The 144,179-nt window shown below is 38.4% G+C and overlaps 4 protein-coding genes across 7 annotated transcripts; 2 read left to right on the forward strand and 2 right to left on the reverse strand.

Moving 5' to 3' along the window:
* The first annotated feature begins 23,155 nt into the window (after window positions 1-23,155).
* alx4a (ALX homeobox 4a) lies at window positions 23,156-45,768 on the forward strand. The gene is made up of 4 exons (XM_067451259.1): window positions 23,156-23,601; window positions 36,646-36,956; window positions 41,034-41,162; window positions 42,382-45,768. The coding sequence occupies exons 1-4, from the start codon at window positions 23,256-23,258 to the stop codon at window positions 42,697-42,699; spliced, it is 1,104 nt and encodes a 367-aa protein (XP_067307360.1). The 5' UTR covers window positions 23,156-23,255; the 3' UTR covers window positions 42,700-45,768.
* Window positions 45,769-46,882: 1,114 nt separating this feature from the next.
* Window positions 46,883-81,318, reverse strand: ext2 (exostosin glycosyltransferase 2). Its single transcript, XM_067442940.1, has 15 exons — window positions 81,160-81,318; window positions 79,718-80,058; window positions 79,390-79,613; window positions 79,089-79,178; window positions 74,000-74,116; window positions 73,721-73,916; window positions 69,183-69,322; window positions 68,755-68,848; window positions 61,841-61,972; window positions 55,835-56,024; window positions 53,012-53,178; window positions 50,915-51,058; window positions 50,560-50,688; window positions 48,692-48,774; window positions 46,883-47,913 (listed from the first exon to the last, which is right to left on the reverse strand). The coding sequence occupies exons 2-15, from the start codon at window positions 80,030-80,032 to the stop codon at window positions 47,775-47,777; spliced, it is 2,160 nt and encodes a 719-aa protein (XP_067299041.1). The 5' UTR covers window positions 80,033-80,058; window positions 81,160-81,318; the 3' UTR covers window positions 46,883-47,774.
* Window positions 81,319-81,448: 130 nt separating this feature from the next.
* si:ch211-107p11.3 (GT1 domain-containing protein) lies at window positions 81,449-86,170 on the forward strand. Of its 2 annotated transcripts, XM_067442943.1 has the most exons (6): window positions 81,449-82,059; window positions 82,216-82,286; window positions 83,276-83,458; window positions 83,540-83,601; window positions 83,807-83,947; window positions 86,133-86,170. In XM_067442943.1, the coding sequence occupies exons 1-6, from the start codon at window positions 81,899-81,901 to the stop codon at window positions 86,142-86,144; spliced, it is 630 nt and encodes a 209-aa protein (XP_067299044.1). In that variant the 5' UTR covers window positions 81,449-81,898; the 3' UTR covers window positions 86,145-86,170. The 2 variants fall into 2 exon arrangements, with proteins under 2 accessions (XP_067299044.1, XP_067299043.1); XM_067442942.1 differs by lacking the exon at window positions 86,133-86,170 and having other exon boundaries at window positions 83,807-83,999.
* Window positions 86,171-96,134: 9,964 nt separating this feature from the next.
* Window positions 96,135-139,019, reverse strand: tspan18a (tetraspanin 18a). 3 transcript variants are annotated; one of them, XM_067451284.1, is made up of 8 exons: window positions 138,658-139,019; window positions 100,982-101,077; window positions 100,243-100,437; window positions 98,080-98,154; window positions 97,896-97,994; window positions 97,645-97,806; window positions 97,000-97,083; window positions 96,135-96,763 (listed from the first exon to the last, which is right to left on the reverse strand). In XM_067451284.1, exons 2-8 carry the CDS (start codon window positions 101,042-101,044, stop codon window positions 96,716-96,718), a joined length of 726 nt encoding a protein of 241 aa, XP_067307385.1. In that variant the 5' UTR covers window positions 101,045-101,077; window positions 138,658-139,019; the 3' UTR covers window positions 96,135-96,715. The 3 variants fall into 3 exon arrangements, with proteins under 3 accessions (XP_067307385.1, XP_067307377.1, XP_067307371.1); XM_067451276.1 differs by lacking the exon at window positions 138,658-139,019 and adding an exon at window positions 119,396-119,448; XM_067451270.1 differs by lacking the exon at window positions 138,658-139,019 and adding an exon at window positions 119,387-119,448.
* Window positions 139,020-144,179: the final 5,160 nt, after the last annotated feature.

Raw genomic sequence — 144,179 nt, forward strand, 5'->3', positions numbered from 1 at the left:
GATGGCTTGTGACCATCCATCTTCCTCTTGATCACATTCCAGAGTTTTTTTAGTGGGGTTCAGGTCTGGAGATTGGGCTGGCCATGACAGGGTCTTGATCTGGTGGTCCTCCATCCACACCTTGATTGTTCTGGCTGTGTGGCATGGAGCATTGTCCTGCTGGAAAAAAACAGTCCTCAGAGTTGGGGAACATTGTCAGAGCAGAAAGAAGCAAGTTTTCTTCCAGGTCAACCTTTCCATTCCGGTCAGTGGAGAGTCGGTTCCGCCCTCTGCCAGTCTGCAGCTTTGTTGACCCCAATGTTTGCTGCTTGACCTTGTTCCTATGAACCGCAGTCCTTGAAATTTTAAGGATGGAAGCAACCCGACGCTCACTGTATCCCTCTGCCAGTAAAGCCAGATCTGAAACTTTCTTTTCCTCACTCAAAACTTTCCTTTTCAACTTTTTTGGCATGGTCAATAGTTTTTTTTAAAATTCCAATTACTTCTGAGGTACTACTAGCACTGTTTTTGCCATCCAGCTGGTCCTACTGCAAGAGGATAGTGATAACCACAGAAGTGTTTTTTTAATACTTTTCCTTATTAAATAAGATTTGGTTCAGGTGATCACCTTATCAGTATCTCATTCAGTAGAATGAGGTGTGCCTGTTGGAATTCAACAGATATTAGAATTGTAATGGCTTTCATACTTATAGAGATGCTGATTTAAGTGGTCTCTTAATTTTTTCCAGAGCTGTATACTGTGTATTTGGGCTTAGTTTCTGTTTATGGAGTAATGGCTGCTGAAAATTCAGCTCTACCATGGCCATTTTTTTTATTCCGACCACAAATTTTCGAAGGCTGTAGATTTAAAATAAAAATAAAAAAATAAAAATGATAGTGATAGTGAGGGGAAGAAATCCCAGAGAGCTAAAATAAAAGTAGACAAATACATATATGTCCACAGATCTTGATCTTTGACCCCTATATGAATTTAAATCCTTGGTCATCTACAATACTGCCTTCAGCCTCAGGAGTCCTGGGTCTGGCCATCAGTGAGTTCAGAGGTCACAGTGATGACAGCGGGCACCTCACTGTGAGAGTGTGGCCCACCTCACTAAGACAACAGCAGCCGATCTGCTCACCAACTTTCAAGAGCAGAACTAAGGATCAGGCCTCCGCTTGTGAAAACAGAGACAGGGTCACCAGATGACCTTTGGGATCACACTGAGCTTTCATCCCTTCCAAATGCACTGAGAAGGAAAGCTGCCTCAGCCAGGCCTGGAGAGACCTACCCTGTTTTTCTTGCAACGGAATCATGTTTGACACTGGCAGAAACTAATTATTTATTCTTCACTTCACTTTACTTTACAACATTACCAGGCATTTGCCAAATTCATGAAACGTCCATTTCATTTTGAATCACAATAACAGTTCAAGATCTTTTTCTCTTTTTAATCTCTCAAATGGAAATCACTTTCACCTTCATTCATTGACATTGTTTGCTTGGGAATTCAAACAAATCTCAATGCATATTATACAGCATGTCCTCCTGCAACTATAAACACAGCAAATCAAAGCCAATGTTTGTTTAGTTAAACTCTTCCAAAAGACCAGGGTTCTTGTAAGGATTTAGAGATGTTCAATGGGCAAGATTGTGTTAGGAGAGCTACAGATGCTAACCCAAAGTGATTCTTCACTTCACGTGGAAGTTCCACATCTAGAATTAAAAATGTAATGGATTCAAGAAAACAGGCCAGAAAAGAATCAAGTTCTATAAACTTGTGTAGGAAAGTTTGAGGATAAATCCCTAATTGTGACAGAAATGCCCTGATTATGTGGTCTCAAAAGCAGTGCCAGTTCTACTCTGGGATGTGTCACAAATTTATGACCTCCCCGACACAATAAACACACTTGCACAATGTTTATACACACCCATTATTGGCAGCTCAATGGACAATGTTCTAGCGCCAAATTCTATGCTATATTAGCAATTGCATTGTGGTAAATGAAAATATGCATTTAAAAAAAAGTTTTAGTCACAGTTGTTCACAGTTTAACTGGAATTCTTGAAAGGCAATTCTATAATGACGTTTGACCCAAAGACAAATTTATTCCAACTGAAAAAGAAAGTCCTTCTGGTGGTCATGGAAATAGCAGGGTAATATTTTTTTTGTTGTTGTTGCCAGAATTCTTCCTCTCCAATGAGGTTTTATATTGCATTATGGAGCAGATGTGAAGACATGTCAGAGCAAGGGAATGGTATCATTTTGGGGTTCAATATATTGTATATTGACTCCATTATCAAGCATTGATAAATATAGATTTTGTAGGGGTTTTATTTTTCTTATGGGGGACTTTGCATTTGTTCTTATTTATAGACAATAATTAAAATATGTTAGTATGTAACATACATACTGGGGCCTATCATTTCTGAAAAGGGCACATGAACTTATCAACTGAATTTCATGTTGTTCAGTCACTTAATGATAGTTTCTTGTTTGATTTGGTTTTCACCAAGTGGAAAAACAACACCACATATAGTAAATGAACCACCGTTTATCTAAATTTTTACTTCAACTGGGGAAAAAAAGTTATATTTTATAGTGAGGAGGCGGTGTTAAATGGTCCTAGGCGTGCATTAGGCCACCCACACACACACACACACACACACACACACACACACACACACACACACACACACACACACACACACACACACACACACACACAAACTACTTCATTAGACTAAATGAAGTTTACTTAAACATTTAGGTTCTTGATTCCAATAAACCTATTTTCCAATAAACTGGCATTCCATCTTTTCAGACTAAAAACAGTCAGTGTCTTAATAGCATTTCTTTTTTATTCACCTAATTCCACACAATTTGAACCAAATTTGGGCTCATTTGAACATTATAGGCATGTTTTTCTTTCTCAAACAGGTGGAAAATGGGCAAAATGCTGCAGAATAATATATAATACATTTCAGAGAGTATCAGCTAGTATGATCACAATGCCTTAAATGTCCATTTCTTCAATTTAAAGAGGTAAAAACGTTATTAAAAATATTTCCCTGCATGCTTCTACTAAAAAAAAATCCTGTAACAAAAGAAAGACAAATATATATATCTAATATGTATATATAATAGATTTAGTCTCATATACTATAGCTGTATACTAAGTATGAAAGTGCTGTCGTCAACAGGGTGTAATGGTATTCATATACATATACATACGTGTACGCACATATTATATATATATATATATATATATATATATATATATATATATATATATATATATATATATATATATATATATATACACAGATCCTTCTAAAAAAAATGAGTATATTGTGATAAAGTTCATTATTTTCCGTAATGTAATGATAAAATTTTTGCTTTCATATATTTTAGATTCATTGCACACCAACTGAAATATTTCAGGTCTTTTATTGTTTTAATACTGATGATTGTGGCATACAGCTCATGTAAACCCAAAATTCCTCTCTCAAAAAATTAGCATATTTCATCCGATCCAAAAAAAGAAAAGTGTTTTTAATACAAAAAAGTCAACCTTCAAATAATTATGTTCCGTTATGGACTCAATACTTGGTCGGGAATCCTTTAGCAGAAATGACTGCTTCAGTGCGGCGTGGCATGGATCAGCCTGTGGCACTGCTGAGGTGTTATGGAGGCCCAGGATGCTTCAATAGCGGCCTTAAGCTCATCCAGAGTGTTGGGTCTTGCGTCTTTCAACTTTCTCTTCACAATATCCCACAGATTCTCTATGGGGTTCATGTCAGGAGAGTTGGCAGGCCAATTGAGCACAGTAATACCATGGTCAGTAAACCATTTACCAGTGGGTTTGGCACTGTGAGCAGGTGCCAGATCGTGCTGAAAAACGAAATCTTCATCTCCATAAAGCTTTTCAGCAGATGGAAGCTTGAAGTGCTCCAAAATCTCCTGATAGCTAGCTGCATTGACCCTGCCCTTGATAAAACACAGCGGACCAACACCAGCAGCTGACATGGCACCCCAGACCATCACTGACTGTGGGTACTTGACACTGGACTTCAGGCATTTTGGGATTTCCTTCTGCCCAGTCTTCCTCCAGACTCTGGCACCTTGATTTTCAAATGACATGCAAAATTTGAGCAACAGTCCAGTGCTGCTTCTCTATAGCCCAGGTCAGGCGCTTCTGCCGCTGTTTCTGGTTCAAAAGTGGCTTTTCTTGCACACGCCTGTGCACGGTGGCTCTGGATGTTTCTACTCCAGACTCAGTCTACTGCTTCCGCAGGTCCCTCAAGGTCTGGAATCGGTCATTCACCACAATCTTCCTCAGGGTCCGGTCACCTCTTCTCGTTGTGCAGCGTTGCCAAACTTTTTCCTTCCCACAGACTTCCCACTGAGGTGCCTTGATACAGCACTCTGGGAACAGCCTATTCGTTCAGAAATTTCTTTCTGTGTCTTACCCTCTCACTTGAGGGTGTCAATGATGGCCTTCTGGACAGCAGTCAGGTCGGCAGTCTTACCCATGATTGCGGTTTTGAGTAATGAACCAGGCTGGGAGTTTTTAAAAGCCTCAGGAATCTTTTGCAGGTGTTTAGAGTTAATTAGTTGATTCAGATGATTAGGTTAATAGCTTTTTTGGAGATTTTTGGAGATCATCAGTATTAAAACAATAAAAGACCTGAAATATTTCAGTTGGTGTGCAATGAATCTAAAATATATGAAAGTTTAATTTTTATAATTACATTATGGAAAATAATGAACTTTTTTTTCCGAAGGGCCTATATATATATATATATATATATATATATATATATATATATATATATATATATATATATATATATATATATATATATATATATATATATAGTGAGGAAAATAAGTATTTGAACACATTGCTATTTTGCAAGTTCTCCCACTTAGAAATCATAGAGGGTCTGAAATTGTCATCGGAGGTGCATGTCCACTGTGAGAGACATGATCTAAAAAAAATCCAGAAATCACAATGTATGATTTTTAACTATTTATTTGTATGATACAGCTGCAAATAAGTATTTGAATACCTGAGAAAATCAATGTTAATATTTGGTACAGTAGCCTTTGTTTGCAATTACAGAGGTCAACCGTTCCCTCTAGTTTTTCACAGGAAAAATACATTTCACTGCAGGAGGGATTTGGGCCCACTCCTCCACACAGATCTTCTCTAGATCAGTCAGGTTTCTGGCCGGTTGCTAAGAAATACTGAGCTTGAGCTCCCTCCAAAGATTCTCTATTGGGTTTAGGTCTAGAGACTGGCTAGGCCACGCCAGGACCTTGATATGCTTCTAACAAAGAGCCACTTCTTGGTTATCCTGTCTGTGTGCTTCGGGTCATTGTCATGTTGGAAGACCCAGCCTCAACCCATCTTCAATGCTCTAACTGAAGGAAGGAGGTTTTTCCTCAAAATCTCGCAATACAGGGCCCCGGTCATCCTCTGCTTAATACAGTGCAGTCACACTGTCCCATGTGCAGAAAAACACCCCCAAAGGATGATGCTACCACCCCCATGCTTCACAGTAGGGATGGTGTTCTTGGGATGGTACTCGTGATTCTTCTTCCTCCAAACATGTTTAGTTTAATTATTTTGGTCTAATCTGACCACATGACTTTCTCCCATGACTCCTCTGGATCATCCAAATGGTCATTGGCAAACTTAAAGGGTCATGAAACCCCCCTGCTGCAGCAGTGTTTTTTCACACCTTCGATTTGAAAAAGCTTGTTAAAAGAGGAGTGGTCGACTGTGAAAAGGTGGGATGGTATTGTGTGGAAAGAGGGAATGGTTTGCATAAATAGGGGAGTGTCAGTAGGTGCATTAAGATTAGCGATACCAACAGCAGCAGTTACAGCGGTTCTGAGACATGTTCTTGGTTCCCGTTGGCATTGTTTACCACAGTGAGATTAAATGAGCGATGAGTACAGCGAATGAGAGAGCTATGAGTGGCGTGCAGCAGAGATCGCAAATCATTCAGCTCTTCAAAGTTCAAACCAGCATAATTCAGTGAGAAATGAAAATAAATGTTATTCTGCATGACAAAATATTTTGCAAACGTGATAAAACTATATTTGTCCAAATATGCACGCTGTTTGGCAAGATGAACAACGCGCCGACGTGATAAGAGAACGTGAACCACCCAACATGCGATGTGATAGAGATGTGTAATTCTAGATCGGGGTAAAAGCGAAGGGGTTTGAGGCTTCATAGTCTCGACCGCGCATCTGAAGCGCAGAGCAACGCGCGCTGGGTTGCCGTGACGATCCGCGCTGTCTATCACTCGGCAGCTAAATCTATATTTGTCCAAATATGCAGCACGCTGTTTCACTAAGAGCCCGAACACATGCGGTTTAGTGGATAGCTGTGACAACAAATAAAACGGAGAGGACATGGCTTTTGTTCATTAGCCTACAGATTACAGATTGGTTATTTTGCACTCCTGACATAGATAGTCAACGCTTGAGGTTCGGCGTGCGATTCCTCAGGTGAATTTTACTTTACCGAGCCTTTGTAGCAAAGGCTTCCACAGACGGCGCCGGTTACAGCTCGCTCGGCGCCCTTTACGTTACTTCGTATCAGCACAACGCCTAGCTTTCCTCCGTGACTTTTCCGCACGCTGCTTCCAAAACTTCCCCACCATATCTCTACAATTATGATGTAAGACGAGCCTGACAGAAGTGACTGTCTCATGCATATTAACTAAATTATCTTGTATGCATACTACAGCGCAGGGATTGGACTGAATGAGCTTTATGTCATGAATATATATCGAGAATCGCTCGGAGCGGTTGACGTCAGCATGTGCCCAGCAGCCCATACTTGGGCCGAAAAGGCCGCGCCGACGTCAGCATTTGTGACGTTGCTCCGACTAAGCTTTTCAAACCGGAAGACAGAAATCGCTCTGAAAAATGCAAAAATAACTATTTTCACATATGAATACCATTAATGAGTACCCTTAGTGTTTTCAATGATGTGCAGCCTATACATATCTGTTTACATCTCAAAAAAAGTGTTTTGGGGTTTCATGACCCTTTAAGACGGGCCTGGACATGTGCTGGTTTAAGCAGGGGAACCTTCCGTGCCATGCATGATTTCAAACCATGACATCTTATCATAGTGTATTACCAACAGTAACCTTGGAAACGGTGGTCCCAGCTCTTTTCAGGTCATTGACCAGCTCCTCCCGTGTAGTTCTGGGCTGATTTCTCACCTTTCTTATGATCATTGAGACCCCACGAGGTGAGATCTTGCATGGATCCCCAGTCCAAGGGAGACTGACAGTCATGTTTAGCTTCTTCCGTTTTCTAATGATTGCTTTAACAGTGGACCTTTTTTCACCAAGCTGCTTGGCAATTTCCCCATAGCCGTTTCCAGCCTTGTGGAGGTGTACAATTTTTCTCTCTAGTGTCTTTGGACAGTTCTTTTGTCTTGGCCATGTTAGTAGTTGGATTCTTACTGATTGTATGGGGTGGACAGGTGTCTTTATGCAGCTAACGACCTCAAACAGGTGCATCTAACTTAGGATAATAAATGGAGGGGAGGTGGACATTTTAAAGGCAGACTAACCGGTCTTTGAGGGTCAGAATTCTAGCTGATAGACAGGTGTTCAAATACTTATTTGCCGGAGTATCATACAAATAAATAGTTAAAAAAGAATATATTGTGATTTCTGGATTTATTTATTTTTAAGATTATGTCTCACAGTGGACATGCACCTACGATGACAATTTCAGACCCCTCCATGATTTCCAAGTGGGAGAACTTGCAAAATAGCAGGGTGTTCAAATACATGCATACAAACATACATACATATACACACACACACACACACACACACACACACACACACACACACACACACACACACACACATATATATATATATATATATATATATATACACACACATATATATATATATATATATATATATATATATATATATATATATATATATACATACATATATACATATACATATTATATATATATATATATATATATATATATATATATATATATATATATATATATATATATATATATATATATATATATATATATATATATATATATATATATATATATATATATTAGTGTTGTAGTACTCGAGATCGGTCTTGGTCTCGAGACCACTTTTTAAAGGTCTTGGTCTCGTCTCGGTATCAACCGCATTTTTACTCGGTCTCGTCTCGGTCTCGGGCGCAGATGACTCGGGATTTTGTCTCAAGACCGGTCAAGACCACAGCTGAAGGCATATAAAGAGCAGAGAACTCCACCCTGCGCTCACTCTCTCTGTCTTCAAAATAAGCACATAAGCTCTCTCTCATACTTCACATATTAAACTAAATCAAAAGTTCAGAAAACCGAATCCATGTTGAACGTTGCGCGTTCGGACAACTGTTTTGAAGTACCGCTCGGTGTGAATTGCGCTCAAAAAACGTTTGACCAGCTAAACAGCTGACATAAATCATACATTAAATAAACAGGAAACAATTTCTATCCAGTTATGAAGTGTTTTCTGTGTGACAAACCTTCCGCGATGTTCTGACAGCCGTGATTCACACACAACGGGTCTGCTAATATCCGATTCACGACCACATGACTCATTTGAACCGAATCATTTTAACGACGGTAATAAGAACTGATCTGTTCAACAATGAACTGAACGAATCAGTTTAATCATTTACTCAGAACACCTCAGAAATGAGAACACAAGTGTGCTTACCCAATTTAGCAAGAGTGGAGAGTAAGAATTATTAGTTTTAACTATCCACAGTATTTCAGCTTATGTATGTTGAATGTGTAGTAAAATAAATAGTCTAAAATCATTTAGTTTAGACTGGAGTGAGGTGAAAACAGAACAAAGTTGTTTGTTAGCTAGCTGATCATTTTATTAAATTGTATATGGCAGAAAATGTGGCTATTTGTTAACTGTTAATGCTATTTCTAATATTGATATGATTATATACCAAAACAATTCAACCTGTTGGAACAAAAGAAACATCAAGATAAGAGATCATACATAATATGAGATATAAACATAAGATAATAAAAAATGATTGTTTCGTTGCATTGTGAGATATTTGTTAAATCAAACTGTAGTTAATCAAAAAATGCAAGTACGGGGTTTCTTTTCCTTGTTGTTGCACAATAAATGAAAAATATGTACATATATACAATAATTTGCTTAAGCAGCATACTAATGCATATCTGTATGATACATATTCCACCTCCTGTTATTCACATTCATTTAAAACATAATGGACTGTGTCTGAGATTAATACCTCATCCAGATTAGCATTCTTAGGGAACTTTGAGTTTTAAAATGGGCACGAGCGCTTTCACAAAACAAAACACAAAACTCTGTTAGTGTCAGTTTGGTGTTTGTGTCCACCATAGACTGTAAACAATATGGACATGTCGTCTTCAGTGCCTCCCATTGACGAAAAGTTAAGTGTTATTTGCTTATAGAAGAAAAAGATTAATTCCCACAAAGCTGCAATGCCTTTTGATTATTTGATCAAAACTTCTCTCATGGTACACTTACACACCCACACATACGAGAGAAGTGCCAATCATTATGCATATTCCACATTTTATCATAAGTGTTGGGACATGCATTGGTCTCGGTCTTGACTCGGTCTCGGCCTGTCTTGTTCTTGGTCTTGACTCTGTCTCGGCCCTTCAAAGTCTTGGTCTTGTCTTGGTCTCGGTTTAGGTGGTCTTGACTACAACACTAATATATATATATATATATATATATATATATATATATATATATATATATATATATATATATATATATATATATATATATATATATATATATTTATTAGGCCCGGGACTTTAACGCGTTAATTAAGATTAATTACGCAAAAAATAAATAACAATTTTAACCACACTTATTTTTGCACCGCGGAACGTTTTTCAATGAATGAGTTTCGACAGACTGATTATACTGGAACACCAACTAGCGTTCACGAGCATAGTTCACGAGTCACGACAACAACAAACCATAGTGAACATGAACGAAGAAGCTGATGAGACCGCTTTGCTTGGCCCCGTGGATGGGAAATTTTGTTTTAAAAAAAACGAAAAGATGGAAGCGTCGACAAGAGCATGGTTGTGTGCAAGCTATACAACAAGGAATTTGCATATCACTGCAGCACATCGAGCCTCAAATATCGAGAGAGAGAGAGAGAGAGAGAGAGAGAGAGAGAGAGAGAGAGAGAGAGAGAGAGAGAGAGAGAGAGAGAGAGAGAGAGAGAGAGAGAGAATGGCAGCTGTCTAGGCATTTGAAACAATTATTGGTTAAAGGTAGGGTAGATAAGAATAATCTAAAACACTTTTGTCCAAATTTGTTTAAACTGTCTTTATATGTCAATACATAATTAAAATGTAAGTACTCTGAAAAAGAGAATATAAAAATCGAGTGACTTTTTAATCTGCCATAAACACCGCTCATTATTTTCGTTCGGGATGAAACAAGTGATTGGCTTGGGCGACTGTCACTCTCTCTCGCTACCAGGGCTACCACCGTTTTCGCTACAGGTTCTGCCCACACATGCGTGCACCCCTAGGAAGAGCAAAAGCATTCAAAATTCACAGTGCCGGGTTTTGCAGTCAGCGAAGGCAAACAATGCAAAAAAGGAAGACGTACAAGAAAAGGCAATGCACAAAAAATATTTGGATGAACAAAGAAATCAAACGGGAGTAAATATCGGCGTGGCTTTCCAACAATGACGAGAACTGAGGGACCTCAAAGGGGCTGAAAAATGACTCCTTGCTGGCTGTATTTCTGCTGGACAGGTAATATTTCATTTTGATTATACATTTTTTTGCTTTTTATGTTTTCATGAAGCATGTACCACTAGCACATGTAGCTACTCAATATGCTTAGCTCAAGTTGATCGCTGTCATGTTGAATTTCGCAAAATGTAACTTTAGATAACAAAATGCATGTGTAAAAGCTAGTACACCGCATCCAGGAACTTTTTTAGAACTAAGTAGCTTTAGCTAATACTAATCAACAATGCTTTCATCATGGAAACTCTTACATGCAAAACACAGTATGAATCTTAAATGAAATACATGTTCATCACAGTTTTTTGAAAAACGTATCAATGTTTTTTGAAAAACGTATCAATGCTACCCGTTTTTAGCTTTGCCTTATAAATATAACTAGCTTGTTACCAAATCAAACAATATATATATATATATATATATATATATATATATATATATATATATATAAAACTTTACCAGTATTGGTATTCTAGCTTGATAGTGAGTAGTAAAATACATCTTATTTGTTTATATTCATACTGATAAAGTTAGATTTTTTATTACATGTGATTCTGACATGTTATGACTACATGCACACAGCTCCTCTCAGGTCAATAATCAGCTTCTTCCAGCTGAGCGGTCGGTGAGGCGCGTTCATGTATTTTGGGGGCGTGGCTTTGGAAAGAGCCCAGAAGGGAGAAGGTGGAGTGAATGGAAATAATGAGCTGTCTTTAAAACAGTCGTGAGAGGTCTACAGACACTCAACTTTTATACTTTCTTTTTCAGAGTATTTACAGTTTAATTATGTATTGATATATATAAAGAATCAAGTTTATACAAATTTTGAAAAAAAGTTTTTTAACCAATTCTTACCTACCCTACCTTTAAATGCTTACCTTGGGTCTTTAGTGGCTCAGGATATCATTCACTACCCTCCTCCTCATTTTTTTTTTTTTTAAGTTAGACATAAACCTTCTTAGAATTCAACATTAATTCATTAAACAAGCTGGGAAAATTATAAAATTATAAATGAATGACTACTTTCCCATTAATTTTTTTTGTAAACAGTGCAAAGGTTTGCTAATGACCCAATGTGTGTAACTGTAAAAGTATATTATTGCTGCACAACAATAATTGAAACTTTAATGGCTGAAGTGCAATTTACCTTTATTCTACAAAGTGACAATGTCTGATATACAATAATTAAGTAATTTCACTCATGGTTACTGCAGACAGAAAACAAAAGAATTGGAAGGATCATCACAGCAGGTAGAGAGCCATCCGTGTTAGATATAGATCCAGGTCGCTAAAGACCCGTATATGTAATAATGGTTGGCGAAATTTTCATGCATTAACGGGATAACAACAAGTTAAAATACAAGTCATCATAGTGGTATAGAAGTCAGATTTAAATCAGTGTTCGTGTAAAGAGATGAAGAGACAGTAAAAGATTAGAGGAGAGGCAACAGATGGATTTTACAATTTCTATAATGTACAGATAGAGCTGAAAAGGCCATGTTTCCCGTTTTCAAATTAAAACCAATTAGTGGTCCTTGGTTGGGATTAAATCTGTTTTTAAAGAAAATTCTAATTCTGGTGCTGCAGTGGTTTTCCAAGGCTTGCCTTTGGCTTCTATCATAAAGAAAAAACTCCACACATACCAGATTGCACTGGTTCTGATTGGTTATTTCTTAAAGATAATTCAATGCAGAAGAGCATTAGCTATAGTCACAAAGCAAGAGATCTTTTTACAATAGAAATAGCTACCATAATAAATGTCTACAGAAGCACAAATGTTGTTTTATTATCAGACGCTCAAACATAATAGAACCAACCACAGCACCCAACACTCCCACATCTGGCTTTTCCCAAAGGAATGAGGGAAGAGAAAAAAGAAGACAATTGCTGGACATTTGTGTAATTTATTCAGAATAAATTGCTACCAAAATTGCTGTCTGTAAGCCATTTGCACAGCATTATCTGTGAGAAATGTTTGGAGATTCCTTCAGCTACAGCCTTTTAGGGGTGTCATGCACTCATACAGACCTTAATATAAATATATAAATATAATATTAATATATATATATATTTAATTATTATGATTTCTTTCAAAGAGCAGCACATTTTAAATTGTAGTATGCCCTCTTAAAATAAAGATATAAATAATGAAAATGAATATAAATGAATAAAACAGGAATGTTGCTAAATATTTAGCTTGGCATTCTTCTGCTTTCACATACTGCTAAAAGTCATCTAACCCATGATGCTGAAGTGGCTGCCATGGGCTTAAAATTAAATGCAAGACACTCACAGCACTCATAATTATGCCCAAGCATGAGAAACGGCAGTTATTTACATACCAGTGGTCAATTGTTGGATACTTTTGGTATGATTGGTGTTCCTTGATTATAACTTTTTGTGCATCTCTGCGTTTCCCAAAGAGAACTGCTGATACAATAACAATCTCTGTTTTGAACCAAACATGTTTGAATGACGAACAATTACAGAGACTCAGACTCATGGAATGCGTCTATTTTTTGTCCATAGCATTGAGGACTCTCATTCCATTTCTTCGGAATACTCAAAGTAATTCTTTTGATCAATAATAATCCAGATGAAACTGTGGTGCTTCTCTTATCCCGCTTCGGAATGATGAGAATAATCCCTCTCGCTTTATTTCTAGTGATCTTTTTTCTCGTTTCCATCGCTCTTCATTTCTCTTGCGCTTTTTTCCTCTCTTTTAACTGCCGTACGGCTCATGTCGGGTGTGCTCTGAATTTGATGAAGTGGCATAATTCCCCCAACTGATCATATCACTAAAGGAGCAATTGTAAGATCAAAACCAGATTCCAGCATCAGTCACATATGGGAAGCATTTTTATAAATCTTAATAAACTTTCATCTACAGATTAAGGGGGTCCCGGGCACAAGCACGAGACCTCCAGTGTGATTAGCAGATCTCAATCCAGTGAGGTGTCACAAAAACGCCTGTATTTTTTGTTTGTTTTTTGGATAAAGGATGTGAAAATCACAACTGTTTGATTCTGTATTCTCCAGCATGTGCACCAATGAATGATACTAAACAGCCAACACTAGGTCTAAAAATTGAAAGGGAAAAATTGTATTCCTGAATTTCTTTCCACAGACGAAAGATGACACTTATCGTGCACACATCTGATGGCTCTTTGGTCTTAACCGCAACTTTATAAAGTCTGACTGAAGCTGGTTAGGACGGAGTATTGAAGGCCTGATCTGCCGCTGGGGGTTAAACTATCTTTGACCATGAGGACAGTGGTGAGAACGAGTACTGATGACTCTCTCGCCTCCCTTCCTCAAGTCCTGTTTATTCAATTAAAAATCAGTACAACCGCTGCCTTTCCCCCTCCCCCCCTCTTTCTCTGTTTAATTTGATCAGAAAATCTGCTGATGCAGGCTGCCCCCAACTCATGTGAAACCAATTTCAGCTACGCATAAAAATCTGGAGCAGAGCTCCAAATAGACATGGCTCATCCTCGCCCAGGAGATGTTCTCATGTCTGGGCGAGTCGGAGAGCTCCATACACACATGACCGTGCAGGGGTCAGGAGCCAGACCCCGAGCAGGCTTGGGTTCAGCATTGGTGGGACTGCATTTCAGAGTGCACAAATACAGCCACAAAACACACACAACGAAATAAACAAGCCTACAGCCAAGTCTGTGCGTCATGTTGCATACGAGCAGGACCACAGCATGACTGTGGTGGAAGAACACCATCTGGTTACCATGGAGAGGTGATGGCAGTGATTCCACTCCTCTCTCCCAAGCATTCTCCTCGCCTCACACATAGGAATAATTCTGATGGGAAAAAGATTGCCTTTCGAATGATTCCAGAGTAAACCAGTTCCCGATCATAGTTAAAGTCCCTATGTTTTAAATTTTGTTGAACTGTTCTACCAATGTGGCATTATTACAGGTAAACAGTTCATACCTAATCGAAAATTCTGTCACTGTTTTCTCGCCCTCATGTCGTTCCAAACTCGTATGACTTGCAATGTCAAATATATTATGAAGAATTTTCATTGTTCTTGTCCATACAATGAAAGTCAATGGAGACCAAAACAACACTAAAAATCACACTATCAATCTCTCTTCTATCAGTTACACAGCTAGAGATTTATACATGTTTGGAATGACATGAGCGTGACTAAAGGATGCCAATGTTTATTTTCAGGTAAATTATCTCTTTAATACATGACCACTTTGCATCAAGGCAATGTAATTCAATGTATTTTTTTCTCCTCTAGCTAGCATTATGTACAGTAAGATTTGTTAATGCTTTTTGAAATATCTTATGCTCACCAAGGCTGCATGTATTACAATTTAAAATAACATTTTTATGTATTTTAATATATTTTAACATGTAATTTGATCTTGGAAGCCATTCCTCCAGTCTTTAGTGCCACATAATCCTTCAGAAATCATTCTAATCTGCTGATTTGATGCTCATTAAACATTGCTTTTTATTATCAAGGCCGAAAAAATGTGTTTGGATTAATATTTTTTATTTGATTTATTTTAATATTTTAACTTTTTTTAATTTATTTTTTCTTGAGAAGAAAATGAATCAGAACAGCATTTATTTGAAGTAAAAATACTTACTTTTTTACTTACTTACTTTTGATCATCCCTGCTAAATAAATGTACAATACTCATGTCTGGTTCGCTATCTTCGTTGGAACTTTCCATTGACTTAATGGTTTTTATACTGCAAAAACTTGATTCTTTCCCCTTACACTAACCCTAAACATAGTACAGAAAACTTTCTGCATTTTTACATTTTCAAAAAAAACATAATTCTATATTATTTTTAAGCTGGTTTCCACAAGCTTCTTTCACCTAAAGAGCTGCTGTCCCCCACTTGAACAACGTTACAAACTTTGCTTTCTGTTTACAGCAATAGTGCAAGTCCTCAGGGCATAAGTTTTGTTTGGATTTTTTGTATTTTTTTTAACTTTAAAACATATTATGGTTAAGGTTGATAAAACATGTATACTAAAACGGCATCTTATATTTAGCAAAACAGAAATATAAAGACACTCTCTTTGAAAAAGTGAAATAAGTTACACATTTTTGCATTGTACTGTTTGATTTCCAATTAAAGTTGACAAAGCAACTCTGCACAACACATTGACACTGCAGCTTTCCTCCAAGTGCGTAATCAAACATTACTGTGTTGGTGTTCACTGGAAATTAGGATAAATTACAACTCAAACGGCACACAGCAGTATATGCTGTCAGAGAGGGCACAAGCAATCAGAGCAAACTTTAGTCATGTTCTGAATGAATGCATGACGTGTATTGCACATTTGCACATGCACGGATGAAAAACTAAAACGGGGCCTGCACTTCATCTGAACATTGAAACGCATGTCAAGTTTGTTTGATGGCCAATTAGTGTTGTTTATTGCCTCGGAATTAAGGCATGTTTGGACTAGATGGTAGAGGCCTGTTTGGTAGAGATGCACTTTGTACTAAGCACTCTGGTACCAAGGACTCTTCTAGAGATGCATTTTGTAAACTGTTGAAAGAAAGCAGGGATACAGGGACAATTTAGGCACAATGGCATCCTATTTCCTACGCCCTGGGCAAATAACTCCAACTGAGATTGATTCACAAGTACTAAAATAAAGTGAGGAACTGCTTTAATGTTATCAGCCAAATCGATTAATAAAGCGTGAAGTGACTCTTCCAAATAAAATGACAAAGATCATTTCCTTGCTTGTTTTTTCCTGCTGTCTGTCTTCGCTGCATCTGCACTGTGAGTTACTGTGGGCTGCTGTTACTGAACAAAACCATCAATTATGACTCACTTGTCACACCAAATTAACATCTTCAAACGGAAGCATCCACTGCTTTCGCCACAGGCCAGTGCCCCCTGTGACCGATAATGTATTTTCATCAATGGTCAACTTGAAGCTGGTCCCATAACTTTTAAATATGTTTTGAAAAATACAGAAATAGATGACCCCCAGATTTACTTAAATAAGTCCCATTGAAAACGCCGCCAAAGGTCATTGGCTGACACAGTGACCCCTCTCGTATCAAAATGAGGAAAGCATAAATATTATAAAAATAGGTGCAACAAGCATTACATTTAGAGGAGAGTTAACCTTTGTCAGCTTTTGAGCACATCTGTCAGAAATCTCATGTTGTAAAAGAGACATTCAGATGAGGGCAGAGCATATAATATAATAACCCATGGCAACATAGACTATTTTACCTCGGTGAAAACCACAAACAATATGAAGCAGATCTGTTATGCTTTATATGCAAGTTCTAGTGCACATATGGTAAGGTTTTCCACTGAGCTCTGTCTATAAATACAAGATTCATAACATGGCCTGAATCCATTCTTTATCTTTATGTCACAAGGTTGACTTTTAATATGAAATTCTTGACCCTTACTATGACAGAGTAAACAATTTTTTGTGTGTGTCACATTTCATTGTCAGGTATCCTGGAAACAGTCAATTTGTGATTATTGGCCTACTTTAAACTGAAACTTTAGGCTCTGAATTTGAAAATATTGTACAAGCCTATGAAAGCACGAGCTGCACAAATTGCCCCATGATAAAATATAACATGTATATACATACTGTGACTTAAATAACTCCAAAGGCATGCAGAATTTAGAGAGAAAAAGGTCACATTATTTGGAGCAAAATAATAATAATGATTTGGTAGAATGAGTGATTCACTTTTTTATAGTGACGCAGTGATTTGAATAATATATTCTTAATGGAAATAAAATCGGTATTAACATTGCTGTGCTTCTGCCAGACCTCACTGTGATTAAATGAATCTAATAAACATGTATTTTCACTCTATTTGCAAAGGCTGATAAAAAGTCACAGATTTCTTCATCCTTTGATATGAAGAATTCCACAGAAAACAGAGTGAAATTCCAGGATAAAGGCTTTCACGGGGTTGTGCTCAACCACAGGGATATGGTTTGTCACTTGTGTGGCTCAAATAAAGAAGTTTCTCATTTTAATATATCAGCAAATTTGACAACATTTCTACCAAGCAGTATTTTTAATGTTATGCATGATTAAGGCTGAAGAATTTATATTGTTCCTGAACAGATTATTTGACACTTATAAACAGATTCAGTTAATTAAAGACTTACTGAGGAGATGACAAATAAAAAAGAGCTAATCATTAGAAAAAGAAAAACAAGGGAAAAGAGAATAGCAAAAGCTGGCTATGAATGTTTTACACAAAATGTATTTGATTTAAAGTAATCAGAATAAAACATTATTGGATTGGACAAGAAGAAACAATAATTAAAGCAAACTTTTCACATATATGAACAAAATTAACACCAATTATTCACTTAAGCTTTTGATGACTTTGATGAATTATACACACATCTAATTTTCCATAAAATGCCACTGAAATACTGTGAAATACTAAAAATGATTTTGCATTCTTTTGTGTCATTAAAATGCCACGCTCAAAGCGCTGAATTATTGAAGGCAGGTTGATATGTGTGTGGCTTAGCCTAAGCTTTCCAGAAAGCTGACGCTTTTTAAACAGAGTGTTATCTTTCACTGTAGCCATTTGCAACATAGGATATAATTTCCAGCATGATATATAAAACAATAACAGAGAATTAAGCTGGGCATGAAATCAAAACAAACCACTTTTAGAGTGTAGAACTAAATATCTGCATGGCCTAAGACAGATGTGTGTGTGTAAAATGTTTTTTTAAGATATGTATTAACCGTCTAAATATGTTTTCGCAAAGACTGAGCAGCCAAATTGCATTTAAAATGCATTTCAATTAAGCAAAGAAATATTTTAGTAACTTCTCTGCTACAGACAATAATTCTGAATTAGATGTGAAACATTACAAAGGAGCCATATAGTTATGTAAATAACTATTTAGTTCAACTTATTAATTTTCAAACCGTATCTCTCTCTTAATTGTAAAAGAGTAAGATATTGAAAGCAGCCTGAAGTGATTCCACAATTCACTGTGTGATATTTCTAACAAGATTAGAGGACAAATACACACAAAAGCAGCAGTTTGAACAGTCACTCCTATAAGCTCCATCAGCCAGCATAATCATCCCTAAATGCTGTTCCATTGCAAATTCTGAAATAATTAACAATCAGTTGAATGGGTCGAATGATTTATGAAAGGTGTGCTTAGAATAGTCTGCCCTGTCATATGCAGACAGTGATGTATAAATGTACAGGCACCTTTTCAGTGGACTAACTGCCCTTCATTTCCAGTCAGAAGGAGAGAGGGCTGGAAACAGACTGCATGGGGCTGGTTCACATTTGTTCTGCTGTGGCATGTGCTCTACACGCATGCAGGATCGGAGACGGAGCTCTGTCGAGCGACTGATCTCTACCACAATACATGCCAGGTCACTGGAACACAAGCTGATGTAAAAATACACACGTGACATCATGTCTGCTATAATACCTGTCCACAGGGGCAACCACATCCTGAAAGCCATCATGAGACGCAAACACAACATTATTCCTGTACACCCTCCTTAGACTATTCTATTTCTAGTTCATCTGGACCAAAAGCACTATGTGGAGGCAGGTTCAGAGAGATGCTTCACTCATTTGAAGCCACTGTTCTATTCTCCACCTGATGCCAGTTTTGTTTGTACCAGCGCAGCTGTGCTTTTTCTGACTGCAGGGCATGAGTGACTAGATAAAAAAAAAATGATAAAGAGGGCTAAATCTGTTCTGCTTTATTCAGCGTGTAAATGATTGTTAACCGGACAATAAAAAGGGCGTGGCCTTTAGTGCTTCAGTATGTGTGCTGGTAAGCCGTCGACCTGCTTTGCGTTAATTATGATTGCGGCACGATTAATATTAGATTCGGTAAATTAACAAGCATATCGAACATGAAGTGGCGCTGTTTTGTATGTATCTTAAGTTACAAACTATTAAATAGAATGCAGTACAAAAGAAAATTAATAGGCTACACTTTTTCTATTATCTTACTGCATTAATTAGCCTACGGTAATTTATAAATTAATATGGACAATGGTTTGGCATGATCATGCATGATTATACAAGCAGTGAAATGATTAAAAGATTTAAAACATTATTATTTGGAACACTAAGTTAAGCAAATTAACGAAGATTCACATTCTGAATTAAATATTTACCCTTTAATAAAAATTAACCAATTTAAATTACACGACATTACACGAAAATGCAATACAAAGCCATATTAAAAATAATGGATTTAAATGTAAGACTAGCAACAAATCATAAATCAGGGTATTCCAAAAATAGCCTGCTCTAATGAAATGATCCAGACACGTGCGTAGTGTTGAGACATTTGACAGCCATAAATAACTCGAGATAATAGCCCAAACATGTTAAAAAATATATCCCAGTGTGTTCGACATGAAAATGGAGCCGGTTCTGACGGTTCTATGTTTATCATTCACGAGGGCAGTCAGAAAATCGAGACCCAAACTTTAAACCTGAGATAATTCAATTACAGCTAGCCTTGGTTTGAAACGAATTTAATCAAATGCACTTTTCTCTGAAAGTGAACCTTTGCGAAGAATATGTACATAAAACGTTTACCAACCGGTACAACAGTTTGTCACTGGGACAGTACCGTTCAAATTATATATTTATACCTTTTTTTACCACTAAAACATTTAAAATAGTACCTTAAGGTAGCCTTTATTGCTATTCTAATGTACAAATATGCAACTTTTAAGGGTAAAAAATACTACAAAGTGGTCATTTTAAGGGTAATGTCCTACCCCTAAAGGTATCATTTTTATACATGCTTCAAACTACACACAATCTGACAAGTGAAAAAGCCAAAAATGGGTTTAAAAATCCGTGATTGGAATATTTGGGAAAATATTATAAAATAAGCTATGAGAACATTAAAATATTTACAATGATCAAAACGAATTTAATCATTATTTAAATTAAGTGAAACATGAATTTCGTTTATTTTACACTGGTTAAAGCTTAACTGTAAACCAGTGAAACTTAAAACATTACAATAATAAAAAAATAACGTGTAGAAACGTTTTATTATCAGTAGCAGTTAGTAGAAGTAACTAATATTAGCAGTAGAAATGCTCATCTCAGTATTCCAACAACCGCAAGTAGCCTAACCAACCACGTGGCGCATTTCAGAAATCCAATTAAGCTCATATTTCCTTTATTAAGTCAAATATAAGGTTTCGATGGACAGAAGGGTCTTTTCTAGTTTTAGACGATATTGATAGCGGATGGATTGATGTAGGCTGGAAAGAACTGCAATGCAGCACCAAAAATAAATGCTCTATTGAATTTTATAGGGAAAGCAGCTTTAGCTGACACGGTTTAATGATGTTCTTTATTTCACCTCACTAGCGTTTTCAGCTAAAGCTACTGCCTTCAATGCTCTACTAAATACAAACACTTATATAACCTATATCTACTAATTTAAATGATCAAGGCGTCAGAAAAATAGATCAGGCCATCACCAAACACTCCAAATAACAGTCGGAAAATTAAATCACATTTTTAATTATGGACACAACTTGAACACAACTTGCTGAAATATGCACTTCTATCGAATTACTCAGTGTTTCACTTTGCTGTATCAGTTCTGCATCAAACAGGGCCCTCCATATCGCTATTGCTGAATATGTGTAGCCTAATTTAGACAGGTTTGTTATTTTGCCTAAGCTTCCTCTGAGCTTTTTATATGCTAATTTAATGCAGTCGTGCATAACATTCGACTACAGCATCATTGAGCTGCATGTTGATGACGGACGGATAGACATTAAAGACAGTCACACAATAAATTAAATGTCACGCTACAGCTACTCGACTCCTTATTTACCCAGCAATGATGACTCGCAATTGTATGGCTTGTTTTAAAAATAATTTTGAATAAAGAACACTATTTAATAAAAAAAAAAAATATGAATTTTGGTGGTCGCATATGAAGAGACTTCTCACTCACTCAAATAAAACAAAAACAAGCAAGCAAGCAAACAAACTAAACATGCTGGATATGATTAGGCCATGGGGTTGCTCTTTTCTGTGGATTTTGGAAAAAATAGGTCTTAACTTCTAACTTAAGAAAAAAAGAACCTGCAAAGGTCACAGGCGTTGTTGTAAATGTTGGCTTGGTGGCAACTTCAATTAAACAAGAATGAGCACCGCTAATTTACAATAATCGCAATGTAGGACCTGAGAGTGACAGCAGAATAAAAAGGAAAAAAAGGAGAATAAACTATGCGAAAAACGACATGGCCTTTTATGAAGTGACTAACTAATGAAATCAAAATTTTGTACGCGCTTCATAAATAATGAATTTATTAATTTGCATAATTAAATGACAAAAAGTGGATCGTTTTCCATGACAAATTTCCCATGCCCAAACTTATTCGTCATCAGCTAACGTCAGGTTTTCTGCCACCTCGACCAAATACGACATGTTGCCTCGGCAAGGATTGTTATTCCACTGGAAGCCAACATATTCGTCATTTTGTATTGGAAACTACATATTTTGCATGCTTATTGTTAAAACATCAAACAAAAAGATCTAGCAGACCACATACCAACAACGCTACACGGTAGGCTATATGATGTATTTGCAAGAACATCTTCCTGACAACAAGTGAAATATTTTATTTGGGTTTAATAGGCTATTGCTCTCAAATTGCCATTTAAATGTACAAAAAAACTGAAGTCAGTCTCGTGAGTGGCAAAGGCATTAATAGACTTGATTGAAAAGATAACGTCAAAATGTGAAAATATATTTAACAGAAAAGAAAAGCATAAGATTCTAACAGTGAAACGAAGGCAATGTCTTCAACACAACAAACATATACTGTCTATAGAGCTCAAGCGAGTTTCTTTGTTGGCAGGACAATGTCTTTAGTTAAAAAGCATTACGAATCAACCATTAAATTGCTCCCTCCGTGTTGCCCTTCACATTCAATCAGTTATATATTTCATATCCTAATGACATTAATGTCATGTGTTAAGTCCCCCCACATATTTCCAACAAAACATTTTTTCTTCTTAGCAAAGGTCTGACCTCACCCATTCATTTCATCTACATAATAACCGAGGAGAGGTCTTGACGTGCGTAGTGGTCTATACCGAGGAGATCTGGGCTGCATCTTCAGAAGACGCATTTTTCGTTACTCCTCTAACCTTAAGGGGGCTTTTTAGCTTTTGGTTAGCTATCCGTTTCTGGAAAACATCTGAATCATTTTATAACCAAAGCCAGCTGCCGCCCAAGTCTATGCGTGCGTGTGTGAGTGTGTATTCGTTTGTACGAGGAAGAGGGAGAGAGTGTGAGAGTATCTGTTCGCTTTGCTCTCCAAAAAGGAAAGGAGGAGAGAGAGAAAAAATCGCTTGGACGTCTTTTTCTTCCCGAAACTTTTTTTTTTAGGAATGAACGCCGAGACGTGCGTTTCATACTGCGAAATGACATCCATGGATTCATATTATAGCCCATCTGCACCGCAAGGTAGGGATCACCAAGCGAACCCTTTCAGGACATTCCAGGCTAGTGACACCAAATACAGCCCCGCTTTCCTGACCAACAAAGGTCAGGCGTACGGGGAAAAATCTGGGAGCCCGTTCCAGCAGGAATGCCAGTCATTGGATGCCACTGCTGGGGAAGGCACCTTTAACAAATACCACCTCTTCATGCAGAGGTCCTCCTGCAAAACTCCCCCAGACAGCAGCAAACTCCAGCAGGACAGCGGACACAACGGAGGGCTCATCGCGTGTTACGGTGAGTTTAAAATGAAGCATTTTGTAGCAGCCTATGCAGAGAGAAGCGACTTTCTCGTTTTGCGGCAAATAGCTACATGCACATCAACACCAGATTCTAGTGAGCACTGCAATGACATTAATGTTTTTATGACTCTGTTAAGTCAGGATAATCTGCAAAGCCCTTCAATAAAAAGCTACAATTAGACCAGGTTATTTTACGTGAGAGGCGGTTATTCATATTGATAATCACATCAGAGTAAAGTCTATCAGTAGGCTAATATTTACAAAGCAAATGCAATTGACTTCACAACTTAGCCTACTACCAATATAACTGGCTCAGCTCTCGCAGTAACACAATTAGGAAGAGGCATAACCTCCCCCGTTATTACATTTTACCTTTGAAGACTGAATCAAATTATATTTAATGCGATAATCTGAATTACAATTCTTAATACTGGATCTAAAGCAGACAATTGAATTAACACATTTTGGAAGGCAAACGCCATATGCTAACCTACTAATTCTAAACGCTTTTACAAGTTGTCGATGACACATTAAGGATTTTGACATTTTCTTTCACTTATAGCCTGTGATTGCAGGCTCGGATCTGTAGCAATATGAAACCCCTCTGGACTAACAAAGTCAAGACTTGGTGAACATTGGAACTATAATAGGCTACAATAATGCAGCTACTCGTGCACTCGGGAAATTAAGTGATGTGCTTTTATGTGGAATTAGATTTTTTAAAAAAATAAAAAAATAAAAAATAAAACATTGACGCGAGATATAGGAAAATTGCATATAAATAAAAAATAATAATAATAGCCTAGAAATGGCAACTACATTTAAACAGTTCTTTAATCAATAGCCTATAAAATGAGGGGCTACTGGAATTGGTAGTCATGTTGCAGCTTCAATAATAAACCGTAAAGGCATTGAATCTTCTATGTATCAAAAATATATTTATCTCAACACGTTCTAGCAATCTGAAGCTAGTGTTCGTGGATGGGAATTAACGGCCCTGAGGACTTGTAAAGAAAAGTTCATCATTAGACAGAGAATTTCTGGGGATTCCCGTCCTCTGACACAATGCATCATTCCCGCATGCTTTAACATAATGTTTGTTAATAATAATAACGACTTGGTTATAAAAATATAAAGTCTAAAATATCTACAAATATTTCCGGATACAGAAGCCAAGCAGTTATAGCGGTAGCCCATAATGAGGTTGGGAAAATGCTTCAATGTGTCCATAAAAGTCTTTTGCAAATGTTTGTTTTAGTTAATACATTTTTAACAGTGCATATTTTAAACGGACACTAATGTGCTTGAGATTAAACGAATTTTATCGACGTAAGAAAAATGGTGTGCTGTGCGATCAAATAAACAATTTTTTATTATATAATAGTTTAAAATAATAGTGAAAAAAAGGCTTATAAATCACCAAATAATTTGTTTAAGACTGCATTTGTTTTTGGCTTATTTGAAAGAGGAAATATATTGCCCCATTTAATAAAAAAACGAAGAGTAGGCCTTTTTTTGGGAAAACACCGAGTAAATAAACAACTATTAGAACATTAGAAACAAACATTTAAAAAACACGATTCGACTTTCGCGAGTAAAGCAAAAATTCATATTTTTTAATTCGTTCTCCACATATGCTACAATTACTTGGTATTTCAAACCAAAATCACTTGGTATTAGGCTATGAACAAAGCTTGAAGTAGCCTAAAAATAACAGACTTCGATAATAATTTGCTATAGCATAAAACACATAACACTGGCTGTAATACGAAAGGCCAAAACGAATAGGTAGCATCTCAGATAGGCCTAAGATTAAGAAACGTGTCCTCTGTAAAACAAGACATGGCCTATACGAGAAGTTTATGGAGGAAGAATGCAACACGGATTCATCTTTTGTTGTCAAAAATACCGAAGTGCAAAAGAGAACATGGCGATACTATTGTTGCAACATCGAATAATCATAATAAATAACAGAAGCATCAGTAACACAATAACAACGGCATAATAGCAACACCTTTACAGATACAATTATCTGAATCATTATCGGAATGACACTTTCATAATGACAAAATAGCCTACAAAAGCCATCATCCGTTTACATCTGCAGCTTTCGGGAACGCGCTACATAATAAATGGATGACGCAACGAGATATAGACATAGGATACATTCGATTTAATAATGGTCTGTTGTGCAGATGTTGTCAAATAAAAGTCCTATTTCCCAAACTATAATTAAAACCTCTCTGACAGAAAAAAAAGACCATAGGAGTTTGAAAATTAAAGAAGCACTACATTAACTTCAATATGCCATTATTAACATGACATGATGTTACTTTATTCAAGGCCTAATTAAATATTTAAAAAAGTGTTAGGACACTTCAAAATATGAACATTAACAAAAGACCTGTTACATTAGGCCTATATATGGATGTTTGTTCATAAATTAAAGTTATTACAAAGTGTTACTCGGTGATAAACAGTTCCAATTAATCCTCCAGCACATACCATAATAATGAATTGATCTGTTTTACACAGGTATAATAATATTACTGCCTGTAATATGCAGAAAGTGTATGTGGTAAAGTGATGGATTTACCATAAGCACCTGGCTTTGAAATATAGCAACAGTGTTCATGAAAAATATAGCAAAAAACGTCACAATAGAAAACAGAATTTAAAAAACACTTGCTTGTCCACTTAAAAATAATGTCTGTCTATTTGGAGCAGGTAGTAGCCTACTAATCTGAATGAAGGGTGAGGGAGTGTTGATATTCTTCATTTCCTGCTTTACTCATGACTGTTAGTTAATGGGTTGCTGCAGAATGCATGCCTTTGGTGGCATCCTGTAAATAACAGCATCTCCATCTTTTTTAATAAGGGATGATGAATGCATCACTGTAATTGATCAAGAGGTTAGTGAACACTGAAATTGAAAACACATTTCATCCATTTATTCATATCTACACAGATGAATGGGTTTATGACTGTTTGCGTGATATTATATTTGCAATAAACATAGCCTTTTTCGAGACAGTATGTCACTCATATAATCATGAAAAAGCAACTTCAAAGCACAAATAATAACAATTCACTCTGGCGAGGTTGGCCGATACAGATAACTACCGTTCATTAGGGCAATGAAATTACAAAATGTGTCTAATTTGGAAAAAAACATTGTGATTACCAAATAGTAAATCATTTACAATTGATTTAATTTACTAGAGCTTGTAAAAATGTAATGATTCATTCTGCTCCTAAATAGACATCATTACAGTGACTCAAAAAGCGCAACATACAAAATGTCCTGCCAGAGAAATTAGTCAGGCCAAAAAGAAAGTTGCATTTTATGATGCGTGATGCCTAAACAGCAATGTCAATAAGTTAATGAAAGAATAAATAAATGCAGAGTGTGGCTTACATAATAATTCTGCAGTCACAGACTAACACTTGTATCAATGTCACGTTTTCCCCTGGGCATGACTATTTTATGTCGAAGAGTATGTGGTTTTCAAAGCAAGCTTTTGACTAATTCCTCCTTTGTGGTCTGCAGCAATAACAAAAGAAAACGACACTCTTAAAAGATAGCCCTTCATCACCTCGTCAGTGAAACCCCAATTTTACCACAGCATTGTCCTCCATTTACTAACATGAACACTAGAATTGTCCTTGGAAAAAACATAGATCACTATCTAGGTCAGACATACACTGACAAGATCACTAATCAAGACTAAGGGGGCCAATGAAATGTTAAAGAATGACGACTTCATAAAACAAATGCCTTAGAGAAATACACAATGTGTCATCATTAAAGCATCTGCATTTGGCTTGAGAACTTCAACTTCTGGTAATATATAATATTATATACCATAGTCTATAATATAGACAATAATATAGACTATTGATGTTTGAAATTAATAGGCTGAATGGTCTTTGTGGGTTAAAACATTGTTATTTACTGTTTACAGTAGAGTTAATGGTTTTAGCTTGATTGAGAACCTAGTGCAACAGATCACAACTTGTGTTTGGTTTTTCACTTCTTTTTCAGTTTTATTGTGTATTTTGGTGGTTGTGTAAATCATTTTAAGCTCAAGCTTGCTCATAGTTTATTTCTACTGGCTCTGCAACAGAAAGATACAAAATATTCTCCATAGCAGGTGGGGGAACGCAGTATTTCAAGTGTTTGAGAATCAGTGTTTGAGGGCTACAAATCAAATCAGACAAAAGTTGTTGTCCTACTGATCCTTGTTTTGTAGATTTTTGTGCTCTCATTTAATTATTCACAAAAACATAAAATAAATCATAAACATGCGCTAAATAATAGCTGGAAGTTCACTTTTAATAATAGTGACTTTAAGGGTCTGTGATATTTCTAGGTTTTTTTGTATGCTTTCATATTTTCAATGCTTGCAAAATGTTTTGTATGCACTCTCACTAAATAGCAAACTATTTGGCGTTTGGCTGATATGATGAATAATTATATAGAAGTAAGTAGCTCAGCTGTATTTCTGTAATGAGCATTCACAAGAAGCAAGACCTTTTCCAGTTGTAAAACTCTATTCAATTCTGCCGGTAGAGATAAATAAAAATGCCACTTTTTCCATTCATTTTGATCATACAAAGTCAATAAAAAATTAGATATCGCATGCATAATCTCCTATACATGCTATAAAAGAAATAACAGTTTGATTAGTTGTGCTGAAATATTATAATTTCTAAAGAACATCACTTAATTTGCACAATATCTGAAGTATAGGCTACATTTAATTAATTATATCAAATGTTGGAATTATTATGTATTATGAATTTACATTAGTAATAATTTTATAGTAATTATATAGTAATAGTCTACATTACTACACTATTGCAAATTGAAATAATGTAGCATAACCATGCTACACTAATGTACACTAATGGGTACAGGGAAAAAGGCATATTACCATAGTCTGTTGATCTAAGGAAAGGTGACAAGGACTTGGGATCGTTTTACCAGTTAGTTCAAAATTCGGCTTTACAGTTTACATTAGCCACAATGTGCTTGCCTGAACGGGGCAAGCCGGCAACAGGCTTCAACGACAAGGCCTCTTTTTAAAGAGCATAATCGAACTCAAAAGATTCCCTCTAATGGGTCCTCAAGTGAACAGCTGAGCATTTGATCAAAGGTGAAAGCGATTTTTTGAGATGAGCATATGGCAATGTTTTGCTTTAATTCTTTACTATCGACTCAGAACGTATTGATAATATGAATATAAAATAAACGTAGACACACATTCTTTTTTGAAGGGATAGATTCTGTCATTGACCTTTGTGTTTTCTCTGCAATTCTGTCAATTGCAAAGATATTTGAAGAACATTGTGGTACAAACACTACTGGACTCCACTGATTTTCATTCTATGGATTTGTTTTATAATATCATAGAAAGTATACAGCAAGGAATGAGTTTAAAATGGCATAAATGACGGAATTTTAGGTGAGCTAACCCTTTAAATAGGCTTCTAAAGTTTCTAATAATTTAACCTATGCTTTTATGCTACTTTAGTTTTTGGCTCTTCTGTATTTTTTCTTGACATGACCATCTAACAAGACAGATTAGTTAGGTTTTTACAACATTCCATAGTGCTTGTTAACTACAGCACCGCTCCAGTGTGGTTTCTAATGCCATCCAGGAGATTCCAAACTTTACTGAGAGTTTGGGAAATGCAATGTCATCTGCTAAACAAACAACAGTACAATAAAAAAAGAAAGAGAGAGAATAGTACAAGTTAAGCTGTTGCAACATATTTAAACAGATTTAATTCTGCAAGGGGCACCAGAGTGATGCCCTCAGAAAACAGAGATATTTGTGCCAGAAGACGTTCCAAAAGAAAAGCCACAGCCGAAATCACCAAAAAACTGCACTTAGGACTTTAACTCCCTATATTTTCAGAAAACCACCAAATCTGATCTCTCCATAATCATAATTGTTTGAAAGGCAGCGACCAAATCAAAGTGATGTGAGTAAAACCAGCTCAAAGATTTTTTTATCTGACACTCCACGTTTTCTTTTCGACCGAGCATATGGATTCAAACTGCTTTTGATAAACACCCCTAGGTTTAAGCAGTCTCGAGTTCAAATACTTTTTGTCCCGACACTCAAAAGGGAGCCGGACGAGCCGAGCGAGCGAGTGATTTATCGCGAGAAGCAGCTTAAAGGAAATGCTGTGTTTTCTTGCCCAGCATGTGCTCTTTGCTGCAGCCTGCTGGGATAAATCGTCCTTCAGGAATAGCGGTGTGTTTGGACTTCTCTGCGGAGACCTATCAGATTCTCACTACCGGGCTTTTTTTCAGTCCGCACCAGCTGAGACTCAACTCTCCCTCTGAAACAACTGCCGTCTTGTGCGTGTATAACGTCTTTTGAATAGAGTCCCTCAGAAGTCCGCAACTTCAAGAACGAGAGGTGACCCCTAAAATGTAAAGCAAGTCAAAGGAGGAGACGGTCGCTGTGGTTTGGTTGGGCTATGTTTAGAATCACGCTGCTGTTGTCACATCTGCCTTTGAGTATGTGATTTGCTCTGGTTTTGCAAATGGCTGCGTGTGCAGACGTTTACTAATGAGGCTCCTTCTCTACTAATATCTTGTGGTGTCACGCTCACAATCACCAATAAAAAAAAAAATCTTTCACCGTTTCCATATGCCACCAGCCAGAGCCACTCTTCATATCACAACCTATCAATCCTTGCCGTGTTCGTCTGTAAGAGCCTGAAATAATTAGATGGCGGAAGGGAAGTTCAGACTATTGGCCTGGCTTCAGAGCACAAAGCTGCCTATGACAATTCAATCCATATTTTAAGCACAGAAAACAAACCTAATTACAGATAGAAATAAAAGCTTAGTTAAGCAAACAATCTTCCCCGATTTCCTTTACCATTTGCTTTCAGTCACAATAACGATGAAACCCAGCCCGACTACATCTTATTTATGCGTTTTAATGTTTAAACAATTTCAGGAGCTTTGGCATATTTCACCATTAACCCTTCACGGATACCCCAGGTAGCCTAATTTATAGTGTTTCTTTTATTTGCCTGCTGCTGACCCTAACAATCAGATTCTGTAAAAAAGCATAGAGGATGCCCTGCCGCTTTACAGCTAGTTAAATTACACTTTGATGTGTTCCCCCATTTTCAGCTGGTACTAAATGACTGCCCCTTGTAAAGATCTGACCCTTGCTAACTCACGGGGTCGAGCACCGACATCCTACAAAGCCAGGAACCACTGGCGTCTCCCATCGGAGGCAAGGCACCTTTTTAGTGCAAGTGGATCTGGAACCACTGTGCGAGCCATTCATGCATATTTTATGAAAATATATAGTGGTGCCCTTTTCCCTTGATTTATAGGATATATCAAATGGCGATCCATTTGAAGATATTTTACTCTGGAGTCAGAGGTAAAAGTAGATGCTGTAAAGTAGGTTTACAAGCCCCATTCTTGTTACGCCTACAGGTGTGAATCTACTCGGGTTAAAATGCCAATTAGTCTTTTTCCTGAACCTCACCGTCTCCTAACCTAGAGCTGAACTTCTTGTCCTGCCCTGACAACTGATGCTATGAATCTCTTACCTCATTGCACTGGAAAAGTAAAAGACTTTACACATCCCTCGCTCTGTAAGGAAGGATGAATGAATGGACGCGCCATCTTGGAACCAGTGTTATAAAAGATGACGCACAAATAGCTAAATGGAAAACACACAAAAACCATTATATGTCCTCATGGAAAATGTAATAAACAGAAAAACCTTGCTGACCCAAGGATGTGAATGTCTACTAATAAACAGAAGAGAAATAAAATTCCACACACTACCAATGCTCGCAAAAACATACTACATAACATGCGTAATATTTAATGCAAATTCTGTGCAAAAGTTTGGGATTAGCGCACATTTTTTTATGAATACTTTTATTCTGCAAAGACACCAAATTTAGTCACAATGTGACAAAGAAATCGTGTTATAAAAGGCTTACATTTCAATCAAATGCTGTTCTTTTTAGCTTTATATACACATCAAAAAAGTTTCCACAAAAATATTAAGCAACACAACTATTTGCATGAGCACAAAATGTTTCCTGTGCACAAAATCAGCATATTAGAATGATTTTGCCATTTGAAGTATCATGATAAACTGAAGAATGGAGTAATGATGTTGATAATTCAGATCTGCGTCACAAATTAATTGCAGATTTTAAATATTTCAAATTTTAATAATATACGTTTTAGTTGCATAAATTAAGCCGTGTTAAACATAAGAGACTTCTTTAAAAACATTCAAATCTTACCAACGCCACAAACTTGAATAGTGGTGTATGTTAGACATTACAAAACATCAAGAAAAACACAAATACGTAATGAATAAATCGGTAAAAACAGTGATCAATAGAAGAGGACTATATAGACACTGTTATACACAAACATAAACCATCACCTTAAACCATGTACAGAACAGCAAACAGAGTAATGGGTAATGCTCAAAGTAAAAAAAAAAAAAAAAAAAAAAAAGTAGCCTAAAGCTATGCGTACAAAAAATGGACAGTGAATAGATCCCTTGTTCAGTCAATTTAGGCTTTTGCAGGAAGCGCCAAAAAGTCAGTTTGGGCAATGTTCAAAAACTTTTATTTCTTCAGTTCTGCTAAAATAATGTTCAGTCATGCAATTCACTGGAAAATGTAGTTGACTTTTCTGGTATCATCTGTGGTAGATGTTTTTCCTAAAGCCATATATGACCTCATGAAACTTCAGTGTGTCTAACAGCACCACAAACAGCATGACCATGTTCTGCTCTTTTTGCAATCTTCAACCAGAACCCCCCTCAAAGCTCTAGTTCAAAACATTTTCTGTTCTGACAGAAACATTTTGCCGTGAGATTTCTTGTCCAGAAGGCAGGTCATGTTACTCGAGGCAGCCAAGTCTCTGTTCACCTTGAGCAGCGGAGAGCCTGGGTTGAACCCTTGTGGACTACGAGACTGTCACAATACTCTAGGTCTGCCAAAAGCCATCAGTGACACAGCGTATAAACAAGAGCCTTTGATCGCCAGGCCCTGATTTCAAACAGGCTGTCAGCTTTTCCGTGTGGGGGCAAAAGGCGTGAGGCATCTGAAGAGACAAGCTGAAAATATTTATGTTTGAGTAAATACGCTGCTCCCACTTGCTTAACAAGATGTGTCAGTCGTGGGCAAGAGGCAATGTGGGAACCATTATACCCCCAGGCCTGGCTCCATGTCTGTCATGGTTGAGCCCATATTGCCTGGAAAAGGCAAAAAGGGAGACTACCAAAAGGAAGCATACACAACCTGTTATGCGGTCAAAAACAGGAGCAGTCCCTAAGGCATATACCTACAAACGGTTAAGACAGATATGCTATATTTATTAAGCTGAAAGTCTCCACTTTGCTCTCTTAAGCTAAACTGAACAACAAGAGTTAAAGGGATAAGTCACATACAATGAAAACTGTAATTTACTCACCCTAATGTCAATCCAAAAGGTATGTCTTTCTTTTTTTCTGTGCAAATGTCTCAGTAGATAAGTTTACGTGCAACTAAATAATCCATTAGTAAATGGGTGAATGACTCAATCAGATTGAGAAGACTTCATATAAACATCTCAATCAATCAGATTAAGCTAGATCCAAATTACATTTTGATCAGATTGAAAGGGGTTGTGTATACCTAAAATAATATAATCAATATTTTTTTTTCCAACTCGCACATGCGTAGTGCTGTAATACCAGACCGCGTTTAATTAGTTTTTATTTTAGACAAGGTACAAAATGTGTTTAATTAGGTCTTGGAATCTGGTCAGTGGAGAGGGCTGAATATTTACAAAAAATTTGCTAAGAATAAGCTTTTCTGACATATTTGCCAACTTTTTATTCAGGTATGTCATTAAGGCAAAAATGACATTTATACTCACAGAAGCTTCTGTGACTTTATAGTGAGGAGTTTCTCTAGCTCCTAATGCAGTAACTGAGGAACTGCACATGCACTTAAGTTTTTTCTGAAAATATAATGCACAAGTAAATCGGATTTGATTCATTGATTTCATTCATTCAGGGCTTTCCTGTAGCTCAAACAGTAGAGCGTGGCGCTAGCAACGCCAAGGTCATGGGTTCGATTCCCAGGGAAAGCAAGAACTGACAGAAATGTAAAAAAATCAGTATCTTAAAATGCAATGTAAGTCGCTTTGGATAAAAGCGTCTGCCAAATGCATAAATTTAAATGTCATTGACGAAAATTAGTGCATGTAAACATACCTAGATTTGTTTTTGTCCATACAATGGAAGTCAACAGTCACCAAAGCGGTTCCTTTCCCAACGTTCTTCAAAATATATTTTGCCTTTCATAGAAGAGGTTTGGAATGAAACGATGGAGACTAATTACATTTTTTGTGAACCATTTCTTTAAGAGAAAGTTTCAACAAAATGTTAAATGTCATAAAAAAGCTGGTTCCATTTTATGGAGTGTTATATATCAAGATTATGTTTTTCCCTAGGCAGAGTCAATTTTCAAATCACTGACACCACAAAAGATTTACAAAGCCACAAAACGTTGTCTTGATCACAGTTCACATGGTTATTGGCAACTGAAAGAGTATATGGAGGAATGAAAGGCTGGTTGTGCCAACATGTTTTGTTGCACACATTGAATAATCACATGGACGGAATAACCACATGGACATTTGGGCATGAGCCTAGGGGCAACACGTTTAGGGTGTGTACAATTCAGGGCCGTACAAATGGTTTCAAATAGTGGGAGAGTTTTTAAAAAAGTGCAACATTTTTTACTTCTAGCTTGTCACTGGGGCAGTACCTTATGGATTGTTAACTCAAAAGTTCAACTTTCAAACCTGTATGACTGACTTACTTGGAACACAAAAGAAGCTATTTGAAAAATATTTTAAACATGCAATGAAAGTCAATGGGGTCCAAAACAAGACAAAGTCATTTCAAAATACCTTCTTTTGTGTTCCACAGGAGAAAGAAAGTCATAGTTTTGGAATAGCATAAGAATAACAAAGTAATGCCAGAATTTTTATGTTTGGATGGACTATGCCCTTAATATAGAACATTTAGGTGCTAATATGCACCCTGTTGAGGATAAAAAAAAAAAGGAGTACTTTTGCTTGTACTGCACCAGTGACAAGCTGTTGACAACTTTTGCCCAATTTGATTTCACTGTGTGAGCAGCAGTGTATCCAGAGGCACTGCAATACCTTAATCCGGCTCTATAAACTGCCCAACATGGTTCTGTGAGGAGGTGTATTGTGCTGAGCAAAGCATGTGTGCCAGTAGCATTTACCCATCTGCCCCTCAGCTCAAACCCGAGAAGGCTTTAATCAAGTCTCACATTAGAAAATGAACACATCTCAACACTGCATCACCTAAAATAACTTTCTGTCAATGCTGAGCTAAAGTAAGACATAAAGCTCAGGGTCGCCACTGGATCACATAAGAAGGGAACATTCCCAAAGGAACTCTAATCCAGCTTTACACCCTATTCCGCCTTGCAAAGTGAGTGAAACAGGGCAAAACGGCCAAAACTCTGCCAATATAGCAATCAAATTTGTAAGCGTTATGATTTGAGTGAGCCTGCCAGTCTTTGTACTACAGCTTTTCCACGAAGCACAGACAGGTAATGAGCACTGAGAGAGAGCTGTAGAAATGACCTAATGTACTGGAATCCTCATGTTCATTGATCTGACTGAATTTATGACCGGCACGCTGACTGGGGTTTCACAGCTGAGCTGCTGTGTGTTTCCAGTGGCTTGACGCAGAAAATTACCACTCTAGAGTCTTGTCGCTGGGCTAGTGCGGCCTCATTACGAGCCAAGCGCCATTTTGCACCCTTGCCACAGACAGTGTGTATGTTTGAGGCTGCACTCTTCAGATTGTGCACAAATGGGAAATCTGTAATTTTCTATCAGTCTGCAATTACAGCTACGGTGTCGGTTTCACATGAGTAGCTGATTTATGAGCTGAGACTGGCAGTCGTTACTGCTGAGAGTCTGACACCAAGCCACGGAACCTACATACATTCATTTCACACACTCACTACAGACCCAATAAAGAATAATCAAGATATTGGGATCGAAGAACTATGACTGACAACACTACATTGCCTTATTACATTAAATGAACCAACATTATAACTAACACTTAGATAAGATACCACAGGATTGACTAATTTATTAACATTAGTTAAATGCAAAGCAGGTATGATGAACTTACAATGAACAATACTTTAATAATGTAGAGTAATTTCTACACTTCTGATGCTTGATAGTAAATGTATTATTAATTAACATTAAAGTATTATGAACAAACATTATTAATGTATATTAATTAACATTAACCTAGATTCATAAAAGTAGTTAAAAAAAATCATATTATTGTCAGATCATGACACCCAAATGTATAACCTTTATTGTTAATTTGCAAACATCACCATAAAAATAGGGATTCAAAATTGTTTTAATGACATTCCCCCTCTGTGCCATCTAAATATTTAGCCAGTAGTAGAGAATTTTTTTTTGTCATTCCAAAACTTTACCATAAACATATATAAATTATATACGATTTTATAACAAAATAAATTATAATACACATAACCACAAACATTACTTATTAGCTTAAATATTAATGGTTTTGGCTTAGTTAACATTACAAATTGTGCCCTTAATCTCAAATAGCGTCAGAGGGATTTACCCAAATAATATACATTTACGGTAAGTCATCTGGACAAAAATGTCAACAATGTTTGAAAATAAATGCAAGTTATTACAACGCAAAGTTATTCCAACACATTTAGCCAAAGTAACTGCCCACTGGAGAGACTTTTGAGAAATAACAATGACAATAAAAGAATTGTTTAAAAATGATTTTTTTTCAATATTTTGGTGATCTAATTGCAGGTCCTGAACAGTTCTTTAGAACTGCTTCCTTCGCATTACTTTCATAATCATATGTATTCAAGTAATGCACATAATGACCCTTCACAAATGTCGCTTTGTCTACAGGTAAAGACAGCACAGGGCTGACAGATTCTGAGTTGCCCCAAAACAGTGATCCTGCAGGGATGGATGGCAGCTACCTCAGCGTAAAGGATTCAGGAGTGAAGAGCCCCCAGCAGCCAAACTCGGAGTTGGCTTCTCCGTTGGACAAGGCCGAGGGAGAGAGCAACAAGGGCAAAAAAAGACGCAACCGTACCACCTTCACAAGCTATCAGCTAGAGGAGCTGGAGAAAGTCTTTCAGAAAACACACTATCCCGACGTCTACGCCCGGGAACAACTCGCACTGAGGACTGACCTGACGGAAGCTCGTGTTCAGGTGTGAGCCCCTTCAAACTCCACATATCCATCACCAGATTCAATAACATGTTTAGAATAACATTTTACAATGAGGCTAGATCAACAATGAAGTGTCGCTCTACTAATTTGAGTCAATTTGAGCTTTGAAAAATGAGGGATGGGAATCCAGCTAACACAGACTAACAATTCTTTTTTAAAGTTGCTAAAAGAACAGCAACACCAAGAGGAAGAGTGATTACACTCAGTGCAAAGATTATTAAATGTAAATAGAGAATACAGAGGAAAAATGTTGAAGTTGGCAGTAACAAGAGATCATAAAGTAAAAAGGGGCTTTCAGATTAGACATGTCAGGGTCTGCTTTCATCTCGAACCTCTACCTGAACCTCTGAGCCCAGCCATATTAAACTCAGCCTAGGTCTGGAAAACCAGAACCTTTATGTGACCCCACCCCCACCCCTACATTTGCATATAATCCCTCCGACACTACTGCTGCATTCCTGCACCAACAGACTGACCGGGAGATCCCTTTACCCGACCCCGAATGTGCGCTTTACTTAGAAGCCCTGGATTTACACTGTTTGTCTTTCATTAATGTCCCACTCAGGAAAGAATGTGTCCCTCCCTGCTCTCAAGGGTAGGTGAGAGAACCTGGTCTGAAGCTCCTTCACATGGTGAGGGATGCTTATGACTTATACCATGCACACGACACTGGATGTTTCCAATTATTATTTAGTTATAGCCAGAGAACCACAATGGTTCAGTTCCAGGGACAATGAACTCTGTCACTTTTTGGAACGTACAAGTGCAGCCTTTTCTCTTCTATTGTCTACTTTGAGAGAGCACAAAAAATTGGATATGTTTACTGTACATTACCCTAATGCTAATCATATTTTTTTACAGCAACACAAAAAACAAACAAATTACTCATTTGGCAAAAAGCAAGCTAAGGTAGTTGCATGTGCACCATCACATTGTTTGCTGAACCCACCCCTCCACATATATAATAATAATAATCATGTCTATAAAGAAACCGTACTTATGTGCAAAACAGATTTAATCAACAAAGTAGTAGTGTAATGTCTTGGGATGAGATTGATTGGTTTTTCTTTGCCTTTCTAAAAGAAACATCTGATAATATTATTAATATGTCTGGATACATCTGATAAAAGGTTAAGGGCTTAAAAGTCAACTTATTCCCCAAAACATTTAGTTTGTAATGCATACATGTATAGAAAAATAATAATTAAAAGTCAAGTAAAATTAAGATTGAAATACTGTAGGGATGGGACAATATTATCAGCATGACATTGGATATGAAAAAATTATGCTGATATACCTTGCCGATATGATAACGAGTTGATATGCACCTGCAATAACTCGCGTGTGCATGTAAATCATAAATCACAAGCATAACACTTGTAAATTAAATAATTTTATATCCAGTTTATTAATATGTAATAACATTTATCAAACGGGTGATGAAAATAAATTAAAATAATTTGAAGTAAATTTGAAATTCATTTGAAATGTCATTATTATTGTTATTTTGATAGATTTTAATGTACTCTTATTATAAAACATTTATAATACTTTTTATTTTATTTATTTAACATTTATTTATCTTTTACAACAAACCTTTTGGTAAGGAGACCTTTAGAACTCTGAAACCAGAATGAAAAAATATTTGTTTTGCTCATTGCTAACTGAAATGGAAAAACAAATTTATTTATAATTCTTGCACGATATAACTTGTTGTTTTTACAGAGCAAAGAAAAAAATACAATAAATAAAAAGTATATCGTTATCATATCAGCATCAGCTATTGGGCCAAAATGAGTTGCAAAACTTAGGCATATTAGATATCGGCCAAATCCAATATCATGCATCCCTATAATTACTTAAAAATAGAAATAAAATGCTATAAACAGCACTTGCTATAATTACAATTCTGGAGGTCAAGAAACCAAAAAAAAAGATTCTGAAGTAGAAGAGGTGAGCCTGAGTGACAGCAGAGGCAGACCATCAATCCTCAAAGCTACTCTGGACTTCAAAGCTGTTTTTTCTGCCGGGTTTAGTTCAGTGTTTCTGTTCTTTCTCCCCTGGTGCTGGAACATAAATAAAGCTCCATAATAAGCCTCTAAACTGCTTTAGCTGTCAACGTCTTTACCAATTACTGTTACTAGCACGCATGGTCAACATACAAAACATTTTTTTTAAAAATGACTATGTTTCTAACAGGTGCTGGTCAAAATTAGCTGACTTGTTAATTTTGGCAGCCATGAACTTATTCGGCAGCAACAACTAAAGGGAAAGAATGATTGAAAATGTTTTAAAGTAACCAAAAAGCACAACCAAGGTTGCACCAACAACTTTTGACCAAAATAAAGATCCAAATAATTCCCCATCTATGGTCTCTTTCTCCCTGTCTAGTTTAAAGGTGAACTTTTGGTGTAAGCATTATACAACACAAATCAGCATTGGCTCATCAGTATGAGAGGTGCAAGGGAATCTTTCCACCAATCGTCTAGATGCCTCTACTGGTTTGGAGAGTCAGATATGGAAAGCCAGGGACTTAAGAGTCAGGAAATTAAACATAGAATGAAAACAAACTCCATTTTGAACTTTCTTCCATCTTTCGTTTCGATCTCCCAACTTCCATGCTTAGATTTATGAAGGGGAAGACAGTCTGAGAAAAAGATAAATATAAAAACAGGAATAAAAATTCTGTGCAGACAATGCATATTAAACAGATGTCTTTGCATTCAAAGATGCTCAGAGAGCATCATAACCTAGCGTCATTTCAAAATACAAGGATGCAAGCAGAGACCCAAAAGAGTAATGGATGCTCAGAAAAAATCTGTGCAAAACAAATGTTCTGTTTTCTCCAGGCAGTTAAGCTCTACAAACATATGATGTGGAGCCAAGGGACATTGATGTCCACCACCACATTAAGTGCAAACAGCTAAGGTGCTATCAAGTTACGCTGCGAGATAGGCTGACATCTTGCTGGCAATGGATGCAATAACCACAAACTGATTGACCAAAGAGCCATCCCCAGATCCAAGTTCAAACTCCGTGACGAATCGAGATTGCAAGACAAAAGAAAGTCTCAGTTTGAAGGAGAAAAAAAAAACTTTCCACTCCACAAATCAATAAACAGATACTTCTAAACAGAGAAGAGCAGGGATTAAAAGAATGGAATTTTGGCAGCGCTTCAGACTGCGAACCATGAGAAATCACTGTGTGTAATTTGTTCTCTAATTCCCAGATCTCTAAATAACCATCTATTCAGGGAAACAATGCATATGTGTATGCCTTAAGGGGGGGGGCTTAAGGGGAGTGAAAGAAATACCGTGACTTGCCAGATAAAATACAGTACTGAATATTTGTTCAAAAGATAATTTACCCCAAATTTATAAACATATTTTAAAATGTTCAAAATACAAAAACATTTTTGTTCAGCACAAAAAAATAAAGTCATGCAGATCTGGAATGGCGCAAGGGTGAGACAATGATTATCATTTTTCAATTCACCTCTTCCTTTCTAAAAGCTGAGCAGCAATCTCCTAATCCATCAAGGCAAGCGTGTGGCGGTAGTGCAGGAGAAAGAGTGACACGGTTCTTCAAGGCCTCTGGCCCCGGTGGGTTCCTGCTTTCCCCTCCCTGCCCCCCGCTGCTGCTGATGGCTATGATAGAAAAGAAACTCAGAGGAGGCCATCACAATCTGTCAGCTCCCACAACATCAAACAATGGCCAGGTCTCACCAAACTGTTTCCAGGAAAAGATGCTGAAAAATAATACAGTCGAAGGGCTTTCTACATGAGCTCTAGACTAACAACTAAAGTGACATTCTCTAGGCACCCCCCAAAAAAACTGGACATTTGATATCAAATGAGTTACACAAAATGCTCAGTGCACATATGGTGTAATGATACAAAGTTTTATAATAGATGTTTATTACTCGGTCAATAAAACTCCACTAAGAAAACATTTCCTCTCTATGATGTAACACCACAAGTGACCAGTTAGCATGAGGTCATTTAATCACTTACTAATGTGATATCCTCATGATTAAGGGTTGATGTCTTTCTTGCAGGTTTGGTTCCAAAACCGCAGAGCCAAGTGGCGGAAAAGAGAGCGTTTCGGACAGATGCAGCAGGTCCGGACACATTTTTCCACGGCCTATGAACTGCCTCTTCTCACCCGACCTGAAAACTATGCTCAGGTATAGCTCTGTCTCCAGTAAGAGCTAAAAAAAGTCAAGAAAATATCAGTAATAAATGTTAATAATTCTGATTAAGGGTGGAAATAAATAAAATTCCATTAGCAGTTGTTTTCATGGAGAATTATGTGTGTTCGTAGAAGGGGAAAAAAGAAATTAAACTGCTAAATTATTTAAATAAAAAGTTTATTTTTAAAAACATTCTCACAAAAGATGTGTTTACACAGGGTTTTTAGTTACTTCTTTAGAACTGAACAAACTTAAAATGTTTATATTTAATTATACATTACATCATCATACGAAGAACCAATATCTAGTGAACTGTGTGTTTCATTCAGTAATTTGACTCAAATGACTCAAGTCATTTATTCAGGAACTGATTGTTCTTTATGTTTTTGATTCCGTAAAAAGTATCGATTCATTCATTCAGGAATCGGATTACACTGGTCATACTTTAGTGTTGACCCCACAACAAGAGTGTTGTATTAAGAATACACGTGTGAGAACTTGTGTTCTGTCATAGTTATTTTTTAAAGTTACTCTTATGATTATTACGTTTAAGTGAATATTGGTGATGAATTTCAAATGAAAAACAGTAGGAAGGCAGACAACTGACATTTTCGAGACCTAAGGAAACACAATGTCGAGGTCAGGTCAGACCAGGGCTGTGGCCGAAGACGACACGCCTTCACAGGAGAGCCAAAGAATCTCCTGGATTTATTATGAATATGTGGCCGGGTCGGAGGGCAGGGGTGGCTCTTTGGGGAGCGCGCCTGCAGCTGTGGAATGCAGCTTTGCTCACATCTGGGGCATCTCCCTGAGAGGGCTTTCATCTCCCTCTACAGCCCTCCCTCAGACCCCAACCTCCCCAGGCTCAGAGCAGAATACAGCCCTATCAATTCACTCTGTGCTCCCTCCGCTCAGCAGAGGAGGTTACTCTGGGTGTTGAAGGAGCGTACAGAGACAGGCATTCCTCCTCCACACTAGGCAAGCAGCTCCCACTCAGTACGGGACCAGATGAATGCCCCACAGCTCTTGATAAATCTCTACATCGAGTACCACTGAGGATTCTAGGCCTTCGCCAATGCAATATTTCAAAACACGAGGAGTCAGACTTGATAAATGCTCTCAAGACTATAAGTTACGTTAATGTTATTGATGCTGAGATTGCAGAATGTAAAATGCACTATACCTTAACCGTCTGCATTTGACTTTGTTGCAGATTCAGAACCCTTCTTGGATAGGCGGCAGCAGCGCGGCATCTCCGGTGCCGGGCTGCGTCGTTCCCTGCGACTCAGTCACTTCCTGCATGCCACCTCATCCACATGCTGCTAGCGGAGTGTCTGACTTCTTGGGCGTACCCAGTCCTGGAGGTCACATGGGACAGACACACATGGGCAGCTTGTTCGGGAGTCCAGGCATGAGCACTGGTATTAATGGGTACGATCTCAACATGGACCCTGACAGGAAATCCTCCAGCATCGCCACACTGCGAATGAAAGCTAAAGAACACAGCGCAGCCATCTCTTGGGCTACATGACTCCCCCAACTGTAGGACGTTATCTCTGAAGTCTCTCAACAAACAAGAGAAGGAGCAGCAAATGTGAACATCAGTTAGCCACCAAAGCATGACCTGGGATCAAGGAGTGCGTGGATTGACAAAGACAAGAAAAAGTAATTGAGAAACCATGAGATTTGTTTCGATTTAAAGTCTAGAGAGACTAGGGGAAATCAGAGATCATAAAACTAAGAATGCTCTGGCTTTAAAACAAGAAAGAAATAGAAACTTGACATTTGAATGCATAGAAGAATTAAGTGAAAATGAAAAAAACAAACAAATAGAAAAAAACCTGCACTTATCCGCCACTAGTTTGTCCCATTTGTAAATGTGTAAATTTATAAAAACGCATCTGGTTTTGTTTCATCTCAGCATAATCAAAACCTGTTAAATTCTTGTTCTGTCAAAATATTACATTTCTGCCCAGACAGTTTCAAAGAACAAACCATAGTTTCGCACAAGTAAAAACCTTCCCATTGCAGCCTTTATCCAAACATATATACAGTAGAAATCACCAGTTCCTACTATAAAACCTGACAAAAAATCCCTCAGTGAACAATCACTACTACTACATTGATTCATTTGTTCAAAATAATTCATTTGTTCTTGTAGAAGTTGGCTATTTAAGGTATGTATACTACACTTGCCGCTGTTCGGCAAGATTCAACAGCGACATGCTGAGATACAAATCTTGAATCCATCATACCAACTGTCAAACTTCACTAAGAACTACAATCTACAAAAATAGTTTCAGAAAGTTTTGCTTTCTTTCTGTTTTGAAGATCACAATATTCTTGCATCTTTTTTAACATTTTCGTGAGCATTTGTGCCTTGGCTACTCTCCCCTCATTCTCCATGTCCTGGCTATAAAATATGTACTGTGTGGGGCTGCCTGAAATTTGAGCCATGCTTCATTATATTTTTGGCAGAAGTCCTCCAAATGGTTATTGCACCATCTCAAATGAAACTATCAACTTGCCAATCTAGGCAGCATCCACTATGGCTCTGATTGGGTGGAAGCAATACCGGACTTTGGCATGTAATCACTGACGCTGCCGTGCACCGAGGTGACAGAAATATAAATCGAGCACCATTTCAAGGAACTACGAGCTTTCTGCTTTTCCCCGAGTCAGATTTAGATCAGGTAAAACAAAGCTGTTTGAAATCCGGAGCTGAATCTGATACGTTCTGCCCATTTGAGAAGCCATTTCTAATTTGTAAATGAGAACCACATTTCCTTTCCTTCATTCTGCTGTGCAGCTTATCTGGATCCCTGGAGATACGTATATATACACACAACTTTTTTATTATAATACCAGAGCAGTGACCTACCTGGTTTGGGGGGTCACAACATAGAATCGTGTTCAATTTTGAGGTCTTTTTCCAAACCGACTGAAACTAGGCTTTCATTACTTAATGTTTTTAAACAAAACCCTAGCTATAAATGCATAATGCATAGGACACAATATTGTGTTAAAATCACTTTGTAAAAGAACCTCATTACATATAGTTAACTAGAAGTCACCTCCTTCCTGCTGCTCAGTCTTGTGCTCCATGGCCTGGATATATGATATGTAAAAGTGTTAAGAGGTTCATGAAGTTCGAGCCATGCTTCATTAATTTTTTGGCAGAAGTCTTCATTGCATCTCACGACTGAGCATCTCGTCACCCAGCACCAAGGGACCTGTTGAAAAAAGAAAAAATCAATGATAATGTTAATGTGCTAAAGCAGATCCATCCTATCCACCAGAGTAGCAGTTCAACCTCCAGTCCTCCAGCCCAGTCCTGACATGATTGCTTTGGCCTTTAAGAGGTTACTGAGAGGGTGAAGTGACTATAGTGTTCCGGTGTTCTGGGAAAGGACAATCCACACAGCTGTGTGCAGGGTAAATGCAAAACAAACATGCCTCGCACATGCTTCCCTTCAGCTGTCATGGCTCTTCTTTCAAAGCCCCATGCTGAACAGGGCCCGGCCTGAAACCCTGGCCAAAGCATCAGGCCTCAGGCCATGCACACCCATGCTTCTCAGGCAGTCTTTTTAATTAACACTGAGACATCTGCAGAGAGGGATTCTGTGACAGAACAGAGCAGCCTGGGCTCTGCGTTATCCTATCTTTAACTATTGTGGAGCCGGGAGGGGCGTCGATGAAGCTCAGGTCAACACTATCATTAGTTTATGTAGGATCAGCACACACGCACACACACACTTACCATTAAATGAGCTAATCTGCACATAACAGAACACAAGTCATCACATTTGCTTTTAATACTCAAAGATAAATCCTAACTAAACATGTAAAAAGGTCAAGACGGTTCTGTAGCAATTGTACAAGAACAGATTGTTCTTGAAGGAAATGTTAATTGTCAGACAGTACCTTGCAGATGCCTACGAGTTACAGAGATGCTTAAGTCTCTGTCCCATCTCTCAAAACTTATACTACTGAAGTAGGCATATCCAAGTACTAGAATAATATAATGCTTTGTTTTGTGTGTGTGGTCGCATGTACAGTTTTCTTTGAATTCCTTTCTTGCATAAAATACCCTTGGAGCCGTTCTTTTGTAAAAATATCCTTATTAGAAATATATTATTTTATGTGTGACTAAGGGTTCTGGCTTTTGTTGTATTGTGGGTCTAGGGATAAAATGCGATACATTTGGGTTTTTGGTAGGTAAATGAACCTAAAATAGTTGTGACGGCTTTAAGCTAAACATATGGCTTTTGAATCATTTTGAATAATTATTTACTTTTGAAGCTTGTTTACGGTCTATATATATTGTGTGATTTGCAACCGTAAGTTATTGCACTTACAATTTTTTTTTATTGTTGGAATTGCTTTGAGAACATCTGATTCAAGTGGAATATCACTATAAAATATGTGTACACTCATTAAACTATCAAGTACTCTGAGAACATGACAGTGAAGTACATCTGGCACACTGTTCTCAGAACCTGATATAACAGCCATCTTACATTAAAGACATGAAGTTCCTGTCGGCTAGAGATTGCTTTTACCGTTAAAAACAGCCTACATTTAAAAGTTTAACATTACAAGTGCTGGGTATTCTTCAATGGATGTTTCATTTCATTTGACATTTTCTGTGTGCTCATTTTTTGTTTCTCTAAATCCAAATGAATAAAAAATAAATATTGAATAAATATTCCTGTGCAATATATTACTAGCTGTATTCAATCCATGACGTTTATAAATCTAAATAAGCAGCATTAAACAATGTGGGCAAACATCACGAAAGCACCTTCTTTAACTGCTGATATTGATTTTTAATAACATTCAACATTATAAACGGCAAAGCAAAGGTTTGACCAATCAGGCAGCGCTTGACCAGCAACCGTGGGACTTTGGACAGGTCTGAATTCTTGACTTTGAGCTCAGATATAAGTCCTCCTTCTCATACACATTTTTAAAAAGTAGACATTTTGTAATAGTGACTGCTGTAGTCCTAACAGTTCTGCCTAGAGTGTATAAAACGCTTCACAAGCTGCAGACAATCTGGCTCTCTGGGTGTAATTGGTCATTCTGTGACATTTCCAATACTTAACATGTTGCTGAAACTTCCTTACCAGATTTTTAATTTTCTTCAGGCAGAAAGAGTCAGAACAGGAATAGATTTCTCTTCACAAGTTCACTCCCCATGGAGATGAAATGAATTTATCTCAGACGTGCAGGCTCCTGAACCTAAATCACTCAAAGCACTCAGACATCTGCTTCTGGGCCCAGACAACAGAGGCAGCTGGGGGGGGAAAAAGAAGACAATTCATCCAAAATCTACACTAAGTCAACATACCATTGAATTAGGGATGAGCATGAGAACCCGAATACTCGGAAGTGACAGGAATGAAAACACAATAACCAACATGTGAAAACTTCTGAATATTTCACACCAATCGAATTCCAGTAACTATCTGCCAAATCTGGCCTAATTTTTTAATTCTGTGATTTGTTTGAGGTTAGAAAAGGATGACAACTTGTGTCAGCAAGGTGGAGCGCAACTGATGAAACCAAATGAAGGATCTAATAATCTTAAAAACACAGCACTCAAATTGTGACATTGTAAAACCAGCAAGATGCGATGTAAAGGCAAAATGCACATTCCTGACTAAAAAAAGTACTTCCATATTAAAAAAGCCAAAATGCACATCCCTACATTGAGTATTTTAGTTTTTTCACACTGTTTATTACATAATACATCTTAATGTAAAAAAACAAACAATAAAATAATTAAAAGGAAGAAATGAAGATACCAAAAAGAAATGTGACTAGAATACATTATGAATGAATTCTTTGCAATAACATGGTGTATAACCATGTTGTTATCAGCTGTACAGTATATAAAACTCTGCAATAGTGTCTTTTAATATCTATAATACACAAAATATGCTTCAATTAGGCAGACATAAGTTTAACTAAATAAGAAACATTTACATAAAATACTTTTTTTCCCTCCAACATTCAAAAAGTCCGCAATGGAATATAAAATGAAATGTCAAACTGATATAACTCAAACTGTAGTATTAAAATCACTATCAGTGACTGTGCAAAACAATATCCCATGTACAAACTAATAGCCCCATCTCAACACCCCAGATATTCAGTTAAAGTTATGCAACAATTTGTTCGGCATAATGCATGTCATTAAAATCAAATAAAAAACACACTGAACTATAAATGTAAAATTACATTAATATATCCTCCACTGTTTACCAGTGAGCTGTGGTACTTCTCTGTGTTCACATTCCACACATAGATTTACCATTAACCACAAGCAAGGTTTCAGTTTGTGATTGACAGACCCAAGCTCTGACCCGTCCTCACAGAAATCATCAACCGCCTTGATGAGTCGTCCTGTTTCAGCCAATGTTCTCAAGAGTGAAAACCATGGGAATAAGTTATACAGTGCGTCAGCTCCCATCACACCACCGCTGAAACGACACTCCTCAAAAGTCATCAGGTCAGATACAGAATGAGAAAGAGAAATCCTGGAGTGCCCAGAGCCTGTTTGAGAGGTGAAAGTGGTGGGAAAGGGTCATTGTGATAGTGTCACAGACTACCAATGTTGGGGAAACTTTTGAGTTTCTCTGGGAAGTCGTCTTTATAGAGTACAGGATCGGCACGGTGCTCGACAACCTTCAGAGGCATGGTGCCGAACACAGAGGCGAATTTGTTTATGCACTCAGACCTGGAAAGAAAAAGAAAAAAAGAGGCTGAGAAAGGGAAAAGGAAGAGGAAAATGGGCAACGTGGATAATACAGCAAAATCTGCCTTCCAAGAATGGCTCTGTTGAGAAAAAACCTTCAAGTAGAAAATAACCGTTTCTGTTCTAGAGTCATCTTAAGCATGAGATACATGTATAATGTAAAACAACAGGAATCAGATGTTTTTAAAATGCCTGTTATTTCCAGGACATATATCAAGAGAGAGAAGCATTACCAGAGGCTCTAAAAAAGTGTGACCCCTGGAAAAGTTCAGCAGTCAAAAGAGCCTGTGATTGGCTGCAACCATTCCGTATTCACTTCAAGGTCAAACACTCTCTCGCAGGCTGCTTCGGAGGACTATTGCTTTAATTCCTCAAAAACAGCTTGGAAGTATGAAACCAATCATCAAGATTCGAGACTATGCTTCAGCGGATGAGGAAACGGTGGTGATTTTCAAGGAAAATCAATTCAAGCCTTTCTGATGCGTGCTTCGCTCGGTTCATACTTCAATTGAAACTCAGAATGAATTAATGATTTGTGGTGAACCTCTGACAGAGAGGAAAGTCACAGTTCTTTGAGAAGGAAAGTTTTTCGTAAGGTCCAGTGAATCTGAATGTTTTGATCTCAAAGCACAGGAAAGTATCTCCTGTTCTGAGCTACAATGAGCCAATTGTTAGTGAAACCCACAATGCGCTTCAGATGCCAAGAACGGTGCCAGAGCCCACTCTGCCTAACTAAAGGGAATCCCTGGTTATACTGTACCTCTCCACCATGTGCGTCTGGTCCAGGGACAACCCGTCAATCGCAGTGCACTCCGGGCACTTGAATTTTTTCCGAGGAGTAACCTAGAGTAAAGAAAAACAAACAAACGTGACACTAGTTTTATGTGAAAGCCACAAGATTTGTTTTTGTATATATATATATATATATATATATATATATATATATATAAAACATGAATAGCCACCTGAATAATTAAATATATATGTATAATAATTATATATATAATAATTATAATAATATATAAATATATATATAATAAATGCAATATATTTTAATTCAACCTGTTACTGATGTCTTAAATTATTTAATGTATGTTTCATCTAATGTATAAATCTAACTGTCAAAAAATGCCTGAAAATTGTTTTGAATATTTAGAGTTATGACACATATAATAAGGAAGCAGATACTTTCCTTTTTAACATAGTGCATAAAACAAAACAATTTTTTTTTATCTGTTCTTATTATCTAACCTACATGTGTCTGTAGCTCACAATTTAATGCTGAGAAATCATGACACACTCCTTATATTAAAAAACAACAGAATCTGACACAACATCGATAAGGTTGTTTAATAATGAGCTGGGGCTGCAATGATGGGCCTCTGTGAAGAGTTTGTGTGTGTGTGTTTGGGAGTTGGGTGGGAGGAGAAGACTTGATGACAGGTCATATAAGTCAGATGTAATGAGAGAGCCGTCCGTGCCCGTGGCCTAGCTAAACGACCGTATCTGCCGCGCTCATTAGACGAATGATGTACGACCCCTCTGCCCCATTCCTCCTCCAACAACACACACACTTGACTGACACTCTCCACAGTGGGAGCCTGGGGTTGGGGCACTAGGAGGTGTGGGTGATGTGGGGATGTGGAGGAGAGAGGGGAGAAGGTTCATGGCGTAACTGACTGCAGAATGAATGTGCCCCAGTGAGCTTAGGAAAACAGAGCAAGCAGGAGAGAGGTAGACAGTGACACCCAGATAACAGAGGTTAAGGCCAGGGCTTTACAGGCCGAACAGCACCTGGACAGAGTCACTGTAGACTACAGACTGTAAAGGCTGGAGAAGAGGGGTGAAGGCTGATCAGAGACAGAGCACACTGTCAGAATGTCCGCATTCTTTTAGGGAACGCCCACATTCATTTTTGAGTGATCATATTTTTTTTAACATCCAAAACATGATCTACTAACCTATTTGTCAATTTGTCTGACTCTTTAAATTAAATCTTTAATAATCTGCAAGGTTAAATTGTGTTAACACACTCACAATGTATAAAAAAGCTTGGCCTTCAGATTTTTTTCCCCACAGATTTTTTTTTTTAAATCAGCAAAGACGCATAAAAATGTATCAAAATTGACAGTAATTATTACATTTATAACGTTACAACAAAAGAGTTCTATTTCAAATTAATGCCGTTGAACTTTCCATTCATCAAGAAATCATGTAAAAAGCATCACCATTTTCACAAAAATATTAAGCACCATTTCAACACTGATAACAACAAGAAATGTTTCTTGAGCAGCAAATCAACATGTTAGAACTTTATATAACCTTGTAATAATATTTCACCAAATGAATGTGTTTTTACTGTGTTTTTGATCAAATAAATGCAGCCCTGTTAAGCTTAAGAGACTTTTCAAAGACATAGTACTGACTCTGACCTTTTGAATGGGAGTACATGTAGGAAAATACAGTGAATATTATAGCTTTTGATATTTGTTTCTATTAGTAATCTGGGTGAACAAAAAAAATGTGTGTACGCTTATTTAAAAAAATGAAAAAAGCCATGATATAACCCCTTCGTAGTAGAACCAAAACAACAGGCATTAACAATATTGAACTCTGAGGTTATGTTACCTTTATTGGGGCTTTGCCAGTGATGTTGGCGACAAGGAAATTCATGGCAATATCCTCACAGTTCATATGAGCATCCACCCAGTTCTTGATATCTCCAGGCATTTTATACGTGTAGAGATAGTTGAAGTACTGGAAAGGAAAAATAAACGTAACATATTTTAGTATCGATGAGTGAAGAAATGGATACTAGAAGAGAAATTTGAACATCCTTGAGGGTTTTGATTTACAAATGAGATAACCTCTCTTGATCTCTGAAGGACACCACTGAGAGAGAATAGAGAGACTGAGAAAATGATTTTGGCAGAAAGCAACCCTGGATGGAGGTGACCGAGTCTATGACGGATTTGTGCTGTACCTTATGGTAAAACGCAGCTCCAGTCAAGACCATTGACACTTCATTGGTCCATTCAGATTCATATTTCCACTTGCCCATCTCATGGTCCCATAAGTGGAGCCGTCCGGGATATCCAACCAGCCTGTCTGGGAACTCGCGCCATACCTACACACAGACACAGAGTATTTCTAAGAAAAAAAAACATAAGCCTTCACAAATGCTAACCACAAAAGATCAGTAAATTTTTCAACAATTACAGTCATTAAGATAACACTGGGTTCAAAGGGTGCTAAACCATGGATATCAAAGGTTAAATCAATGAAGTTTAAATCTAATGGTTTGTTAATCCCCAAAATGACAGGCAGGCCTACGGGATATGATGTATAAATTCTTGAATGTCATTCACGAGTGGCATAAGCAGCTAGTGTTTTAGCCAGGCAGCCATGTCTAAAGCTGTCTTCCATTTCATACAATTATCCATAAATTACACTTCATTCCCCCAATAGTGTATAAATGCCTGCAGGTGAGTTGAAGGCAAGCCTGTAGCCATGGACAGCATTGCTTGTCCTGTCATCCTTCACATATAAAAAGCTAAATTATAAAAAATAGAGACTTCAACTGTAAGGAATGCTTTGAGATGCCGAGCACAGATTTAGGCAATAGAGGATCCTACAATGCATATAATCTCAATTTTAAGTAGGAGTGACCCAAAGAGGTTCTGGGATCACAGATCTGCTCTATCATCATTGTGCATGTGGGGAGGACAATTAACCCTTAGTTACTCCAGATTCTGTGAATTTGGTTAAAAAAGCAGCTACGTCAATATAATCCAGTTGACTATTAAGATAAAAGGTGCTCATCTGGTTTGATAATCTTCTAGTCACATGGAGGCTATATTGCATTGTAAATAGAAGGATAAAGCTAGTATAAATAGCTTTCTTTAACACATAACTTAGAGTGCAAACATTTATTTTAGTCTACCCAATTACAGGGCAATTTTCAGACCTGTAGTTGGTTTGCTTTGTTCCTACACAAACCAAACTAAAGGGAAAAATGCACCAAGTTCTGACGCAAACATCAAATGCTCCAAAGAAACTAAGTATCTAGAGCAAAATGAAAGAAAAGAAGAAAAATGTATATCTTCCTTACAATTTTTGTGGAAACTGATACTTTCTATTAACCAAAGAAACCTGAAAACAGTTCAAAAGAGCACCATTTTTTGTAACATTAAAATGTATTTAATAAAAATTATTTGCAACCTTGTTAGAAAAAAATGCATAATACATCCTTACTTTATGAATTTCTTTAAATAAAAATAAAAAATAAAAATTTGTACTGGCCCCAAACTTTTAAGTGGTAGTGCATGTGCCATGTTAAGGCGGGCGTACACTGTGCAAATTCGGACACTCAGGAGGTCATGAGATATTGCAGACGCTACGAGTCAGTTCATTTTGATGATCGCATCAAATCAGCTGGTTCACGACACGACTGCACTGCACTGGACGGCGAGCCGGTGGCGATCACACAAGCTTTCGCGTTAAACACAGAGACTGGAGCTTTCAAAGTTGCTGCTATAGCTTCTGATACAAAAAAATAAAGAAAAAATAAGTGTGCAAATGATTTGTTGAAAAGCAGAGAACAGTAGCCATTCCTTTCAACCTAAACAACCAGAGGGAGAGAGAGGGCATGTGAAAGAGAGATAGAGTGTGTGTGTGTATGCTGTATGTTTGCAGCCACTGAGCTATAGCCTAATAATAGTCATAGATCGAGCCTATGTGACGTGGTTGTACATGATTTGGCAATAAGGGACAGTCATACACTGGTGAAAATCGGGCCGACTCCCTGAATTTTTTAAACATGCTTAAAAATTATTGGGAGGTTGGGAGGTGCTCCTAACGTGCTCGGCTTGTTTCACATTTCCTCTCACATGCTGTGATCCACGACCATACGAGCATCCACGATGTCCCCGCGATTTCTCCCGAGAGAAAAAAAGTTTGCTAGTTCGTAAAACAGCAAAAATCGCACCGTGTACGCCCACCTTTAGAGGAACCTTCAGTTGAGTTCATGTTTTTCGTAGCAAGTAGAACTATGCAAGCAGGGATTTTGTGCTTTCACTACCTCATATCCAAACTGAAGCTCATCTGAGGTCAACATGATGATGTCATCATCAATGGCCAGAACAGCTTCAGTCTCGATCTCATCGAACGGGAAGAAGCGATTGCTGAGCTTGTTTTCTTTGGTGCGGACCACTTTAAGAGGTACTGCGACTTTGGGCCACAGCGACTCTGTTACAGAGAGAAGGAGAAAAAGAAAACAGTGAGCTAATAATAATACACTGTCGGTTTCAGAGAAGATGATAAACTATGAGAGATGGCAGAAACTGTGGAAAAGAGAGCGTGGGTGGATAAATCTAAACACATCACTGAGTAAAAGCACATATGAATCTGACCGCACTTACATTCTTCTCAGGGCAGAAAAGACAACGCTCTTTATTTTCAGTTGTGTAAGGCTTGGGAGGAGTTCAGAGCACGTAGAAGACAGATGGGGCACGGTGTCACCTAATAAAACTGGCGATAGAGAGTCTACTGGAACTCAAATACAGAGACCCTAAGACTAGGAGAGTCTGCAATTATACTGCTACCCCAAAGCCAGTGTACAGACCCTGGAAATCTCCGGAGATCTGGAATGAGCTCATCTCCGTTAGGACGAGGGATTTCACCCTACAGTGTACTTCCACAAGATCACACAACAAACTATGGAAGAAAAAAAAAAGTATTTCCGAACTGCCGGAAAACCTCCCTGGCCCCAGACAAAGCCTGAAAGAAGAGCCAGATCTTCACATGCAAGTAAACTGATACTGTCCCCACATCCAAGCCTGGCACAGTGTTTTCAACTAAGACAAAGACAAACACAGACAAGATGGACTACAAAGACAAGAACATTTTAACAACTAAACCTAACTGGCAGGATCCAGAGCGGCACAATGCACAAACTTAGATGTTCACACATCATAAAGCTGCACCATAAGAACAAGCAGCAATCTTGACTGCACCGAGCAACGTGTTTTTTTTTTTATGGCCTGTAATCACTTCCTTTCCTGGAACTGAAATTTGACTTGGCCTGTACTTTATATATGAACATTTTAAAAGAGCTTTAGCAAATTATATCCCCTGTGACACCACCAAAAACAAGTTATCCTCCCCTCCGAGTGTATTAAGTCAATTGTGTAACTCCCTAGATGCAATCCTTTTGTCAGTTACCTAGCACCTCATTAAAATGACAAACAGTCAAAATTTGGGCAGCTAAGGCTACTCGAAATAAACAAACATAATCAGTGATGGAAAAGGGTGTGGAGGAAATCCATCCTCATCAGTTCCTGAGCCCCAGGTTGACCCGTGAACAGACCTTATTAATTCTAATGGGTCACAAAGCTTTAGCTCGGCTTCACTGACGCCTCTAATCAAAGGCAACACAGAACCATTAGTCTACTTCAAAGTATTTCCCTTCATAATGGCATTACTCAAATCTATAGAGAGGATATATTTAATTCCCCATTCCTCGGGGACTTCATAAACGGACGCATACCTAATCGCCTTGTTAAGCAGTATTATTAGAGGCAGAGCCACAATAAATAACTACTAATATCAGCTTATTTTGACATGTCTAATGGGCCATAAATTTGACCACAGCTGTAGGAAAGGAAGACTGTTATTGAAACAATCCTTACGGTTTGACAATAAAGTTTAAGGGTGGACGTCTGGTGAAAACAGGCCATATATCAAAATGAATTAAAATACACTTAATTCATCTAGTCTGGAGTAAGAGGACTCATAGACATCAACAGCTTATAGACAGTCGATGAGAAAAGCCACATTTCTGCTATTCCCTCACGTGCAGCCATATGCCAGTGGATGTACCAAAGGCTTGGGTTCTCACTCCATATCTGAAGATAAACCAGAAAGGTCTGGCCCCAGACCAAGGCACATCATGCTTTCAATTCTCCAACCTCAAGAGGAACATGATTTGGCAACTCACTAGCTTATCATTCATCTGTTCCATATCAGGGGTTTCATGTCTTTTGTGAGAGCCACACAACAGCATTTCATACTGGTGTCACATTTTCATTATTTAATAACTAAAGCTGTCAGTACAGCAGTGTAGATTTAGTTATCTCTAATCTCTTTTAGTTATGGCACTGATATTGAAGTTCTAGCAGTGAACTTCAGTGAAATAATAACTAGTATACTGTCAATAATTCTTCATGCTATGGCCAATAACAAATACATGTCTGATATTAAAAATCTGTACTGTTTCTATGTTCTATATAGTCTAAATGAAATGGCAATAATAAAAATTAAAATCAATCATTATATGCTAAAAGTGAATTTAGGCATCAAAACATTTTCATATACAGTATGAACAAGGGATATTAATAGTTTTTTTTTTTTGCTTAATTGCTACATTTGCTAAAGATTTTCTAAAAATAAGTGTTTAGTGTTTTAAAGATGAACTTAAGTGAGTGTTAAGATAATGAAAAAAAGTTATCTAAAAGTAAAAATAGGGGACATAAGCAATTAAATATCTAATACCTGCCAATATGGACTATCACAAAGTTTTTTTTTTTTTTAAATCAGGCAAGACACATAAAAACAAATACTTATTTACAACAGCCTGGCAGGAGAATAACAATCTCGTGGAAGACATACAAACACCAGTGCACACATACCATTCATCAAATCATAACACAAAGAAAGGGGACTAATTGAAACATTTACAAAAAGTAACTAAAAAGTCTTAATTTTATAATATTAACAGAGATTGAAATATGTCTATTTTCAGGGATTTAACATTAAATTACATTGTTAATTAAAAAAATTACAGAAACATCACAATATGTTTCAGATATAATGCCTCTCCTAGTTCAAACAACATGGCACTAACCTTCAGGGGGGCTCTTGTTCTGGTTGTTCCACACCACCAGTAGTTTGGCCAAGCTTGGCACCTTAGAGATCTCAGTGATGACCCTAAAGAGGCTTTCGATTCGATCATAGGTCAACACCACAGCCGTGAACCCAGGTGAGCGTGGTGGAATGAGAGGAAGGAAAAGTGGGCTGTTCACACTTGACCATTTCTGTTGGGAAAAAACAACCAATTTAAATAAATCAGTGGGAAATGCACCGGTTTTCTAATCTTTACAATAAATGCAAGCATTTCCATGACTTTTTTAATGACTTGAAATGCAGTAAGATAATCAGCAGCCTCAGCCAAAACATGGCTTTATTTGGAAACGCGCATGGGCTATAAAATTTAAAGATTACTTAGAATGCTAATAACCAGCAGTGGTGGGTAGGTGATTAAAAGTGGCCTGGAATGTCGAACATATAACCAACAAAGTTTAGAGCAGAGTTAACTAACAGCTGGAGCAGCATGCCATGACCTTTCATTGTGCCAAAGTATTCGCCTAAACTTTCTTCAGTCTTTGACAAAAGTTAAATAAGATTAAGTACTTTCAACCAGATTTTCACTCTATAACCAAGGACTTGAAGCTACCCAATAAAGCATCTCTATCATGACAGTCCTGTAAAACTCCAATCGCAGTTTAATCCACTAAAGGCTTTGTGTGCATAGGTGCTACATTCCTTGTGGTAGACTAAATTTCAATAAGTGGATGGATTCAGAGAGAATGTTTTCCTTAGCTGACCTAAGTGAAATCTGGCGGAGAGCAGAAGACGACAATGTGAAGATCCAATACACTTTGGTCAGATATAAAGAGCTAAATTAAATACTTCCTCGCCTTAGGCTCTTTGTCATTCCATGGCATCCATCCATTCTTTTCCTGTTAACTGTTATGTATCTGAATTTGATTAGAATGTTAAACTTCCTGGTGTTCTTCTTCAAATAAAATGCAAACATATGGTATCCTCTGAAGCTTGGTCAAAACATCAATGGTCTTAATATTCCCCTATCTACAAAACAAGTAGAAACTGAGAACTTAATACAAGTGTAAAGCATTTATAGAACAGCAATTGCCATTGCCATTTGGTGTTGTCTTCTCAAGAGACCATCAACAACAGTTGTCTATTACTGATGAGCTAGATCTTTACCAATCTCTATTACAGAGAATATTTTTCAGACCCACAAATTTCTCACCAATTCATGATATTCTGAATTATTTATGGACATATTCAAGCCATGTGCTGTAAATAAGTTAGATATAAGATCTCAACTTGCTCTTCTAATGTGCTACATTTTGTCTAAAATTTGTATTTCATATAAATTCCTGCTTAATTCCTTATGCTGCTTTAACAGTTTAAGTATGTATAAAACTTGTTTACTGTGGCTGTTAATCCATTAGACCACCACCAAAGCAAGCTCGGGTTTTAATGTAAAGTGATACAACTATTAATGAGCACGATTCCGAATCTAATTTTGATCTCTTTTGTTGCCATTTATCCTGAGCCATTTTGAGGAGAGTGGAATTTTATGACTGCACTCCAGTGAACTCTGGTGCAGCAGGGGTGCAGATGAGTCCTGGCAGGACCGGGGTGAAGCAGGGGTGCTGGGACGCTATCGGCGTCAGTGGCTGTCTCCTGCCAGTGTGGGGCTTGGCTCATCTTCCTGGCCCGCTTTAAAACAGCCCGTAAACTCCCAAAGATGCACGGACTGGAACACAGATCAAGTGACGCTGTAAAGTAAATATTGCGAGTGCTTAAAGGGCCTCTGATGCGGTCACGAAGACTGCTGTTTATTGGCCTGAAGGATAAGGACTGAACGTAGACCGAGTCACAGACTTTGTCGTTTCGTGGTCTCTTCAACTTTGTCAGAGGAGAGGAGACACAAAACAAAGCGACAAATAACAAATAGCTCCTGTATCTCCAGCAAAAAAGAAAAGAAAATATTGCTTACTTATAATTGGAAGACTAATTAAATTTTTATTTTCAAAACCTTGCCAATGCAAAAGGAAAATTCAGCATTGGACTTGGTTTGAAGTGATTTAGACTGGATTTGGCCAACAAAAAAAAAGATGCAGTTACATTTTTATTTCTACAACAACAACAAAAACCACTAAATCTTAAAAATTAATCTATATAAAATTCTCACTATTGGTGTGAGGCCTTCCTTTAAAATGTTGCTAAAGTTTTCCTTACTAATCTAATAACACTTTCTTTAATGAAAGCATGAATTTGATTAAAGCAAAAACTCAAAGGGCCCTCAAAATGTGACCCGCAAGAAGAGATTCTATAGCACTGATAGCCTACAGCAAGGTCGCGGGCCCATTTCAGCCTCCCATACAGCAGCTGCTGAAGGTGCCCGCAAATAGAGAGTCGTGGTTAACCAGCTCTCTCGCAGCGTCCGCCACGGTCTGTCACCATGGACACAGCCGTCCTTCATACAACATCAGTCAACCATCCTGCTAATAAAAAACAAACTTTATACGCCAATGGAAATTTCTTTGAGGTGCCTGACATAGACACCAAAAGCAGAGGGGGAAATAATTAAAGTACCACTGTGACATATAAGTGGTAAGAAGAATAAAGAAGAACACTGGGGTGTGGTGCGTATAAGCTCGGTCAGAACGCTCTGATCTAATTGGGAAGGCTCCAGTGCGGTTCGGCATATGTTGAGTCTTTGTGATTTGTTAAAGTAAATAAGCAGGAAAACACGACTAATTTTTAATTCCGACAATCAATGCCAGAATATTTGCTTGCGGTTAGTCAGTGTTCACCTGCTATTTGGAACGAGCCGTAAATGACCGGGTTCTCAACTTTTGGCTTGTTTCTGTAAAGGCAGATTTGCTCAAACCAAAGCCAGCCACACTCTCCAATATCTGAAATTCCATGCCAGAAGTCCCATTTGAATCTCTTCATTTATACTTTGAAATACATGGTACGAAGAGGAATTTCACCACCAAAAGACAAGGCCGTTATTATCATCTCGGATCCGAAAGTGTGTGGGTTAGGTATAATTACTCATGAAAAGCTTGTTATTGGGCAACAGTATTCTTTTGTCATACGTGAAGAGGAGGTTACAGGCGGCTCGAGTGACGGTGAGGGATTGCAGGCCGTTTCATGTGGGCCGAAGGGGATTGGCGGGTCTTGCAGCTGGGATCATACTAGTACAGCTTTGGGATTAGTTGAAAATGGAACCCAGATGAAAGCACGGACGCCTGTTCAATTGCAAAGGCTCAGTGCGTAGAACATTTACCTCCAGATTCTCATTGAAGCTGATGGGCAGCGATTGCTAACATCACAGAGACTGGGCTAAAATAAGAGCTGCATTCTAAGTGGCAGCGGCTTCCTGGAGATTTGAACTGTCGAGAACAGGCAGCGGTCACGTTGCTTTAGTTTTCGTCTCTCTAACAGATGAACAGTGCCTGCACTTTTTTCAAAGCTAGGAAGATATAGGATGAGAAATGTATACATCATTGGGGCACATGAAAGATGTACATTTACAAATCACACCTATGAAGCAGGAGCTTATTTTTTCAGCACTATTAACCTTTCCAGTTATTTCAGCATTTAAAAATTCAACCTGGCATCCCAAAAACGATTGATGTTACGAATTCTTCACAGATAATAAATGTATGATGGAACATAAAGCATTCTTTGCTTAGCAGAGGCTGAATGCGAGTTCCCTCAGAAGTCAAGCACAAAAAGCTGCCTGTCCTGATGACGTCTCCTAAGGCAGAGCTGGAGAAATGTGCTTTCAATTATGTCCCGGTGGATATAGGGAAGCAGAACAAGAAATGCACTCGATTTATGTACTACTCCGATTCTGCTCAGCATGTTTTTTACTGAACATTCAGAAAGTATTTAATATTTCCCGTAATGCTAGCGGTCAAAATAAAAGACGGGACTATTAGCCTCCTGGGGATCTAGATCCGTCCATCTGATCTGAATGTTAGCGAGATGATGAGAACTGGTGAGAACTATTGAAGAACAACATTGAACAAAACCCCTAATGAACTCCACGCGTCTCTCATTTCTGGTTTAATTTTTGACTGTGTACAACGTCAGAGAGAAGTTTGATTAGTCAGCTTTGGCACGCAGCAAGTTAGCCTGGGATTGTGCTCAGAAGAGTACTGACAGACAGACAGACAGACGCCCTTCATGTGACGCTGCAGAATTCTGAAGCTCACACCAATGTGCAATGTTGTCTTTACAAAGCTGTCTGCTGCCACTACTAGAGTGATGCCATGTGAAATGACAGAGCTGCAAAGTACATGCCCACTCCTTTTTTAAGGGCACAAACACACTCTCTCACTTAACTATACATTGTATCTTGATCTAACATACAATTTAGGTTTTAAATTTAGTTTAGAGAAGAACATAGTTTGCTGCAAAAAAAAACATTTAAAGGGATAGTTCACCCTGAAATGAAAATAAAGCCATATTTCCGTTACCCTACTGTTGTTCCAGTGCCCTTAATCCAGTGCACATAATCCTCCATATAATGGCAGTAAATAGAGACCAGGCTAAAACATTACAAAAATGATACAAAAGTATCAAGCAATGAAACAGGGAGATGCGCATTCAGGAGGCATACTATAAGGTTTTGCGAGAAAGAAAATTAGACAAAATACTGATTTTAACTGAATTGAGTAACTCGGCTGTTATGAGTGTGTTCCTATGAGTGTGTGCAAGCCGCCAGCAGCCGCAGTGTTTTCATGGTACCCAGGATTAGCACACACGCACAATTTTGAGAAATCAGGCTAAATAGAAACAAACGGTATATGATTATATAAGGTATATGATAAGAAATAATACAATAATACTAATCATAAGGCAAACCTCCTGAAGTGAATGTTGTGTACCGGTTGTCATGACAACATTGTGTGAGGTGCTGATGGGTCGCACGCACTTACAGAAATGTGAACAAAGTAACATTCAAGCTCAATATTTTGACTGAATACTACGGTTTCTTTCTCGCAAAACCTGATTGTATGCCTCCTGAACACTTTCCATATATGCCGCGCATCTCACTGTATCATTGCGTGATACTTTTGTATCATTTTTGTAATGTTTTAGCCTGGTTGCAATTCATTGTCTTTATATGGAGGAGCATGCGCAGGACTATTTTTTTAATTTCCGCTTTTGAGGTCTGAAAAAGATAGAAGGACATAGGGGACTGGAACGACAGCAGGGTGAGTACAAGATGACTATTTTCATTTCAGGGTGAACTATCCCTTTAATGTCCTTACACACCACAAGGATCAGATTCTATAAAAACCAAAGGGCCCCACTTTATATAAGGGGGCCTTAAGTACTATGTACTTACATAAAAAAATAAGTACAATGCACTTACTGTGTTCAAATTGTGCAAAACATCTTTTCTGATATTGAGGTGGGATACAGGTAGAGTTAGGGACAGGTGTGGTGGTGTGGGTCAGTTTAAGGGTAGGGTTAGGTGTAAGGTAAGTGCAAACTGTGCAATTACAAATGTAACTACAGAAATTAATTACAGACGTAATTACATGCAGGTATTTTTTAAAACTAAGTACAATGTAAAAACATATATGTACACGATAAGTGCATTGTATCAAATTATTAATTAAAGTGTTAGTACATAGTAGTTAAGGCCATCTAATATAAAGTGGGTCCAGAACAAGAACTGGATACAAATTGAACATTTGATACTGATTTAACACTTTAAGGCTTATTTAGGGTAAAGGCCTATTTACACCTAGTCTAAATTTGGCTCACAATTAGCTACTTTACATCTACATCAAAATATAGTACTCCAGCAAATCTTTTATGTTGTTGTTAGAGCCGGTTATAATTCAAACAGCAAAAAAGTCACCAAATAAATGAATAAATAAAATAAATCACGCTGAATTACTCAGAACAGACTTCAATCTTATAGAATTTTGATTATTCTCCAAGAAACTGCTCTAACTGTGCTCTCATTATGAATTTGCATTTTAAAAAAGACCAAAAGGTTACTTACAACTAAAGGAGGATTGTTCCACTCTTCGTAGGTACGAGCTGCATATGGGTAGATGCGATCATTAATGATCTGGAGGGTCGTCATGCCAATAGCCTTCATGGAGCTGAAGTAGGCTTCCCAGAACCAGCGGGCCTAGGAAACACAATAAATAGCATGGCATTCAAATATTTGTGGGAACAGCAGCAAAGCACAGACCAACTGATAAACAGAAATATATAAGCACAGAAAAACCATGTGAAAGATACAAACCAAAGGCAAAAGATAAGGCCTCTCACATCCTTTCACTCCCACCATCCTGCTCGTGCCTTTATGACCCCTACACACTTTCAAAGGCAAAACAGCCCATTAAAACACTGGTGACATTACTGCAGGGACCATTCCAGGTGGTTATGAGCCCTTTAGACTATCAGTCTTTTAACTTTTCCACTCAAGTGGCACTGAGACTGCAGCTAAAGTTTAAGAGCAGAGGTCAGGTCATTTTACTCCACACCGGCACAGGGACACACTGCGATGTATTCACATTTGCCATGCTACTATAATGCTGATGTGATGGAGAAAAACTCATCAAAAGTTACAGTAAAGAATTTTGTATTGACCAAAAATATATATTTCAAATAAATACTAAACTTTTGAACTGTCTTGTCAAAGAATCCTGAGAATTTTTTTTTCAAGGATTCCCCCAAAACATTAGGCATGGGCAGCAAAAATGTTCTCAACATTGATGACGTTAAATGTTTCTTAAACACCAAATCAGCATATTATTATGATCTCTGAATGATCATGTGACTGGAGAATGATGCTGAAAATTCAGCTCTGCCATCACATGGAATAAATAAATGTTAAAAAATATATTAATGTGTTAAATTGTAATACTTAATATTACGGTTTTCACTGTATTTTTAATCAAACAAATGCAGCCCTGTTGAGAATAAGGGGCTTTATAACATTTTTAAATATCTTGCCTTCTTAAAATAAGAAATAATTTCCATAACACCATTAGAGAATAAAGTAGCCTATACTTTTACCAGTTACTACAAAAGTCTGGCCGCTGGCGTAATTTTAACCTGATTTAAAGCTTTAAAAATTAAACCCTGTTCTTTAAAATGAAAAAATAATCTATAAATAATCTGTCAATACAAGAACACACACTCTTTGCTCTCCGCTGCCGATCCATTAACAAACCCAAGGCTCCAGCAGTGAGGGGCGAGGAGCACATAAGAGTTAATTACCCATAAAACAGTGCTATCTCCTGCTAGGAGGCGCCATGCCGCAGTGACCCAGCTCCACCCTTCCTGGTCCTGTTTGACCTTGTTCTCTTTAATAGGGCCAACCAAGTGCATGCTGGGGGCAGCCTCATTACCTGGCCTGACCGCAAACAGTGTCAGATTAGGTCCAACTACAAAGAGTCAAATGAGACCAGGTTGAGTATTGGAAAAAAGAATAATGGCTTTCCTACACTTTTCTGGGCCAATTACTGAACAACGTCAGAAGCTCTAATGGTCTTTCTTTTAAGGTGCCCCTATTATGGTTTTTCGAATATTCCCTTTCATGCAGTGTGTAATATAGCTGTTTGTGAATGTAAACATTCTGCAATGTTGTAAAGTCAAAAATGTACGATAAAGAAAGTGGTTGCCTTCCAAAAGAAAGAATCGACTCAGAACCGCCAATATATGAGTCGTTTGTATTTTGATTCAAATCTCGCAGTTCAACGCAGGCATCGCAAAAACGCTTGCTATTGGAAGATGGGTCTAGTACCCAGTTTAATTGGACCAGCTTGCTTCTCAGAATCACAACCTGTAAGTATGAATGATTATAGATGTATATATTTTCTATTGGGTTCTCAAAACGTAGTTTTGTATTGTATAACTCGGGTTATTATTGTCTTACTGAAATAGTGCTATGCAGCTGTGGGCTACTATTACCTAAAACCGTGTATATTGATACATATTGTCTGTTATTCTTACTACTTTGAGTAAAGGTAAAGAGTGGTTCAATTTATGTTGCATCAGTCATTCACATTAGGGCTGGAATAACGCATATGCGCTGGAATAACGTATGCGCTGTTATTGATCGGACAATTCTGCATCGATGCAGTAATAGACCATAATCGATTATAGCTGTTATAGCCTACTGCCGTTTCTCTGACATCATTTGTCACATACAAGCTTCTTGCACTAGCGTAAAATGGCGAGTGTGTGTGAGCGCTATTGTAGAGTAATAATAATAATACACTAGTCAAGTACATTACTTGACAGTTTCATGCGCTTTTTAGTATTTACTAGTGTTTGTTAGTTCAAAATGGTCCTGTTATCTGCTACATTCAGGAAGTGTACTTTCTTTGAGCAGATAAATAAAAAAGGAGTTCATATATCTGACTGCATTGACAAAAATGTAGCCATTTGCTGTAATATTAAAAAAAATTGAAGATGCAAAGCATCGTGATAGCGAATCTAATTGTTAACATGCTAATGTAATTAAAAACTGAAGACCAGTGATGATTCACACCGCTATTATTGATACAGTTCCAACATATGCCCCCCAATAAATTAGAAATGTACACATCGGTTTGTTTACGGACATACACTAGTTAAAAGGATAGTTCACCCCAAAATAAACATTAGCCCATGATATATCTAATTTCCACTAACTGTCGTATGTGCATTCACAAGAGACTGGCATTCCAGCGTATGACGTAGGACACTCAGGTGTGACTATGCTAGTTCTCACGAGAACCAAGTTGTTTTGCTCTATTCCTTGCGCTTCCGCGTTCGTCACTGGAACTTACACTATGTCTGCGTCCTACGTTAGACAGCCTTTATTAACCCCCCGGAGCCGTATGGATTACTTTTATAATGGATAGATGCACTTTTATGGACTTCAAAACATGATAAAGCTTGGAAGAGACAGAACATTTTTTAATATAACACTGGTTGTATTCTTCTGAATGAAGAATATCATATAAACCTAGGATGACTTGACAGTTTGTAAATCATAGTCTAATTTTCATTTTTGGGTGAAATATCCCTTTAATGTGGATGTTGAGGAATTACAGTCGCAATATATCAAAATGTACCTCAAACTGAGTAGTGTATTATAGTGAGAATAATCCTGGTCCAGTTCTTGCAATGGTGGTTTTGGTTAAATAACTAGTTCTTCCAACGTGTCATCATCAGATTCGTGTTTGGATTAATATGGTAAAATCAACGTCAATGTTACAGTCTTTACAGTGTGTGGTGAAATGTGTAATGTACTTTATAATACGAGAAAATTAAATGTTTTTTGACCTTTGATGCATGTAAACCTGTCGTATGAGACCTCCAAAACAAAATTAGAATCCTTTAAAATAGCATAAAAACACTAAAAACTGGGAACCCTCTGACCATTTCAGTAACTCTCACTTAAGTGAACTAAAATCACTGCATCAAGGTTATTTATTTACTTATTTCCTTTTTCATTACTTCATTGGTTGGTGTGTTTGTTGTCATTTTCCCAACCCAGAACTCAGTTCAGCACATTAGAAGAGTGCTGTCACTCCCCCTTCCACCGGCCCCCAAGGGCCTGGCTCTTAAACCTTAAAGAAATACAACTACACAAAAACAGCTTTTCTTTTTATGGAGAGGGGAAGAGGATTCAAAAAGACTTTCTGATCCCAAGGGGAGCGCAGCCGCCCATAAATCAGCTTGTGATGAAAGTTTCCTTTCCGACTAGGAGAAGGCAGAGAGAAAACCGCACCCACCAAGTGCTGAACCCGCCCCGTTTGAACGCTTGCAAGAATTTTTATGAGGGAAGAGACGGAGTCTCGTGAGAGAAGAAAACATTGGCTGCTCTTCTGACACACTTAAGGTTGTTCATACAATACACTCTTGAACATACAAGAAACATTCCTTTCTCTACGCTTTTACTGGGCGGACACTGGTCTATATAAAACAACGTTTGCTAGAATAACTGCTAATGGGAATCATAAAGAATTGAATGGTTCCGTTTCCAGTTCATCTTAATGATTCTGGTTCTCTAATAGTTACATAAACAATATCTAGAAAAAGAAGAGCAATTCTATTGCCAAATAATGAGATCATTTTAATAAATTAAATTACTTCAATTATTTAACGACCTTTCACTGACTTTTAAAAGCATAAAAGAAATCAAAAAATTGGCCTTAACTATGTTAAATTATATTTCACAAACAAATTCTTTTGCAAGATTTAATTTTATTTATTTTTTATAATACTACTGACATTATTGGCATTAAGTATCTTAGTATTCGTAGTAACGAGTCAGTAACAACATTTATTTATGTCTCAAGCCTTAGCAATCATTATGCTTATTATTAATGGAAAATTTGTTATTTTTTCTATGCCATTTCATTCTTCCGTTTTAAAAAGCAAAGTTGAACCAATGTCTGCTACGTTTGGCTGCTTTTCCGACACACTTAAGATTGTTCATATAATACACTCTTGAAAACACAAGAAATATTCCTTCCTCTACATTTTAACAAGACACTGTTCTATGTAAAACATAACTTTTGAATAACTGTGGATGGGAATCATAAAGAATTGAATGATTCCGGTTCCAATCTCCAATGGTTCCTTAAACAATTTCTTTAGCACATTAAAGGAAGAAATATTTAGAAAAAAGAAAAGCAATTATATTGCCAAATGATGAGATCAGTAAATAAAATTACAAACTTTTTAACAACTTCACTGACTTCTAAAGGTGGCATAAAAGCAATCCAATAATTGGACTTAACTATATTAAATTATATTACACAAACAAACAAAAAGTGTAATATTCAATTTATTTATTTTTATAAAAAAGTTTGGACATTATTGGCATAAAGTATCTACCCAGTAACTAAATTGATTTATGTCTTTAAAAATTGATTACGTTTAAATTGTATATAATTATATACATACACACACTCAAGATAGCATGATGGATTATTCTGATACATAGAAGACAACAATAATGTAGACCAAAAATTATAAGAAGAATGGCCAAAAAAGAAACTATGCCTTTATTCTTTATTCCCCCTACTCAGTTTGCGTTCATATTTAAATATTAATTTGTCTGCATTATGAGTGTGTTAAAGTTCTGTGTTTTATTGGTGGTTTTCTCCCCTCTTCCCACCCTCTACACTCCAACTTTTTCATTTCCAGTGCAAATTTTTTTTTTTTCAAAGCTGAGGTGTGAATGACCAGGCTGGGGTGTCATGACACTTTAAAATCAATGTAACACAGAAAGTTAATTTACATGTTATAAAATGAAATTCAGCTTACAAGTCATTAGTTTAGGAATAGGCTGGACTTCACTGATTGCACTGGAAGGTTGAGATTCACCAAAAAAGAAACAGCTAACAAAATGAATTAGTTCTGGAACAAACAGCTAACAAAATCAATTAGTTCTTAGGTTCATAAGAGCCATTCATTATCAAGAATCAGTTGGACAACACAGTTAGCAGTTTTGATTCACTAAAAATAACCGGGCTCATTCGCTATGGGAAACCACAATTGTCTCGCTGAAAATTTCACATTGTAGATTCAGCAGTTTAGTGCATTATTTTGTACTAAATAACTACCAATACAACAAATAACATCCTTCTTTGTACTCAGAATACTAAATGACAATAAGGCAAAAAAGCACAAACTGAAGGATGAAAAACTTCAAGGAGATCACACCATGAAGTACAGTAGTTGGCTGCTCCCTCTATTGGCTAAAATGCAGAGAAGCTGCACTACACCTATTCCTCACAACTGTCTACAATACTTCTGCATTTTTTTTCTGCATAAAATGCAGTCCTACCCTGAAAGTTCAAGGGGGTTGTTTTCTGGCAAGATCGAGAACAAAGAAGTGTTTTTTTTTTTTTTTAATCCAAGTAAGGTATTCAAGAACTGGTTCTTTTGTACAATGGCAGCCATACAATCGCTCTGCTGTCTGGAGGTGGTATAGGCTAGTAAGAAACGAGTGGATCAAGATGTGTTCAAGTGTGGGCTGATATCGCACTGGCTCCGTGCCATGTCATAATTCCAGCACAAGATGCGTTTCTGCACACTAAGTCCTAACACCACTCAGCAACCTGTGGAACTAAACTACAACATTCTCCTCATACAAAATATTCAACATGAGATTGAGAAATATTCAATTGGCTTCAAAAAGCAATGCCAATAGTAGCAGGATGCAATTATTATTAATAATGGTTACCTTGGTGTATTCTACATGGCAACATATAGACCATAATTATAACAGAGTGAAACCAAAATCTCTTTACATGTATTCCATGTGGTTTAGCCACTTTAATATAAGTGTACAGCTGAAAAAACTGAAGGGAAAAAATTAAAGCGAAAGTGTGTGGTTAACAATTTGTTTGGATAAAGATACATCACTAATACTTAAAATTAGCTTTCATCATGATTTACTTTTGCGAGAGAAATTTCATCTTTAGAGAATCAAAAGCACACACTTGCAGGAATATTGTTTTTGGCATCAACCCACCTGTCTAACAGTTATTTTCATAGTGGAGCTAGCACTCTATTGAAAGGAAGAAAGAATGTAGTGGAGAAGAGAGGTTGTGACTCCTTTAACCTTGCCTTCACCCTGTATTAAACCTGAGAGAGTTGCTTGCATTTAGTATGAGAATGACTCAGCTGCTATTGAACTCAGCCATCAGTTCTGACAGCATTTGGTATGGTTTAGTAACTGTCAGCGGGTTGAGGGACCAGTTTTTCACAGTGTGTTTTGTAGTTCTGCTTAAACTTTTGCAGTAAATGACAGAGTGAATTGTACAAAAAGTGTCTTCACTTTAATTTTCTGTCCTTGGACAAACCCAAAATACAGCTCAAAAACTGAAAATTACCTATCAAACACCACAATGAATGCACATTCTCTCTCTGACTACAATCCTGTAATCACATTCTCACCTGTCTCTGCATCTCCTCCACCTGTCTGTGAGGGATGCTCTTCAAAATAGTGTACATCTCTGGCAACTTTTCTTCTGGAATGACAACGGACGCCCTGCAAGCACACACAAACACACACACATATTAAATATTAAAAACACAAGTGCATGCAAACAAAAGACATGCCATCATCTTGGATTTAATCAGTGCTTTTTACATGCACTGATTCAAGATGACGGCATGTCTTTTGTTTGCTGTGCATGTGCTTGTTCATGAACTACTTATATGTTGAGCAATAACATATTTAGTGATAGCTCGATATTTTCAGAAGATATGATAAAGTGTCCATCATGATTTTCTTCATTAAATATCTATAAGGCGATTAGTAAGTCAGGTAAATGACCATATTAATGCTTTATGCATGACAACACTGGGATTTTGAGGTTTACCTTTTCCAGTCCAGTACTTCAGAGAAAGGTAGAATGTAAGAATCAGCCATGATGACGGGGACACATCCAGCCTGCAGCACGTCACTGAGAGTGGCCTGCCCGAGCCGTGCCCCGCGCAGAACCACACAGAACGACGACTCCTACGGAACACACAGGGGACACATTTGTTATCTCTAATAATGATACACTCCCAGACCTCTTCAGTGATGCTGTAACATAGACAGTAGTGTGATCTAGGTGTGTGGTGTAAATGAAGGGGTTGTAATGAAAGGTGCTAGGATCAGAGTCAAGATGGGCTTTGTGTTGAAAAGGGGGGGTGATGGCTCTCACAGGGATTTGGCCTCCGTTCCTCCTTACTGTGGAACGTCTCCCAGATGTGCTGCAGCACCCAGCCCAGATGATAAGCATACTTCCTGTCTAGACAGGGCTGGACGGGAGATGAGCGTGGTGGACAGGAACAACGTTTGTTTCTATTGCTTACACTGATGAAGAAATGTGCTGCGGTGGTAAAGATCGCTCCTGGATGGGTTTTTGTTATTTTAATATATTCCTTGAGGTAATAACACAAAAAAACAGCTCAGTGTTTCTTTGTACAAAAAAAAAAAAAACATATAATATTAACTATTAACTATTAAAACATAACTATTATATTTTATATATATATATATATATATATATATATATATATATATATATATATATATATATATATATATATATATATATATATATATATATATATATATATATACACACTCACCTAAAGGATTAGGAACACACTAATACTGTGCTTGACCCCTTTCGTCTTCAGAACTGCCTTAATTCTACATGGCATTGATTCAACAAGGTTCTGAAAGCATTCTTTAGAAATGTTGGCCCATATTGATAGGACAGCATCTTGCAGTTGATGGAGATTTGTGGGATGCACATCCAGGGCATGAAGCTCCCGTTCCACCACATCCCAAAGATGCTCTATTGGGTTGAGATCTGGTGACTGTGGGGGGCATTTTAGTACAGTGAACTCACTGTCATGTTCAAGAAACCAATTTTAAATGATTCAAGCTTTGTGACATGGTGCATTATCCTGCTGGAAGTAGCCATCAGAGGATGGGTACATAGTGGTCATAAAGGGATGGACATGGTCAGAAACAATGCTCAGGCAGACCGTGGCATTTAAACGAATTGGTACCCAATTGGTACTAAGGGGCCTAAAGTGTGCCAAGAAAACATCCCCCACACCATTACACCACCACCACCAGCCTGCACAGTGGTAACAAGGCCTGATGGATCCATGCTCTCATTCTGTTTATGCCAAATTCTTACACTACCATCTGAATATCTCAACAGAAATCGAGACTCATCAGACCAGGCAACATTTTTCCAGTCTTCAACTGTCCAATTTTGGTGAGCTCTTGGAAATTGTAGCCTCTTTTTCCTATTTGTAGTGGAGGTGAGTGGTACCCAGTGGGGTTTTCTGCTGTTGTAGCCCATCTGCCTCAAGGTTGTGCGTGTTGTGGCTTCACAAATGCTTTGCTGCATACCTCGGTTGTAACGAGTGGTTATTTCAGTCAACATTGCTCTTATCTCAGCTTGAATCAGTCAGCCCATTCTCCTCTGACCTCTAGCATCAACAAGGCATTTTTGCCCACAGGACTGCCGCATACTGGATGTTTTTCCCTTTTCACACCATTCTTTGTAAACCCTAGAAATGGTTGTGCGTGAAAATCCCAGTAACTGAGCAGACTGTGAAATACTCAGACCGGCCCGTCTGGCACCAACAACCATGCCACGCTCAAAATTGCTTAAATCCCCTTTCTTTCCTATTCTGACAATCAGTTTGGAGTTCAGGAGATTGTCTTGACCAGGACCACACCCCTAAATGCATTGAAGTAACTGCCATGTGATTGGTTGATTAGATAATTGCATTAATGAGAAATTGAACAGTTGTTCCTAATAATCCTTTAGGTGAGTGTATACTAATAATATAATAATCCTTTAGGTGAGTGTATATAAAAGTAAATGGCCACTGTTATGATAATTTGCTAATGTCGTACCATAAAAAAGTATCAATGCCACCTCACTATTGCATGTGAATAAGTATTTTATACATCATTAACCATATAAAACTGTCACTTTTAGAAAAAGCGTTATGAAATAGTTTACAATCAAAAATCAAATACAACTGGTTGCTTCATCTAGCAACACAAATTTCTTTGCGAACTTTCCATTACATTGTGCCTTGTTACACACAAAAAAGGCCACTCAAATGCTCTAAACAAACATATAATCCTACAACACGGTCCAAGATGCCATTAAAAATACACCATCTACTTCTAAAAATACACCATCTGCGAACTAATTCAATTAAGGACAGTTCATCACCACTGCATTGCTTCCTATCCGTGGTTAAGTTATCAATTGCAGCAGCACAGGAAAACAAAAGACATTAACTTTCTTTTATTCCACGTGCTCTTACATTTTTACACAAATACTCTTTAGGTGTTTGATTGTATGAAGTCCTGCTTTTTTGTGTGTGTGTATTTGTGCTGTACTCTCAGAAGTTAATGATAACATGTCAGAATTGACATGCCATCATCTTTACATTGTGTCAGAATTGTGTGATTTTTAGCTGGTTTTAAACTAGGTATATAATGGTTGTTTCTGAGTATGTTATTTTTGACACATTTCAGGGTTTTGTACTGCAATATTCTGCCTTGTCAAACCTTAAATAAACCTAAACCTACTTGTTCCTGAGGTGGGTGTCCTTCTGAAGTCCAGAGGCACAAACAAGTTGTTTAACAGGACACGACAAAACAAAACAGTTGTCAGCCATTAGGTGACTGAGTGGCAGCGGTGGGGGGTTTATGTTGCGATGATGAACATTTCATCAAAGTCTTGTGCTAGATGAAGTGTATATAACGGGGAATATACGTTTTAATAAACATAAACCTCTACGCACATATTGGCAATAGAATCGCCACTGGCTAGTAAACTTTTTAGTTTGGATATATATAAATATACATTCCACCAAATGTATCAATATCTTTGTAAAATGGCAAAGCTATTTAAATATCTGAATGTATACTCTTAACATGTCAATCAAGCATTAGACTAGGTTATGATATTATGATAATCAAGCATTATTTAATAATAGAACATTAGTAATTAGAACTAAAACTGCTGGTAACCATGTATGAATTGCATATTTGTAATTTAACTGAAGTTTGGACTGGTGGGGGTGCTTAAGATATTGTTGGTGTTTCTGTAAAAAATGTAGACAATAATAATATAATAAGATAATAATAATAATAATAATAATAATAATAATAATAATAATAATAATAATAATAATAATAATAATTCTACTATTAATAACAATATACAACACACTAAGGACTGATGAGCTGCTGGGTTCATGAATATTAATCACGTTGACAGCATTCACTGAAACAGATTTGCTGAAATCAAAACAGGGACAGGAAAAGGTGAGCGCCATCCAATGAGATTGCTGTTTGCGCATTACTTCCACACACTACCGAAAAAACGGCATATCTTCTGCTTGTTCTTAAAAGCTAGACTCTCGCCCTTTCTCTCTCACATGCGCACACATGAGTTTTTGAGAAACGCACTCAAACTTAACGCGACGGCGAGTTGTGCCCCTTTACACTAGAGTTTACGGTAGCCTACGTCATCAGATGAGCTGAGAAACTCACATGCTCAGTCAGTGTTCATCAAGTGAAAATATACCTATGCTAAACTAACACACACACACACACACACACACACACACACACACACACACACACACACACACACACACACACACACACACACACACACACACAAGTAAAATATAAGGATATATTTGATATTTTTAGCTAATGATAGATGATATTTAGTCACCCAGAGTAAACATTTACTTGCATATGCGAGAGTTTTACTTGCATTGTAGAGGGTTGATGAACCTTGCAGGATGCTTTAATGGCACAAAGACCTCTTATATTACAAGATATAAGGTGCTTTATAAAATTGAGGATAAACCACTAGAATTACATGATTACTTTAATGATGTCTCTACTTTTTTCCTGGGCTTTAAAAGTGGTGGTTGCATAGGTTGTCAATAGAGGAACAAAAAGCTCTGATTTCATTAAAAAGATGTTCATTTTTGTTTTCAAGATTAACAAAAGTCTTACGGGTTTTAGAACGACGATGAGAACGAGTGGATGAACGATTTTCATTTTTGGGTAAACCCTTTAAAGAATCTAAGAGCAGTAGCTTTCAAAAGGTAGGATGGCCTTTATTCATACACTGATGATCTATTATTTATGACAAAACTCAAGAGTTTCAGACATCAGAAAAAATAATTAATAATATGTTTATAATAAAAAAAATTATCAGAACCAATAGATGATAATGTATCCAATGTAATATGTGGTATTTAAATATTTAAATAATATAATACTCTAGTATATTAATTATGTCAATTTCCATGTTAATTGAATTCTGTTTAATATGAATTGATGTTCAGAGACACCAACCTGTAAGATTTGTGGGTAGTCGTAGACCTGTCCTTTATAGCAGCGCTTTCTGACTGAGGCCAAACCCTGAGAGAGGTTACTGCATTTGTCTAGGAGGAGCAGGGCCTCCCCATTCTCCTCCTTCAGCCTCTCGAGTTCCACACGGTATTCCCGATGGATGGCCGTCTGAGATGACAAAATGAAGTACTGCCGTGGCCTGCAGCAAATGCACATTATTTAATGGCATTTTCTATCATTAAATCTTAACCAACTAATCAATGTCGGTGAGCAGGAACTCACCCTGGTTGCCTCTCAGGAAGGTCCACCTCAGCAGATAAGGGGCTATAGACGGGGATACTGACATCATAACCCTGCCTGTATGTCCATGTGGAGAAGCCTCCCCCAGCCAGCAGGGCTCTGAAACAAACGCAATGAAAATGACAACTCTGTCGCCGCGAGCATCTGCAAAAGGCGCTGAAGATAAAACACGTCCTTAATCTGGTTTTACATGACAAATGTGCGAACATGCCACTCCGAAGCATTTAACAGAGTTGCCTTTGCATCCAAGTTATATGATGAGTCAATAAAACTTCAAACACCGCTCGGTTTGAGGGAATGGAGCAAGTATAGGGAGAGCTGCAAATATGGCCACGCAACATACACTGTCTTTTTATCTCACCCCACACATATGCACATACGGGCAGCTGGTTCTGATGAGGCTGCACGCCAAATGGAGCACAGCTGGATGAGCCCAGGAAATTCCCTACAGCTCCAGATAAGTGTTCATCATTTCAGGGCTTTCTAGTACATAAAACTCACCTTTTCCACCCAAAGCAAAAGATCGGCCAAGTAATAGGCTGAGAAACATGGCCTATGTTGCAGTAAATACCAGAAGATTATGTTTGTCTGCCTGCTTTAGGCGGTAGTGTGTTCTTTTCTTTCATGATCACTCTCACTGCATCTTTGATCTATTGATCTAAAGAAACACTTCGATGATGTTGATACATACATAGATGCAAATACATAATAGATAATTGGATTTATTATGTATTGCAAATACATAATAGATTTTTTTTTAATGTTTTAGTATGTTGTTCTTTTTCCTTTATGTTAAGTATTCATTGAGGTTTTTGTGAAGAAAAAAAAGTAAAATACAATTTTCAAAAAAGAAAAGAAAACGTAATTGGTAAGAAGTCAAGGTGACAGTTTGGGTTTATATCTGAAAAGGGCAGTTATGTGACATTGATCTGTGTGAAAGGATATGTTGGGATGGATGTCTGCTATTATTATTATTATTATTATTATTATTATTATATATTGCAAGCATTCCAATTTATCTCAATATCATGAGTGTTGAAACAACAAAATTATACTTAAATCCAGCATGGATTGCTTAAGCATGGCATTAATCTGATAGTGCTGAGGTTCAATGTCATTGTGGACATCCATGTGTCAATCCACTCTCACTAACCTAGAGATAAAACAGTACTTTGTTGCAAAACTTCTGTGAGCAAATATCTCATAAGATCAAAAAATATAAGTGAGGATATGGGAGCAATTACTGCTTCTCAGTCAGGTGACATTGCTTTGCCACAAGGTCAATCATAGAGACAACACTGCCCTCAACTGGCAGACATAACATACAAACTCTATCAGAAGTTAATCATTGTATTCAGTGATATGACTATTTTTTTCACCTCTGGAATTAGTCAAAGACTGCAACTTAATTGAGATTAATTTGAACAATTATGGTTGTCAATTATGAAATAAAATCAAATACACCAGTAGCTGTAAATAACTTTAGTCTTGGTATCAAATTTGGGGAGTTTTCATGGTAGTGTTTTCAGGGCTGATTTTAATGAAGAAATATAAATCAGTTTATATTAGCTAGCTATATAATAAACACCACTTGCTTCTGAAACTAAATAAAATGACAATATTGTGAATAATGAAATGTAGGAGAACAAATCTTTCTTAGGTTTCACTATACCAGAATGAGACCAAAATACAAGAATTCAAAACAGTTATCCAAAATAGTTCTGTGGGTTTGCAATCTGGCGAAATGAAAAGTTAAAAATAAATCCATGAGGATTTGAATACTGTCCTCACAATATGAATAATACCTAATCAAGTATAGAGATTATCTGACAACACTACTGTTTTAAAGTTTGGGGTTGGTTAGATGTTTTTGGTAACACTTTAGTATTGGGAACACATATTCACTATTAACTTTTGCCTCCAACTCCTAATTTACTGCTTTTTATTATTAAGGTATTTTTTGTAGCATTTAAGTTTAGGGGTTGTTGGGTATGATTAAGGGGTGTAGAATAAGGTCATGCAGAACAAAGGCTTTAGCACATCGTTACTATGCTTGGAAGCAGGGGGGTCTCAAGAGAAGCCAAGTTATCTCGGTATTGTTGTTGATATGAAAAAAAAGGTAAATGTAGCAATATAGCAGGAGACTTATGCATATGATGTATATTACAATGTTATGATGAACTATATGCTTCTCTCCGTTCTAAGTTCCGTCCTTTTCTGACGGTCTAAGTTGTTTAAAGCATTTCTAACGATACAGATTTTTAGAAGGTAGTTTACCTGACTTGAATAGAAACGTGGTTTGTGTAACAGTAGCATCACATTATTAGCCATTTGATCATGCAAAAGGCTAATCATATTAATTACTATTTTGTGTACAACATTGAGAGAGATGCACAAAACGCATTATCACTCAGAAACATGCATATGAGCCTGTATAATTCACTCTTCCACTTCCTCTGAACCAGTTTCTGATTCAAACATGGCTATATATATGAAGCGTTTACTTCAGTAAAGTTGACCGAGTGGATCTCTGAGCTCATATTACTTATTATTATTATTTATTCACTTATTAGCAAAGTTGAAAACAGATGGGCGACTTAACATTTTTTTGGATCTTTTGATGAACAGAATCCTTAGTGCAATAGGGCTGGACCTAATTATTTTAATATGTTCATTCGGTGGGTTGGTATTCAATTTTCAATTTTGGGATTTGAATATTCTATTCTTTTTTTTCCCCTCATACCTGGCATTCCCCTTGAAACGGTTCTCATTCACACTTAAATATGTTTACACTACAAAATCTGGCAAAATACAATACTCTTTTTTACAATTATCTGATATAGCCAAGCAGTTTTTAATAGGACAGACAGTTGAAGGAACCCAATTTCGTTATACTTAATAAATATATTTGCTTCTTCGGACCCACTTTATATTAGGTGGCCTTAACTACTATGTACTAACATTGTAATTAATCATTTGATACAATGCACTTATTGTGTATATATGTTTTTACATTGTACTTACATTTAAAAAAAATACCTGCATGTAATTACGTCTGTAACTAATTTCTGTAGTTACATTTGTAATTGCACAGTTGGCACTTCCCTTACACCTAACCCTACCCTTAAACTGACCCACACCACCACACCTGTCCCTAACTCTACCCCTTTCCCACCTCAATATCAGCAAAAGTGTTTTGCAATATAATTTGAACACAGTAAGTACATTGTACTTATTTTTTGATGTAAGTACATAATACTTAAGGCCACCTTATATAAAGTGGGGCTGCTTCTTCTTAGCCTACTAAAGTGTTCCCTGCAACTGGAGTGTTCTCTGTGTAGAGCGCACAACTGCATGAGCCTGAATAGACAGAAGCACATGCCTGAACTTGTATTTTGGGTTAAGCTGCGTTGTTTTAACATTGTGGAAAATAGAATAATAGAACAAAATGTATTAGTCGTTTTACCCATTAGGGATGTGACGGTGAGGAAATTTACCCTCAGTGTCACATGTCAGTGCGTGTGCATGCACTGTTATAATAATGTTATAATATCAATGGTTGCACTTTTTTTATGAGTATGCACATTTTGTGCTTCTGTTTACATTTCTTTTATAACTTAAATGTATAGGAAGAAAGAAATATACTTACAGTTACATGCACTTTAGTGGTGTTAATAACGCGCCTGTTTGTTACAGTTGTGATTTGTAGTCAACACGTACAACATTGTACAGTATGTTCTGCTAAATAAACCATGACAGGAAACATGCTGGGGTCAATTTGTTCTTAAACATCGGTAATACTGCACACATTATTTAAAAATATACTCAGGTACTTAATTACTTGCGTATTTACTTATTAATGAATCAATATCAAAGCTTATACATCAATATCGAATCGAGATCTAATCGAAGCCTCAAGAATCGAAATTAAATCGAATTGTGAAATTCCTAACAATACCCAGCCCTTGATGTAACCGGTGATGAGTTATTATCAATTAAAGTAAACAAAAATCTGCACACTGCTGTTGCTGCTCCCAAATATTTATTTTAAAAAAGACAACGTTTCAACCCAAAAGGTCTTTTGTCAGGTAAACATCAAGCACAAACAGGTATGAACCATCACACCTGACCTCATTTGTGAACAAATTACCCAATCATCCTATATAGTGTCAAAAAAAAAAAAAAAAAATCACTATATAGAGAATATATATAAAATACAATAACCAATATCATTAACAATCATAAAGAAATTTTAAAAAAGGGATTTTATAACAATACAAAAAGAACATTTATAATACAACCCAATACAATAAACAATCATAAAAAATAACAATAAATAAATCTTTGGGAGCAGCAACAGCAGTGAGCAGATTTTTGTTTACTTTAATTTATGCTATATTGAATCTGGCACCTGCAAAAGTTTCACTGGATGTGCGCACAATTTTTCCTTTTTACATGAGTTATTATCAATTAGCTGTTGTTATCAATCTAAATCAATCTACTGCCAAATATAGGAGCTTGTTACCAGTAACAGACCTGTGTGTTTTGTATCACTAGTGCAGTTTCTGTTCTCAGAGCATATAAACCCTGCCTGCTTGAAGCGCGCCACTGAGAATCTCAAGATTCTGCCTTTATTAGAGAGAAGAATATGTTCAGCCCACTGCCTTCGAAGCTTCAAACATAGTGTTGATTACTACCGAAGCTCAAGAAATGGTATTCGGACCAGCCCTAATTGATTTTTTTTAATTGATTGATTTGACTTATTTTGAGCAAGTAAACATTTTTATACAATGAAACATAAATAACATCTTTTTTGACACTTTGTGCAGTTAATCCACAAATGCAATAACAAAAAACTTGCATGTAATGTGCAAGATTATTTTCCCATTTCCCTAATGCTTAAAATAATAATGAAATTCTTCACCGTCACTTTTTATTCCTTTAAAACTCTTACGGATCCCAAACTTCTGAATTATGTTGTACATAATGTCAATATTACTTGAGAACATTCAGAATTCCTGTCAAGTTTAACAATTTTGTGTGCCAGTTATTAATGACTCCTAACTCTCACCTGTCCCTAGGCACATCCAGAGCTGTATTGTAGTCAGGGGGTCCTCCAGGAAGCATGTTAAACAGCAGGTGGTTCATGCCTTTGTCCCACCTGAAAAAATATCACATAAACACGCTGAATATATAGCTTGATTCAGACAGTTATGACTTCAATATAAAGCTGATATGTTCCTAAAAACTAAAATATAGAAGTTATATAATAGCTCACAAGGGACACCATAATAGAGAAAAGCAGAGAGGTACAACTTTAATTAAAATAACATTGAAATCCCTGTACAGCAGAAGATAAATATTATATCTACCTGGGCAACATGGCCAGTGCCTGAGCAGTTTCACGAATCCGTAGAGAGTTCTGGTTCATCACATCAATGGAGGGAATGAACAGGCACGCTCTAGTCACATCGTCAGTGTAAAAATCGCTGTCTGAGATGGCGCTCAACAGGTCGTTGTATTCTCGAGACAGGCCAGTACTACTGATGGGCACCCCTACCTCATCCACAAATCTCTGAAGAGGATAGATGTACACCTGTGGACAAACACGATTAATAGAACAATGCATTTTGACTGGAACGACATCCAACCTAATAAATGCAAATCAATAATACAATCACTTTTTTGTCTGTGCATTACCTTGATTTTATTCTTGGGATTATAGCCACAGCGATACACATCAAAGCACGTGTGCATTCGACAGCTCAGGTCACCCCTCTCAGGAATAGAGCTGCTCACAGGTATCCTGACCAATGGCGCGTCATGCACACTACGGCGGTCCAGACTCCATTCTGCAGAGGACTCAATGGAGTGAGGCCAGAACTGGAACATCCCGGTCGCGATCAACCCCAGCAGGACAACAGAGAAGAGAGTGATGTAGTAGATCCGGTGTTTAGTCTTCATGCGGGGAATGAGAGCAGGGCCCCGGGAACCATACTTCACTGCTGCGCACATGATGAGCCTGTCCAGAAGCAAAACCACTATAGAAGACACAAATGCCACTGATGAACATCTACACAAAAACATATAATAACTGAATGTAATCTTTAAAATTAATTTTATATATGATCTAATAACAAATGAACATGTCAGATTATTGATTGTTCTCATTTATTATATTAAAATGTAATAAGATGGATCAAACATATAGGATTGATCTATCTAATTCCAATAAATGTATCACAATTAATACAATTCCAATTAATTTATTTTATATGATAAATAATTTGGAATTTAATGGATTAATAAATTCATTGGTATCAGATATAATTAATACATCATATGCCTGATTCATCTAAAGACAATGTATGACTGTTCTTTCGAATAGTGCTTCTATCATATTATTAATACTTACTTAATTACTTACAAATAACTAATTTTATTAGTTATTAAATAAAAAATAAAATAAAAAATAGTAATTTTACTATTTCTAATTTATTATGTATATGACTGATTAATTCCACTGAATCTATCATGGGTAATCCATCTAATTACATTTATATATGATTGTTTGTCATAATTGATTTGTTATACCATTGATCTATCTAATAGCGATCAATGTATCATCATGATTAATCCAAATTCCAATTAATTTATTGTATATGATAATACATTGTTTACAATTTAAAGGATTAATAAATTAATTGGTATTAGATATGATTAATCCACCAAGCTCCAAATAATTTATTATGGGATAGATTGTTCTAGTTCAAATTTATGATATACCTGATGCATCGATTGTCAATTTATGACTGTTCGTTCCAATAGTGTTTTATATTATTGATCAATTTACTTACAAACTAAATATTGTATTGCTGATTTCTCATTCTAACTTAATTATTTATTATACGAAATATCGATTAATCTATCATATGATTAACCCTTCAAATTTCAGTAAATTACATTTATTATAAACCGGTCGATCTTATTTCTTTATGATTTATATGTATTAATAAAAGCAGGCCATATTTCAACGTCTTACTCAAAACATGCCCCGTCTTGAGTTGTAAATCCCAAACACACTCGCTAACGATAGCAGGTAACGTTAACATTAGGCTAGCCACTACAATATATTAACTAACCTTCACGGTGTCCAGTTTACGGGCCTTAAATCTCAGCACGTCTCAACCATAATCCCATTTGTTGGTCCAGTATGGTGTAAAGACTGAAAGTGATTTTTTTTCACTGAATTTTGTTTATTATCCCAACACACATTGCTTACGCTACAGAAACAGCTGACAGGAAAGAAGAAATTCGTCTCTTCTTCACGTGAAGTGTCACACAGTGTTCTTGTCATTCGGGTTGCGTAGCGCCATCTGATGTTGAGGAAGAACGACTGTGAGCCATAGGTTGCGTCTAGAAACCTAGTGAGCCGCCTACCTAGACAGCATTTTGGGATTGTTAATGCCACGTTCCTTATGTGTCTATATAGCCAGCTCACGCGTTTTAAGACACAACCATACACAACAGCTAATCAGCTTATCGTTTCAGGCAGCCACCATTTTTTCTTACGGCGTAAATAACTTTAAACGTTATTGTTGTGAATTAGTTTGAACATTAGGGCAAACATTTCTATATGTCTGGTGTTTTTAATCAAGAAACAATCCTCTGGGTCCTGTTCTTCGACTGTGGTTTAACAAAGCCCGGATTACTTTACATATCCCGGATTGAGCCTGCTCGATAGGCTATCTGAAATTTGAGGGTTTTTTTTTCGGTTCTTTCAACACATATCTCGGATTTAATTTCAAGAAGACTGCTGTTTATGAAAATAACTGAGGGTTCGTGTGAGGATTGAGAAGTTCGTCTAACCCAACTGACATCATGTCTAAACAGCGTGCTGCATATTTCAGCCCTACTGAATTGCAACTTCTAATTGAAGGATATAACGAAGTTAAACATTTAATAAAAACCAAAGGGAATACAATAGCGGCTGCAAAAGTCCGTCAGGATGCGTGGCGAAAAATATCTATCAAATTAAATGCGTAAGTATATTTTAAGTAACATGTAATTAGTATGGCACTAATTTCATTATGCAGTATACGGGACGCTGATGCTTTGTTGACAGCTAGTGTATGAATCTAATATCTAGGTAGCTTTCTCAAATTCTGCTCTTTGTCACGCCCACATTTCAATTTCAGATCCAACCCTATGGGTCCCAGAAGAACGTGGCAGCAAGTCAAGACCAAATACAAGAACATCGTTCAAAGTGGTAGGTCGTGGGTTTTTCGATTTTTGTGATTCCAGCCTAAGGGCCTTGTAAAAAAAAAATAATAATAATAATAATAATCCCTTTTGTTTGGGACTCCCTTCCTAAAATATAGGCTAAAGGCAGCTATATGTTAATATTTAAAGACCCATCTATACTGTGTGTGTGAAAATAGTAAGCATAATATTATAAATACAACAATGCGCAATTTAACAAATTGCTTTTAAAATGTACTCAAATTATCTGGATATTTTAGTTTTTTTCTAAGTTCTATTAAGAAATATCGTAGGCCCTTCTCTTTTTTAGTCACTATTTAAGTCAAGTCAAAGTTATATATTTTAAAGTGAGTTCATGTTATTACATGTAATTACTTTAGCAATAACAGTACATTATGCATAATTTAAAAAAACATGCATAATTAAAGTACCTAAACCAAACCCTAACGGTAACTCTATACTACATGTAGTTCATTAATATTACTCAGTAGGCCTACTTATTTGAGTAGGTACAATGTATCTACTACGTCACCTTAAAATAAAGTGTAACCATATATATTGCACTATAATGTAACAAAATAAATATTGTTTCCCACACAGTTTTAGAGATACTAAGGTCTTAAAACCACAAGTGACTTGCAAGGGGTGAGGAGAAACTCTCTAGAATGAAAACAAACCATTTCTTAAAGCATGTGCAATACAACACAGATTTGTTTATAACATTTCTGGGTTTATAAATGCATGGCTTTCAATACAAATCTATAAATTAAGATAAATCTTATGATCTTTGGTCAGTCTTTGGAAAGCAGATGTAAGTTGTGACCAAACCTTTATCGTGTACATGTTTTACACTTTTCTTCCTGTGACATTTTCTGCAGACCCCTAGCACCCCCTTGTGGCCTGGGCCCAGTTTGAAAACCCCTGGTCTAAATGAAACTCAAAATTTGTGTTGAAGTGTTTTTGAATTGAATAACTTCAAGAATGCACATAATTTAGCTAACAAGAGAAAGGCTGCCCTGAAGACGATGGGACTACTCCCAGTCCCAACAAAAGAGGAGTACATAGATGAAGAGGAGCTGCCCCCTGAGAACGACGTGGAGGGTCCTATCATAGAGCACATAGTTGGCGGCTGCTGCTCTGATCCAGGAGATGTGGCTGGCTGCAGCAGTTATGTCAAAGGTATGCAGACCACTTTCTTTCTTTGTCTCTTTAAATCAATACTGCAGTAAACATACCATCATTCTTATCATTTAATTTCAGTGACTGAACATGGAATGAACCTCCTTCCGCCACCTATATTATCAGATGATGAGCTGGACTCGGTAAGTTTACAGCTCTGTTTATTTGAATTTGTAGGGTATCAGTTATCATAGTATTAAATAAATTATATAATAAATGTTTAATAAATACCATTTACAAATTAATATTAATACATTATTTAATAAAGTGTATGTGGCAGGGCATTACAGTACTATTTAATTATATAAAATGCATGAAGATGTTTTAATGCTCATTTTCTTTTTAAAGGAACCTGTGGAAGATGTTAAGACCCTATACAAAAAGTATCTCCAAGTGGAGATCTTCAACAGAAAGCAAGAAATGGCATACAGAGCCTTAAAAATGCGCAAAGTGGAGAAGGAAATACAGTTGTTGGACAGGAAGTTGGATGTAAGTAATGTTTTATAGTGGATTGTCAGAATAAAGGAAAAGTGTACCTAAGTGGACCAGGGATGGAAATTAACTTTTTTGTCCACCGGCCACTGTGGCTGGTGGATTTCAAAATCTACCAGCCACTCCATGTTTTTACCAGCCACTTTCTTGTTTTTAACCGACAATGTGTAACTGCATGTGAAAAATTTATACTACAAGCTCTACAATACTTAAGCAGTTTATTTAATCGCAAGTCTCAATGAAATACTGACATTTTCTCTATCTCTCTTATACACACACAAACCATGAACTGATATACATTTCATTAAATGAGTAGGGCTCTGTGCTCTGTGCGCTTTTTTTTACCTGGATGTGGCATTTGGATGATTCGTGATCTTTTATGGCTTCCAGATTTAGGTTTTTAGTCCCAACAATGAAACTAAAGCGTGTTGACGACACACCGAGCAGAACATTGTCAGTAGGGATGCACAGAAATAAAAATTCTGAAAATTCCGAAACCGAAACACCAAAAGAAATTATGCCAACTATTAGTACCATTGCATTTATGGCAAATACTGTGACTGTGTAACTTTACTAAAAATCAAGGCATTGCGATTGCATAAATTAATATTAAAGTTTCAAATATTAATCAATTACAAATTATGCAAATATTTATTTAGCACATTGCAACAATCCACAGTATAAAATACAATTCAAACTAAAATGTTTAACTTGACCTCACTCATGTGTACATTTAATAATAGCTAATGTACAGGCCTAATGGCCTGCAGAAAGGTACAGAAATTCAATAAAGTAATCAAATGTAAAATAACTGCATATTTTAACTGTTTAAATTAAAGATTAATCCTTATTAAACTTACAAAAGCTATTCAAGAGCAGTGAGTGATGTCCTTTTGTTTGACATTAAACAGACAGCAGTAAAGGCTACTGCCCCTTTAAGACCTAGTGCAGGGATATGCTCTTCTTTCTCGACTGTATAACGTTCACTTGAGGCATATTCAGACTGTCTGCTTGGATACTAATCAAGATGGACATGTTGACATACTTTTTGTGTGAGTTTGTCCATTTAAGCACAAGACTTGAAAGAGAACTCAATATTTGCGCGCTGTGAGACGAGTGCGCGTTCTCGGATGATGCGCAGTGACGGATCTTCTTTCAGTGCGCGCGAGTTCGTATTCGCGTCTTCTGGTACTACATCCGGGTAATGACGGCGAAAACGACTGGTCATATTCGGACATACGGCCGCACTCGCATGCATTGAACAAAGTTTACAAAGAGGGGAAACAGTATGCTATTTTTATTTACCTGCCACGGTGGCCGGTAGGTGAAGCGAGTTTACCCGCCACAACTCAAAATCACCCGCATTTGGCTGGTGGTGGGTGCTAATTTCCATCCCTGAAGTGGACCCGTCGATAAATGATGGGCAGAATGAAATATTTGTTTTCTCTGTTCATTTCTGCAATTTTAAAGTATAAGTTAAAAATGTAAATAAATTCTGTATACTGTATATATGTTTTTATTTCAAAAATGAAAGTGGGCTTAAAGGTGCATTATGTAACTTTTCCGTCCGCTAGAGGGCGCCTATTCAAAACAAAAGCGTAGTTTGATGATGTCAAGTTTGAGTGCAGTTGTAGAGGAATGTTAAGGAGCTGAGCAAGGCCACTGAAGCGATTGTTAATGAGATGAACGCAACACAAGCCTCGCAAGCAGCGGCTCTTTTATTATGCCACAGTCGCTGGCGGCATTTCCGCTTTTCTGGTCAAGAGTTTGGGGTAACGCAGCTCTAGTTTATCATATTAGTGTGTTGAAAATGATGTTATGACATTACTATGTGCGTTTGCTCAGCGGCTGCTATGACACGTGTTTTACATTGCAGTAAGAGTTAGTTACGCAGTAACGCAGATATGACACAATTGACTGGGGATTCCATCACATGTCCCGGTTCCTTGGTTAAAATAGCAATTTCCTCACGATTTACAAATAGTTGGAAACATTTGGGATATTGTAAGAACTCAGCTGAACAAAATATATAACACTGGCCTGGTGGTTTTTGGATATTTTACTGACATTTTTTTACATAGTGCACCTTTAGTTGCACTTACCTAAATATTTATTATGCTTACTTGTTTTGTTTTTTTTGTCTGAAACTACTGTGTAAATCTGCCTTTTTTTCTCATTACAGGGTGGTCTTTGATATGCAATAAACCATTTTATATAAACCCACTGTTTTCCTTACAATATTTAAAAATTCACAAGTTGCAACATTTACATTTACATTTACATTTAATCATTTAGCAGACGCTTTTATCCAAAGCGACTTACAAAAAAGGGGAGAGCAATAGAAGCAACGAAACAAACAAGGCCAACAATACACAATTTCTTTTTTTGGGGGGGGGGGGGGGGGCAAACAAAAATTCATGGATAGTTAAGTGCTATTCTTTATTGGTTAGGTGCAATTGGAAGAGATGTGTTTTAAGATTTTTCTACACATTTACGTGTAGAAAGCACGCTTGGAAAGGAGGGTCATTTAAAAAGGCTGACATACATAGCCTCTGTCACCAAACTGAATCATAATGGGTTGGGCTTTACACCTTGCTGAAATATAATGGAGTGGACCCTAACATGTACATTAACGAGTATGGACACCTGTTATATGCAGAACGTGTTAGACCAGAGATTATTAATCTTGCTTCCCCCATTCTGATTGATAGATCTGATCTGACTACTGTATTTAGCTCATTAGTAGAGTGTTGCATGACCAAAGGATTCATCCAAGAAGCATCATAAGAATATCATCCAGTGTTGGTTGTGTCCACTGTGAGTGATTTTAAGGCAAGCAAAATCTATTGCCTATCTACCATTAAAAGCCACTAACAAGTAGCTGACAAATAAATCGTTTACCTTGTAAACATTTAACAGCAGAGGTGGAAAGTAACGAATTACATTTAGCCTATTCGTGTTAACAGTTACTGTAATTGAGTAGTTTTTCTGTGTAGCCTACTTTACTTTTTTAAGTAGTTTTTAAAATCTGTAATTTTACTTTTACTTACGTAAATTTTGATGAAAGTATTGTACTTCGCTACATTTTAAACCACATCCGTTACTGAGTAAAAATAAATAATTAATGCAAAGAGTGGAGGGGAAAAAATGCGATCCGGAAATGACTATATTGAATAGAGGGCAGTGTTGCCAGATTGGGTGGGTTTCCGCCCGGTTTTGAATTTTATTGTGCGAGTAAAAATGGGTTTGGACAGGTGGACAAAATTTGGGCTGGTTTGGGGTCAGTTTGGTGGTTTTCAAACATCTAAATTTTATAGTCTAATGGGTTAATAACAAACTCAAATGTGCATGTACTCCATAAAATCAGTCATCATGCACACGGGGCAAGCGTAGAGTCAGCTGGCAGGTGTTGACGTCGCCAACGAGCACGTACTTTCAGCCAATCAGCGATCAGCAGGGAGGCGCTCATTCATGAAAGGTTTTTAGCGAAATTGTAGTTGGATATTCAAGTGATCGCTATGCAAAAGTGACATAAATATACGCATGGGCGTAGATTACGCGGGGGACGTGTCCCCCTCACTTTTAATAAAATGTATTTTCGTCTCCCGCACTTTTACTGGGTCTCACCGATCCTAGTCGACCCGCTCCGAGCGGGATTCGAACCGGCGTTACCGGCGCGGGGGCGGGGGCGGGCAAGTTAACAGGGACGCTAAAAACAGCTTTCTCTAATTTCGGTTGATAGCGCGCTTCTTGAGGTCACGGGCAAGTGTATTTACATAGAAACCAATGTGAATACATCAAGGTTTAAATTCAGAGACAAAAAATAATCTATGCATGACCTGTTATTTTATTCTAATCTAAATCCAAAAGTGGATTCGTAGAGGTAATACCCAGTCGCTGGAGCTGCAGCTGAAGGAAAACAATCGTTATGAGAGATGAAACGTGACGACGACAATCAGACGATTGCGACAATATATGCTTTATGTGTGTTTTTCAAGTCATCTCAATAGGCTATTTATAAAGTAGGCTATCATATGAATAATGCAGCTTTTAATGTTTAGTATCTTCTGCTCACCAAGGCTGCATTTATGAAATCAAAAATAGTTAAAACAGTAATATTTTGAAATATTATTACAAATTAAAACAGCTTTTTTCCTAAGTGAATATTAGAAAGTTCAATGGACAGCATTTATTTGCATTTATTAAATAAATTATTATCTTTTGTAATATTAAAAATATCACTTGTGATCAATTTAATGCATGTCTGATCAATACAATTATTAATTTCTCTCTTTTTTAATTTTTACCACAAATGTTTAGATGGTTTCCACAAATATTAAGCAGCCCCATGAGCAGCACAACTGATAATAATCATAAATGTGTGTTGATCATCAGATCCTCAATGATTAGTGAAGGATCATGTGACACTGAAGACTGGATAATGATGATAAATTCAGCTTTGATCACAGGAATAAATTACACTTTACTATATATTCACATAGAGAACAGCATGATTTACATCAGAATATATATATATATATATATATATATATATATATATATATATATATATATATATATATATATATATATATATATATATATATATATATATACATTGCATAAAATCTATGGAGTCTTAATGCACAAGTGTTTGTAGTATATAAACCAATCATAAAATTGGCATAAAAAATAGGAGAATAATATTATAGATATTAATTAGTGGTTATTTTTTCAGCAGTGTATTTGATATCTTGCCCAATTTAAAGCAAGAGATACGATAAATTATATTGGTCCAAAAAAAATGGTATTACGACAATTAGTTTATAATAAATTAGTCACTTAAATTAGTTTATACTTACTGAAAATGATAGCCTACATATGTCATCATCGGTTAATTTCAAGATTTTTACAGTTTCCACTTGGACATTTTTGTCATAGGCTATATGAATTTGCCCTGTTTTGATCCGTTTTCCTGGGAAATGGATTATTTATTTATTTATTCATTTATTTATTTCTGTCATCATTATTGAGAGAACAAGCGCGCAAATATCAGATGGAGACGAACAAGACAGACGTCAGTGACGCAGACTCAGTGAAAGCAAAACGCCCTGGCTATGGAAATACTTTGGATATAGAAAAAAATAACGCGGTGTTGTCCTTGAGGATATCAAATTTGCACAATGTGGATGCAAATGAAGAAACATAGAACATGTTCGGGAACACATCCCTCTGTGCAGATAGGCCCCTATGTGTATAACTTAGGCCGAATGATTTCTGTGACGCAGAGGGAATCCCGGTATCCAGTCATGAACATTAACTTTACATTATAACGTAGAATTCACGTAGCTAATAAATCACGCAAACTGATGGATGAACGAAAAACTCAAAAGTAGAGCTGTAGTAGGCCTAGAATAAATCAAATGGTCACATGGTCTGTGAATATTAAAGCACAAAACATTGCTATATGAATATATGATCTGCTTGTTCTGTCTCTGTGAATGAGCTGCTCCGTCTACTAGGCTACATACAGGACTCTATTATTCCTAAATAAGTTGTTAATCCCCCCCCCCCCCCATCTTCATTATTAAACATCATTTTAACTAGTGATAATAACCAAAATTTTAATAATAGGTACAGTTTATTGATTAAATAATTGTTTAATACCGTGGTGTTTTCTGAGATAGTTGTCATTCCATGAAAATCTAATTCTATCACAACCCACAGGGTAGAGTCCCCCACCCCCACTGTTAAAAAAGTACTAAAAGTACTAAGAGTACATTTTAAATTAGCTACTTACTTAAGTACATTTTTAGACCAGTTATTTTACTTGTACTTAAGTAAAATTTCATTGAAATATCAGTACTTTTACCTGAGTAGAATATTTTGTTACTCTTTCCACCTCTGTTTAACAGTAAGTTGAGCAAAATCAGTCGATTTTACAATTGAAGTTCTGTTTAATAGTACTGTTCCCTTTCGAGAGAGGTTCCTCGTATTACGTATGGGAAAAACTCATTTTCTCGAGAATATGAAGCAAAACTTTATAATAAAGGTATCCATGTAAAGCGCAGTGCCGCTGAACGGCCATAGCCCAGCGCGAGGAGCGCTCTGATTGGCCGGGCCACGGCAACTGCAGGAACCTATGGTGAGGCGGCTGAGAGGAACGAGCCAATGGGGGCGTTCCAAAAGCCCGCCGAAAAAAGGTGCTTATATTTGCATACAGGAGGCTATATAAAGCCCTAATTTCGCCATAGGTGTCAGATTTTATCTCCTTCAGCGATACCTTCGCTGACCTCCGGAAGAAGCACCGCCGTCGAAAAGGCACCAGCGGAACCTGCAGCTGAGGACGACGGACTCCCTCTCCGCCTTCTCTGCCGTTCCAGCTACGCCATCCGGCGATTGTATCCTTTTACTCTCTTCTCCTAAAAGAGCGCGGGGCGTTGTTTCAAATGCCTCGCATTTCCTGCGGCTATTGCAGAGCTCCTCTCCTTGGCGGCGACCGTCACGTCATCTGTGTGGCATGCCTTGGACGGGACCACGCGCAGCTCGCGCTCTCTCAGGGCGGCTGCCCCGAGTGCGATGAGATGTCGCTGCAGACCCTTCGGGCTCGCCTCGCCACCTTCGACCAGGTCCCTCCTCCTGCCGCTGGGCCGCGCCGCAAGAAACGCCGCGACCAGAGACTGCCGGAACGGTCTGGCGACTGCACGCCGGATGACTCCCCGCGTGCCTCGCCATCGCCGGTCACCTTCACCCAGGAGGAACAGCGTCCCTCTCATGCAGCGGCCTGTTCGGTTTCCTTCGGTGGCCCGTCGCCAGAGGAAGATGAGGACAGCCTCTCCACAGCCGCTTCTGGTAGCGAGTGGTCAGTTTCTGTCTCGGAGCCCCCCGCTTCGACGCAGACCGCCACGAGCGCCAAATCTAACGTCGACGCGGAACTCATCCGCGTGCTCTCTAGGGCCGTGGAAGACCTCGGGCTCGAGTGGTCCCAGCCCGATGAGCCGACGCGCAGCAGATTGGACGAGTGGTTCCTGGAAAGCCGCCGCCTCTCTTCTCCTCAGAAGCCCGCGCCTTTCTTCCCTGAGGTACATGACGAGCTTACGAAGTTGTGGAAGTCGCCCTACTCTGCTCGCGCTAGATCCGCCTTTTCCCCAGCGCTCTCCATCGTCGACGGCGCTAAGGAAAAAGGCTATGAGTCTCTTCCCCCCCTCGAGGAGGCTGTCGCCGCGCACCTCTGCCCGCCCTCCTCCTCCAGAGGATGGCAGTCCAGGGCTCAGCACCCGTCCAAGCCCTGCCGCACCACTTCTGCTCTCGCTGGCCGGGCATATAGACCCCCGCCCTCTCAACCCGCTAAGCCGGCAGCGCCACCTTCCCGGCCTCGCTCCTCTTCTGGACCGCACCAACGTTCCCGCTCCGTGAACCGCAGCAGTCGGCCTGAACGCCGGGGACCTCGACCCAGGCTTGTGTTGAACCCCGAGCCTCCGAAGCCGTCCTAGCCGCAGGGATAAAAAGGAGATGGTCAGGTCTCGGCTCGGCCGGACCCCCATCTCTCCCTCCCGGTCTCCCAGTTCCCTGCACCCAGGTGACTGCCGACCTCAATTTAGCAGCCAACGAGCCCGTTGTCAAACGCACTCGCCTGCACACAAACGCCGTTATCACGGCGACCCAAATAAATCTCAAAAAGAGCTTTTTCTCTGTAGTAAATGTGCCCACACATCAGTCTGCACTCCTACACTCATTCACCCCTCCCACCCATGCTATAAATGTCCCGGCGCCCACTCCACAGTGCACGCCGCCACACATAAGCACTACCCCCTCTATGTCTCAAGCACAAAATGGCAGCGCTACCGAGTTCCCTCTAGTAGGCGACCCTTATCCGCGCCGGCTCCAGCCGCTATCGTGTCGGGCTCAGGCCTGGCAAGCCATGCCCGGTGTATCAAATTGGGTTGTGAACATAGTAAAAAGGGGCTACTCGCTACAGTTCGTTCGCAGGCCCCCGCGCTTTCGCGCCGTGGTCGAGACCTCGGTGAGAAGCAGCGTCAGTCACGTGCTTCGCACCGAGATTTTGAAACTGGTAGAGAAGGGAGCGGTGGAGCCCGTTCCCCCTTCCAAAAGCGAGTCGGGCTTCTACAGCCGATACTTTCTCGTTCCGAAGAAGGACGGAGAGCTCAGGCCCATCCTAGATCTAAGGCATTTGAACAAAGCTCTAATGCCTCGCTCTTTCAAAATGCTAACGGTGAAACAGATCCTCGCGCACATTCGCCCTGGGGACTGGTTTTTCACGATAGATCTGAAAGATGCGTACTTTCACGTTCAGGTAGCCCCCCACCACAGGCCATTCTTGAGATTCGCCTTCGAGGGGCAGGCTTATCAGTACACGGTCCTGCCATTCGGCTTATCCCTGGCGCCCCGCATGTTTACGAAATGTATGGACGCGGCATTAGCCCCGCTCAGGCTGAAAGGGATGCGGGTGCTCAACTACCTCGACGACTGGCTAGTGATAGCCCAGTCTCGAGCAGAACTACTAACACACAGATCCTGGCTCCTCAACCATTTAGACTGTTTGGGTCTCAGGATCAATATCGCCAAGAGCTCGATGTCACCCACTCAAAAGATATCTTTTCTGGGCATTGTTCTAGACTCGAGACTCATGAACGCGCGGCTAACGACACAGCGCGCGCTATCCGTCCAAAACATGGCGACTTCATTCAAAGCCGGAACTCGCGTTCCCCTGAAACACTTTCAGAGAATGCTCGGCCTTATGGCCTCGGCATCATCAGTGCTCAGGCTGGGACTGTTACACATGCGCGACTGTCAAACACATGTTACTCCAGCGTTGGCTACGCGCCCGTGTCCCTCCTTATGCATGGAAATGGGGCCGTTTTCCCGTCAAAGTGAGCCACAGCGTTGTCAAAACTTTGGCTCCTTGGACGAGGACAGAGTGGTATCGGAGGGGCGTGCTTATGGGCACGGTTACGAAATTGAAAGTGGTCTCGACAGATGCCTCCACTCGGGGGTGGGGAGCCCTGCACGAGGGCAAGCCGATCTCTGGCCTGTGGGCAGAAACAGAAGAGCGGCTGCACATAAACTGTCTAGAGATGAAAGCGGTCGCCTTATCGCTGAGAGCTTTCCTTCCACATATAAGGAACCACCACGTCTTGGTTCGTTCAGACAACATGTCAGTGGTAGCGTACATAAATCGCCAGGGCGGCCTGAGATCACATTCCCTTCACCGCATGGCTAAGCATCTCCTTTTATGGGCAGAGCACAACCTGAGCTCCCTGAGGGCGGCTCACGTGCCAGGTATTCTGAATGTGGGTCCGGATATGTTATCCAGGAGACCCATTCCCCCAGGGGAATGGTCTCTTCACCCGCAAACGGTTCTCTTAATTTGGAACACCTTCGACAGAGCGAAGGTGGATCTCTTCGCCTCAGAAGACAACACTCACTGCCCAATATTTTTCTCCAAACGCAGGGATGCCCTGGCCCATGTCTGGCCCAGCCTCCCGCTATATGCTTTCCCCCCGATCGCGATGCTACCACAAACCATCAAGAAAATCAGGGAGACAGCATCCACGGTGCTTTTAATAGCCCCGCTCTGGAGGAACCGAACGTGGTTCTCCGATCTGATCCAGCTGTCAGACACAGCCCCATGGCCCATTCCGCTGAGGAAAGACCTCCTCACGCAGGCGAAGGGGGGGATCTAGCATCCCAGTCCCGAAACTATGGGCCCTCCATGTATGGCCCATCAACTGGTATCGTGAAACCTCTCTGACAGAGTTATGAACACTATTGCGGAAGCTAGAGCCCTCCTCGACTAGGCGGCTCTATGCTCTGAAGTGGTCAGTGTTTTCTAACTGGTGTGCCGTCCGAAATATCGACGCACGCTCATGCGAAACAACAGAAGTGCTCGCTTTTCTCCAAGAGCTACTGGACGCGGGTCGCTCCCCCTCCACGCTCAAAGTTTATGTCGCCGCCATAGCAGCTAACCACGCTCAGGTCGCGGGACATTCACTAGGGAAAAGTGAGCTCATTGTACGTTTTCTTAAAGGGGCCAGGAGATTGAACCCCCCTCGCCCCCCCTCGGTCCCTTTTTGGGACCTCGCGGTGGTTCTAGACGCTATGAAGGGTCCCCCCTTCGAGCCTCTCCAGACCGCGACCATAAAGCTTTTATCACTCAAAACCGCGTTTCTGCTGGCTCTGGCCTCGGTTAAACGTGTGAGTGACTTACACGCACTCTCAGTGAGTCCGTCCTGTCTCGAGTTCGGGCCCAACAACTCCAAAGTTGTTCTTAAACCGAGATATGGTTTTATACCCAAAGTGCTTTCTACCCCTTTTAGAGCACAGGTTATTACTCTGCTTCCTTTACCCGCATCTCAGGGTGAACAGGACGCGAATCTACTCTGCCCGGTCAGAGCTTTGAGACTGTATCTGGAGCGCTCCTCCCCCTTCAGGCAGTCGGACCAATTGTTTGTCTGCTTCGGCGGCCGCACTAAAGGTTGTGCTGTCACGAAGCAAAGACTCTCACACTGGATAGTGGACGCGATCTCGCTGGCATATGAGTCTAAAAACCTGACTTGCCCTATAGGCGTTAAAGCCCACTCCACTAGAGGCATGGCCTCATCTTGGGCTTGGTCGTGTGGCATTTCTTTGGAAGATATCTGTGCGGCGGCAGGCTGGGCCTCTCCGTCCACTTTTATCAGATTCTATAAATTGGAGGTTCCAGCTCTACAAGCAGGGCTTCTCTCCATCTAGGCTCTATCTTGACCCTGGTAAACAGATTGCCTTAAGTTTTGGCCTGTACACATCAGTCCTTAAGCACTTTTCATTTATCATAAGATCCGACTATGTCCGATCAGCCGTTCAAACGAACCGACTCTTCTGGTTCTTCATCCCCCCTTATAGCCGCCTCTTCGGTGTCTCGGGGGTTATTAACATGTGCTTTGGGCATACTGGGTCAGTCAGCACACACGGCGCTTTACATTGTGTTCCCATACGTAATACGAGGAACCTCTCTCGAAAGGGAACGTACTCGGTTACTTTCGTAACCTCGGTTCCCTGAGAGAGAGGAACGAGTATTACGTTCCGTGCCGTGTTTATGCTTCTCAGGTATCGCTTCAGTCGATCTTAAAAACCTGACACCTATGGCGAAATTAGGGCTTTATATAGCCTCCTGTATGCAAATATAAGCACCTTTTTTCGGCGGGCTTCTGGAACGGGGAGCGGGCCCCCCATTGGCTCGTTCCTCTCAGCCGCCTCACCATAGGTTCCTGCAGTTACCGTGGCCCGGCCAATCAGAGCGCTCCTCGCGCTGGGCTATGGCCGTTCAGCGGCACTGCGCTTTACATGGATACCTTTATTATAAAGTTTTGCTTCATATTCTCGAGAAAATGAGTTTTTCCCATACATAATACTCGCTCCTCTCTCTCAGGGAACCGAGGTTACGAAAGTAACCGAGTACGTTTTCAGACATCTTATTTATTAAGTCATGGCCAAGTTTCACAGACAGGGCTTAGATTAAGCCAGGATTAGGCCTTAGTTCAATTAGGACATTTAAGTAGCTTTTCATAAATGTGCCTTAGAAAAACACATTACTGGTGTGCATCTTGAGACAAAACAATGGCACTGAAATATTTTAAGACATGTCAGTGCAAGTTGCTTCCTTTTAAAACAGCTCAAACGTGCATTTTAGTCTGGGACTAGGTTTACGTATTGTCTGTGAAACCGGGAACAAATGTAACAATGCTTGGCAGCAAATCTAATGACAAGCATGGTAAAAATGCTTTAAAAATAGCCCCAAGGAACAAGGACTATTCATTCTTCCATACATCTAATTTGATTCAAGAATCAGTGATTTGTCCAACAATTTCTGTTATTTTAGAGCACATGCATTTTAGGCTTCTTCATGAGTCTTGAGAAGCACTGCACTGCCCAGGCTATTTATCTTGTATAGCTGGAGGCAGGGAAATCAGATTGTAATGCTTTTTTCTGTTAATTTATTTTTCTTTGACCTGTAAACCAAAGGTTTTATTCTTTAAAATTTTTCTTTATTCCTTATTTGATTTATGTAGTATTCAGTATGTGCTACAAAATGAATGTACTGAAAGCTTTCATCTAGAATGGTTAGGTTAGCTATCGGAAAAGCCAGATTCCACCCATGGTGGGAAAACACGATGCAGACATGCTCTCCCAATGTTCTTCTTTTTTAATATCATTCAATGTTGTGTACAATAGATACAACACAAATACACCACATCAGTTTTGCTAAAATGACATAAAATATTCACGATTGTAACTCACAAAACATTGTTTTATAGAAGCTGCTGGCCTCTCGGATTTTACACAGAAACACAAGCACACACACAAACCAATCTTTTCTATTTCACAGACACACATCCATTCACACGGTGTAGATTTTTAGCATGGCTCTGGAGCAGTGATGAACAATCTACTGTAGATAAGAGGTAAAACATCTTAGTAGAAATCAGTATTTTGTCATCTATAAATATTCCACCAAATATCAGTGCAAGGCATCCCTCCATTGATACCACCCTTAATTACGAATTACTTTTACTTCTGTTTTCACAAACACATACCTCAAAGTCCCAGCTGTGAAGTACGAAACATTTTTGGCAATTCTCAGATATTCCAACATAACAACATAGAGATGCAAATATACAAGTGTTTTCTTCTTTTTCTTATTCAAAAATGGTCGTCCATGCCATGCCATGTTCTTCCTCCTCAAAATGTCCTTACTGTATGTGACAATTACTGGATTCCTTTAAACAAACACATAGCAAACACCATGGCAAAGAGCTGATGAAAGAGAAGGAAAAACAAACAAAATGAGTAAAGAGTTCACTGAAAATACACTTTTAAAAATATTCTACATTGACTGGCATTTCATGGCAAAGCTACTCTTACACTCTCCACTAGGTGGCGATCACAACTCGGGAGTTCTTTTGCACCGCATTTTCCCTTCACGTTCCAAGTGTAAACTGATCACATAATACTTTGACTTTTAATAATAATAATTAAAATCATAACCTTACTTCAATAGTCAGCACCACAATAGCAAGGGCTCCAGCCATATAGATGTATGTCTCAAAATAGTCCACCACTGCTGAATAACAGCCCTGTTTCAAAGAAGTGCGAGTTTCAATATGAGAGAACAAAAGGTTGCTGCTTCAATGGATATTGAATTTCTCATTTATTCATCACTCATAGTGTTGTCATTCTAAAAGGGTTAGAAACAGTTTATGGTCCAATTCTCTATAAAAACTAGTTGCTTATTAGCATGCTTTTTACTAAGATATTGGATGTTTATACTTAACACATTTTACACATATTCTGCATGACCATATTCTACATCCTTAACTACCTTACTAACTATCAATAAGCTGTAATTAGGAGTTTATTAAGGCAAAAGTCTTTAATAGTTAATAGTGAGAATTGGACCCTAATCTAAAGTGTGACAGAATCAACATATCTATTGCAGGAATATGATTTCATATGTCATATTGTCATGTATAACTGAAATTCAAATCATTCATTTTGAGAGCTATTATGCAAACAAGGTTATATACTACACCCTTTTTTCTCCAATAAAAGATATTTGGTTGTCATCCTTTTTTTAATGAACAGTACATTTCTTGATGCGTGTATTTACTTTGCTAATTTGTAAACTCATTGCTGACCTTGTTACGGATTGGCATAATTCCCTTGAGACACTCCTCTTTGCTCATCATCAGATCGTTCCTCTGGCAACAGACCTCTGGCACTAGTCTGCTCGGGTTCAGTCGCCTGAAAAGGCTCTGATCATCAAAGTCTTCAGCACTGTTCACCCCACAGCAATCAAACTATGGAGACACCAATAGTCAGTTAAACATACAGAACGCCATTATTTTGTACTAGTAGACCTGGTTAGAGGTATTCATTATTATTGTACTGTTGTCATAATGGCGTTCCATGTGGAGGTGAAGACATCAGTGCTATTGGTGCCTTGGTAATGTGTTTTCAGCTCCTTGGTGAAGTAATCTCTGGTGAGCTGTTGATCCACAGATAGAGAAGTGTTGTGAGAGCAGAGGTATATTACAGGTGGCTTGATGACATCCAGCTATAATAACACTCACATGCTCCCGGAATATGAACGCCAGAATGGCCACCGCCAGCTCTGCCAGGAATATGACGAGTATGAGCATGAAGAACTATGGGAGAAAACAGGATTCTAAGATATACAAATCAGTAGTTCAGATGCCAAAATATGCAATTAATATGTATTGTTAAGTGTTGTTTTCCTGTTTATAACTGTAATAATGATGCTTTGAGAGAAAAAAAAAAAAAAAAAAAAATATATATATATATATTGTATAAAGCGCTAAACATATGCTTTTTGATGTTAAATAGATTGATGAGCCAATTATTATCATGTCATGGGCAGTATTAAAAATGTATAATTTGTTTGAATAAACTGAAAGGAAAAACACTATATTGCCAAAAGTTTTGGGACACCTGACTTCACATGCACAGGAACAGGCCAGTCAAGTTTCTCCACACCAAACTCACTCATGTCATTATGGACCTTGATTTGTGCACTTGTGCGCAGTCATTTTGGAACAGAAAGAGGCTATCCCCAAACTGTTCCCATAAAGTTGGGAGCATCAAATTGTCTTGGTATGCTGAAGCATTAAGTTTTCCTTTCACTGGAACTAAGGGGCCAAGCCCAACCCCTGAAAAAAAACTCCACACCATAATCCCCCTGCTACCAAACTTTACATTTGGCACAATGCATTCAGGCAAGTACCGTTCTCTTAGCAACTGCCAAACCCAGACCCGGATTGCCAGACAGAGAAGCATGATTCCTTTATCCAAAGAACATGCCTCCACTGCTCTAGAGTCCAGGTGGCGGCGTGCTCGTACCACTGGATCTCGTGCTTTGCATTGCACTTGGCGATCTAAGGCTTTGTTGCAGCTGCTCAGCCATGAAAACCCATTCCAAGAAGCTCACTATACATTGTTCTTGAGTTAATCTGAAGGCCACACGAAGTTTGGAGGTCTGTAGCTATTGAATCTGCAGAAAGTTGGCGACTGGCACTGTGCGCCTCAGCATGTGCTGACCCCACTCTGTTATTTTACTTGGACTAGCACTTTGTGGCTGAGTTTCTGTTCTTCCCAATTGCTTCCACTTTATTATAATACCACTAACAGTTGACCTGTGGAATATTTATTAGTGAGGAAATTTCAGGAATGGACTTATTGCACATGTGGCAACCAATCATGGTACCACGACTGAATTCACTGAGCTTCTGAGAGCGACCCATTGTTTCACAAATGTTTGTAGAAGCGTCTGCATGCCTAGGTGCTTGATTTTATACACCGTTGGCCATGAAAGTGATTGGAACACCTGAATTCAATGATTTAGAGGGGTGTCCCAATACTTTTTGCAATATAGTATATAGGAATGCAGAACATGAATATAATTTTGGCTGATTCTGATGAGCCAATTTTAACGTTATCACCAATATAAAAATGTAATTATTTTGTCTAAATAAATGTAAAATAAAATAAAGAAAAATAATAAACATTTAAAATGCTACAAGTTAATTTAGGCACCACAGCAATAAGGTAATGTGCAATATAATGATTTTTGTTTGGATATTTTCTAAAGATTAGATTTAGGGACAGATTTACTAACCAGGGCAAATTTGGGCACAATTCCAAAAAAGCGTGGAAGTGGAAAGTTCAGCATGTGATCTACTGATGAGACACAAATTAAAGAACACAGACACAGCCGGATCATTTCCATTATGACCAACGCAATCTACCAAAAGCAACGCAAATTAGCGTCTGATTTGAGACGCTTTTTTGGGGTGATAAATAATGGCACAAATACCATTAAATTGACTAGCGCAAACATTAGTACACCACCTTGCATGATTCATTTAAATACTCTCCTCCCATAAATTGTGCATCTAAAAGGGAAATTCCTAAAAATGCATGCTCAATAAGGTGTCTTTATTAAATCCTGACAGTAGTTTTTAATGCCAAAAGAGGATTTGCGCTGGAGCAAGCTGTTAGTAAATCTGGCCCTTAGTGATACTAAATGATTGTGTAATTACATAGGTTTTTTTAGATAAAATTTTAGTGACAAATAGATGACAGCAAAGGTAATCTAAAATGTACAAATGTGCGAAATGAGCATTAAACAATAAAAATCAACTATCGACTGATATACATTGCATATTGACCCATACTAATACAATAGCCTATATCTGGAAAGAAAGAAAAACCCATACAAACAGTAGGAGACATCTATTTTCTCGTATGGCTCCGCAGCAGCCAAGAAATCCCAGTAGGAACAGCATCCCGCCCAAGATCAAAATTGCATAGACTCCAGTAAACAGAAGAGGGTTGGCTGCCACAATCTCCCGGAAACCTGTCGGATCCACCAGCACCCAGATCCCCACCCCTAGAAGGAATGCACCTCCAAGCTAAAGGAGGAGAAAATGGCTTGGTAAAGATCCCTGTGCAATATAAACACAAAATATGATTTTATGATATAGCTATATTGAGCTTATCAAATAGTGACTGATGCTCAGCTTTTCTATGGAACTGCACATTTTCCCACAGGACTAGTGTGGCAGTATAGGAAGTTCATGAGGCTGCTAACGAAACACTTTTGAGAAACAAAGGAAATTCAGTGTGGTTCATGAGCAAAACGAAGACAAGTTGACTCAAGATCAACGCATTCATACCCTAACTTTAGTATTTGTTCAAAGTGGCAACTTGGATCATTCAGAATGGCGTATTTTGTTAGGAAAGCAAGAATCTGCACCTGCATATCATCTGACATTGTTTTCTAAAATACTTTACACACACTTCCAGCCAAAGCAAATCATCAGTCACGGAAAAAAAATTACAACTAGCATGATGTCACAGTCAAGTCTAGATCTTCTCAGCCTAGAGTACTTAAAACAACAGCCTGTTACTGAGTGTTCCTGTGCCATTTAGGAGAAAGTAAAAGAGAGCACTTACAAAAATGAAGAAGTTGAAGATGAACATAAGGTACTTGATGCAACTCAGACAGTCCCCCTCCATGCTTGTGCCTCTTGCTGAAGCTTCTCCCTGCCCCTGAAAAAACATCATGAGAAACAAAGAAAGCCATTACTGCACAGAAGACGCAAAAGTCACATGCTCTGTTTAAAAATGAGTCCATGAGTCAACGTTGTTAGTGACTGGTGGACTTTTGTGTATTTAAGCTCATTCAGAGAGATCATTTCGTGAATTTGTCACTTAAATAATGCATTGGCATTGACGAAACACACATTGACTGACATATTGTGTTCAGGCGTTCCAGATGAATAATGCCGCATTATGTAGTTCACAGAGTGACTGGCAGCTCCTGTAATCATATTCCTGGAAATGTGACACAAAGATGGATGTAAAACAGAATCACTACATTTTCTCAATAAAAACATTTCACACCGACTGGTCATGCACGTCACATGCTGACTCAACGTACGCGATGAGTTGTTTGCGAAAAGGAAATAAGGAGGAGGAGTACTGAAAACGGGCAGAATGGCTTAAAAACACCATCAGGACTGCTGAAGCACATTTGTTCGTCTTCACACCAGGAGCGATACACAGCCAGCTAAATAAACATGTCCTCTCGGCACTCCAGAACGCAAGCTGTGTGCCCCAAACCTTCTCCGAATTCATCTAAGCACTCTCTGCTCTTTTCTACTGATATGCTCCAGGTGTTTTCAAATGGTGTTCCATCATCTGGGCTTCTTTAATGATGCAAATAACCCTTTGCTCCGCTACGAGACAATAGAGGGTGCACGCTGTACAAAAACACTTTTAGAGGGTGCTAATACAACATAATGAGTGGTCAAATTATATTCTGGTTACCTTAAATTAAGGATCGTTTTTAGCCTGCCCTCCATTTATACTCAGTGTCCTGCTTTTCAGCTGTGTGATGATAAAAAATGTTATGTTTGATGCTTTTTCTCCTTTTTAAAGCAATAAGGTTGATGGGAAGGGAAGTGCTCCCTCTGTGCAAAGCTAAAGTGTCCCTCGCTGACAATGCACTCTCTATAATTAGAGGCCATTAGGGGAATTTAGGTTAATGATGGTACAGTTCTTCATTAGCGCATTGGGTCCTGAGCTCACCTCCCACAGGTAGCTTTCATTGTGCTACTGCCTCAAAAACTGGCACTTGGGATCAGGTGGAGCAGTAGTGCGTATAATAACACTCTCATATTTTCAGCTTGCTATGACCAGCCAGTGTCTCGGCTAGCCTTCTGCAGCTGTGGTTTCTGTAAAAATAGCTCCGAACAGCTGGGTGATTTCACGGGAGCTGACGGTAGATGCCGTGGCAGCAAATAGTTCCACCTCTCCTCTCACGGAACAGTTCTGGCATAATTCAATAATCCCTCCAGCCTGTTTTTTCCAAAGTAATTTCCTGTGCAACTCTTGCGAGTCAGTCAGGTGTTATGCGTGTCAGAAGAGCCCTGCTAAACTCGGTTAACTTGCAGGCGGGTGAGCAATTTTATTTGTATGTGCGTAGAAAGGTGGGTGGTTGGCCGCATCAGTCTTCTTAGATTAAGACCACCCGCCTCAGAAGGTTAGAAGGCTCAACCCACAAGTCTCAAGGCCATTATCAGAGAGCCACAGCTGCCGTTTTCTCTAAGGTCTTCAAACCTCACCACAACAATCCAGACACTCCAATAATTGGGAAAAGAGTTATATTTCATCAATTAATGGACCCTGAATGTTTTTTTTAATATCTCTTTACACTCTGTGTAATTAATTTACTTTGGTCATCAGTGCTGCTTTGCTTAAACCTTTTCTGAAGGGCTTCAGGCTTCATTTATAATGGTCACAGATTCTACACAACACTAATTTGCTACAATGTTTTAAAATCTAGTCACTATTTACACCATTACACAATTTCAGTTAGTAATAGCAAGCTAGCATTGAAAGCATAAGCATCCTATCACAGCGCTCTCAAAAGCCACACCTCCTTCAAAATGCACAGCCAAAGCAGAATCTGTAAAGCGCTACGAGACAAGAGACTGTTATATTACCTCATGTCTCAAAGCAGATAACATTACAATAATAATCAACATAACTTAAAATCTCTGACTTGTACCTCCTGACTTTATTTCAGAGTTGATAGCATTGCCATAGAAATGCATAATTCTGAGTCTGAGGATGCGAATGGTTTCAGGTAGAAAGCTTGGGGACTATTGCCGTGCCTCAATCAGTTCCCGAGCTTGTGAATCAATCTTGTTCAAGAATTCAAGCACTGATAAAGACAAAAGGATTCTGCCTCAACACCCATTGGGATGCTGATGACTAAAGTAAATATACCTTTCTTGTGACATATACGTACAGATACGTACATCGCGACTAGAGCGAGAGAGCAAATGCACGACCATAAACGTGCTTTGCTCGGAAAGGCCGGCTCTGCAGTCACATGACTTCACCAAATAAACAATGTCACCAAAGAAGTGTGTTTTTGATGGAGCGGTCCCAGCGGAAGCAGGCGGTAAGTAAAACTAGTTTAAATGTCTGTGTTGTTGGATATGTCACGTACACATCAGTAAACAACATGATCGTGTATAGTTAATTTATCAATAGAGAATGCGATGTATGGTGTGTGTTTAAATACTTTTGTTTATCTGACCACTCTAGAATCACTCTATAATTCACTAAATTAATTATTTCATATTAAACCTTTCGTTCACATAAAGCACTCTTCTTCATTCAAATGCGCTACTATTCATTGTACAACATTGTTGTTCTATGTAAACACTAGTCTGACATGTAAAACCGTTCCGCTTGCTACTGCTACTGTATCATATATGTATAGTAGAACCACACCCTTTGTGTATACGAGTACGTCTCAATCAACTCCCTAATTCAGTTGAGTTTGCTATGGTGAGTTCAAAAAAGTTAATGTATTTATCATAATGTAGGCTAATTTAAATAACATAAAAAATAAGATCAGAAAGTTATCAGCTCTGTCCAGTGAGGACATTGCCATAGAGTCAAATTATTAGATGTTATTAGGTATACGTGTCCCAGTGTGTAGTCCTTACTGTCCAGTTACCAATGCACTAATACTGGTTCATGACCTAGGAATCTGGGTACCTGATTGAGACACACCCTAGAACTTATCCTGCATATCCTTACAGAACGAGCTGATGATGTGTGATTTCTGTGCAAGCAGGGTGCGTGGAGGAATGGAATATACTTACACTGACATTTATCCTATTATTTCATTCTCCTATTGTCCTATTATGGCTTTCGGACCGAATGAATTGATTGGATGCACATCTTTTGGTACTGACTTCCACAGAAAGTCTCAGAAAAATTGTAAAGAGAGAGTGTCATTGTGGACCCTACCTTTAATCACATTTTTAGGTTTGTGCCATGTTCCCAGCACACTACAATAAACCCAGTGCTTGCCATTGTGTCCAAACGATTTACAATCAGTCTTGAACTGGGACATGATTTTGTTGATTGACTGATTCAGTGAATTATTCAGAGCCATTCCAACTTCACTGTTTCACATTCAATGTTATGTTTACATGCAATCTAATAATCTAATTATATTCTCATTAATGGGTCAGTCGGACTGAAAATACCTATTATGCTCGATCCGAATGAAATTTCTATCCGTTTGAAAGGGAAGGAGCAGATCTTAAATAATCCGAATGATTTTAGCCATGTAAACCCCTGAATCTGTCTACATTGTCAATCAGATTAAAAAAAAAAAAATACCATCTGCATATGCACTGCCATGATGCGGATGTTTATAAATGTCTTATAAATGTGTGTGTATGTTTATATATGTCTTATGTTTTATGAACTGGTCAGTGGTGGAGACTGAATATTTGCTACATATTTGCCCAAATTATTTTCTGATATATTTGTTTATATTTCATCAAAACAAAACAAAAAAAGCAAAAAAAACTGTTATGCTCAGTGGAGCTCCGGTGACACATTGCACATGCAAGTTTTGTTAGGAATAGAATAGAATAGAATAGAATAGAATAGAATAGAATAGAATAGAATAGAATAGAATAGAATAGAATAGAATAGAATAGAATAGAATAGAACAGAACATATAAACTGAACTTTCACCAAAATATGAAATTCAACTGGATTACTTTGGACTGAAGCTGAAAAGTAGGTTACATGTTAAAGCCATAATCAACAGAAATGAACAGAAAAGGGCAAAAATTATATATATGTTACATATTTAGTATGTAATTAGTTACTTTCTTGGTATGGTGTTCCTAATAATCCTTTAGGTGAGAGGGTATATATATGGCCCCACTTTATATTATGTGGCCTTAAAGGGGGGGGGGGGGGGGTGTTAAATGCTGTTTCATGCATACTGAGCTTTTTACACTGTTAAAGACTTGGATTCCCATCCTAAACAGAGACAAAGTTTCAAAAAATAATGTTGGACGTTTGATGGAGTATTTTGTGTCAAAAATACTCCTTCCGGTTTCTCACAAGTTTCGGAGAGTTTTTTTCGAGTATGGTTCGACTTGACGTTAATAGACCGGAAGATTCTTGTATGGGCCGTACGGGCTCTTATCCCGGTAGGGTGTGCGCGCACGTGACTAGAGCGAGAGGAAATGCACGCCCATAAACACTGCTCTCAGCTGCAGATCCACTCGTCCATGAACACTTATGTCGTGCGCCGCGCTCCGTTTTATTCCTATGGGTGACATCAAGTGACTTCAACGCTTCAGCACAGCATTCCGGGAAGGCAGCGCTGCATTTGAACCGGTTTGAACGCAGAAATGACGGGAAGCTTCACAACATCGCTTCAGTCGCGTCTCAAAGTGGATTTCCACGCCACTGCTATCACAGGACTTCACCAAATCATACCAAAGAAGTGTGTTTTTGACGGAGCGGTCCCAGGGATAAAGGTTCGGTCCTGCTTTGGAAGCAGCCGGTGAGTAAAACTGCTTCAAATGTCTCTGCTATTGGCTCGTCGCGTGAGTAAACATCAGTAAACGACACGATCGCGTGTTTCGTCATTCAAATGCGCTAATGTTACTCCATTGCTGTTTTTCTATGTATAACATTACACTAGTCTGACGTGCAAAACCGTTTTGCTTGCTACTGCTAAGGTTTAGTCGCATACAATAGTCCATAAACCGAATCATGTCCTCATAAACTGCGAGTAAACAAGCGCAAATGTTGACAGTCCACTAAATACAGTACATACCACAGAGACGGACGTCCTGCTGTTGCTGTTTCTCCTGTTTAATTTATTTCAGCCTCAGATTTGATTCTGTCTGTATTAGCTGAGATAGGCATGGGTTTCTCCACGCTTGAGGATGTCACCGTTTTGTTCGCGATCGTCATTCTTTAGCTCCGCCCACACGATACGCCTCCAGGCGCTCGTTTTTTTCCGGAAAGACTCGGTACAGCCTATATTTCTTTTATAAATATAATAAAACTAAAGACTTTTCGGAGATATGAAGGATGCAATACTACTCTATAGGTACTCAAGATTGACATGAGATTGACTGAAAGTGAAGTGCCCCCCCCCCCTTAAGTACTATGTACTTACATCAAAAAATAAGTACAATGTACTTACTGTGTTCAAATTGTGCAAAACACCTTTTCTGATATTGAGGTGGGATACAGGTAGAGTTAGGGCCAGGTGTGGTGGTGTGGGTCAGTTTAAGAGTAGGGTTAGGTGTAAGGGAAGTGCCAACTGTGCAATTACAAATGTAACTACAGAAATTAATTTAAACATAAAAAATGTAAGTACAATGTAAAAACATGTATGTACACGATAAGTGCATTGTATCAAATGATTAATTACAATGTTAGTACATAGTAGTTAAGGCCATCTAATATAAAGTGGGTCCTTATAGTACAAATAAAACCAGAATCACTCCAAATAATGGTTCTCAAGCAAGTGATTCTACAATTTGTCACTTAAAAAAGTAATGTGTCTTCTGCTCAAGAACTCAAAAAGCACCCAATCTGATTTGTCTTTTTAATGCAGAAGGAACCTCTTGAACTGTAGAGGAGAAAACACTGCACTGTTAGAGCAGTAGATGAAAGGCAATAACCAAGGAGATAGTGGAGCAGGATTGAGCTATGATTTCTACATCCAGCTACGGAAGAGAACCAATCACACACTCCCTTTGCCTCTAACGGAATAAATCAACTTGTCACAGCTGCCTGGAGGAACCGTAAAATACACATGAAGTATTTTCACAGAGCTCTGGCTAAACATTGAATTCACGTTCCCCTCATCCATCACGAGACAGCCTCCAACTGGGAGGTACAGCTCAGAGACAGACAGTCTTGAGGATCTTCTTCATCCACTCCTCACATTGAGAGTAAACACTCGGTATAAGCTATTTGAGTGTGACATGAGGACATTGCTCTTCAAACCATCTGTGCATGTTTGTCTCAGTTGACCTATGAGATGCAACTTTGGTGTAAGATCTTTCCATCTGGTCGGTTTCTTCTGGTTACAAAGTACAGACAGCTTAAAAAATACCATTGGGAAAAGATTTCTGATTGAATGACTATCATGTTTTCTAACTAAAAACAGTGACAACTCCGGTGACACACCTAGAATACTGACTGCTTGATGTCTCGCTGCCTTTTGTCAGAGGTCTGTCACACTCACCGATTAAAAATGGAAGAAGGGTGTCAGAATGAATGCCTGTCTCTGACATTTCACTCCGATTCCCAGACACAAATTGCAACTCCCCTTTTGGCAGCAAATCAATCTGAAGCTCAGTGAAATATGAACAGAAATATCCCACAAAAAAATTATTGCCTCAATTAAGATGCAATAGAGTAAATGTTTACCAGAAGCTTCAGTGAGAATAAATACATCTGATCTGTTCTGCCAACACTTTCTTATTTAATTATTCATTTAAAGGGATAGTTCACCCAAAAATGTAGTCATCATTTACTCACTCTCAAGTCATTCCAAATCTGTATAGCTGCTTTTCCACCGAAATTACTAGACCCTAGACCTATTGCTGTGTTTCCATCGCAGTCTACAGTACAGTGAAGTTTAGGCAAATTAGTCCGGTGACATAGGATGCAACTTTCAAGTTCCCGCTAGATTTTGTCCTTCGCATATAAGCTTAAAGGGGGGGTTGAAACACTCAGTACCTATAGAGTAGTATTGCATCCTTCATATCTCCGAAAAGTCTTTAGTTTTATTATATTTATAAAAGAAATATAGGCTGTACCGAGTCTTTCTGGAAAAAAACGAGCGGCTGGAGGCGTATCGTGTGGGCGGAGCTAAAGAATGACGAGTGCGCACAAAGCGGTGACGTCCTCAGGCGTGGAGAAGAAAACGCTACCCTACATCAGATTCAACTAATACAGATATGATCCAGAATCAGATCCGGAGGCTGAAATAAATTGAACAGGAGAAGCAACAACATCAGGACGTCCATCTCTGTGGTATGTACTGTATTTAGTGGCCTGTCAACATTTGTGTGTCTTTACTCGCAGTTTATGAGGACATGATTCGGTTTATGGAATATTGTATGCGACTAAACCTTAGCAGTAGCAAGCAAAACGGTTTTGCACGTCAGACTAGTGTAACGTTATACATAGAACAACAATGGAGTAACCGTTAGCGCATTTGAATGACGAAGCACGCTTTGCGAGAACGCTAGGTTTATGTTTGGGTGGTTTTGCTGACACCTATAGCGGTCAGCTAAACAAATGTTTTTAAACACACGCCATAGATCGCATGCTCCATCGATAAATTAACTATACACGATCGTGTCGTTTACTGATGTTTACTCATGTGACGATAGCCAACAGCACAGACATTTGAAGCAGTTTTACTCACCGGCTGCTTCCAAAGCAGGATCAAACCTTTATCGCTGGGACCGCTCCGTCAAAAACACACTTCTTTGGTATGATTTGGTGAAGTCCTGAGACAGCAGTGACCGTGGAGATCCACTTTGCGATGCGACTGAAGCGATGTTGTGAAGCTTCCCGTCATTTCTGCGTTCAAATCGGTTCAAATGCAGCGCTGCCTTCCCGGAATGCTGTGCTGAAGCGTTGAAGTCGCTTGACATCACCCATAGGAATAAAGTGGAGCGCGGCGCGCGGCGCAGACTATAACAACATAAGTGTTCACGGACGAGTGGATCTGCAGCTGAGAGTGTTTATGGGCGTGCATTTCCTCTCTTGCCTCTGGTCATGCGCGTGCGCGCCCTTTCGGGAGAAGAGCCCGTACGGCCCATACAAGGACCTTCTGCTTTGTTGACGTCAAGCCAACCCATACTCTGAAAAAACTCTCCGAAACTTGTGAGAAACCGGAAGGAGTATTTTTGACACAGAAATACTCCATCAAACGTCCAACATTAGTTTTTGAAACTTTGTCTATGTTTAGGATGGGAATCCAAGTCTTTAACAGTGTAAAAAGCTCAGTATGCATGAAACAGCACTTCACCCTCCTTTAATAAAGCCTGAACCTGTTGATTCGAAAAGCAAACAGCTCTTACTGCACGCACCGCAGTAGACTTTTAAAAATGGTGTTTGAAATAAAATGCTGCGTGTAGCCAACCAATCAAAATGCTGCATAAAGTCAGCCAATCATCATGTTCAGTGCCCAAGTCCCACCCCTGAAAGTTCCTGAACTTTGAAAAAGTACTACCTCACGAGCAGGGACTTTCTGATGGGGACATTTTTACCCGGAACTTAATTTAGACCCTGATCCCTGTGGTTGAAACAGCCCTAATTACGCCCCAAAGTCCCTAGTTCCTAGGGGAAAGTTCCTGCGCTGGAAAAGCGGCATATGACTTTCTTTATTTTCTGTGGAACACAAAAGAAAATATTCTGAAAAGCATCAAAAAAATGTATCCATCCACTGAAAGTCCAATGATGTTTTATCATGCATGTTTAGCATAAGGTTGAGTAAATAAGAGCTTTCGCACCGGAGGAACCTTTTCTCAGTTTCTAGAACTATTTGCAGAAGTACCTTCCGGGTTACATCTAGGATCGATTTGAAAGTACTACAACTTGTTTATAAATCACTCAATGACCTAGGACCTCAATACATTGTCGATATGCTGATTAACTACAAACCCAACAGATCACTCAGATCAGCAGGATCAAGTCAGTTAGAAATACCAAGAGTTCACTCAAAGCAAGGAGAGTCTGCATCTGAGTTAAATATGATGAGTGAAAACTGGGTTTGATAGAAATAGTAAGTTTGACAATAAGGTTTGAGTATGTGTAAATCTGTGAAGGGTATGATGAGCGAGAATGGGTTCCTGAGTAAAAATCAGGGAATAGTGATTAAAATGGATGAACATGTTTGAGAAAGAAATGAAGGAGAGGTGTTCTAACAAAGATGTTAAATGTATGTAGGCTGTAAACTGAAGAATGTTTTATTTTTATATCAGACCATTATTGTGGATATATATATATATTTTTAAATATTTATTTTATTTTATTTTATTTTTTATTTTATTATTATTATCTTTACAACTGTTTTAACCTTGCTTGTTTTTAATGTTTTATTCGTCCACATGGTATTCTTTTTTCTCATGCATTTGTTACCACTGTTTTAATTAATTTCTATGTAAAGCACTTTGAATTGCCATTGGGTATGAAATGTGCTATACAAATAAACTTGCCTTGCCTTGCCTTGCCTTGCCTTGCCTTGCCTTGCCTTGCCTTGCCTTGCCTTGCCTTGCCTTGCCTTGCCTTGCCTTGCCTTGCCTTGCCTTGCCTTGCCTTGCCTTGCCTTGCCTTGCCTTGCCTTGCCTTGCCTTGCCTTGCCTTGCCTTGCCTTGCCTTGCCTTGCCTTGCCTTGCCTTGCCTTGCCTTGCCTTGCCTTGCCTTGCCTTGCCTTGCCTTGCCTTGCCTTGCCTTGCCTTGCCTTGCCTTGCCTTGCCTTGCCTTGCCTTGCCTTGCCTTGCCTGTTTTTGGCGTGTTCGCATCGCAGGAACTAGGAATTATTTTAGTTCTAAGAACTCCTTTTGGGGGAACTAAATTAGCTCCTACATTAGTGTACGCTGATTGGCTGAACGTATGCGAAATACCAGCCCCTGCAATTTTTAAAAAAGCAGTGTACACAGATTTAAACAGTAGACTGCTAAACACATCTTAAACTGATGAAGACGGAGAATGCGAGCACAGTGTGCTCAGGCTCCGTCAAATTAATGGTCCACCACACTGTCAAAATAAAAGTCATAACAACTTGTGAATGCAACCAGTAAAATGGTCCTAGGTGCGCCTTCAGTTCTCAGGGAACCTTCCTAACTTCCCAGTGCGAACGCCCCTAATGCTGACATATTTTTAATTTTGGGGTTGACTATTTCTTAAAGTGCTGTTGCTGTTTATATTTGTATTTTCTGAGAAAATGGTTGACTTACAGACATGCACTACACTGGTGGCTACTATTAGACTAATGTTTGCTATGAAAAAATAAATAAATAAGCCATCTATACTTCAATGTAAAAGACAACCACAGTTGTGCAATCTACTGAGTAACATAAACCAAACAGCATGCTTTTAACTTTTCTCATCGCTGTGCCAGCATGGGAGTGATTTCAGTGGAATATATTGAACTTCAAACACTTCAGCACTGAAAATTCTCTTTAACATTTAAAAATACAATGAGAGAGATGAGTCAAAGTTAAAGCCTGATTAATCAACCGTTCAATGAATGGTGCCAAACTTCTTTAGACTTTAAAATTAAAACCTCCCTCAACAGTTTTCATATTGTTCACATTGATGCAAAGGAGGTGGAAATGACAATACTGAAAGACTGTAAGCGCTGTGCTACACAGTGATCAGGCACTAACATTAATAAGCCAAATAAAAAGTATAACTGTTAGTAATACATTGCCAAAAGAAGATCTATTGTTTTAGATGTATGGACCTCTCTGTATCTAGTACAATTCATGAAACCATGATATTTTTGGCATGCATTCCTGAACTGAGACTGACCTTGTAAAGAGTATAATTTTTTCCCGTCCAGATCTTCGTTTCCGAGCACCTGATACTCAGGTCAAACAACTCTTGCTTTTACCTTTGATGATTAGTCACTGTGCCAAAGGACCTCAAATGAAGGGCTCGGCATGATATCAAATACATACAAAATATTTTTTTTTTTCTTATGACTCTCAATTGATAGGAAAGGGGAAAAAATGTTGAAAAGGGCGGAGGAAAAATCCATATTAAAGAGCAGGAGTCAAAGGCTGCTGTGCGAGGTGAGCTGAATGCTAAACAGACACATAAAGTGAATTTATAGGATTTGCCGCTTCTCTTTAGACAGCTACTGAAGCCCTTGGGAAACAGCTGTGTCTGACATACTATCTCATGTGGCATCAGAATATACATCATAACCTCTGTATTAATGAACCGCTCATGGTGCAGAACTAGGCAGTCAATAAACTTTCTCAAAGGATTACTGTGTATTAAGCAAAAGGGCAACACTTAAAGGGAATAATTTAAAAGAGAAGGGTTGCCTTTTCATTTGATAGCATTTGTGAACGATGCAACATGAAATCATGCTAATGCATTACTTTAATATAGGTATTTATCTCCATAGCATGAATCAGTAAACACAAGCCATTATTTATGACTTTCCCTTCTTAGCCCGACACCTTCAATCATGCACAGCTCTCTGCGTTCTCGAGTATGTATCTCAGAATGATATTTCTGAAGACAGATGCTTGTGTGCTTGTGTATCTAATTATGTCAGCACCTCAACCTACCCAGGAGAGATGCTTACAACCAGTACGAGAAGCAATCAATGCATTTAGGCCAAGGATCGATCTGTTGATTAGTTGCTACACACATATTCTCACCGCTTTTCCCTAGAGATAAAGCTCAGAATGTTTCGAAGTTCTACATACCACAAACACAGTCGAAACAGTGATTCTTTTTACCAGTTCAATCACCTATATAGATTTGTATTATGGCATATAAGAAGTCATATTAATGATTTTGATATGTATATTATGATATTGATTTAGTTTTTGGGGTCTAGGTTATTGTGCTTGAACATTGAAAAAACACCTTATTTTCCACATAATTTACACTGTGTGGCAAGGTGGACAAGCGAGAGACGTGGGAGGAGCGAGTGAGACCGGTGCACAATTGAGAATGAGTGTCACCTGCGATTCCTGCAGCACACTGTAAAAACATATATTTTAAAAATAAGTTACCTGGTTGCCTTAAAATTTTGAGTTAATTGAAATATATATATTTTTTAATACAATTACATTTTTGAGAATCGACAACTTTTATTCAAATATTATGAAAATGTTTTGTATGCATATTGGGTGTTTTATTTGTGATGACAGTGAAACATGCCAAATTGTGCTTTTTCATGATTTATCACATTTTTATGAAGTTCAGATACAATAATATTTTGAGTGTTTATTTATTAAACCAATTTCCTTCATTGTATCAACTCAACATTTTCAGTAAACTCAAAATTTTAAGGCAACCTGGTTACTTAATTTCTTAAGTTAAAGCAACAGTATTTTTTACAGTGCTGTGAAGGACAACAGAGGACCAGGCCTGGACTTTATTGCGTGGCAGTCTTCCATGAGGGGCATTGTTTTGTTTATTTATTTATTAAAGTATTTGAAATGTTCGCCGGTTCCCGCCTCCTTGTTCCTTATTATGAACATTGCTACACACTGTTGCAGCACCTCCCTTTCCAGTCTGTCTGTAATGCTCTGTTTAGTTCTTGTCTCTGTGAAGCCCTTCCTTTTGAAAAGCTCAATGTGCTCTGATTGGTCAGCAGGACCAGTATGATTTGGCAACCACTTCGAGCTTGTTTTGGAAATTCATATCCCTTACCGTAAGTATGAGTTTCATACTTTTTTTATATGAACAGACCTTTTTATGCTCCAACAGCAACACCAAAGTAATCTGAAACTGTAAAACAGCAATATACTGTAGGTAATCTTCAAAGTTGTGATGTAACGGAAGTACTGAGAGATCCTTTTTTCCTGTATTGTGACAAAATTAGTTTAATAGATTATCAGGTAAGAAATATGCAAGGGACTTGATTTAGAGCCTTGAGCTTGCATTAGATTGTATAAAAAAAAAAATATTTTTTTTTTACTAAAGGTGGGGTTTAATCTGAAATGACTGTTTTCCATTATGAGATGTTTTATCTAGCATAGTCTTATTGGTATTCAGGAGCCGTTACTCTGATTCATACAAAATGCTATGACCTTCAAATGATGTGTTTTGACTCAGTCGTAAGGTCAGACTGACACAATATTTATTTATTTTAAGAAGAAAAAAACACTGGCCCTAAAACACACTAGAGCTCTGTGTACTGGACAGTCCTCATAGTAGAGGTACGATGTGATGGACAAAACATGATGATGTCAAGACAAAGCATAATGCATGAAGGCTAAACAAATATCCTTTCATCTGGACAGAATCAATACATTTCAGAGAATCATCTAAATAATAGGAATTAAGAAATATGAGGGAATTATGAAACACAAGCAAATGGTCATTAGAGATGGTTATTTTAAAGTTAATATCAGTTAATCAATAAATATTGTGTTAATGAACAATTTCCCCAGCACACCCAAATACATATTTATATGCCTAAATTAGGCTCTTAAAGAGATCGTTCAGCCAAAAATGAAAATTTGATGTTTATCTCCTTACCCGTAGGAATCCAAGATGTAGGTGTGTTTGTTTCTTCAGTTGAACATAAATGAAGATTTTTAACTCAAACCGTTGCTCATATAATGCATGTCAATGGGTTGTTTTTCTATGAGAGCCACTATGAGAGTCAAAAACACACACATACAAATCCATATTAAATCCTGTTTAAGACACGAAACGATCGGTTTCTGCGAGAAACCTAAAAGTATTTGTTATTTTTTACCTCATATCAGACGAATCTCCTCTAGTATTCCCAATGCCATTACTTCTGTAGAGTAAGGTCAAAAACCCACCTTGATCTATAGAACTATATATATATATATATATATATATAGATGCCTCATGCCTCATTAGTGCATGCAACAGATCGGTCAAATGAGACATCTATGTAAATATATATATATATAGGATCATGCCGTGTTTGTTTTTGACCTTACTTGACGGAAGTAATGGCATTGGAAATACTAGATGAGATTTGTCTGATATGAGGTAAAAAATAACACAAATACTGTTTGGTTTCTCACAGAAACCGATCGTTTCGTGTCTTAAACAGGGTTTAATATGGATTTGTATGTGTGTGTTTTTTACTCTCATATGGCTCTCATAGAAAAACACCCCATTGACATGCATTTTACAAGCAACGGTTGGAGTTAAAAATCTTAATTTATGTTCAACTGAAGAAACAAGCACACCTCTTGGATGCCCTGGGGGTACACAGATAAACATCACATTTTCATTTTTTGGGTGAACTATCGCTTTAATGGTTGTTCTCCATTGAAATGTCAAGGACTAGACTGGATTAGTGCCCGAGAAACATGCCAATAAAGTAATTATGGAAAAATCTACTTAAAATATGTTTGGAAACAACAAGTAATAGTTTTCTTATAATTTAGGTGCATTATAAAATAAATTCTCATTCTTTCTAATTTTGTCCAAAAATCCTCACTATGACAACAAAGAGAATAACAAGTCTGAAAGCCATGCTAAAAGGACAGTGCATAAACATTAACATTCTCTGGGTGTTACCATAATGTTCCCAGCTCTAATTATTCTAAAAGGAAAGGAGGCTGTTATTGTTGGAAGACGACTGAATGTTATCTGCTAACTGATAGACATTGAACTGTGCTGTTCTTCTCTGTCTCTGGAGGATACCAGTCACAATCTGAGAGCAAGACATCTGCCAGGAGACATCTAGTACTTTCAACGGTATGCTGAAAATGATACAAACGTGTACGTGAGATAGGGTGAGTGTCTGGCTCCACTAAAAACAAGGGAATTTTAGGTTTATGAAATGTTCACTCTTTCTGGCATGGAACGACAACATTACATGTTTTTCAGCAATGAAAACTGTGAACCTGATGGAAAACATTTAGCATGAGTTATATTGAATGTCTGTTAGCACCCTATTGAGATAAGGTTTGACAGACAGGAAGCCAAATGAGAAAAAAGAGCAAAGCTGGAGGGAGAAGTATTGATTAAAAAAAAACATTAGAAAACAGCCAGCATGAAACTCTCTTGCACCATCTGCTCAAAATACTAACAATAAAATGAATGAAACAATGCAGAACAGTGTTACAACACTTCAGACCGAGCCTCTGTTTTGAGAAAGTTTAGTATACTGGTGGAAAGTTCAGATTCCTTCATATTTTGCACTTGCAAAGGAAGGAAGAGGAAAGCACTAGACAAAACAATTATTCACAAAGGAAAAAGGCCATTTTATGGCATACAAATCAAGACATAAAATGTATTGTTGCTCTTCTTGTACATTTTCTGTTTCATGCCAACTTGATTACGAGGAGCATTTGCCATTATATTGTCAATATGGCCTGGCAAGCATTAGAGACAAACTATTGATTATTCCAAGACATTGTTGTGTGAGATGGAAGGTGTACTAAATAATATCGGGGAACACTGAGAAACCAAGATTAAATAACAGCTGATGGATGATGAGAGTTTTATTAAAATATGAATACTTAGATGGATAGTTGTAGCTAGGTTTGTCACTGAATCACAATTTCACAAGTCGTACCAATACCAGTAATTTGTATCCTATTGAGAGGATTCTAACTTAAACACCTCTGATTATTCATTTCATTTAGAACAACCAACATGTCAGTGATTGCCTACTGCCCTTACAAAAAACAATCATATTTCAAGTTCATTTTATACTTCAAGTTTATACTGATAGTTTACTAGTCAAATATTAGTAGCACATTTTTCAAAAATTGTCAAAGTACACTTTAAAGTATGATCTCAATAAACTACTGATTTAGTGGCTTTATATGGTAAGTACACTTGTAAGTTTTATTGAAGTGAAGTGTATGATAGCATCATACTAATAGATTATTCATATATATATATATATATATTTTGAACTTTAAGTAGCTACACCAGTTATGTTATTATTTAGGTATTAATTTTTTATACTTTAAATACCTTAACTGTACTTCAGCTCTTTCCATTTTAAAAACATTTAATTCTAGCACCTGCATCCTTTTTTATCAACACTTGAATGTGGGTAAGTTTCATTTAAAAAAAGCAACATTTTAAACGAAAAGCTGAGAAAATCGCATTTTTGTCAAAGACTACATCTGTATCGGATTCAGACCGATGATCAAAATACAGATGGAGTAGATGGGTCCATCAACATTTTCTTTCGATTTGATTTTGCCCGGCAACTCAGTCTGGAAACCTGTACATTAATTTCTACTGCTTCTGTTACACTTTTGCGGGAATCAATCACAGACTGAATGTCCACCATGCGCGCTATTGGCGGGTTTAAAGGTGCCCTAGAATGAGTTGAAACAATATGTTAAATTGTTCTCTGATATCTATATTTAGGGTATGTGGCTCATTTAAGGGCAAAAATTGTCCAGATACAGTTTTACAGGTCAATTTACAACCCTATAAATTGTTCCTATATTATAGGATGTAATGTAATGCGCTTCGTCAACAATATTGCATGTTTATATAACGTCAGTCACAATGTAGGCTACGCAGTGACTGATGTACTCTGAAATGCAAACATGCAAAAACATCATACTTCAGTTCTCAAAAATATAAATATATATATATATATATTTACAAAATGAATAGAAACCTTGTCAAATGACTATCGTTTTAACTTATATGGAGAAGGTGACGTTAGCAGGATGTTAGAAGGATCGAGGGAACTATCTGTAAGCAATATACATATCTACGGTTGTATTTTGTAATTCAAATAATATTAACCTTTGTCATTAGCCACACTTTTTAGTTTTGTATGGTACTTGGAATTTCCTATTGTTACTGTACTAGCATCTTGCGTTATCTAGACAATGCTGTCTCTCTAAGAAACTTTCAATTTAATCAGAAATTGTTTAAACAGTCAATAAGTGGATAAATCACTACTTACTGCTAGCAGGAATATAGTTGGAATTGCCCCTTTCTTCAGTTTAAGATGCTGAGCGAAACATGCTTGAAATGGGCCGAGCAAACAGACGATTATAATAAACATCAACCATGACTGTTGACATTTTTTTTATCTGTGGGAAGGGTATGAAAAGTCCTCACGTCCCCTGCACAACCTGAAACATGATATTTTTGTCCATGACAGCTGCCGTTTTCGCTATCCTCGCGTGACGCTTGTTTATCTGCAGAACTGATGACTCAGCTGCACAGTTCGGCCTGACAATGAACATGTTTGGACATATGCAAATCTTGGGGGCGTACATATTAATGATCCCAGCAATTGCGTCACAGCTGGCGTTATGTTGAGATTCACTTATTTTTCCATGGTGTTTTTAATGCATGAGATTTACATAAGTACGAGGCAATGGTGTTTGAGACTCACAGTATGTGATGTCCATGTAATGAACTCTTATTATTTCACTATGGCAAGGTTCTAGGGTACCTTTAACACACTGACGGATAGAGAAACGATGGGTAATTGCCCGATGATCACGCCTCTTGTGGTCTGATCTGTTGAAGACTATAATTGCATATAGAGTCATTTGAATAATGCTTGTTTATCACGCCTCTTGTGCAGTAGAAAATACAGAGCAGACTCCACGGACCAATTTGAGCTTGATCTGGTGATAGCCAGACAAGTAAAGAGTATTAAAGTACTTGAAGTAAACTCCTATGTAAACTACTAGTGGACTAGCGTACACAAAAAAAGCCTACACACACACAAAAAAAAAAACAGATACAGGAACATATCTGTTTTCTTTATGAATCATTATTTTCAAACAGTGTGAGTTTATTAGAAATTACATGTGAAAAAAAAAGGTTTGATAGGCTACTCAATCAAAAGATAAAACTACAAGCCAAGTATACTTAGTATACTTCATTATACTTTTAAATACATCTCGATATAAATTTGAGTACACGTACAGGCCAAATACTTATTCCTTTCTGTCAGTAAGTATAAGTCATGCAGTATATACATAAGTGAAATTTTCAGTATGTTTCACTCTCACATAAATACAGACAGGAGTGTGGGTACCAGATTAACCAGTATGTGATACTACCAGTACTGCAGAAAGGGTATTATCATGTTTTTAAAATGTCAGTATCGACTTGGTACCTATACCTTTGACAACCCTAGTTGTAGCATTAGTGGTTGTGTGATACACAAACAAGATGCATTCCCAGATTTAAATGTGAGGTTAAAATTAAAAATCAAGTGAAAATTCATTTTCATGCAGACCTTAGTGACAAGAGCCATCAGATATTGATGGCATGTTTAAAAATGATCAGAAATCACCATACCATATGTACCTGTAAATATCTCTCCTTCCGGCTGATGGCAAGCGTGATACTTTTCAGAAATCTGCTTCTTCTCTGCGACTGTGAATAAAGGTGCATAAAATGAAGACATTCATTATTTCATACTAGTATATCCTTTTAAATGTTACTAATAAATGTTAAGCAAATACTTTTACTGAGACCTCATACTCTCAGCTCTCTTCAAATCTTGTAACCATCTTGCTATTAGTATTCATGCATCCTTTTAGTGCTTCAAGTGTGATCAACTAGATGTCTGCTTGGATCCCTTCTGCAACAACAAGGGCATCCGACTAAGACAGAGCAGAGGACTCATGCTTATAATCTGACCAGTGACCTTGAGACCATTGGTGGCTATATATGAACAATGCCTGCACTCACAGAAAGAAGAATTGCTCCAGAGGCCCTCACAACCAGTTTATTCAGTTTAACCTTCAAGCCTAAAGATGCTTCACATGACCAATTCTTCTGAGGAACAGAATATCATTAACACACTGATTATCAGCTTGGAGGCCACACAACTGAAACAATATAAGGCACTTATGTCCCGAGTACTTAATGCATTGTAGAAAACTCTTTGTCAACCTGTACCCTCTGAGCACAGAGCATCAAGAGCAGATTAGCCATGGTGGGGAGTTCGTATAGGGCAGGGCGCTAAGGGACTGAAATGTTCATCTGTTTCCATGGAAACAAACAGAGAGGAAAATGGAGTACCAATAAAATGTTGCAGAAAACTGTCTGAGCCGGTGCACAGAGTCAACCAGATCACATCAAATTGAGTAGCAATTAAATGTTCAAAAGGACTAGAACAGGGAGGCAGCAGCAGATCAAGCTTAAGTTATACATCTAATAATAACATATACTTATAAAAAGGAACATGTGCTGTGTTTTTCCTGAACATTAATTCTGCTCCACAGTTATTGATTATTGCCATTAGTAACTTTCCAGCTGTTGCACATTGGTCTTACATCCTCCAGAAACCGTTCAATTCTACAGGCTCCACAGTCTGCCATGTTTCACATACTGTAAGAAATTATGATTGAGAAAGAGCAGCACATTAACTTAACCATGGCTGGAACACAGTGTGATGACTAAAGGGGGTCGCACACCAGATGTGAAGCTCAGCGGCGCGGCACGTCTTTAAAATTCGAACACATTGTTTTCAATGTGTACACACACCGGTGGCGGCATTCGGAGCCTGTCCGCGGCGACTCAGGAAGTTGTTTAAATCCTGCCGCGCCACAGAACGCCATTTCAAGATTTTATAGTAAATTAATATTATATTTCCCTCAAATTGTCAATGTACATACATTTCTGTCAGAAGTCAATTCAAAACTGAGCTTGTGCGTATATAATGTGTGCATCCGGTGTGAGGTAGTCATCCTTGAACCACTGATGAAACAACAGAACGTCATAAGTCTGTATAGAAGGTTTAAGTTCAAACTACCTGAGACGCTGCTCTAAGCTTCGCGTCCAGTGTGAGATCCCCTTAACTCATAAACAAACCAGCAGTACTCATTACTAAGTCTTGATTCCAGCAATCATAAGGGCTACAATACGTTCTGCAATTCTAAAAAGTAGTGTAGCATATTAACAGTGAGTCTGACTGTTTTGAGTCAGCTCAGTTTGGCAGAAAACATGTCAGTAGCTCAGGGTATTTAAATACTCTACCTTATATTATGCGCATTTGTGATATGACCTTATTTTACAGCGATTCTGCAAAAGCATTACCCCACTGCAGATAATTGGGAATCACTGCACTTTAACAATATTAGCAATACAGCTATTTTGGTCATTGTGCACTTTTATTTTTATTGGATTGATTAACAAATTAATATTACCATATCAGAAGAGGTTAGTGTCACATGTATTATAGTTTGGTCCGTGAAGGCTAAATTCAAGAGAAGAGCACTGTGCTGATGTGCTATTATAAGGGGGAAAAATAGCATAAGCTACACTCAAAAGCATGAGTATGTATGTTTCATGTTTTCTTTTCTTTTTTTTTAATAGGCGCTTGTTACATTGCTTATGGAATATATGACCTGTCACACAAAGTGACAGATTCAGGCTACGGCCTAGAACATTGTGACAAAATAGAGCAAACTGTTAATGGCCTGTGTAGAACTTTTAGACAGTAAAGATCAATCTGATAGAAGGAAGGTGAATCATCCTTGTGCAAAAGAAAGCAACTCATATTCTACTAATGCCCTCAACACTAAAGTTATATTAGCATTATACACTGTTATAGCATTTTTATTATCTTTTCAGTTTTTTCAGTCTTTTGTTTTAATTATAGTTAAATTTTTTGTGTGCTTTTGTCAGTAATAGCTTAAATCATTATTTTATTTTAGTTTTAATTTGAGTAATTTTAGTACTTCAAATATAAACTTATTGCAGTTAGTTGCCAGTGCAATATTTATTCAAGGAATTTTCTTCAAATATTTATATTTTATTTTATTTAAGTTTCTTTTGTTGCAGAAAATATTTCAGTAGTTTTAGTTTACAGAAACAACACTGTTTATGATTAACCAAAATTGTTGGATACCTGCCGTTAGCCCTGACCAGCTTAACGGCAAAAGCACAAAAAGTAAACGTCATCTCCACTCACTGATAAAGATAGAAGATTACTAGCAGCCTACCCATCAAGAGATTGATATTATGTGCACTGGGAATTACATCATGCTTTTAACAGCATCATTCAGTGTCATTTGATGGATATATTTTGGACATTAGGCCGTCTGAACACTTTTCTGCAACTAGATGCTGTTTGCACTTTAACGTAAGCTTTAATATCTAGCAATTAAGTAAGGCCTCCCAGAAAAAGTTTTTTCTGGGAACGAGTCTGGGAAAGAAAAAACAAATAGTAGAGAACAGTAAAAAATATATATATCTAAGTCCCTTGGAGCAATACATGGTAAAATGCAGATCAGGCTTTGAGAAGCTCAGTTTCTGCTGTTTTAGATGACAGCTATCAGAGAAAACCTTAGGCATGAAAGGGGAGCCCTGAAGGCCAGGCTCTATACCCCAAGGACTCAATTATGTGCAGTACCTTCAAAGAACATGGCAAAAACACTGAGGAGCCTGGCTTCTCTATCGGTCTCTGGAGTCCATTGCTGTATGGCAGGGGCAAAGGGAATCAATCATGACCCATATCCTTCCACTTACTGAGCACAAAGCTATTCGGCTGCTATGCGGTACCCGGAGTCCCATACACAATGTTTGAAACACTCCTGACAAGAAACAGAATCACTCCATGGAACATTTGTCCATCTATGCAGTAGAAAACTTGTTCTCTCTTTTTATATTATCATTTTTTTTGTGTTAGGAATGGTATATCTTTAGATTGTAGTCTTCAAACCAAACATATGAAGGAATGCATGGATAATATCGTTTTTAAAATGTTGTTGCGTCTTGTATATTTTATCTGGGTAATATTTTATAACTTAGCACACCTGTGAGGACTTAATAGACACAATTCTTCTCTTCATCCCCTCAGACTTAACACCACTATGCACTTACATTCACTAAATCCACTCAACAGCATGTTTGATCAAATAAAACACAAATTATCATGACGATTAAGTTAATTCGTCTTTTGGATGTTTCAATACTAATGACCAGCTCAACAATTCCTTCTGCATGCCATTCCATTTTCAGTTCATGAAAATATACAAATATTTAAAGGGAGAAAATGTCCAACATCTTCTGGCAGGCCCAGTGCAGTTACATTCCCCCATCCAAATATCCCAAATAGGGCTGCACAATGAATCCAATTAATATAACCGTAATCTAATTATTAACTAAAATATAAATATAGCTGCAATATAAAAAGCCTGCCCACACTTTCGCAGATGCAGAACAATTCATTATGTTGGTGTGAAATGGAGAGTAGAAATTAAAGCTAAAGCTCCTATCTCCTATCCCCCAAAAAGTCTGTAAATTAGTGAGTACTTGATTCAGAGAAGCTGCCAATCTCAGCTGTCAATCATGACGTTTTTATACCATTAAATAACTAAAACCAAACTTGAAAGTAAACCATTGTGATAAAAACTGCCTAAAATGACAAGCCATCTTTGTAAAAAAAAAAAAAACAAATATTCAAAGTGTAATTTGATTGTTTAGTTTGTCTCACGTCCATTCAAATACGTAGACGGGTGGGATTATAACCTATACGGGGACCAACTACCTGCGAGCGATTGAGACATTTTGGCTTTAGTTTTCAACACGAGTGCGGCAGGCTTGTTTCGAACACAGCATGAGAGTTCGTAATGACAGGTGCAGAATGTTAGTATTCAGGTAATAGTGAACAAATGTGAGGAGTTGCAAGATCTGGCGCTGATGGTGGTGGCTGAGTCCGTATTACAGACCTCCTTGGCCCAGACGGTTTTCACATTTTCTGCACGGATGCAATGATTTCAGAAGAACGTCTTTCAGCAGAATGGATTTAAATGTGTTAAATGAAATGAGAGCACCATGTTCTTGTTTCAGTATCCTTCAGTGTTATCAAATTAACAAAAACATATCATAAACAAAAAAGATCTTTCTGTATATATTCTAAATAGTGCTTAAATACCTGTAATCACCTGTTTATAACTACTACATTTCTATTTTCTTTATGTTGCGTCCAACCCCTTAAAAAGGAACGTAATAACAGTTAATGATCCAGAAAAGCTCTCAAAGTGCATGATTACTTTTCTACACTGACACAGTACATATTTAGATGCATATTACGCATATCATGAGGGGATACAAATAAAACGGTCAGAGGTTGCAGAACAGCAACAAAAAAAGAAGAAAAAGGAGAAAAATCTTGTCATTCATAGCCTTATCATTTTTACTTACTACAACTTGAGTGATGCCAGTATGAAAAACTAAACTAGCAACCATGAGACACCTACAGAGGCCAAGAGGCAATACCTAAAGGGAAAAGGCGTAGACACGGATTCTCAGACTTATTTACTGCATGGTCAGATTTCTTCCCTGCATTTCACTTTCTTAGGCGTTCGAACTTCCAGAGGGAGTCGGTGTGATTTATTACTGGACTGGTCAAAGGCAGTGACTCTGACTTCACTTCTTTCAGTCTCACAGCAAACAGCATCTAATGGCCTGTGAGAGAGAGTTCATGCCACTTCATGAATGCAGAATTAAAGCACAGGTACGTAACTGAAGGTTGCAGTACCATAATAATCCATAATCATCATTACAAAGACACTGAAATTACAAGGAGATCATTGGACCTCCACTTCCATTTCTGCAGGATTCATTAAGGGTTGGTGTATAATATAGCATGGTTAAGCAAGTTGAATTTCTAAGGTGAACACGTCCCTCTCAGTCAAGCCCTCTGGGCCTCACAATCATTACAAAGAGTTTTCTTCACCAACATGAAGCTCAGTTTCTATTAGAGCACAGTAGGACACAGTGAACAGCAGTAAAGCAGCATAATGAATTGTGAAAAGCAATTCCTCACCCTAATACTCTTCTCTTTGCTTTTATTTCAACCATATGGACCATGGGTGTGCTGTTTTTTTAATTATAACATCCCTTCAGTTCACAAGGGGTACCAGATTGGAAGTAAAGATGATTCTGTTTCATTGAAGAGATAAACAAGATGTCTATGCATATTGAGAACATGGTGTAAAAACAAAAACAAGTGCATGTGTGCTAAAAACAGACTGAAATATGCTGCAGCAGAAGTATTATTGTATGGTAATGCAAGTTCTGCCATTTGCAAATTTCCAGGTTACATAAAAATTGAAAATTTTGGGGACTAGGACCATTACCGAGCCAGTGCAGGGGTCTGAGACTGATATTGTCAATTTGTGAAACTGACTAATGGCTGCTAAAGGGAAGCAGTGAGAATGGGAGGTGGTGATGCACCAAATACATTTTTTCCTGAAACGCCAAAACTGAAATGGAAGTTTCAATATAGCTGAAAACCAAAGATAAAGTTTTGATAAGTACATTTTTAGTCAAGGATTTTAGGATTTCCAAAAATATGTTCATTTGTTTTGCTGTGGAATAGCCCAAGCTACAGACAATATTAATGTTCATGATTTCGTACTAAATCTTGAAATAAATATCCATTTTCATACTGTATATTACAGTTGTGATTCCTAAATTCACTTTAGGAATTTAAAATTATTAATTCGATTTTTTTAGTTTAATTGCCTCAGTACTTTAGGTCATAGTGGCTATTTTTAAGTTATTCAGACAAAAGAGTGCTGAAATTTTTTTTTGATTGCCATTTATCCATAATATGAAATTAATTATATGCATTAGCCAGAATTTCTGAGGTTTGTTTACCCAAAAATGAAACTATACATAATATAATTTCAAACCCAAATGACTTTCGGTAATCTTCAGAACACAAGTGAAGATCTTTCAAGCCCCAGAAAGGTAGTAAATACATAATTAAAGTAATCCATTTGACTCCAGTGGATTAACCTAAAAAAAAATTGTGGTGCAAATGCGAAAAAGCGAAGCAAAAAGCTTTTATTGACACCAGGCCCATCAAACGATCAATCTCAGAATATGTCAAGTTGCCAACCCTTGACATTAGTGTGTTGGCTGCCTCTGAAATGAGGCAAACCATAGGTAACCTATAAGAAGTTTAAGTAAATACGCTAGAAATCCGTGCTCATTCAAGGATGTGCATTTATTGCATGGACGGACAAAGTATGGACGACTGCAGGATTTCATCTGACGGTAGGCCTATGCATAGCCCAACTATTACACACCTTTTGGAGCATCAGTAAGACCAACGGCACCACAGAACAAGTGTAGCTACTCTATCTCTAGACGTTTTAAATGTTTTAAAATCTGAAAACTGCAAAATCCAACGAAATTGTCAGACATCCATTTAGCGCATGTTCACAAAGGAAATACTGAAAACCAGCGCTGGCTCGCTCATTTATTTTACTGACTGAGAAATCACTTTGGATGAATCAGTGAGAGCAGTCCAAACTAACTGAAGTGGATTCAGGCCGTTTTGCGAACTTGTTTGACCAATTCATAATTTAGAACATTGCTTAGTTCAGTTACACAGTTTAAATTCGTGAACTTAATTAAGCTGAATATATGATTGATATGAATACACAGCTTCTACCACCAGAGTACATTAAAGGAACTGTATGTAAGAAATGTTTTTCAATGAATCATAAAATGGCCCTGATATGTCACTAGACATTAAGAAATTGTGTTAATTTCAAATACTTATATCACTGACATTGTCTTGTCTGACAAATGACTTATACTGTCATTTAAAAGTTGTTGTTGCAGCCCTCAACTGATGTTGATGTTTTGGCCTGAAGCTCCACCCTCCAACTATCTACCAATCACGAAGTCAGTAGTGATTCGGCATCCGGGGGGAGGGGGATAAATGATTGCAGTACCAGTTTTGGCCACAATCTCACATACACTTCCTTTAACCTTCATGCGCAAAGCTGTGCATATTCTTAATGTCACTAGTTTAAAAGTTTAATTGTCCTTCAGTACTAATTTAAACAACAGCGTAAACATTACTACTTGTTCAACTTGATCATCTAAAATCAAACATGAGTCTCTATTATAGTTGTCAAGGTAACCAAAGAGAACAGATAAAGCCCAGTCAAAGTGGAAAAACTAAAGATGTCAAATCATTAAACTCCCTGTTCTTAATACAAGACACTTTCTATTCATCAAAGAATCCTGGTTCACCAAGATTGTACTAAAGTGTAAACACACACACACACACACACACACACACACACACACACACACACACACACACACACACAAACACACACACAAACTGTATAGAAAACACATTCCCATCCATGTTAATAATACCAGTATAAATATCCATGGCATATTGGATGCCACTAGCATCCAATAGACGACATGCTGATCCTTAAAAAAAACCCATCTATTTGTTTTTCATCTTTAGTTTGCTTACCAACTTGTGGGCTCACAAGTGTTAATGGTGATTCCAAGTTTATTACTTCTAAGCTTTTGGAGATGTACATTGATGTACAAAATTCATTTCACATGGAAATTAATTTTGTGCCTACAGAAAAAGGTCTGTCAGAGAAAACAGTTAGGGGGGGACACAGCTTACTGATAATACAAGCTAAATATCCTGTCGTATCAAAGTGTTTTTGACAGAAGGTTTTCTGGCACCACCTGGGCATTGTTCATTATCAGACATCGTCAAGGAAGTCTGCAACCATAACAATTGACTTCAGAATGAGACAGTAACAGAATTAACAGTCCTTTTTTATATAAAAGAAGACTTTTAGCCTAGCGATATTAATTTTAAAAGCTCTATTGGCAAGCAGAAGTGTGTGTGTGTGTGTGTGTGTGTGGGGGGGGGGGGGGGGGGTTATGTGTCGCAAAATGTCCTCACACAAAATGTCACCACAGATATGGCAATATCCGAAATCCTTGTCCTTGTGGGGACATTTTTGGTCCCCTTGAGGAAAACATCTTATAAATCATATAATGATTTGTTTTGAGAATGTAAAAATGCAGAATGTTTCCTGTGATGGGTAGGTTTAGGGGTAGTGGTAGTGTAGGGGGTTTATACAAACCCAATTCCAAAACACTGTGCAATTTGTGAATAAAAAAGAAATGTAATAATTTACAAATCTTATAAACTTATATTTTATTCACAATAGAATATAGATAACATATCAAATGTTGAAAGTGAGACATTTTGAAATATCATGTCATGCCAAATATTGGCTCATTTTGGATTTTATGAGAGCTACACATTCCAAATTTTCCAACATGACAATGCCAGATCACATACGGCATCAACTAAAACACTGTGGCTGCGAAGAAGAAGGATCTGGGTACTGAAATGGCCAGCATGCAGTCCAGATCTTTCACCAATAGAAAACATTTGGCGCATCATAAATAGGAAGATGCGACAAAGAAGACCTAAGACAGTTGAGCAACTAGAAGCCTGTGTTAGACAAAGATGTAACAACATTTATTTTCCTAAACTTGAGCAACTTGTCTCCCCAGTCCCCAGATGTTAGCAGACTGTTAAAGAAGAGGGGATTCCAAAGTGAACATGGCCATGACCCAACTTTTTTGTCCCAAAACTTATTTTTCCCTTAAAATGATACATTTTCTCAGTTTAAAATTTGGACATGTCATCTATGTTGTATTCTAAATTGAAATATTGAAATTTGAAACTTCCACATCACTGCATTCAGTTTTTTTATTCACAATTTGTACAGTGTCCCAACTTTTTTGGAATCGGGTTTGTATACTGATCAGGCTTAACATTATGACCTAATATTGTGTTGGTCCCCCTTTTGCTGCCAAAACAGCCCTGACCCATTGAGGCATGGCCTTCAATAGACTCCTGAAGTTGTGCTGTGTTATCTGGCACCAAGATGTTAGCAGCAGATCCTTTAAGTCCTGTAAGTTGTGAGGTGGGGCCTCCATGGATCGGACTTGTTTGTTCAGCACACCCCACAGATGTTCGATTGGATTGTGATCTGGGTAATTTGGAGGCCAGGTCAACACAAAGTAGCATCCACACTGATTGCAGGACCCAAGGTTTCCCAGCAGAACATTGCCCAAAGCATCACACTGCCTTCGCCAACTTGCCCTCTTCCCATAGTTCATCCTGGCGCCATGTGTTCCCCAGGTTAGCGACGCACACACACCTGGCCATCCACATGACATAAACAAACGTGATTCCTCATCAGACCAGTCCACAATCTTCCACTGCTCCATGGTCCAGTTCTAACGGTCACATACCCACTGTTGGTGCTTTCGGCAGTGGACAGGGGTCAGCATGGGCACCCTGACTGGTCTCCGACAATTCAGCCCCATACTCAACAAATTGCGATGCACTGTGTATTTTGACACCTTTCTATCAGAAGCATTAACTTCTTGAGCAATTTGAGCTACAGTAGCTCTTCTGTTTAATCTGACCACACGGGCCAGACTTTGATACCCATGTGCATCAATGAGCCTTGGCCACCCATGAACATCATTGGTCCACCACTGTTCTTTCCTTAGACCACTTTTGATAGATACTGACCACTGTAGACCAGAAAAAAAAACCAAAACCACAAGAGTTGTAGTTTTAGAGATGCTTTGACCCAGTCATCTAGCCATCACAATTTGGCCTTTGTCAAACTCGGTCAAATTCGTATGCCTGCCTTTTTCCTGCTTCTAACACATCTTTGAGGACAAAATGTTCACTTGCTGCCTAATATATCTCACCCAGCTGTCATGATGAAGAGATAATCAGTGTTATTCACCTGCCGGGGTGCCGTGTAAAAGCACTTGCACTGCGGTTATATAAATACGCATTTGAATTTACTCTATATTAGGGGTGTCCATGGTTAACCGATTAACCGATTAACGGTTAAAAATTGCGTAAATTGAGTGAAACATTTTGCTCGGTTAAGTGCCGTCAATGACGTGCTTTAAAATTTAGTTGTAATATATTTTTGCACCACTAGAGACCGCCAGAGCACTCCCATAGACATTTGTTATATCCACAAGAAGAAGTCATGACCAGTTTTCTAACATGAAGTGGGCAAAGAAAAATACAGCATGGGAGCACTTTAAAATTGAGAGTGACGGGGCAAAATGCAAGTATTGCAATGCAATGCTTACCACATTTTCAGGATATAAGTCGCTCCGGAGAATAAGTCTCATCAGTCAAAAAATGCATCATAAGGAGGAAAATAACATAAGTCACATTAGGGCAGAAGCAGAGCGGGAGCCGTGCGCGCTGTGCATAACGGATCAGAAGAGAAACTTGTGAGGGACTAGAGAAAAGCAGAGGTTACTTTAACTGTAATGAAGACAAAAAAAAAAACTAATCGCGGACTGAAAGCAAGATGGCCAGAGCTGAAAGAACAAGTCTACAGATGCTTGAACTCTCTGCCGGGAGAGGCTCAGCCGCGCGAGTCAAACGCTGTGTGAATCGTTCTCGGCTGCATATTTTACTACATGCCCTAATCATGCAGGCGCCCTCGCGGCCACTTGCATTGCTCGTGAACTGGAGCGCATCTCATCCTAATTTAACGAAACTCAGCGTACACCTCACAGACATGAAATATATCTTAAGAAAGCTTGAAATGTCTTTTAACAATTTAAAACGAAAAGAAATAGGCTACTCTCTGATTATGTAATCCATGATGTGCATTTCTCTCTATAGGCGCGTTCACTATACGGAGATGGCGGTCGTCAAATTAATAAACTAAAAATAATAACCCTGACGCACACTATGGTTAACCGAGTATTAACCACTAAGGGCCTCGGTTAACGGTTAATGAAAAACTTGAAAAGGTGCAGCCCTACTCTATATAATTATATGTGTGAACTCGTAAATATGGGTTGTAATTTGAAAATAATGCTTTATGTATGTTTCTGTCAACAGGATCTCATGGTCATGCGTATAAATAGTACGAGTTTGCAATCTCGTGGAATGTATACGCCAAAATGAGTTTTGGCGTGCATATGGTAAGCGGTTTTTCGCGTGCATATGATACGCACTTTATGGCGTGCATATGACACGCTCTTGGGTAGGTTTAGGGTGGTGGGGTGGGGGGTTCGTATGTATAATACGCCATAAAGTGCGTCTCATATGCACGCGAAAAACCGCGTACCATACGCACGCCAAAACTCATTTTGGCGTATACATTCCACGAGATTGCAAACTCGTACTATTTAAACGCATTTTCGTGAGATCCGTCTCGTTTCTGTCGATGGATACACGTGCTGGCTTCTCAGTGATACACTAAAACAACAGCGATAATAAAAGAACAATGTGGGCGAAGCAGTCTCTCTTTGTAAACTGTTCACTGCATGTGAGTGTTGCCGTATGTCCGAATATGACCAGTCCTTTCACCGTCATCACCAGCAAGTAGAGCTAGAAGACGCGAATGAGAAGGTCTCTGTGCACTCGTCTCAAAGCACGCGCACGTCTCACAGATCTTCATCAACAAGGCATTTTCGCCCACAGGAGTGCCACATACTGGATGTTTTTCCCTTTTCATACCAGTCTTTGTAAACCCTAGAAATGGATGTGTGTGAAAGTCCCCGTAACTGAGCAGATTGTGAAATACTCAGACCGGCCCGTCTGGCACCACCAACCATGCCACGCTCAAAATTGCTTAAAGGGGGGGTGAAACAGGGGGGGGGTCCTAAATAATTGAGATTTCTTACAGCTCTTACAGGTTGTTGGCTTTGTTTGTTTCGTTGCTTCTATTGCTCTACCCTTTTTTGTAAGTCGCTTTGGATAAAAGCGTCTGCTAAATGATTAAATGTAAATAAAATGTAAATGTAAACACTCAGTTTCAGTCAATCTCTTGTCAATCTTGAGTACCTATAGAGTAGTATTGCATGCTTCATATCTCCGAAAAGTCTTTAGTTTTATCATATTTATAAAAGAAATATAGGCTGTACCGAGAAAAAACCGAGCGCCTGGAGGCGTATCGTGTGGGCGGAGCTAAAGAATGACAAGCGCGCAAAGCGGTGACGTCCTCAAGCGTGGAGAAACCCATGGCTATCTCAGCTAATACAGATAATGATCCAGAATCAAATCTGAGGGAGAAATAAATTGAACAGGAGAAACGGCAACATCAGGACGTCCGTCTCTGTGGTATGTAAGTTACTGTATTTAATGGCCTCTCCACATTTCTGTGTGTTTACTCGCAGTGTATGAGGACATGATTTGGTTTATGGACTATTGTATGCGACTAGACCTTAGAAGTAGCAAGCAAAACGGTTTTGCACGTCAGAATACTGTAACGTTATACAGAGAACAACAATGGAGTAACCGTTAGCGCATTTGAATGACGAAGCACGCGATCGTGTCGTTTACTGATGTTTACTCATGCGTCCGTAGCCAAAAGCAGAGACATTTGAAGCAGTTTTACTCACCGGCTGCTTCCACAGCAGGACCGAACCTTTATCGCTGGGACCGCTCCGTCAAAAACACACTTCTTTGGTATGATTTGGTGAAGTCCTGAGACAGCAGTGACCGTGGAGATCCACTTTGCGATGCGACTGAAACGATGTTGTGAAGCTTCCCGTCATTTCTGCGTTCAAATCGGTTCAAATGCAGCGCTGCCTTCCCGGAATGCTATGCTGAAACGTTGAAGTCGCTCGACGTCACCCATAGGAATAAAGAGAAGCGCGGCGCCACATAAGTGTTCACGGACGACTGGATCTGCATCTGAGAGACTGTTTACGGCGTGCTCTAGTCACGCGCGCGCGCACCCTACCGGGAGAAGAGCCCGTACAGCCCATTCAAGGACCTTCCGCTCTTATTAACGTCAAGTAGACCCATACTCGAAAAAAACTCGCCGAAACTTGTGAAACTTTGTCTATGTTTAGGATGGGAATCCAAGTCTTTAACAGTGTAAAAAGCTCAGTATGCATGAAACAGCATTTCACCCCCCCTTTAAATCTAAGCAATTTTGCCTAAATGCACTGAAGCAACGGCCATGTGAATGATTGATTAGATAATTGCATTAATGAGAAATTGAACAGGTGTTCCTAATAATTCTTTAGGAGAGTTTATATAAATACATACACCAATTAGGTATAACATTATGACAGGTGAATAACACTGATACATTTGTATGCTGTATACGTATACAGCATACAAATGTATATAAATACATGTTACAGAATAAATCCAGCTCTGGAACAAAAGTAAGACCTTAATGCAGTCAAACACTTCTGTTAAACCTTTAGAGAAAGCAGCAAGGCTTTGACTGCAGATGAAAAACAGGAACAGATGGGACTTCTGTGTGTCCCTGGACATTTCACCGTGACTCCCCACAAAGACACCAGTCTACATACATACAGCGTGGAATGACAGAACTGCCTCATTGTGAAATAAAATTTTGTCTCTTTTGCTTTCTAATTAGCCATTGCGCTGCATGGCACAGGTCCCTGACTCGCATCAGAAAGTAGAAATGAACATAGACACCTGTGAGCTTTATCCACATTCTCAACCACATACGGAAGCTTCAAAAGCTTTTCAGATGAGGCCTCAATGCACGGCCCCAGCCTTTACAAGCTGAAATCTGGGATCTCCTGGGTCGCCATTGATCATGGCGGGGGAAGAAACATCACAAATGCTCACAGGTGGAGTCCTGGACAAAGGAACTCTTTATTGTTGGAGACGTGGCCTAGTGAGAAGGGCATGTGCTCTGACATGGTGCAGGATTGTGCAGTTGAGAATGCTTTTAGATTCCAATTATATTCCTGAATTCGAATTGAGGAAACAAACAGGATGCAGAATTGCTCTTCGACTGAAATATAACTAACTGTGTATGGAGGATTCATAAGACTTTGAATGATGGCTTGACAAAGTTTTGTTTGAAACTGTTGTATATAAGCCATACAGGCAAACAGTTAAATCTTTCTAGTGAAATACATTGAAATTTGTCCTTAATTTTTCAAATAATACTACTTTATTTTTTTAAATAAATTTATGAACCATTTTTTTATGAAAAATTTAATTAAATTTTTCATAATAAATTCCACTTGAATTGTTTACATTTCCATTCTGAATTTTGCTCAACACTAGATCAGTGGCCAGTACATGCGTTTGAGTAATGTGTCAACGTAAATTAAAATTCTGTCATTTACTCATCCTTATGTTGTTCCAAACCTGCATGATTAGAAAAACATTCTTCTGTGAAACACAAAAGGGATGTCATTATAATAATGCACATACAATGAAAATGAATGGTGATTGAGACTGTAATTCTACCTAATCTCAATTTTCTTTCAAGTCACACAGAAACAACATTAATCTGAGTAAATAACAGATTTTATTTTGGCTCCAGTGGTCCAGAAAAAAAGCTTATAAGAGAACTTTAAACCAACGAGTTGATGAGAGAGAGCCAGTCCATGTAGAAAATGTGGGAAATTGCAATGCCAACAAATTTAGTACATAAAAAAGGATGTACAATTGTGCTGACTTTATGTGGTCAGAAATGCTTCCTCAATATCCCCCATCATGCTTAATAATCCCTTAATAAATATTTTATGAGTAACCCAATATTTTATTTATCATCTTGAATAAAAATAACAGACCCTGTATCAATATAGTTCAGTAATGCTAAGTTATTTGTCAGACATTTAATCATAATTATATGACATAAAGGAAAACTAGCATTAACAGAATATTTTGCAAACAAGATAAAGGAAGTAGACAGTAGGCATTACATTCTGTACAGTAGCATCACAGGTATACTGATAGACTGTCACTCAATGGCTGCGCCTGCTGTGCTGATCTGCTTTTTTTCGCCCCCTTCCAGCCATGAAGCCTGCTTCAACAGCTTTCGACACTGACAGGTTGTATAATTGACTTAAACTGTCTGAGCACCTTTTCAAGAGCCATTGTTTCTGATGGAGATACGTGAAATAGGTTTTTGTGTTGGCACGTCAACTGACTTCCACACCTCTCTATTTCTCCACCCAGTAAATGCATTTAATCGGTTTAATCACTGAAGGGGAATCAGGTCCTGACCGAGCTTCTCGTCTCCTCTCTTTCAGACACTTCTCTAATCCCGCTGCCTCCAAATCAGCCTCTCACCTGCCAATCAGCTCCTCCCCAGTGCGACTGTTTCTTTTAAGTGGCTTTCCCTGACTTAACTAAAGCCAGAGGATGAATAGAAATAGATATCAGGGGATGACGGCTCTTGCTGCTTTAAAGGGGAATTTTCCTGACATCTTAAAGGGTTAGTTCACCAAAAATGAAATTTATTTTATTAATGACTCACCCCAATGTCATTCCATACCCGTAAGACACAGTTCATCCTCAAAACACAGTTTAAGATATTTTAGATTTAGTCCGAGGGCTTTCTGTCCTTTGAATGTAAGTGTATGCACACTTTGCTGTCCACTTCCAGAAAAGTAATGATAGTAATGTCCATGTGACAGCAGTTGGTTAGTTACTGCTAACCAACTCTTTTGAAGCATCGAAAATTACTCTGTTATATGTTTTATGTTTTGTTACAAAAATAACAAAAATTTGTGACAGAAGTGTCATGAATGGGACAACATATTTTATAATGGGTTTTAATTGAATTATGATTTGGTCAATTACATACATTTACACACTGTACGATTTTGGACACGATTTGTCCATCTTGATAGACTGGGTAAACCGGGGATTTGATTTCACCCTGCAACTCAGTCTGGAAACCTGAACATTAATTTCTACTGCTTCTGTTAAAGGTGCACTATGTAGTATTTTTGCAGTAAAATATCAAAAAAACACTAGGCCGGTGTTATATATTTTGTTCAGTTGAGTACCTACAATATCCTAGATGTTTCCAACTATTTGTAAATTGTGAGAAAATTGCTATTTTAACTAAGGACAGGGACGTTTCAGCATTGCGTTTGAGGGAGTCGCCTGTCAATTGCGTCATATCTGCACTACCCTCGGTTTCGGCTTTTATTTGGCAGGAGCGAACAAGTGAACGCATGGAGTAACTTCATAACATCATTTTAAACACACTTAAATGTATCTAATATGATAAACAGAGCTGCATTACCTCAAAATCATAACCGGAAGAGCGGATCAGGCGCCCGGCGACTGTGTCCCGTCCCGTCATAATAAAAGTCCCGGTATTCGCGAGGCGGGTATTTGTTTAACAATCGCTCCAGGAGCTGTGCCCAGGTCCACAACACTCGGTCCTGCTCTGCTTTAGACTACAGCAACGTTAATAACCGCATGCATGAACGTGATTTCTGCCCGAGTCCTATTTTCCACCGGCTGTGATGAGAAGACCACATCTCCCAAGATGCTGCACTCACACTTTGCGTCACAGATGTAATCACAGACTGGCTTATCCATATTGGGGGATTTAACACGATGACAGAAGCAATGAGGTCTCTGCGGATCAAGGATACATTTGTGGGTGTTTTCAAACTGATGGGTCTTAATAAATAACGCAATTAAAATGATCCCCTTCACTCAAAAATACCCACACTGTGACGTGGGCAAATCATGTAACACAGTTGAAAACATCCCTCTGTTTATAGCCATACCTACTGATGTGGTAACACCTATTGCTAACCTGCAGATATATGCATCCCAATTCGCATACTATCCATACTAAAAAGTATTCGAAAATAGAATTTCTATGTCCGAAACCGTAGTATGTTGAAAAGAGTATTCCAAAGATACTCGGATGGTTTACTATTTACGGTGTGGATCGATGCACAGTCTAATGGCTGATATTGCCCACAACCCATTGTGAGTTGGACGAGGATTCGTTTAAAACTACAAATAGGGATAAAAAAAATGTTTTAAAAACTACAAACATGGCGGATGTGCAAAGGAAGTATATGTAAGATTGTGGCCAAAACTGGTACTGCAATCACTTTTCCCTCTCCCCCTCCCCCTGACTCGAGGTTGCCAGATAGGTTGCAGAATCCAGCAGGAACGTTTGTAGCTGCAGCGGTGGTAACTAGAGCAGATCTGGCAACCCGGGTGCCCAAACACTACTGACTTTGTGATTGGTCGATAGGTGGAGGGTGGAGCTTAAGGCCAAAACACAACATGTCAACATCAACATCAGGGCTGCAACAACAACTTTTAAGTGACAATATCCTGGCCAGACTACTATCGTCAGTGATATAAGTATTTGAAATTAACTTGATTTCTTAATGTCTAGAGACATATCAGGGCCATTTTATGATTCATTGAAATACATTTCTTACATACAGTTCCTTTAAGTAGAGAGGTTTAAATAAAGGGGTTTGAGTGATCAATTATCAGTATTTAACCTGACAAAAAGATATTTAGTCAGTGTTGTCCATATTATATTTCACCTGCAGCAGCATTGTGAACTTTTGTAATGACTTGTTTGGCCATTAACTTTTAAATGCATCATTATATTTAAACTGCAAACACACGAGGAGAGTCTCTGCATTAAAGACCCACACATGGCAGAACAACGTGCGGCTACATTTCTCTTCGATACGGTAGGAAATTAAACTGAATGTGCAGTTTTTTATCTGTAAAGATGATTGACAGGGCAGTTTAAACGGTGATGGGATGCACGTAACTAAGCGACAGAGTCCGTTAAAAATGACGAAGTGGTAAGTCAAAAAGCTTGCTTACTCTTCTGCTACACATTCAAAAGTATGTACTTTTTCTTCACAAAAAGAGTACATATTTTTAGGATGTAGTATAAGTAGGCGAATTGGGACGCAGCAATGTACTTGGAAGGACCACGATGAATATGCATGAGTCATTCTGCTGTAGAACTAGGAAGCGTTTCACTGTTTACACTACCTCAACAGTGTATGAGTCTGACACAGGCTAGAAGAAATTGATGAATAAAGGTTATTTTTTTGCGCACAATAAGTATTCTCATCGCTTCATAAAATTAAGGTTGAACCACTGTAGTCACATGGGCCTTGAAATTGTTAATCAAATTGCTTCATATGGAGGGGTCAGGCTGGATTTCATCAAAAAATATCTTTGTGTAAATTTGTGTTCTGAAGATGAACAAAGGTATTGCAGGTTTAGAACGACATGCGGGTGAGTAAGTAAATGACAGATTTTTTATTTTGGGGGGAACTAACCCTTTAACTGAAAATAAGAAATGGGAATAGTATTTAGAATGACAAAAATGGCTGGCTTTAATTCAAACAATCAACATAATCACAAAGAGCATTTGTTAGGTTTGGCAGCTGCCAAATGAGATTATACAAGTTAAAAGAGGCAGAAGTAAAAACCCTTGGCTCCTGCTATGATTGCAAGTCAGCCACAAACAAATCCTTCCTTACAACAAACAAAATAGACTTCCATCTTCAAGATAGCAAATGACTGGTCATCACGTGGCCACTCCCACCTTGTTCAATGCAAACAAATATCAGTAAGGATGATTCAACTAAACCATACTGTAATCCACCTACAAGCAATATACATGCATATACACCTATAGGGTAACGTCGCTTACAGTAAGCTAATCCATTTTAAACTACAGTAAAACAAATGTTCACACCCACTAAAAAGTCGTTAGTAATAATTGGTTTCTTAAAACAATCTTCTCTTTGTCTTTTACAGTATTGTAGTTAAATTTAGCAGATGCAACTCGCTGCAAGGTAGCCAAAAGCAACACAATTGATCAACTGTGTGATATGTCATCGCAAAACATGGCCATACCGGCTAAGAAACTTTCAGATCCTCAGAAATACACACGTGTCTCCACAGTGAGCTGCTGCTCTCGGCGTCCAGTGATGGTTTAAAAAAAAAAACCTACCGTGATTTGGTATCCTTGCGTTTAAGTACGGGCGAACTTAGAGCAAACTCCGCTATCCAAAAGGATGAAAACGTCCTTAGGACTCATTCAATTGCTGCGTGTATCTTTTGCCCCGTTTTATTCATTCCCTTCGAGCACTGAATCATTCAACGGCACTGACTACACTCAACACTTCACTGCTGCTCGCTGTGCGATTCTGCTCAGGGGCGGCTACTAGACCTTCACGCCTCCTGTCATTAATTCTTCATATTCCACATAATGGTGACGAATTGTCCTGTAAATCAAATAAATCACGGGGCTGTTATAGGCTATACCTAGCCTACTATATCCTATATGATAGGCTATATATAACTTGACACAGCTGGAAATCACTGACAGTGTCAGTGATGTAATCCGTGCAGCTATAGCCTATTTTATTTGGTCTCTAAATCAAGCCATTCAGTCTCGAGTTAAGACCAACCCCCTAGACCACCTTAGCAGGTGTTTGTTTGTTTGTTTGTTTGTTTGTTTGTTTGTTTGTGTTTGTTTTATCCAGAAGCTTTTTCAAAGGCATTTTTGTGCAAGGTTTGTGAAAAACTCAGTAGAAATGAATATAATCTTTTTCTAAAAGTAAAGAATCACAAATGAGCCTGTTGATTTTATTTTTATGAACAACTTGTAGACACATGAGTCACATTACATTACATTACAAATAGTGAGATTTGGTGTGGCAAATCATAAAGTCCAGAAAAGATGAGAGAACAAATTGTCTCTCCTTAATAAACAATGAAAATGAAATTGCACTTTTCTATTTCTCAGCTCCTCATGTAGTCCCCAAATATAAAATATTATACTAACACAAGTATTACCTCATTATGAGTTCATCAAAAAAGTTTCTGTAAATAATTTTTGAACATTCTTAAAGCCAGCAGCAGTTTAATTCTTACAAATATATATTAAGTACATATGCATTGATCCATTGTGATTACTCATTACATGTAATAACCAACATATAATTCAAACTATAATGTCTTATTAAACTATAAAATTTTAAAACTATTTGCATGCATAGTACATTGCTTTCAAAGTATTTTATAAAGGCATCCATTCCTTAAAAACAGACCCCATGGCCTTGGTGTTGCCATATTATGCATTGCATATAAGAATAGGCTATAACCAAATCAAATTATAACTTAATCAAAAAATTCACACCCCTAGAACCATAGAACACAAATTAAGCATTTACAAAGACAAAGCCTGGGGTTAAGATTGGCGGTGACTCATCATGGCTTTTTCCTTTTGGGACTCGAACCAGCAACCTTCCAATTTCCAGCCCTGAGGTGTAAAGACAAATAATGTGTATGTGTTCTATTATGAAAATAAACATGAACATGAATCTGTGGCTTCACTCTTGACCAGTCAGGCTCGGTATTGACTGTGGCGTTCAAGTGAGCGCTCACTGCTACCTGTACGAACGGTAACTGACTGATCTGGGCTCTGTGAGGTCCTGAGAGAACTGCATAAATAATGCTTCAAGGCAAGGTGACCCAACCTAGATCATTACACGCTCCGCTTGAGCCCTGAGGTTTATATTTATAGACAGTCTACAGGTACAAGGCTCTGTTGCACTCTTCACTTTATTCTTTCCTGTCACAGACAATTTCAGCCTTATATTCAGTCAGTGATGGTACAAAACATTTTTAGAGGGATTTTGTGCTCAAGGGCATAAATGAGAAAATTTGGGGAGGGATGTTGAAGATTTTATGATTTCTAAAATTATACATGGTCACAGTACTTATCTAAGCTTTATTATTTCTATAAATGTAGCATAATTTTATCCCACACAGCAAAATTTGATATTCTGCAGAATCATTTTATATTGTTTTAATAGAACTACACCCAAAAGGTCACAGGTGACTTCCCTTACTATTTTCAGTTTTTACGTTATCACTAATGGTAAATCAAAGACTATTTTGGAGACTATTGTATATTGTAGACCCTGGGGGCTACGCATGTCTTTACATGTACACTTTTGGCAGACATTTTATTTTATTTAAAAGCAACTCAAAGAAATCAGCATTCAAGGTACATATTTTTTCAGTAGAACTGCCTGCACTGCAAAAAAATGCTTTTCTTACTTAGTATTTTTGTCTTGTTTCTAATCAAAATTTCTAAAAAGTCTTACATTAAGAAACATTTAGTATACAAGTAAAAATTATTGTCTTGTTTTGGGAAAAAATAACTCAAAATTAAGTTTTTGCTTAAAATAAGCAAAATAATGATGTGTTATTTTCCCCCCAAAACAAGGCAATTACTTTTGCTTGTCTAGTAAATGTTTCTTAATGTTAGAATTTTAAGATTTAAGTTTGAACTAGAAACAAGGCAAAAATACTAAGTAAGAAAAAAAAATTCAAGTGTGGGAATTCAACCCATGACCTTTTCAGCTCTAGCACCAAACGTCACTGTTTGAGAAACAGTATGAGCTACAAAAACTTTTTTTTTATCATGAAACACAAACTTTTCGATCACTTCACAGTAAAAGTAAATGCTCACTTTTACCATCTGAAAACGTATCCATACCAAAGCTTATCACTACAGCATTGCATGAGTAAATGTTCTCTGAAGAAATGTGAAATCAATGGCATAATAAAGAAACAGAACATAATTAACCACAGAACAGTGTTTGTCACACAGGGATTTCTTGCTTGTATAGTTGGATGTAACCCTTCTGTATTGAACAGGTAATTGCATTATCATCTAACAGTGATTTAATTTGAGATTTTTCCGGCAAACTGGGAATGATTTTTAATGAGTAATGTTTTCTAATAAAAGCCATAGCTCTGTTAGCAAACAGATATCTGTGTCACGGTTCATGAATTCATTGTCTCCTTCTCTGTGTCTTGTGAGGTTGTGTGGGAGGCGTGGTCACTGATTATGGGACTCATCACTTTCACCTGCTGCACTCATCAGTCTCACTATTTATACCGCTCTCTCACTGGCACCCATTGTCAGATTGTTACAGGCTTCTGGCGTGGCTGGCTTCGGCTTCTGTTCCCCTGGGGGATTATCTCTGTTCCCGGTCCTGGATTCGGCCCCTGGTTGTCCGCTGCGTCCCTGCTCTGGCCATATCGTCTGCCTGCCGCCTGCACCTGACCTTCGCCGCGGCTCGCCTGCCTGTACCCTGGAGCCTGTCTCTTTATCACTTTACCTGTTATCTGAGCTTGGTTTATTGTTGACGCTTGCCGTCCTGTGGAACAATAAACTTATATTTGATTCGCTATTGGATCCTCTCTGTCTCTCATTACAGCCGTGACAGAACAATCTGACCATCATGGATCCAGCGAAGATGAACGAATTACAAGAGTATCTCAACGCGAACAGTCTGCGGATGGATCGCCAGGAGCAACAGGCGACTGCTACCACCCAGGCACTACAGGCGATGGCGGAGCAGGTGTCCGAGCTCTCCAACCAACTTCAACAGCTACGGATTCCCACTGCGCCCCCACCACCGCCGCCGTTTCCCCAGCCACCAGCTAACATCAACCCGCACGAGCCCCGGATTCCGACGCCCGAACGCTACGCTGGTGAGCCCGATCTTTGTAGATCATTTCTAACAAGATGTTCATTGTTCTTTTCTCTGCAATCCACCACGTTCGCTTCAGAGACTTCCAAAGTGGCGTTGGTAATCAACCTGCTCACGGGCCGTGCGGCACGCTGGGGAACGGCGGTTTGGGAGAATCGTCATCCGTGTTGTTCCTCGTTCCACGCACTCACGGAGGAGATGAAACGGGTCTTTGACCGAGCTGCCGTGGGACGCGAGGCGGCCCGCAAGCTTTCCGATCTGCAACAAGGCAGCAGACCCGTTTCTGATTACATCATCGACTTTCGCACCCTGGCCGCTGAGTGCGGTTGGAACAAGGAAGCGCAGTGGGACCGTTTCCTGCATGGGCTGGCTGACCGTGTACAACGAGAGGTGTACGCCTTGGATTTACCTACGGATCTCGATGGACTGATGACGTTAGCACTTCGAGTTGACTCACGCCTGGAATCCCGCTCTCATATACGGAGGACATCTGAGTTTCGTGAGCCCAGTGGCACCTACACGGTCAGCCCCACCAACGATCCCGAGCCCATGCAGGTGGGTAGAGCTCGGCTTTCCCGGGAGGAGAGAGAGCGTCGCAGAGCGGGGGGTCTCTGTCTCTACTGTGGTGCGGCGGGGCATTTCCTCAACCAGTGTCCAGTAAAAGATCGAGCCCGGCAGTAGAAAGGAGGTTACTGTCGGGTGGAGCTGCGTTAGAGAAAGCCTCGTCCGCGACTCTCCTCCCGGGAAGATTGCAGTGGGCAGCCAGTTTTCACATCTGCCAAGCCCTCGTGGATTCGGGAGCAGAGGGTAATTTCATCGATCAGACTCTGGCACATCGACTCAGGATTCCCGTCACCCCCCTTTCCAGTACCATTTCTGTTCACGCCCTCAATGGCCAGACTTTACCCACCATCACCCACATCACTGAAAACATTACACTCACCATTTCTGGGAACCACACAGAAACTATCACATTCCTCCTCACTGACACTCCACACGCACCTGTTGTCCTCGGTCATCCCTGGTTACAGAAACACAATCCCAGGGTTGACTGGGGACATAATACTATCACATCCTGGAGTAATCAGTGTTATGCCTCTTGTCTTGTGTCTGCTCGTTCGTGTATGTCTAGTTCTGTGTTGCAGGAGGAGACGGTGGATTTATCTAACGTGCCCAAGGAGTACCTCGACCTGAAGGAGGTGTTCAGTAAGTCCCGGGCTGCTTCTCTTCCTCCTCATCGTCCCTATGACTGTGCTATAGATCTACTTCCAGGCAAGTCTCCGCCTAAGGGCAAGTTATATTCACTTTCTACTCCTGAAAGGGAGGCCATGGAGAAATACATTTCTGATTCTCTAGCTTCCAAGTTCATCCGTCCTTCCTCTTCTCCAGCGGGGGCGGGGTTCTTTTTCGTGAGTAAGAAGGATGGTTCTCTGCGACCTTGCATTGACTACCGGGGGCTGAATAACATCACGGTAAAGAATACCTATCCTTTGCCGTTGATGTCTTCAGCCTTCGAGAGGTTACAGGGAGCATCCATATTCACGAAATTGGATTTACGCAATGCTTATCATTTGGTGCGCATCAGGAAGGGGGATGAATGGAAGACTGCATTTAACACCCCCAGGGGGCACTTTGAATATTTGGTCATGCCCTTCGGGCTGTCCAACTCTCCCGCAGTCTTCCAGACACTGGTCAATGACGTGCTGGGAGACATGGTAGATCAGTTTCTTTATGTTTACCTGGATGACATACTGATTTTTTCTTCTTCTCTCCAGGAACATGTCCAGCACGTCAGACTAGTGTTACAGAGGTTGCTAGAGAATGGGCTTTTTGTCAAGGCGGAGAAATGCGCGTTTCATGCACAGTCTGTACCATTTTTAGGTTACATCGTCTCATCCGAGGGAATGCGCATGGATCCCGATAAGGTTAGGGCTGTGATAGATTGGCCAAGTCCAGATTC

Source organism: Pseudorasbora parva, chromosome 1 (genome assembly GCF_024679245.1).
Source record: "Pseudorasbora parva isolate DD20220531a chromosome 1, ASM2467924v1, whole genome shotgun sequence".
Taxonomy (NCBI): Eukaryota; Metazoa; Chordata; class Actinopteri; order Cypriniformes; family Gobionidae; genus Pseudorasbora; species Pseudorasbora parva.

Excerpts from the sequence above, each read along its gene's own strand:
- alx4a (XM_067451259.1), top strand. The coding sequence starts at position 23,256 with ATGAACGCCGAGACGTGCGTTTCATACTGCGAAATGACATCCATGGAT. Across the intron at positions 23,602-36,645 it reads AGGGCTCATCGCGTGTTACG|GTAAAGACAGCACAGGGCTG; the intron begins GTGAGTTTAAAA and ends CTTTGTCTACAG. Across the intron at positions 36,957-41,033 it reads TGACGGAAGCTCGTGTTCAG|GTTTGGTTCCAAAACCGCAG; the intron begins GTGTGAGCCCCT and ends TCTTTCTTGCAG.
- ext2 (XM_067442940.1), bottom strand. The coding sequence starts at position 80,032 with ATGTGCGCAGCAGTGAAGTATGGTTCCCGGGGCCCTGCTCTCATTCCC. Across the intron at positions 51,059-53,011 it reads AGCTTCAGTTTGGATATGAG|GTATGGCGCGAGTTCCCAGA; the intron begins GTAGTGAAAGCA and ends GTCTGTGTGTAG. Across the intron at positions 48,775-50,559 it reads CTGGCAAAGCCCCAATAAAG|GTTACTCCTCGGAAAAAATT; the intron begins GTAACATAACCT and ends TCTTTACTCTAG.
- si:ch211-107p11.3 (XM_067442942.1), top strand. The coding sequence starts at position 81,899 with ATGTCTAAACAGCGTGCTGCATATTTCAGCCCTACTGAATTGCAACTT. Across the intron at positions 82,287-83,275 it reads CAAGAACATCGTTCAAAGTG|CTAACAAGAGAAAGGCTGCC; the intron begins GTAGGTCGTGGG and ends CACATAATTTAG. Across the intron at positions 83,459-83,539 it reads CTGCAGCAGTTATGTCAAAG|TGACTGAACATGGAATGAAC; the intron begins GTATGCAGACCA and ends ATTTAATTTCAG.
- tspan18a (XM_067451270.1), bottom strand. Across the intron at positions 97,995-98,079 it reads CGTTCATATTCCGGGAGCAT|CTCACCAGAGATTACTTCAC; the intron begins GTGAGTGTTATT and ends GTGGATCAACAG. Across the intron at positions 97,807-97,895 it reads GGAACGCCATTATGACAACA|TTTGATTGCTGTGGGGTGAA; the intron begins GTACAATAATAA and ends GTGTCTCCATAG.